The 142,604-nt window shown below is 39.2% G+C and overlaps 10 protein-coding genes across 14 annotated transcripts; 6 read left to right on the top strand and 4 right to left on the bottom strand.

Annotated features, from left to right (window-relative positions):
* Positions 1-13,550: 13,550 nt before the first annotated feature.
* Positions 13,551-16,675, top strand: adora1b (adenosine A1 receptor b). The gene is made up of 2 exons (XM_041057686.1): positions 13,551-14,275; positions 15,874-16,675. Exons 1-2 carry the CDS (start codon positions 13,935-13,937, stop codon positions 16,673-16,675), a joined length of 1,143 nt encoding a protein of 380 aa, XP_040913620.1. The 5' UTR covers positions 13,551-13,934.
* Positions 16,676-28,491: 11,816 nt separating this feature from the next.
* On the top strand, positions 28,492-33,045 carry mmp9 (matrix metallopeptidase 9). The gene is made up of 13 exons (XM_041051247.1): positions 28,492-28,817; positions 29,130-29,368; positions 29,501-29,649; positions 29,775-29,903; positions 30,026-30,199; positions 30,322-30,495; positions 30,586-30,759; positions 30,855-31,010; positions 31,108-31,321; positions 31,426-31,565; positions 31,660-31,810; positions 32,114-32,217; positions 32,344-33,045. The coding sequence occupies exons 1-13, from the start codon at positions 28,680-28,682 to the stop codon at positions 32,451-32,453; spliced, it is 2,052 nt and encodes a 683-aa protein (XP_040907181.1). The 5' UTR covers positions 28,492-28,679; the 3' UTR covers positions 32,454-33,045.
* Positions 33,046-34,383: 1,338 nt separating this feature from the next.
* Positions 34,384-45,603, top strand: LOC121190464 (zinc finger protein 335-like). 2 transcript variants are annotated; one of them, XM_041051223.1, is made up of 28 exons: positions 34,384-34,494; positions 35,803-35,996; positions 36,123-36,399; positions 36,529-36,606; positions 36,886-38,016; positions 38,105-38,287; positions 38,398-38,562; positions 38,679-38,937; positions 39,033-39,210; positions 39,305-39,417; positions 39,526-39,544; positions 39,741-39,857; positions 40,403-40,479; positions 40,632-40,792; positions 40,910-41,130; positions 41,254-41,353; positions 41,439-41,527; positions 41,636-41,892; positions 42,059-42,173; positions 42,253-42,450; positions 42,660-42,802; positions 42,952-43,091; positions 43,354-43,451; positions 43,580-43,666; positions 43,779-43,862; positions 43,940-43,999; positions 44,088-44,193; positions 44,897-45,603. In XM_041051223.1, exons 2-28 carry the CDS (start codon positions 35,805-35,807, stop codon positions 45,013-45,015), a joined length of 4,767 nt encoding a protein of 1,588 aa, XP_040907157.1. In that variant the 5' UTR covers positions 34,384-34,494; positions 35,803-35,804; the 3' UTR covers positions 45,016-45,603. The 2 variants fall into 2 exon arrangements, with proteins under 2 accessions (XP_040907157.1, XP_040907167.1); XM_041051233.1 differs by lacking the exon at positions 34,384-34,494 and adding an exon at positions 35,428-35,454.
* Positions 45,604-46,156: 553 nt separating this feature from the next.
* On the top strand, positions 46,157-48,017 carry LOC121196603. Of its 2 annotated transcripts, none has more exons than XM_041059873.1 (6): positions 46,157-46,227; positions 46,321-46,632; positions 46,885-47,008; positions 47,121-47,239; positions 47,359-47,405; positions 47,523-48,017. In XM_041059873.1, exons 1-6 carry the CDS (start codon positions 46,188-46,190, stop codon positions 47,679-47,681), a joined length of 801 nt encoding a protein of 266 aa, XP_040915807.1. In that variant the 5' UTR covers positions 46,157-46,187; the 3' UTR covers positions 47,682-48,017. The 2 variants fall into 2 exon arrangements, with proteins under 2 accessions (XP_040915807.1, XP_040915806.1); XM_041059872.1 differs by having other exon boundaries at positions 46,882-47,008.
* A 661-nt stretch (positions 48,018-48,678) lies between these two features.
* LOC121191954 (pepsin A-like) lies at positions 48,679-51,431 on the bottom strand. The gene is made up of 9 exons (XM_041053447.1): positions 51,361-51,431; positions 50,975-51,116; positions 50,630-50,747; positions 50,048-50,166; positions 49,741-49,937; positions 49,529-49,645; positions 49,240-49,384; positions 48,921-49,019; positions 48,679-48,816 (listed from the first exon to the last, which is right to left on the bottom strand). Exons 1-9 carry the CDS (start codon positions 51,414-51,416, stop codon positions 48,679-48,681), a joined length of 1,131 nt encoding a protein of 376 aa, XP_040909381.1. The 5' UTR covers positions 51,417-51,431.
* A 1,571-nt stretch (positions 51,432-53,002) lies between these two features.
* prok1 (prokineticin 1) lies at positions 53,003-55,052 on the bottom strand. Its single transcript, XM_041059831.1, has 3 exons — positions 54,925-55,052; positions 53,796-53,921; positions 53,003-53,455 (listed from the first exon to the last, which is right to left on the bottom strand). Exons 1-3 carry the CDS (start codon positions 54,997-54,999, stop codon positions 53,336-53,338), a joined length of 321 nt encoding a protein of 106 aa, XP_040915765.1. The 5' UTR covers positions 55,000-55,052; the 3' UTR covers positions 53,003-53,335.
* Positions 55,053-58,698: 3,646 nt separating this feature from the next.
* On the top strand, positions 58,699-62,350 carry lamtor5 (late endosomal/lysosomal adaptor, MAPK and MTOR activator 5). The gene is made up of 4 exons (XM_041046223.1): positions 58,699-58,845; positions 58,949-59,010; positions 60,979-61,096; positions 61,864-62,350. The coding sequence occupies exons 1-4, from the start codon at positions 58,811-58,813 to the stop codon at positions 61,922-61,924; spliced, it is 276 nt and encodes a 91-aa protein (XP_040902157.1). The 5' UTR covers positions 58,699-58,810; the 3' UTR covers positions 61,925-62,350.
* A 368-nt stretch (positions 62,351-62,718) lies between these two features.
* On the top strand, positions 62,719-88,667 carry slc16a4 (solute carrier family 16 member 4). 3 transcript variants are annotated; one of them, XM_041065862.1, is made up of 12 exons: positions 62,719-63,210; positions 63,624-63,698; positions 66,640-66,776; positions 68,637-68,680; positions 72,389-72,521; positions 72,876-73,008; positions 73,279-73,422; positions 73,608-73,769; positions 73,930-74,580; positions 80,160-80,371; positions 82,494-82,587; positions 84,881-88,667. In XM_041065862.1, the coding sequence occupies exons 5-12, from the start codon at positions 72,405-72,407 to the stop codon at positions 85,087-85,089; spliced, it is 1,722 nt and encodes a 573-aa protein (XP_040921796.1). In that variant the 5' UTR covers positions 62,719-63,210; positions 63,624-63,698; positions 66,640-66,776; positions 68,637-68,680; positions 72,389-72,404; the 3' UTR covers positions 85,090-88,667. The 3 variants fall into 3 exon arrangements, with proteins under 3 accessions (XP_040921796.1, XP_040921778.1, XP_040921787.1); XM_041065844.1 differs by having other exon boundaries at positions 63,621-63,698; XM_041065853.1 differs by lacking the exon at positions 68,637-68,680 and having other exon boundaries at positions 63,621-63,698.
* Positions 88,668-112,378: 23,711 nt separating this feature from the next.
* On the bottom strand, positions 112,379-117,575 carry rbm15 (RNA binding motif protein 15). The gene has a single exon (XM_041058505.1). The coding sequence runs from the start codon at positions 117,447-117,449 to the stop codon at positions 114,897-114,899; it is 2,553 nt and encodes an 850-aa protein (XP_040914439.1). The 5' UTR covers positions 117,450-117,575; the 3' UTR covers positions 112,379-114,896.
* A 3,443-nt stretch (positions 117,576-121,018) lies between these two features.
* On the bottom strand, positions 121,019-126,485 carry alx3 (ALX homeobox 3). The gene is made up of 4 exons (XM_041059880.1): positions 126,134-126,485; positions 121,880-122,154; positions 121,602-121,727; positions 121,019-121,384 (listed from the first exon to the last, which is right to left on the bottom strand). The coding sequence occupies exons 1-4, from the start codon at positions 126,483-126,485 to the stop codon at positions 121,019-121,021; spliced, it is 1,119 nt and encodes a 372-aa protein (XP_040915814.1).
* Between the last annotated feature and the right edge of the window lie 16,119 nt (positions 126,486-142,604).

Here is a 142,604-nt window from a genome sequence, read left to right as displayed (position 1 = left end):
ACCCTACAACCCTGTACTTACCCATCAAAAATAATCTACTATGAATGTACAAACATGGAGTTAAACCTGTGTTCAGTGTCTCATGTCACTGGGTCTGTTTGTGAAAGGTTGTGTACTGTAATGTTGGTTGGCAATCAGTATGCAGAGAGGCATGATCCTCATGTCCTGCCCTTGGGTAAGGACCTGGACACTTCAGTAGATCCTTTAAAGAAAATTGATAGAAGACCTTGACCTTGGCATGTATTATTCATGTGCATTCACAATGAGGACTTCTAAAACTAAAAGCAATCACAACCTGAGGGCACACATTTGAATATAGCTTATAAACACATTTATTCAGCTTTAGAGAGTGAGGAATTAAATTATTTGTTCACTTGTCTTGGACTTCAAAATTTTAAAGAGTGTCAGAAGAGATTTTAATAAATTCTTCTACTACTTCGAAATCTGTTGTGGAGGATGTTGAAACTGAAACCGTGTCCGTGTCGACTTGACCAGATAAAGAGAATCTCAGCAGATACCTTAACAACACTGGGATTATCTGGATCTCAGCATCATGACATCTGTGTGTGTGTGTGTGTGTGTGTGTGTGTGTGTGTGTGTGTGTGTGTGTGTGTGTGTGTGTGTGTGTGTGTGTGTGTGTGTTTTAATCTGTGCCCTCATTTGTCAGTAAACCATACAACATGAATCCAGCCGAGACAATCTCATTCCTCCTCACAAGGCAGTGTGCTCAGAGTGCCATGATACGGAAATTTTTATGATCGATAATAACAAAACCTATGAAGGTAATATATAACACGCTGTGCTCTGGTGCATATATTTTCCAGGAGATGAATGGTCATCTATAAATTGGAGATCATCTTAATTTTTCTGCCATATTTTGGCAGAAATATGGTTCCAAAATGTCGATGAAAAACAAACTAAACAAACAAAACAAACACAGGAATAGAGATGACCATTTGCAGCATGACTTGGGGTATAAATCAGCCAAGTACATTCAACTCATCTGATGCAAGTCAAAAGACTAAGTATAAAGCTCCACTGGTGGCTCCTACAGGCTGCAATATTTATTACAACCCACTATGAAAACAACGTTCATACTGAATGACTGAATTCAAGTAGGACAATGAGTATAAATAAAATGAAAATATTAAACTTTATTTAAATAGCTCATTTTAAATCAACATCAACAAGTGCTTTACAAAGGGAAAGCAAAATTAAAACAATTAACAATTTATTTGCTGCACAAAATCCAGCAAATAAAATGAAATGGAACAAATACCAAAATACAATAGAATAATAAAACAAAGAATAATTCATACTGGAATAACTCAATAAATCTTTGGGATAACAGTAATGAAAAGTTTTTGAGTTTTAAGTTTTAAATCTTTAAGTTTTGAAAGGTAATTTCAAAACTATCCATTAAGGTCATGACAAATGTCAGTGTTTTGGAAATTTTGACTAGAATGTGGCACTAGAGGAAAGTTTAAAAGGTCACAAAAGTATTCATCGTCCGTGACTATCTAGAGTGATCAAAAGAACAGAAACCCCTGTAATGCAATATATTTGAACAGTCATGCAGTAAATATGACCGTTGAAAAAACAGAAAATATTAGAAACCTGATTAAATATAATGGAGCCACATACCGCAAACTATAACGACAACAAATTCTCCAACTACAACAACAGACTTAACACTTGACGCACTATCAACAAAAAATGAGCATTAACATTTTCACAGAGCTATATACTGTCATTATATTGTTGCAGACGTACGGTTGGTCAAGTGCACACTGGACACACTGGACATCAGGCAAGTTAATGCTTTTGAGATTGTATGAAAGTCATCATGCGAACTAACATAAGTTTTTGAATAAGTATTTGAACAGTGACCTTTACATTAACGTGTTGGGATTGTTATTCTTATATCTTAACACTTCAGTCACTGTCTTCTACATGGACGTGCTCCAGCCCCATTCCTACTGAGAAAACTCATGTTTTTAAAATGTGAATTAATCTGCCAGTGTTCCCACAATCCCCTGAAACTCATTTCTCATGGAATAATGCAAGTCAGTCCAAGACAGAATCAAGGGAAAGTAAAGAAATGAAAAAACAGCTTGTGTTATGAATATTTACGTCTCTGGACTTGATAAGCACACGAATGTGGAAATCATTTGCAGGGTACAACCCATGCCTTCCTGAAGTATGAATGTATACCGCCCTATGTGAACAGAGATGTGTACTAAATATTCATTTCTTCAAATTTTTATTATGGGTGCATACTCTTGTCCCATGTATCATGAATTGAGAAGTATTTCATAGTTTACACCTCTGTAGAACATTTATCATATCTTCTAACCATAGCAAACTCTTATTAGTCTTGTTATCCGGTCTTGTGGGTTTAGGGTTTCATTTAGGGATCTGCCGGGCCCAGAAGGAAAACAGTGACCTTCTCATTCTGAAAGCAGCAATAAATCTCAGGAAGTTACAGTGAAAGTTGCCGTTCCTGGAAAAAAAAATATTATACTTTTGTTTCATCTTGCATTGACTCTTCCTTATTCTTATCTCACTGAAGAAGCTTTTCAGTACCTGTGGTCAGCTCAGAATGGAGCCAGGTCATTTTAGATGTGACTTCAGGTTTTTAATAACCTTACAGCAAAGGAAAGAAAGCTTGTACTGATCAACTGATATGACACAATTTCAGGTTCACAGACAAAGCTAGACAAAGCTATTCCTAGATGTAAACGGAAATGTACTAGACCACAATGTACCAAAAGATTTACAATTTGAGGCCCTGAGACTTTGAGGTTAAAACAGGTATTTCCTCTAACGTGGTTTTGTTTGTGTGTGTTTCTGTGCAAGTGGCAAGGCTATAAATTTTGTCTCTGAATTTAATGAGATAGGGAAAATTCTTCCAAGGCAGTCTATGACCCTGATCTCAGGTATAATTAATGTGTCGACCTAGCCAGTCTGTGAATGAGGGGTCAGTTTAAGCCAGCAGAGGTTTTATCTAGATGAAGATATTCTGGCAGGTAATATTTCACTGCCCAATGTGGTTGCATAGGTAAACTAACGTATAGAAGGCATTTTACATTGTCACCAAAGAAACGCATTATCCTGGCTTATACATGACAATATATTCACTGCCGAGATGGTCTAAATGCTTATAGCAAGACAAACATAATTTCAGCACTTCTCTGGCCAGAAAATATAACATTTCTGCCCGTTTAATCATTTCAAATATAATATTAGGTAGCACAAAGCCTTAGGTTGCAGCTGCAGTGCGTGTGTGTTCAGTTGTGTCAGACAGAACCAATTCCTGCACATGAATATGTTAATTGAGGAGTTAGATGCCACTGGCTGTTTCACGGTTTTGTAACACCTCAGCTTTGGGAGCACTGAGTCAGTCAGCAGTTTGTCCGCTGCCAGCATTGACAGTGATTGGTTTCAAGGCAAGGAGTGTCCTTAATGCATTCCAGCGGCTCTTTGGGGTGACTGATAAACTCAGTCTCTCTCTCCATCGCTGCGTAATGAAGCATGAGCACTCCAACAGCCACTGGAAAAGCAACTGTCAATTGAAGGAAATGCTGAAGTTATTCTTCCCAGGGACAGTCATTCTGGCTAAATTCCAAGATGTTAAACACTTACCTTCCTTTCCCCACTGCTTCCCATTTACTGACAATTTCTGCCTTTTTTGATCCCAGAAGGCCACAGTCCTCAAATGACACCACTGGCCCAGTATCTTATTCCTACAGCCACAGTCCATCTGGTTCTTAATGGTCCTGTATGCACCTGCTAATAGGAGGTCTTGACACCTGAGGACCACCTTGCCTTTTCACTTTATTTTCACAAGCCTTATCCACTCTCTCCACTGCTGTGTGAATAGACTTGTCCATGCGTGAAACATTTAAGTTGTTTGCTGTTGTGGTCCAGATGCTTGGGTTAAAAGGATTTGGGGCAAATGAGGGGAAAAATGCTAACTGGGTGGTTTTACAAAAGCAGTCTCATCTGTTTTTCTCGGTGTCTACCTCATCTGCCCCTTTCCATGGAAAACTAAAGCATTCAGCTTGACTTCACTGCAATTAATAAGAACTTAGTGTGTGTGAATGTGTGTGTGACGGTGTGAGTGATTTTATCTCTAAACACTGTGAATGTTTTTTTTTAATACATTACTTCCCGCATTGATATCTGTTGCCATAGAAACAAACATGAATTCCCACATGGAGGGTGGTAGATGATGGAAGATGCATGCATCAGTGCACAAGGAATGCATTTCACTCCGAACAAAGTATTTAATCAAGAGCTTTTGCACGGCTGTCACGTGCAGTGTGAGGGTCGCTGGGTCAAGAAGTAATCAGAGAGAATTTCTTATGAACATGCAAAGCCATGAAGCAATTTGCATATTTGCAAATTTGCATATGGAAATAATGTGGACAAAAAGGACAGCACATACTGTATGTATACTGTAACCTCTGAGTGGGGAGTAGAGTCACATCAATCTATCCTGGTGTCATATGTGTTGGTAAATATTCATGGTTGGTGATAGATTTAGGAGGGAAGTAATATCTCACAGAACCACCAATGAGAACCTCCCAATCAGTGCAGAAATCAGGTAGAATTAGTATCAGTCAAGTGTCAGAGGTAGAAATATGGATGGTTTTATGGAGGGGTGGATGGATGAATTTTAGATGGATGGATAGATGGACATCAGTGAAATGAGAATTAAGTTAAAGGATGACTAAAGTTGTTTACATCCTAATTTCCAGAACTGCCCTCTGGTCTCTTAGATTAAAACTCCGTTTCCTCAGTCAAGCTGTCCTGTGATTTAAAACTCATGAAAACCTGCTTACATTAGATCAGCCAAAGCCAAACCCAGTGAAGTGTATTTCAGTTTAAAGATGCAATGCACAGTGCACTACATTGTTGATTGCCTTGATAATTTAATCATGACAATTCAAATCTAAAACAGTGCCTCCTCTCCTCTGAATGTTAATAATGCATCCTCATATTTCACTGGGATTTTATCCCCTCCCCTGGTGACAGAAGCTCTCACTTTGCAGATGTCTTTATTGCTTGCCCCTTTCCAGCATCCACGCACAAGCAAGAATTAATGCATTTCACATTGCTGTAATTATTTCCTGTTCTTGCTCCAATATTTAGCACACACACCACTCTAGAAAATGGTGCTTTATAGTCTCAGATCCAACAACAATTTCCTTCATTTGCAATATTGCACTTAAATTGAATTGGCAAGTGGCCACAGAGTACAGGGATTTATCTCATTAATAAACTATCACCCTTCCTATCAGGCCTTAGATGGCTTGAAAGGAACTCAGGGTGGCAAGAGGCAAAGAGGACCTTTAAATACAATTTTCAGTTGCTCTTTCAGGGAGTGTAAAGAGGGTGAACAGGCTACAAAAGTTTGACAGGGAAGAAATGTATCTGGGTAAATCTATTTGTACAACCCTCACCTCCCTCCTTCTTTCTGACGTGAGTGGTTGTTTGTTTTCAAGTAGTACAGATAGTAATATTTTCTTTCCTCGAGGCAGTCCACTTTGAATAGAGAGGCCAAGGAGAGTATTGGTTTCTGGAGTGCCTACATGTAAACTATGTCTGCCACATTGAGGTAAACTTCTGGAAATTGTCTAGCTTGACCAACAGACAATCTGACCATGTCGCTATTTTTATTTTTTATCTGAACAGCATAACAAGGTAGGCGGACTGTTTTTTGCACAAAACACAATGTCTTATTTATAGAGATTTGTCACTGCTGGTGGCTATAAAATTAAAAAGATTCTGTCTAGCCCACAGTGTTTACACCATGTGCTGGATATTTCAAAAGCTTCAGAGGACCCACATAACTCCCTTTTACATTTCTACCTTTCCACATTTTATTCTGGGGATTCTTACGACTGAGAGGTGGTGAGGCAGAAAAATGCTGCAGTGAGCCATGCAGGCTGGCATGCAATGTGAATGCAGCACACATCCAATGAAGCAGAAGTATTCTGCCTTATGTATTCTGTGGGAGGAGCAGATGTTGGCCTTAAGGATGGTTTTCTATATACCAACAAATCCCCAAGGGTTGTTGGTGGTGGGTTTTGTTTTATAGAGACTGGGTAACACATCTTCCTAATGCACAGCTGTGTGACAGATACAGTAAACAGAGACTGTCCTCCTGTAAAAAAAACCCCATAGGTCACGGTGTTGTGGGGTCGCAGCCCACAACACAGTCAAAGCATTACACAGTCACCAAAAGGGTCACCAAAAATCAATACGTGTTTATGATAGTGTGAACATGCAAATAAAGATCATGCATGGGAAGTTGTTATTTTGTAGTTGCAGTTTGTCTTCATCACAATCTCCTCGCGAGAGCTCATTAAACAAACACTGCCATGCCTGCTTTCAGCCAATCAATGTAGTTTTAAGACTCAATGCAATACAGCAATGAAGGGCCTTCTCAAAACTGAGTCTGCAGCATCCAATACATTATGCATGACACGAGCCGTAACAACAAACACAGAGGCGCACACATTTGAGAAATCAGACTACATTAGGAGGTGAAATGCCTGTTACCCATCTAATCAGCCACATCCAGAGCATGTTTGTGTATGATGCATTATTCCCCAAAGTCTGTCAGAGTCTGATTAGTGGCATCCAAACTGTTGTACATGATAGACCTGGACCAGTCCACAGTCCCAAACCAATTTCAGTCTGTGGTACAGTAATGGGAATGAACATCCTGAATTCAAACACACAGACTTCTTGGAACTTCTTGATGTAGCCAGCCTACAGAAATAGGTCTGATTATTAATTCTTTCTTTACAACACTGGATCCGTGCAGCCTCCAAAATCACCGAGCTGACATCAAAGAAGCTGGAGCTGGGGCACAACGTCCTCTCCCACAGAGAACCAAAACTACACGTTTGACCCAGTTTTCTTTTACTCATCAGGACCTGCTTTCGCAAGGCATCTTTTCAAAGGAACATCACAGCAAAGTGGGCCGACAACAGCCGTGACTTAGGAGACACATTCTGAAGAGATAAATGCACAAGAGGCCACATCAAGTCCTTTGATTCGGGATTGACCACACCTCTTAAATAGATTAGGTTCAGAGTTTTGCCGTTAACCCACACATTTTTCCACCTCTCCCTCAATTTCCTTTCATCTGCTCTCTCACTGCGCAGAGCCCTAACCGATGCCTCTCTCTTACTCCTCTACCTAATTATATTATTGCTCCCTTTCACTGATTCTCCGCCAGTTTCTTCTGTGTTGCCTTCTTACTCTGAGTTGAGAGCCAATTCAGAGGCTAACAAGAGTCTGATTTCAAAGGGAAGGGCTGACTTCCGTTTTGAAAGCTATAATTATTCAGGTCTGGCTTTATTCCTCTTACGTCCTTTGAATTCAAAATGATCCAGTTGTGTGGTGAGACTTGTTTATGTTGTTTTAAGCAAATATGGAGAAGATGCCATTTCACATTATACTCTCCTAATTGTCATCTTTGTCGACAAATTAGAAAGTTGCAATCAACGGCTGATATAATATAGAACATCAATATTTCATGTGCAAGCTGTGATCATGGGAGGGATGTTACTGTACATGCTGCTGTCAAAGTGCTTCCAATTACTGTACAGTAACAGGAGCACATGTTGGGAAAAGACATTAAATATTCCTTCTCATTACCCATACCCCTTTTGATACGCATGTAGCCACAAGGAGAAATTGAGACTAGTCATAAATCTTTTCTCCATTGTTAGCTTTGGCTATACCCGGCACATGGTGGCCACTGAAAGTGATCTCAGAAATAGAAATGAGCAGTGCAAAACAAATTAAAATAAATCCCCCACCTTCATGAAAACAGGATGTGGGTTCCACTCATTTGTTTTTTTTACACATTTGTCTACAGTTAGCTCATATACTATTTCACGATTGGTGTGCAGGCTGGAGAGTATTTGACTGTAAAACCACCTTCACCCAAATCAACTCCTTATCAGTGAGAAGGGCAAGCGAAACCGACTGAGTACTGAAAATGTCAACATGCAAGGTATAACTTACATGTTTTATATTGAGATTTTAAGAGAAGCAGAAAATGGCTCTCTACTGTCTGGTTTTCTTTGTGTAGACGGATGAAGTGAGGCGCTGTGGGAGATACAGCAGAACATTTGAGAGGCTTGGTATTTTCTGCACAGTAATCTTATTTGGGGCTGGTGTTGGATGACGTGGAGGCTCTCGCCCCACAGAGCTGCATTAGAAAGCTTGTGGTTTGGTTTTAGCTTTTCTGTTAGAGTGGACCTCCTCTTCACATTTTAGCACACACACACGCTCAAAGGGACAAAAACACACTTGGAAATCCCCTATTATGCTCCCACTATTTAGGAAACATAAAGCAGTCTGAAATCACATAAACATGCCTAAATTGCATGCTTGCTTACTTTCCCATACAAATATTTGAGGAGAAAGATATTGTTAAAGGAATATGTTGACAAAGTTAGATGAGAAGACTGATCATCTTAAATCTTTTTTGGTTAATCCCAGGCAGTTAATACTTATCAAAGTTATACATTGGTTATAATGTGGGTGAGAACAAGATATAATCTGCTAATAAGTGAACTTCAGAGGTGCTAGTGACTTGATTTTGTTCCCAGGCTAGCTACCTCTCCCTGCTTCCAGTGCTAAGCTAAACTAAACTGACTGGCTGCTGGTGGTATCTACTGCCACATCTAATTCTCAATGAGAGAGAAAAGCCATAGTTTACCGAAACATCAAACTTTCCATGTAAATGAGACATTCATTTTTTGGAAAAAAAAAACAAGATACAAGATGTAAATTGGTGAGCTTTATGGGTGCTGTTGGGTGGATTTTTGAACTTTGGAGAGCCAGGCTGCTGTTTCCCCACTTTCCAGTCTTTATACTTAACATAGTGACATAATTAGCAAATAAGGGAATATTTAGCTTTGCCTCACATACAAAACAAGTCTCTAGAGCACCCCTCTTCCACCCATGCAATTTTGTGAAAATTTGAAATATCCTGTCTCAAAACGATACTGAAAAACTATTCCATGCATTCGTTACTTCCGCACTGGGCCACTATATTTCCTTATCATCAGGATGTCGCAATAACTCAGTCAAAAGCCATGGCTTAAATGGGTCCATGTCCTTGTGATTGTATTTGTGATTTGTGAATTTTAGGGTTTTAATGACCTGAGGAGGACTTAAAAAAAAATAAAATAAACAAGACCAGGGGATTCAGGCTTCTATTTTGTCATCAGAAGTATATTCTTAGCAGGGTAGAGAAGGCTTTGAAACAGCAATTAGACAATCATGTAGGAAGATAACATTTACAAAAAATGGGTAAATTGATTCTTAAATGAGGGCTCATTATCTCATTATTTTCAAAATCCTGACTCTGGTCGTGTCAGTGAAGTATGTTATTTGGCAAAACCTCATCAGCAGGTCAGATGAAGGGACCCACACATCAAAATATCCGTTTTGATGGTGGGAGGACTTTCTGTGTGATAACAGACAGCGAGCTGCTGAGCTGATATTTTTCATTTTCACCCTGTCAACTCTAGCTTCAAGTGGGTGTGGTGGTTAATTTCCCGGGCACATTGTGGGCCATGTGCAGGCGAGGTGATGTGGGGCGTCCAGCCGACAGCTCTGAGAAGAACTCTCATACCAAAATCAGTCTGCCCACAAGGTTGTTTTATCTGAGTGTTAATGGAAAATCAAAATATATTAAAGTACTTTCCACCATTTGTGGTTGTGTACTAAATTATGCATATATATATATTTATTATTTTTGTGAAATGAAATGCAGAATCTGGATCACAAGGATTATAAAATGTAAAAATGAATTTGTCCTGCAATCAAATGAGAAGTGTAGAAGAAACAAGCTGAGTATATGATGTTTGTGGGGAAAAAAAAAGATTAGTTTGCTTGAGTACACATCAGTTTTTCTTTTTTATTTTCTGTGTTGCACCATTTGCCAGAGGTCCATGTCCATTTCCAGCAGCTGCAATAGTTTAAAGGCTGTCCGGGTGCTTGTTCAATTATCCAGGGGATACATGGGAGAGCTTGAGTGCTCTCATATTGCCTTCTATTTGAGATTTTCATTGAAGGTCTTCTGAGAGACAGAGCCAAGGCTATCCATCTTGTGTTGTTTTTCCTGGAGAGTCCCTTATAATAACACAGCAATTTTATTCCTCACCGTCTCCAGTCTTATTTGAAACGCATAAACTGCTTTCCTTGAAGGAGTCCTGGCTAATAGGACATGGTCCCACGTCCTTGTTGGTTTTACTAATGTTATTGCCGTCTTGTTCAGCGGTCTACAGAGAACACCACTGCAGTTCATCGCTGGGGCTTTTTTTCTTTTTTAATGACTGAGCAATATTGTTTTTGAACCCAGTTCAGCAGACGAGACACTGGGGGAGGAAGATGCCATGTGATCTTTTCTCATTTGAATATGGACATGGCTCAGTGCTTGGTTATTCATCCAGCCAGTTGAAGCCATCATATAAATTGTGCTGTGTCAGAACAAAAAAGGTTGATGTGCTTTACAAGCTGTGAGGGCGTCACACTGTGCTTGTGGGTTTTTCTGTCATCTAAACCGCAGTTAACCTCACAACTGAACAGCTTCCTCACCACCCATTGACCACTCTGAGCTGTTTTTTCTAAAGGTTACATGTAAACTGTGGACTTCTGTAACTGCTGTGGACTTTTGTAACTCTTTGATTCTGTGCTCAGAAGGAAAAATGTCATCTGTCTCATAACATTGACGCACTCTACACTTCACTGGTCACACATCCCCAGATGGAAAAATCTGACAAACATTTAGTGAAGCATTTCCTTATTTCCAGGCTCTATGGACAAGGCAGTCAGTGTAACTGAATTGTCTGTCATAAAAGAACTTCAAGTAAGAAAGCTATTTTAGGAAGTCTGAATCAGATACCAGGAAGGTTTTACACCTTACGCATTGTCAGGTTGCAACGATTTCCTCTGAGAAAACACTGACTGTGAACAAGCACTAACAGCATTGTGAGGCCTGTATTTTCCATGTTGAGCATGACTGTGTTCCCAGCTCTGAGTGTCTAAGCTGCTAAAAGGAGAAACACAATGAGAGAACAACAGCCTCAAATGATGGAGTAATCCCTGTTCTACCCTCAATTGAGGCTTGACATAGCAACATAACAGTGGCTGTCATACAGACTGACATCCAACTGAAAAAGTGCAAGCAAGAAATGAAATGCCAACCTTGATGGTGAGGCTTATTTCAAAGTAAAAACATTCAGAATCTCTTGATTGTCAGCCATGTTGGCCTCAGTGTGTTAACTCACACCATTTGCTCTATAATGATTGATGTCTCATGCGTTACCACGATGCTGTGCTCATTAAAATGCCACAAGTGGGTCGGATGCCAATCACTGCCACGAGACCATATGGCTGCTTCCTTCCTCAGCGCATATTGGCTGACCTCTATACCATGTGCTGACGAATCCGACCGTAGCACTGCTCACAGATGGAAGCTGTCTTCAGCAGAGCTCCTGCTGACTGTTGGCTGTCCCACCATCACATAGTGTCTCCTGGTGTGAATGCTGGCTACAGTATTACCCTGCTTTACCTTTTGTTTTTGTTTCACTCTGAATCACATGCCAGTGCTCAGCTGAAACTCAGGACCTCCACTCTGCCTTCCTCCATATTGCATAACTTACAGTGAGTGAGCACAGTGCACCATCTGGGACCCTTTCACATCTAGTCTAGAGTCATCTAGAGTCATTCCTGCCTGGATGTGAAAACAGTAGCTCTGTTCAAACATAACACTGATGCCTCTTGGGAGATCCGATCACAAATGGACAGCTCTAAGCACATCATTTCGCACAAACTGACACTGAAATGCATCTCTACTTGCATCTCAAGTGACCACTTGTGATCAGATCTCACTTCCCCTCTTTATATGTAAACAAACATGTACACAAGTTCTGTTTGTAAAGACCAAATGAGTTGTTTTTTTTTCCAACTGGCAGGAGGCAGCAATACATTCACGATGCCTAGTCTCCCCGTAATTAAAATAAGAAGAAGAAGAAATCAAAATGATACGGACTGGGTCTATTCTTGGCCTTTTCCAGGCAAACCAAATTGCCCAAGATGTTTGACACAGTGGTAATATATCTCTATGGGCTATGGGCTTTTTGAAAATTTCAGATGTGGTGGACAAATCCATGTTATGTGATTCAATTCACACTTCAACGTGATGCCATTGGCATGCAAAAGAAGTACGTACTCCAGCTTACACAAAGGATGTCAGTTGAGTTGCTGCTCCTTCCACATTTGCCCTGGAGACCTGACAGTGTGGTTTGAGCGATAAGGTCTCAGTGCGTCCTCAATGTGCATTCTAACCTGTGATCACAGCTGTCCACTTGTGTGGACAGTTCACACAAGATGCATGCTAATACCAGGTGTGAACGGGAGTGGAGATCCACTTACACTGCTGTTTGCTGTTGACCTTTGAACCCAAGAGAAGGAGCATGAGATGCCAGTGCTGTAGTTCTATCCTGCATTTTTGCACTGCTCAAGGTTCAGTGTGTGTTTCTCAGATAGCGACAGTACAAGATACTGTATCAGGGGTCTTGCTCCAGAATGATCAGCAGGAAATGTCCTTTTCATAGACCTCTTATAGAGAGTTAAAGATGATTTGTAACAGGCTGATCAATAAATCTAAATCAGTCATAAGGTTTCTGGTCTTGCTGTTATAGATTTCCCATTAGTTTGGAGGATGGGGTTGGCTTCAGGCTCAGTGTGCAGGTCTTTGAAGTCTGAATCACAAAGATATATTTAGAATGACCTGAATATCTGTTTTGCAATACAGATACTTGCTTCTGTGAGGTGTTTTGAATTAAATGAAGTGTATGTTGGCAAAAGAGGAAAGCAAGTGGGCTCCATATTGTGTGCTTCCATAATTGCACCACTGTTGACTCAGTACTCTATCACTTAAGGGACTTGTAAATATGCTACGATAATTGCTGCCATTTTCAATATCTTTATCGGCTGTTTTTTCTTCTGTTAATTGTGGCAATTCACCGCCTCACCTCTTATCTGAACAATGAGCAAGTGAGCAAGGTTCATTCGCATTTGACAAGGCGTGGGAGAAAGGCGTGCATGGCGTTATAGAGAAAATAAGTGGGAGTTCACATCACCTCTGCACTACCTGACTTCCTTGGGACGGTCCCGCAGAGGGCTACAGCGCCGTGTACTTCTTTCTGCATCAAAAATGAAGCGGTCGCAACCACCACTGGAACTCGATAAGCCTGAGGTGAAACCAGGATTGCAATCTTCAAACTAACAAAGACAGCACAACTGAAAGCAGAAAAAGAAGAAGAGAAGGCGAGAAAATTCACAACGCTATTTTAGGCGGCTGCATTGCGCTGACTGAAAGCACAACGAGGGAGAGAGAGAAAGTGGGAGCGTCCGCTTGCGCAGGAGCTGCTTTCTTCACGAGATAGTTTTCTTTTTTAAATTAAAAAAAAAAAAAAATAGACTGCTGAAGATAAAGCGCCCTCTTGGATAAATCGGAGCGCACGGGAAGGATGCTGCTCTCAGTAGGAGCAGGTGTATTCAGCCAAGTGGAGGCGCAGGGCACAAACCAGGAGCGATGCACAACAGCCTTCAGACCACAGCACCTGCTCCAAAGGAAAACCCCTCATGCTGAGATATGCTGCGGCTTCTTCTCTTAAAAATAATTATGACTGGATTTTTTTCCTGCAACTTATAAGCGAAAACCATGAGAATGTGGTTACCGTGGAACTGATGAACGCACAGCTCATTTGGAAAACACTGTACGGACACACACACTCACGCAAAATCAAGGAGAGCTCTGTTGGCTTCTTATAAGGGGCGCTTCACTGCAATCAGTCTTGTTCTTATCAAGGACATAATCATCTGCAAGGATGCCCGTAGCACTTTTATCAGCGCAGTCGCTCTACATAGGAATGGAGGTGGTGATTGCAGTCGCGTCTGTCATCGGGAATGTGATGGTGGTTTGGGCGGTGAAAATTAATAAATCGCTACGAGACACCACGTTTTGTTTCATCGTCTCCCTGGCTCTGGCGGATATTGCAGTCGGAGCCCTCGTCATCCCTTTGGCCATTACTATCAGCATCGGACTTCAAACTCACTTTTACAGCTGCCTGCTCGTGGCGTGCACGGTGCTGGTGCTGACGCAAAGTTCAATCCTGGCCCTCCTGGCTATTGCGATTGACCGCTATCTCAGGGTCAAGATCCCGACCAGGTAATGAGGTTTTCACAACCCATTTTTGGAATTTAGGAGATTCACTTATTCTCAGTATATGTGCCACATGGAAAGGTGATGGTGTTTTTTGATTGTGGCACTGTTTCCCAGACAATGCCTCCTCACACGCAGCAGAAGTCACTGGAGATCCAGCGCTGTGTTGTTTCCCTCATGGGTCATGTTTCACTTCACAGGATGCCAGTCCCTTTATGTGAATATAGACCTGACTCACCAGTACTGACATGACAGCTAACCAGAGCATGGTTGATCAACTAACAGCTTTAATTAGTCCCTCTGTCCTCAGGATGTGGAATATGTGAGGAAAATTGTCTAGTGACAGAATTAGTACAGCTGGGGGTGGGAATGTGTACAGGAGAATTTTTTTTTTGAGGGGGGGGCGTTATTCTGTGCATCTGTATTTGATGCAAAGGACCATCAGTGGTTTATCATGCAAGGCTGAAACAAAAGGCTGAGCAGTGGTGCTGAAAGGCTAAAAAGATAAGCTCAGTGGAAGAGGGGAAGTTATTGTCTGAGAATATTATGTGCAACTTTAATCTCCCGTCTAAGAAACCAGTAAGTCTTCCAGGCTTTTGACATAACTTTATCATTCATTTTAGCTTTTGACTTCTCAGTCTGATTTTGTATAAAAACATCCAGGCTTAGTACTTAGTTGTGTCTGTCACAACTACTGTTATCAGTACATCACTGGGTCCTTGCTCATGTTATTTAAATCAGAAATTTGCATCTTAGTCCACAAAGTGCTGATGTTTCTCATTTTTTTCCCACACTCCCCATTAGATCAGTGTGTGATCTCTCCTGAGCAGACTGGTCCCCAGGCTCAATGTGTGAATAACGATCTTTTTGCTGCGCTTCAGACACAAACCTAACTTAACACACCGGCCTGCATCCCTAATCAATACTAATCCAACACATGGCACCTGTGACAGCCGAGCTAAATTGCAGTGTTTTGTTCTGCTTCAGGCTACACTTCAGCAAAGGTCAGGTTGTTGTAATGCTGACATTATTACAACATCAGACATTGTAAATATCAGCCATTAGTAATTCAAAAGGACTCAGTTGTTACTCCACACACTCTCCGGCTATGCTGGATCAGATAACCATTTTCATCAGTGCCTTAGGCAAGTATCAGGCTGAGACTCTCTGTGTCATTACTTGGTCACAAGACAGCAGTGATAAGATTTTAAAGCCTCTGCATCTTCTACTTTCCTCTACTTCTTACTTCTTATCCAATAAACATATAAAAAGCCAAACCTGTAAACTCTGTTGTAGCACTGCCAAGCACTGCAGCGTGTGTCCACTGTACCACTGTATTACATTAGCAGGTAATATTGAGCCAATTTTCCAAACTATAATTCAGTTTTGCCCTGAACAAAAGAAGCGTGAAAAGCAGTGCTTACCAATGCAGGACAGTGTTTACCAATGAGAGTTTGCAGATATGAAAACATGTTCTGCAAGGAGCTGTGCATGAAGTGTCCAGGTACTTGTGGTTTAAACGATAACACCTTATAAAGCTGCGTGACCTCAGCAGTGCTGTGAGAGAAAGTGCTGGCGTGATGCTGTTTTGTTTGCTCCTGTAGGTATAAACAAGTGGTGACCCCTCGGCGAGCTGGGGTGGCAGTGGTGATATGCTGGACGGTGGCTTTCATCGTGGGGCTCACACCCATGTTAGGCTGGAACAACCTGAAGCGCCTCCAGCAGAACGGCTCCATCAGCTCTGACCTCGTTATCACCTGCCAATTTGAAAACGTTATCAGCATGGACTACATGGTGTATTTTAACTTTTTCGGCTGGGTGCTGCCGCCCCTGCTTCTCATGCTAGTTATTTATGCAGAGATCTTCTACATGATCCACAAGCAACTTAACAATAAGAAGTTCACCACCAGTCACACAGACCCCAATAAGTACTATGACAAGGAGCTGAATCTTGCGAAATCTCTAGCTCTGGTCCTTTTTCTCTTTGCTAGCAGCTGGCTCCCCCTCCACATCATCAACTGCATCACACTCTTCTGCCCTGAGTGCAAGAAGCCAATTGTCCTCCTCTATATCGCCATCCTGCTCACCCACGGCAACTCCGCTGTCAACCCAATTGTCTACGCTTTCCGCATTAAGAAGTTCCGCACAGCCTTCCGGAAAATCTGGCAGCAGTACTTCTGCTGCAAGGACACACCAGCTCTGGAGATTCAGCCCAGCGACAGGAAAGAGATGCCCAACCCAGAGCCACAGCAGGCGACACCACCGCAGCCTTCTCAGAAGGAAATCCTTAAATCCGATCGACCTCAACAGCAGCAGCCTCCACATGAGCGGGAGCAGAACCAGAGGACCGAACTGCTACAGCAACCTAAAGAACACCCGCCCTTACTGGAGCAGAATGCAGTGTAAGCCACGGGATGGAGCTGATTGCTGGCTGGGAAACTAACAATCAGTACACAAGCACTGGCTTTCTCCTCATTTGAATATAGTCTAATGAGGAGTGTGAAGTGCTTCGATGCTGTCGTGACTGAAGCGACTTGGATAATAAATTCTGGAAAATCATTTATCTTAACTCAGGAGGAGTGGATTTACTGAAAGTTTGGTTAGAGAAGAAAAAAAGGCAAAAAGGGGTATCTATAAATTTGCAATAATGGAGGTCATTTTGATAGCGACTGTGTCTATCTTAGTAACAGACTGAAGACAGAAGCTTTAACAGTTTTGTTCATTATGGTGAAACAGTTGGTGTGAACTTTACAAAATGTGCAATATAAGTTATTGTGATTGGTCAGTATCAGATTATCAAATGTTAAAACTTGCTATAAAATGAACATTTATACATTCATTTGAGCAGGTTCATCTTCCTACTGTAATACTGTGTGTATGTTTAAACTGACAGTGGCTGAATTTGAATGTAAGGATAATGTAAATAAGAGACTATAGCAGTACACCAGTGAATGCTCATTTCTTCTTCAGGGTCTTAATAGCACAACAATGGCAGAGCAAGTGGCACTATGGGAGAGATTTTTGCAGCAAGGAGGTGTGTACATGCTGATAGAAGGGTTTCGTAATCCCTTAACTCTTCCCCACTGGAGCTGAGTCCCTCAGTGATCCGACAGCACTGATCCATTACAAAGGAGATGGACGGGGATAAGAAACAAGCAGCTGGAGGGAATGGAAGGTTTTAACCTTTTAGAAGCTGCGTGCTGGAGACTCGTGTCTGCAGGATGAAAGATAGTCATGGGGGAGAAAGACGAGATGCACTTAAAGCTCATGTTTTTTCCAGCGTCCATGCCATGCTTGTGGCAAGAGTGGGGTTTTTGCTTTTTTCCCTACATGGACTGGTAATGACCTTATCACAACTTACTACTAGTGGCTTCAATGACCTTATTCAGTATTTTAATTAGTATGGACTGGACTAGATAAGACAACCTGAAGATTGTGAGTATCTTTACTACACTGTAGGCTCAACATTTTTGCATACTGCCAAACTGGGGCATCTATATATTAGTAAATAAACTGTTCAGTGCCACTGACATAACAACACTGTATGAGAATGTAAAGTAACCTTGTTTTGTCTCTTGTGAAAACTCAGACCTCTGGCCAAGGCAGGTCACTGATGTTCTCCTAAGTGGGTGACAATCTCTCATGTAAGGTTAAGACATTTTCTCTTGCTGTCTTGACAGCAAACATCTTTCTGGCAGGAACATTTTGATGCTTGGATGACTGAAATGACAGTATCAACAGGGACCTTAATGCAATCCACACCACCTGTATCTAGTCTGCAAAGTGTATAGACCAGGTGGACTGTACATAACACACATTTGAGGAAAAAAGTGGATGAATAAATGTGTGATGATTATGTGCTTTCTATATGCTATTTATAGGTTAGGTTCACAACTTTGATTCCAAGAGAACAGTGGAATATACTTATTCGTGATATTATTATTGTTTTATGTTATTTCTTTGCTTCATGAATGACCTCAACACACAAATGTGACTACTGAGCACACAGTCCAACCCTGTCTCCCAGAAATTAGGTTTATATGCAACTAATTTGCAGCAGCAAATATGTTTAGAAGGAAAGGTAATCCTGATTACCGGATCCTGTTTTGTATTAACATAATGAGGTTGCAAAAATGGAGATACAGAACATCAGTAAAAGGCTCACTGGCAAAGTATTTCATATCCGATCTTGCACTACAATAACCACTGGTTATGACTACAGCGCTATTAGAGTTTTAATGGTTATTTTTTATGGTTATAGGCACTCACAACACTTCATTATGGTTAGGAGTAAGATCATGGTCTGCTTTAATGCAGAAAAAGTCTGCAGTGGCTTTTGGCCTGAGGCACGTGTTTATTAACATTTAGCCAAAATCATGAAGCTTCCCTAATCTTAAATGAAGTGCTTTTGTTGCCTAAAAATAACCACAGACTGGGAGTCGTATGCTTTCCACGCCCACCATCCACCCTGAGCACCTCCAAAAACAACGTTTCTGAACATAAACCTGGTAGTGATTCTCACCACAATGTAGCTGGAAAACTAATTTGATAATACATAAAAATAATTTCTGGGAGTCAGGGTTGCACAGTCAAGTGCAAACTCCCAGTGCACTGATTTTACTGTTAACAATGGATCACATGACTACCTTTATGTGAAAAGAGTCACTCGAAGGGATGAATCTACAGTTCCACTCAGCTCATCTTATTTATTTATTTTTATTACTTAATTTTTCTTTAAGATGATTTGTTTGGGTATTTTACCATGCAACAAAGGTCCCACATCTGTGGATGTTGCCGTCATGTGGTGCTTTCCTTAACCAGCAACCCAGTTGCAATCTGGGATGCCTTCGATCTTAATCTTTAAGTGATTTGGTTCAGTCTCACCTCCCTCATCTTTGTTTCCAGCAGAAGTAGGCTGCTGTTTCAGAGTTAGCCATTAGATGGGGATGAAATTTGAGCATTAAGCAGCTCAAGAGCCAGAGACCCAGAGTTAACCAGATCAAAAAACAGCTGAAGAAAGAGTGAATTTTGGTCTTACAATCATCAGGTGGCAATAAAAACAATTCCAGCAGGCCGAAAAATAAGAAAAGAAAAAAGAAAAATACATATCTAAAGATAGGCGCTAATTTTCCTTGTCAATCTTTTCCTTCCTCACATAAAATCAGCTTTTCCAGTCTGCTGAGGGGTACACTCCTTTAACCATTGGCCACCTAGAGCATCTATTCAGTTATTTTTTCAAAAAAAGTTATATATCGATTCTTTTCTACCTAGTCAGTCCTCTTGACATGTCAGCACTTCCTGAGTTATAATTATTCCACAGCAATCAACACTTTAAGCCCTGGATATCTCAACTTTCTATTGGTACCTTGCTGCAGCTCAGCAGCGCTGTCAGAATTCTCATTACCGCAGTGCAATAGTGCAGCGAGTGGCTCTTAGATAACAGTTGAGAGTTGTCACAGTTCTGACAATCCATTTCTGTCCTCTGTGTGTGAATTCCTTTGATATCTGGCGATGTCTGACGTTCCTGGAAAGACCATGTAATCCGAGTGAGGCCTGCTCACTTTTGATGCGTCTGCGAGGTCTCTGTCTCTCAAGCTGTCAACAGATTCACTTCAGTCGCCTCTGTCAGATGCAACATGCCCAGAGCCCATACCGCAAAAAATACATTGAACATGTGCACAGTTTTATGCAATATAATGCCGACCAGAGACCTATACAAATCAATAGTCTGGCTCAATTGTAGGAATGTTTTACATGCAGTATATCACTAATGATTCAGTATGTGAGGCTATTCTTGTAATGTCAGCTTGGTTTCCTGCTGAGTTTCAGGGCAGGATTGAATATCAAGTGGAAGGAGACTTCAGATAAGAACTGCAAATAAGAGGAAAGGAAATACCAGAGCTGTGTATTTCTATTAGAAGAGCAGGGGTGACCTTTCCCTGCAGTGACCTACCATCCTTGGGGCTAATGTGGCTGTTAACCGCAGGTTGTGAGGAAAGGAGAGGGGCCTGTATTTACACCATTTCAACCCAGGTTTAGTGTATAGCAACCTCTGATTTTAGAAAAGCAAAGTTGTAATTCTATATTTGCACATCAGCTTCATTAAATGGTTTGGGGTACATTTACACATTTGCAAGGGAAATTCACATGAATTGTGTGTTGTGGTGATCGTGTGTTTGGCAATGAAGGCAAATTAATATGTAGTATTGTAAAAACAAGAGTGGACGTGACTTCCTCACCTCTGTACTTCTGAGACCCTTGTCTCCTTTGGTGAAATGCACCTATTTGAATCAATGCTTCTTCCAGATGGTTTGTTTCAACCATGTTTCCGCTCAATATTTTGCTCTGTACATTAGCTGAGGCTCTAACTGACACAGACTGTTCAATTCCCCAATGACCATCTGTACTGTCATGAGGGCAGGCTGAGGGGAAAATGCATGGCATGACATTTATGTTCAAGTGAAGGGCTTTTTTCATTAAAAATGGAGGAGCTGCTTGATCTACCTGGGCTTTGATCAGGCATCATGAATAAGCAAGAGTGTTGTGCCCCCGGTGCTGCTGCACAACAGGAAACAAGGCTCCTTGTCAGAACAGTTTATATACTATCGCAACATCTGTCTTTGAGAACAGCTGTAGCTTCAGCTTCAACACAGACCGTTGAAGGCTGAAAGAAAGGTAACACCTGCATAAACAAAAAACTATGAAGTCAGACCAGCATCCACGGTGCAATGGTGTCATACAGTAAAGCCATGAACAATATCCACCATGACACTCATTTGACTGCTGGCATTGTTAGATTTCACAGAAAAGCAATCAGTCATAAAAACAAGGCCAGCAGTTGCGCTGATTAGAGCATCTGTGTCAGACTCATCTGTGTTAGAGTGGGAACATCAATTTCTAGTTGGCACTGCAGCTAATGAGAGGCTGCATCCAAACCGATCAGCATAAAATAAGAATATTCAAAAAGAAAAAAAAAGTGGATGCAAATTTACAGGAGATGTAAATACAGCAGAAAATTTGCATCCAGAACACAGCCTATTAAGAAGTAAGGATTTTTACATAAATAGTTTCAATATAGCAAAGTAACAACACAAAGCCAATTAATTGCCATCATCTTTAATTTAACCTAAAGGTGCCAAAAAAAAAAAAAAAAAAAAAAAAAAAAACATGCAATCAATCAATCGTCTTTTACAGGCCTTTAGAAACAGTTTCTTCCCACTCACTGAACCGCTGAGGAATAGCAATAAAGGCTCACAGCATGTGTGCAAACCCTTCAATAAAACAGCATTAGGGTGCTGCAAATAAAACAAATTCATTTCCCCTACCAATCAATTATTCACCAAACAGGCTTACAAAATTAGAACATCAATATTTTATCTCCTTTTTTTTTCTTTTTTTTTAATCAAATCTCTGCCTAAGGAGGTATTTTGAAAGCACAGCCTTGAAGCAAGGTTGTAAAATGTCTCCTATGTGAACCCTGACTAAAGAAGATGCAATAAACGGTTCACAGAATTTCAATTCAGATTGAGCTGTGATTGTTTTCTGCTTTGTTTGCAGCATGATTCACTTCCTTGGGTAAATAAGAGAGATTTCCCACATACAGTATGTAGCTGTTAAAGATCTATGCTGCATTTTCTTCCTGACATTCCCTGTGCCAGAGCTCTATTTCTAACTCTCTTCTGGCCTTGTTGACTGTCCTTGTGACAGAGTGCCACCTGCTGGTAAAGATTATTTTTGGCATTTCATTTAATTAAATCTGAGCAGGAGTGCCAGTAGGACTAGCTGTTGATCTGGCTCTCTGATGGAGGGTACCAAGGTCACATCTGGTTCCTTCATTAAGCTTCTCCCACAGGTCCTGATGGCCCATTCAGCATCCACACTTTATTTAAAATCTTCTGATGGCAGTTCCAAAGACCTGCTTGGTTCCTTGAAAAAAAAAAAAAAAAACAACCTATTAAAATCCCCCAGATATATCTAGAATTAGATCTTGGAATGGGATTAAAAGGAACTGAAAAAAAAAAACACCACATAATTCAGTAAACGCTTTTGCACATAATGACAAATTCAGCCACGTGGTACATTGTGCTTAGACAGAAACTGAATCCACTTGATTAGGAATTTCTATCATGCTACAATGGTAGCGGCATTGTGCGGATTTGATCCCCACATTACAAGCATTGTTGTTCAGTTCCTAGGACTGCATGCTTAAATTGGACATGTTTTATGCAGTTTGGCAAGGTAAAATCTAAAACAACAATCTGCACTTCAAAAGAATGCACAGTTGAATTTACAAGATGATTTATCGTCTATTTTTATCATAAACAACATTTTTTTTTTTTTGTGAGCATGAAACAGTTGTTTGAGGTTGTTGACAATCTCCGAAAAGATCTTAAAAGTATGATACAGAAAATGTTCCCACATTCACAAAAGATCACCCACATGCTGTCACTGTGCCCAAAATGTTGTTTCTGTTGTCAAGGGACCCACTTAACAAACTCCACTGTAATGTACCTGTGGGATGAAAAGACTGTGAAATTTGGCATTTATTGCTTCCTTCTTCTAGCATTTTAAACAGGCTACTTACTGTAAAAATGCTATGCTTGAGATAACGTTACGCTAGATGTACTGCTGTCCGCTGCAGTGACACAGGCAGAGTCATCAGCAGATGTATAACCGCTTACAGTAATGTCAGGGTTCAAGTTGTTTTGCTGCATTACTGGAAAATGACAGTGTGTGCGCAACAATCTAGGTTTTTGTCCTGGAGGGAAATCTTGCATTTATTTTAGGCCACGCAAAGTTCAAACCTTGGCAACCTCACATGCGGTAACATTGAGATCAAACCCCAGCAAGCACACATCAAAAGGAGGACTACTTGCCTGTCTCAACAAGTCTGAGCCAAAGTGTGCAGAGGCAGCTGAAATGCTGAGTCTGAGTCATTTCCCGCCTGCTATCAGCTGCTTGTCCTTCATCAAGAAGGGTAAATTCCCAACCTCTCCCCATTTTCTAAAACTGTGGTTTTAAAAAAACCTGTTGAATGGACTTTACCATACATGACCTCTTAATTATTCACTTTGTTTGGATGACAGCTCACACAGTGTTATCTGTAACAAAGCACTTTTTTTTGTTGTTTTGGTTTGCAGGCCCTCTGTTTCCCATGACAGATTTTGAAAACAACTCGTTAAAAAAGTTATGAAGGCGTTGCTCCACATGGACTTAAATAAGCAATAATAATATTCAGTGCAATCAGAGCTCACATCGTGGCCCAGGGAGTGACACCCTGTGGCTGTGCTTTGGATGGCAGAGGATGGAACGCCCATAAAGGCCACTGCTTATGACTGGCAGTAATTAGCTTTTAACAGTGGTGGTGAAGATGGCTGTCCATAAAGTCAACCCAGCTCCGCCTGCCTGGACTTGTTCTGTACTGGCAGCCCACGCCTCAGTAGACGTATTCTGCCCTCTTACATGGCTCTTGGCCAAACCCGCCTGATGCTTCTTACTGATATTATATAATTACATGAACTCATACAAATTGTCTACAGTAGCACTTAAAATTATATCTCCCTTGGGCAGCCTGGTGGCCTAGGGGTTAAGGCGCCGACGATGAACCACAGTGTCCCTGGTTTGTTTCCGGCCGCATGTCATTGCCCATCTCTCACTCCCCTCATTTCCTGTTATCTCTCTACTGTCACTGTCTAATAGAGGCTTAAAATGCAAAAGTTAATTAACAAAAAACCCAAATATATATATCTCCCTCAATAACTGTCAATAACGCACAAGTGGATCCATATACACAAGTAAGATGATATGTCTTTTTTGCGAAACAACAATTTACCCAACAAAGCACCAAGAATGTCATAATCATATATGTATCCATACCAAGGCATTGCAAAACATCAGATGTCCATTGCATCCCTCTGGTTTATGGACTATGTCATATCCTGTTTCACTCATCAGTTTGTGGCCCAATCTTGTAGAGTACCTGAGTGGAAGCAGAGGAAGTGTGCATTTTTGGTCTGCGGTTGCCATCAAAGAATCCCTGCCAGCGCAATAGGAAAGAAAACAGTGATAAGCAGAAATGGTTTACAGGACATGCAGTTTTGATCAAGTTGATATGGAACCAAGCTTAATCCCTGGCAATGGAGTGGAACTTCTCCCGTATCAGATTGAGAAAAGTCATCATCTGCTAATGGGAACCAGATGAACTCTTAAAGACTTAAAGATTCTAAGTTTCATGGTTCTCAGATTACAAAACTATTATTTTGTTTTGCCTGTTTTTGCCATTTTGTCACTGTAGCACAGTCATCGTGGAATGACCTACTTTTACCTAACCCAGTATATTATAATGTTTATCCTGGGCTAGATGTGACACAGAATGACACATCACTACAAGGATTGTCGTTATCACTACTATTGCACTGTCAGCATCTGGAGGTACGATAATATGTCCAAAAATGTTGAAAATATTTCTATTTGTACGTTATCTGTAATATTTCTTTCATTTTTGGAATCCACCTTTTCTATCTCATTTCCTTTACATACGTTTAATAGATTGTAGTGCTAAAATATTATATGAACAAGTATTGACATCGTTAGCAAGAAATATTCCCAGAGGTTACTCATAGATTTTGTCAGAGTGTTTAGTGAAGCAGAAGTAACTGTCTGCTGTTCAAGGGAGAAATGAGTCAAACCTGTATCCTCTTGTGCTCCTACAGTCCCATTCAGATGACTGTACACAACTTTGTGGCAACTGTTTAAAGTTTATTTCTGGAATTATTTCTGTCAAACTTATCCTGCTGACTTATGACTCATTACAGACAGACTGATTTATGAGTGACACTTGAGGGCTTGGAGGGCACAACATGGTTTCCGCCCTGGCGTTTGCCTGTTTTGATCAGTTTTTGTTTTGGCCGTGTCATTTAGTTTGTTTGTTGTGCTCTAAGGATCTTTGTGTGCTATTTTCACCCACAAGCATGCATAGTATCTCGACTAATTAGAAAGGGTTACAAATATTCAGAGACAATACATTAGACACACTGTTCATTACAGTTTTGGTTTCATTGTTGTTGTAATAATGAAGTGACCAACATAGAGTGATCAAAAATAAAACCAAGGAAACAGAGAGGCAAACTTCTTGGAAAGCCAAAATAAACTGCTGGTGAGTTTAGTGAGATATAAAAACAAAAATATTCCCATAATAACTGCAGGGCACAGCAGACTCAGCAGGGCTGGGTAAAGCACCTGGTGATGGTGTAACATTTCCTCCACATCAAACATGGTGACGGTCCTGTGTGTTGCACAGTCTCCATGTCCGACCACAAAGTCAACAAACCAGTCTTCATAAAACACAACACAGCTGAGCAAGGAAGCTGGCTGAGGAACCACATCAACTGTAGCAGACAGGAAGTGATTTTTGCATTTATAACTGCCCGCTAGAAACATACCATGAGACGTAAACAGATTGCTTTAACGAGGCAGTTTTAAACTAAACAGGGCATGTCACAATTAAGGATATAGTTGTGAAACTTGCTGTACAGTGCCGAAGTGTAAACACAGAAAAATCAGGCCAGCTTAGAAAATCAGGACATGAAATACATGGAGTTTAGTTGGAAATACACTGCTACACATGTGAAGCTCCACACTACCACCAACTTGAAACTGCCAACATTGTGCTTTGACCATGTGCTTTGTAGTATTCTACCTCCATCTGTGTTTTAGCTGACCTGGGAAAAATTATGACTTTTCTGTATTATACGGTTCTGTTGTTACATGGTTAACCTAATCATAAAAACCCTGCCCATGTAAGCAGCGCAGGTCTTTCTGCTCCACTATGATATTATCCAGTTCTCTGATGACGCAGTTGGCCACCTCATACAGTTGCATGGTGTGTGCCAACAGCCTGTGCTGTGATTGAGGGAAAACTTTGGGAAGAATGCCACACAAAAATGTGTATTTTTCCAGGTTGTGTGCCAGACGTCTTTTTGGGAACAAAGTGGCAAAACCGAATGAAATGTGGCATTTGTTAAAATACATGGAGCCATATTCATTAAGGCTTTGACGCCATGTAAAATCAGTGGCAGATGTTTTCAGAGAAAGCCTGGGCATCTGCTGAGGAAAGACATATAAAAAGAAATAACCTTGCATCAAATGAAACAGGGCTTGTGCTGAGCCTTCTATTTGAAGCTGGATAGATCTGAATGAAACACAACCCATTTAAACAAAAACGTTTAGAATATGAAAGTGTAAAATGTTACTACACTAACTTTTTTTTTCTGTATATATATGTGTGTTTACTAAATGTTTGTCATAAATGTCTATACGCACTGAAATCAACTGGACATTTTCCAGATCTTGCAGAATTGCATTAATTTTTTTCCAGGAATAATGTGTTGGGTTTGTTGTCAAGAATTTCACGTAAATAATGTGAATATAAAATGAGACTCAGCAAAGGACAAAAAAACGAAGGCAATAACATTTCGAATCCCTCTTAAAACCAAATGTGTTTTGACCTGTCAATATCACTGTCAAAATCTGGACAGATATGTGTGTTATCACTGGGACTGGGAACATACTTGATGGCACAGGTGTAGACATACTGATCTTACTGTGCAAAAGATAGGTATGGCTGTGGCTGCAGCTCTCTCGCAATTCACAGAAAAAAACAAAGCAGAAGAGCTTAGTGAGAAGATGACAACATTAAGTTGACAAATGGGTGTGAATGCGTCAAAACGTGTTATGTATCAACCACATCAGGAAACCATAAATTCAAACTTGAGGAAGGATACACCGACTCATCAAACCAAAACTCCACCACCTCTTCATTAGGAAATTGATGGGTGCAAGATTTCTTTTACCATAAAAGGCAACTCACTTAAGAATTTGCAAGAGAGAGGATGTGCAATTAATTTGTTACAGTTCTCTAAATTAAGGAAGTCTGATTTGGAAAACCATTCTTCTGCAGGGGCTTGTGCAGGATATGCCCTGTCTTCTTTACCTGGAGTATTTTGACTTGGAATATCAGTTAAAAAGAATTGTTTATTTTCCTGCCTCTGAAAATGCAGAGGAGCAACTAAGTAAGCCTCACATCTGCAGCTCTGGTCATTTATGTGGGGGTGCAGTGAGTCATGATATGCTGGCTGAGACACATCCTTGCCCACAACATCTTGATACTCACATACTCAAAAATATCAACATACACTCAGAATCACAGATTAGCCAACACACAAGCTGTTCTTTAGAATAAAAAGTAAAGATGTTTGTGTTTTATTTTTGCTGTATTTTTTTTTTACACATAGCACAAATTGTTATGTAGCAGAGGTGTGCATGAAAAACAGAGAAGTAGGATCTTATTTGTGGGAAACTACAGAGTAATTTGGTTAGTCATGACCCAATGAGGTGTAGACATTACTGCTAATTATTGCTCACTTTGAGTATATTGTCTGCGCAGATGTTGCATCACCAAGTATAGTGATGATCAAGCAGGTAGTTCCCAAAAATCATTCCAACAACAACACTGTGATACTGCAAAGAATCAAGTCTAAATGAAAAGACATTTCTTCAAAACCACAGTCACAGAAAACTTAAAACATTTAATTTAAGAACTACAGACAATCAAAGGCTTCAGAATCCAAATTTAGATAAAGAGGAAATTTCTATTTATGAAAAAAGTGGAACCATTTTTTTTATATCACTACTTTAAGCAGAAGTGTCTGGCTTTGTCCCGTGAGTGTGTTGTAATAAGGTAGAAAAACAATAACATGCGCAAGAGAGCTTCTCCCCTGAATTAAAAGATGTTTTGTTTTGTTTTGTTTATTGTCTTTAAGTTTATTATACCAGTATTTATGATGTAAATTTGGAAGATAATAGCAACTTCAAGACCTTTCAGTCATTTTTCATTTGGATAATAATTTGTGTGGATTTTCTGGCAGTATTCATTATTTTATTAACAAAACTGAATGCAACCATAATAATTTGTAATAATTTGTCTACTCCACCACTACCATTGTTAAACACCACACCCCTCCAACCTGAAATACGTCCAAAAAAGAAAAATCACTTAACCGCTCATTAGCTGTTAGGCAAAGCTAAATGTGGATATTTTGGAAATTCCCCACGTTCATTCAACAAGACACTATGTCAACATTTTAGTGACGTTGTAAGTAGGCGGGACAAAGTGACTAAGAGTTGCCCTGTATAAAAGGTCCACATCCCAAACCAAGGGCACAAGGCAGAGAGACTCCAGTCAAAACAAAGAGATAAGCCAACACTGAAGGAGAGACACAATTGATCTTCAGAAAAGAAGCTTTCAAATTTTTTGGCTAACTTAGAACTTGTTAACTGCAAGGCTCTAAGTAGCACCTTTGTAGAACTTTTTTTTTGTTACATTTTTCAGCAATCCACAGTAGGTCTCATCATGAGATGCTGTGCTTTAGTTGTGTGTTTAGTTTTGGAGCTGAGCATGCAGTATGCATGGAGCATTCCGCTCAAGTCCGTCACTGTCACCTTCCCGGGAGACATCATCAAAAACATGAGTGATACGGAGCTGGCTGAAGTGAGTAGCAGATGGTTAATTTTGTCCTGATAGACTGAAATCCCTCAAACAGAATGCAATCAAGCTGTGCAGGGAAATAACTACTTGAACAGAGATCCCTATTATAATGTTAATTAAAAGAAAAATATTTACTTCAAGTTATATGACAGTGTTAAAGTGAAAGCAGGTGTTACAAAATCCTGAGGACAGAATTTAATTTGTTTTCCAAACAAAAGTTTACTCCATAAGGACCCACTCTACTCTGCTCCTCACTTGATGTAATCATCTACCTGGACTGGACTCACTGATGTGTTTTGTCATGTTCTCCTCCAGTCGTATCTGAAGAGGTTTGGCTACTTAGACACAACGCACCGCAGTGGCTTCCAGTCTATGACGTCCACCTCCAAGGCTTTGAAGAGGATGCAGAGGCAGATGGGGCTGGAGGAGACTGGAGAGCTGGATAGGTCCACCCTGGAGGTCATGGAACGGCCTCGCTGCGGGGTTCCTGATGTGGCCAACTACAAAACCTTTGACGGAGACCTCAAATGGGACCATAATGACATCACTTACATGTGAGTGGAGAGAAAGAATCAATCACTCGAGTTGATGACATTCTAATGCTATAACTAGCTTTGTAATGCTGATGGAGATATATCACCAAGTATAAGTCTGAAAGCAGAGTGTCGTTCTTCTCTTCTCCACAGGATCCTTAACTACTCTCCTGACATGGAGAGCTCTCTGATTGATGATGCCTTTGCCAGAGCCTTCAAGGTGTGGAGTGAGGTGACCCCTCTGACTTTTACCCGCCTCTTTGATGGAACGGCAGACATCATGATATCATTTGGAAAAGCCGGTATGTGTTTGTAGGGTAGTCATTTATTCAGTTTTGTACATACTGATTTCACATAGTTAAAATGTAGGCTAAGCACGTTTTGTACTAAAATCAAAGCTTGATGTGTAATTTAATTATCTATTCAGACCATGGAGACCCATACCCATTCGATGGTAAGAATGGGCTTCTGGCCCATGCTTATCCCCCTGGTGAGGGTGTGCAGGGAGACGCCCACTTTGACGATGATGAGTACTGGACCCTGGGTAAAGGACCAGGTAATCAGCCATACATACAAAAACACACTACTCTCCCAGCAAGAATTTATGTTTAGTTGTCTCCCCCTGGTGTGCAAGTTATACACTGCATTCAATGATTGCATTTCTTTCTGTCAACCAAGTTGTGAAGACTCGCTTTGGGAATGCGGATGGTGCCATGTGCCACTTCCCCTTCACTTTCAACGGCAAGACCTACACCACCTGTACCACGGATGGCCGTACAGACAACCTGCCATGGTGTGCCACCACAGCTGACTACAGCAGAGACAAGAAATATGGCTTCTGCCCAAGTGAACGTAAGCTTGGCAGTTTATTCATTTTTGGAAATCATAGGCCAGGGGTCACTTAGATGAGGGCATTTGCAACTTGCTGAGTCACTACATCCACTCATCCTAGCCCCTTACTCTCATCCTGGCAGTTCTCTACACATTTGGAGGAAACGCCAATGGGGATAAGTGCGTCTTCCCCTTCGTCTTTCTGGGCAAGAAATACGACAGCTGTACCACAGAGGGCCGCAGCGATGGTTACCGCTGGTGTGCCACTACAGACAACTTTGACGAAGACAAGAAATATGGATTCTGTCCCAGTCGTGGTGAGTGACAGGAACCACAATGCATAAACAATGTGGAGTGCTGCCACAATGGCCTCTTCTCTTACTGTGGTATTGTCTTTGTTTGGCCAGACACGGCTGTAACCGGTGGCAATTCTGAGGGAGAGCCCTGCCACTTCCCCTTTGTGTTCCTGGGTAACACGTATGACTCCTGCACCAGTGAAGGGCGAACAGATGGCAGGTTGTGGTGCAGTACCACTGCAAGCTATGATGAGGACCAAAAGTGGGGCTTCTGTGCTGACCAGGGTGAGTAACATAAATTTAAGACAGAGTGGGTAAAATTCTATAGATATATATTTACATTAGTCACTCATTAATATGCCTTACTGTATGTGATGCAGGTTACAGTCTTTTCCTGGTGGCAGCCCATGAGTTTGGACATGCCCTTGGGCTGGATCACTCCAGCATTAGAGATGCTCTCATGTACCCCATGTACAGCTATGTGGAAAACTTCTCCCTGCACAAAGACGACATTGAAGGCATTCAGTATCTCTATGGTAAGGTCATGACAGGCTGCTTACAACAACAAAAACAAAACTTCCAAATATTTCAATTTCAATTTTTTTTTCAACCAATATTTTTTTTTTTTCCCAGGAGGCAAAACAGGACCTAACCCCCCCACCCGTCAGCCTGACATCTCCACCACTTCACCCTACCCAGACCCTGATGAGACTGACCCCACAGATGAACCCGAACCCACCTCCACTACCACCACTCGACCTGTGGACCCAACCAAAGATGCCTGCAAGCTGACTAAATTTGACACCATCACTGTGATTGAGGGAGAACTCCATTTCTTCAACAATGGGTGAGCAAATCAGTCTATTATTCTTTGTAACAGAAATTTAAAAAAAGACAACATAAACAAAAAACAGCATTGTTGATGTGTTAATGCTATGTGCTGATCAACAGACATTACTGGAAGATGCCCAGCACAAGTGACACAGGAGTCAAGGGACCACTTTCTATTTCTCAGAGGTGGCCAGCTCTGCCAGCAGTCATTGACTCTGCCTTTGAGGATGTTTTGACCAAGAGAGTGTACTTCTTCTCAGGTAAAGAGGCTTTTTACAGTGTAGAAGTATAAGAGTCACTAACACATACACCAGAAGTACAGACAAGCTTCATAGTATTTATTTATTTTTACAGGGACTCGATTCTGGGTGTACGCTGGGCAGAATGTCCTGGGTCCCCGCAGCATTGAGAAGCTCGGCCTTCCCAGCAGCATTCAGAAGGTAGAGGGAGCACTGCAGAGGGGGAAAGGCAAAGTTCTGCTCTTCAGTGGGGAGAACTTCTGGAGGTGAGTTAAAATTCTGCCTTTGACACATTTGAACCTGGAAATCTGCAGGAGCATGGGAAAACGCTGTTGCTGGAAGATTTTCAACTCAGATTCAACCATGTCTGCTCTTCTTTGAGACTTATTTGGTCTTTTAACAAGGCAGTTAAACCCCACCCCCACTGTGGTTGTTCAGTCAACCTTGTACTGTTAAAATAAACATTTTTACAACATTATTAAAGCCTGTGCTTTAAGAGGAGGATGGCTGATTGTTTCTGCCATTTTTAATGACATTTTCTGATATGGTTTTGTGTCTGATCAACACAGACTTGATGTGAAGGCCCAGAAAATCGACAATGGATACCCCAAATACACTGATGTCGTCTTTGGTGGCGTCCCCAATGACGCTCATGATGTATTCCAGTACAAAGGTAAATAGCTCTGACAATTTCAAATACTTTTTTACTCTGAAAAAACAAAGTCAGCTAATACTTTTGCAGCATATAGCTGAATGTACAAATCTACAATTTGATTTAATGTAAATATTTCTGCTTTAGGTCACACCTACTTCTGCAGAGACCGCTTCTACTGGCGTATGAATTCCCGCAGACAGGTGGACCGTGTTGGCTATGTCAAATATGACCTCCTCAACTGCTCAGATTCTTGAGGCTTTTGCTATTGAGAAGATGAACACACAGGGATGAGCTCAAAATCAGGTGTCAGGGAGAATGTGATGCAGTATTTGTGTGTAGCGTTGTATGATGTGTGTGCTTTCTGGGATGTAAATAATTGGCCATCACTGATGTTGGCAAATTCTAAACCATAGAGCATTGGCTTAAGAATAAGTCAGAGGCCCAGTATAGGAAAGCAAATTGTGAACTGAGGTACTGACTTGCCCTAAGTCTGATCATCTGTGAACTCATGTAATGGTAGCCTAAAATTTCAAACCAATAACCACAATTTAAATATTCTCAAAAGCAGTTTGGGTCATTTTCTGAATAATTTCTTTATGTCTGACAGGTTCAGACTCAACAGTATTGGATTATTTTGGTATTTATAACAATATCTAATATTATTTTTGTGTCCTAAAGCTTATTTGTTTTGTATAATTCTATTTGTGTATTTCTGAAAATGGCTTCAAAGCCAATTACTTGCACTGGAAGACAATGCATGTCTCCTTCACTGAAATTATTTATAAGACTGATATGTTTTGTATTAAAGTTTTAACTTTAAATGCAATAAACATTATGTGAGAATTAGTTACCTCTGTCATCTGTCTTACTCATTCATGAAAATGCTTGATGAAATGGATTCACTTACTATCATGTCTACTTTTCAGCGTATGGATCCACAAGAATGGTATTACCAACCTCATTCTTATTGTGTAATTAAAGTTATACAAAGGGAAGAACAGGCCCATATTACATTACAGCCTAATCAAAACATTCATCATTAAAGATTAACCATGTTTGATCCATTTGCACTATATAGTAAATTATTACATTACTTTATCACAATTCTTCCTCCTTGGATGACAATATTATAAGCCTTTCATAGTTGAGTATTTAAGGTATGTTTGATTTCAAACAACAACACTGTTGTGGGCTGCCAGCTAGAAGCAAAATTTCAAAAGTACAGACCCATTTCTCCAACTGTCTTTATTTCAGATCGTACAATGAGGGAGAAGACAGAAATAAAAACCTTGAGTCGGGGTGTAGCTGTCTGCAGAAGGAACGTGTAAAGTGTGCACCCCTTTTTTTAATTAAGTTTTTGCCTACATATTCCAATAATGTATGTTAATATGTGAAACTTGTTCATATTTTACATTACACAGTAAAAATACGGTATATAGAATTTACCATTCATTCCTCTGGCAGCTTTACTAGGTACACCAGCTGAAACTTATGCAGTCTGATACAACAGTTCTGCAATAAATCCTCCTTCTCTAAGGTTATAATGATTTTATTGAAACTGTTTCAGAAAGGTGTTGATTCAACTGTATTATACCTCTCTAGGACAGTTTCAGTAAAAGGTGAACATTATAAGTTTCATGAAGGAGGATTTATTGCAGGACTGCTTTAATTGCTTTAGTTACACAGTAGTTGTACACACGGTTTTTCCCAAACCGAGTTTTGCTTCCAAGTGTTGACTCACTGACTCCCATAGACACCCAGTATTTATAAAATATACCTTCTTCTTTCCTCTAAAGTGGCAACATATTGTACATTTTGTATGGACAAAAACATACTTCGCGGCCGCATACTTCCACGGCCTGCGCGACAGAAATGTAATTTAATTATTTTATGTTGTACCAGTTATTTAAACTCTGACCAGTCCCTCAGCCTCTTGAGACAAGCGGATGCATATTACTCCGCACCCAGTGGCGTAATACGCCTTCCCCTAAAAACAATAGTCCACTAAGTGTTTATCAACATCTCATTTACTGAATATTTAGAGCAACATGTGACAACAAAACTTTCGGTAAATATAAATTGTTAGATTTGGTAAAAACATAAACATATCAATATTTGATCAAACAGCGGGTCAGTTTTTCAACAAAAATAATAAACAAGATCCGGTTGCACGGACAGGAAACAAGGAGATACTCATGGCGCCCGACTAGAATGAGGCAACAATTATCGGTTGCTAATTTCTGTTCTGTTTAGCGCCTCTGCATTAAAGGATACCTTTCTACTCGAATATATACGGTAAGAAAAAAGCGTGTAGATTGTTGTGCCGGAGAAGGAAAATATTTTCATTTTCTTCAGGGAGAGCATTTGGGCGGTCTGCCGCAGCTGAGGCCCTCGAGGTCCCCAGTAGAGCTCTCAGAATGCCTGAGTGTAAAAGGGGCTGCCTGGTGTAAAATGGCGACGCGGAGCAGGCAGGGTGAAGGGCAGCTAGGCCCGTTTAAAACGGTTAGCATACGTCGCTCTGGAGACTCTTAGAGCCGATATGCCGACTTGGTTAGATCAATGACATGCCCTTTATTCAACACAGTTATTATATTCAGCCACCCATACGATCATATCAGAACAGGAAGGCGTTTTAGATCTGTTTTGCAGCCCCGTACAACACGACGGTGCCCTGAAAACAAAGCTGGTCAGCTGTCTAAAAGCTAACGTTAGCTGTTCGGGTTTATCGGGAGCTAACGTTAGTTCCCGCTGGCATCAAGTGTCTGTGTAACTTTACCGACCCCTAAAGCTGTTGTCGTGTTACAAGTTTAATTAGGGGCAAAGCGTGAGCTTTTCGTCCCCAGAACACCGACATTTATTTCATACCAACATTAATGCCTTTGATGGGAAAACGCTTCAGTTTGTAGACGCGACAGGCATTAATGCTGACGCTACCATGGGCAACGAACTCAACATTCTTTATTCAAATTACTATAGGAAAATCGCCATAGGAAATATTCAGGAGCTTACGACCCGCATTCTGAAACATTAGATGTGGTGGAGAACAAGTATAACGTTGCACAAAATGCATCAAAGCTATTCAAGTGTACCTTAATGTAAAACGTACTTTCTGCCTTCTACCTTTGGACAGTAACTTTGTTTCCATATGTACTCGACTGTTATGAAGAAATTTAGATTTATAAAAACCTGTCATTGGTACAACATAATCATCATAGAAGACACTCACAAAAATCCCATGCAGATCATACACAAAAGGTGACTTTGGCAGACATTACAGGCAACATGCACAGCAACCTTCAAAAATAGAATATGTTCAATAGAAAGTCTCCTCTTGATTACTTAATGCAACCTTGCTTCACCACAGTTGAGAAAGTTAGACAAACTTAAGACTTAGGTCTCCAGGCTTTTATGATTTGTTTTAGAAGTCCCTCTATACTTTGCTGTTTGTCTGGTAACAATTTAGCTGGAACTATAAAATGTCTTAAACTGTGCAAATACTCAAACAAGAAACTAGACATGAGCTGTATTAATTTTAACACAATGAACCTGCTCAGTGCATCAATATAATTTGATATTGAGTTCATGTTACATTTTTGTGGACAGTTATGGATTCGGAGGAGAATGAGGTGGAGAGCAGCAGTGATGCAGGTCCCTCAGGGATGGAGGAGCCGTCTGAAAGCGGCATGGGTATGGAGTCATCAGAGGCCATGTCTGCAGACAGCAGTGATGCTGCTGCCTCTCATGCACAGGCCCCAGAGTCTGACTGCCATGTGGGACAGAGCTCAGAGGGACTTGTGGTAAGCTTTGTACATATGTGGGAGAAAACAGTAATACAGTTAAGCCAACAAAAATAATATGGCAGGTATGTTTTATCCTAAAAGTTTCTTGCTAACACCACCATGTTCACGCCCCTCCCCATCAAGGTGTTCATCCCAGAAACCAGTTCCAGCACAGACGTCAGAGTTTCATCAGTCCACCTCCCAGACTCCTCCTCAGTGGCCCAGTCCACCAGTGTGTCCAGCGTCTCCACAGTGACTCAGTCAGTGCTGGTGTCTGAGTCAGCCCAAGTGCTGGTCCACTCCAGCGCTGTGTCTGAAGGAGCCATGATGGTTTCTGACTCAACTGCTTCTACCTCGTCAGACCTGGGGTCTGCCATTGACAAAATCATAGAGTCCACCATCGGCCCTGACATTATGAATGGTATTTCCGCTGTTACACCATGTTCTGTTATGTCTTAGGCTGAGCAGCTTTCAGGCTGTGTAAGTTAGATTTTTGTTAGTGTTCAGGAAAGTAGCAGATATCTGATCCTGTCCACTTCTTTTCTATTAGGTTGTATATCTGTGACCAGTGCAGAAGATGGGGGAGCAGAAACAACTCAGTACCTGATATTACAAGGACCAGATGACGGTAAGTAAACTCATTAACTTTTCAGTCCCTTTTAAAACATTTTTAGAAAGTTAATGACGCTGAGAAAATTGTCACCACCTTCATACAGGATTTATTTATAGAGCAAATAAATAATTTTATGTTTCAATGTCCACTTGATAGTAATGTAAAGCATTGACTTTGTTTTAGTCCTCTAATAAATGGATTTTGACTTTTGAAAGTAACACAAGTAAGTATGGGAATGAAAATATGAGATTCCTTACCATGTACAATCCATCTATTTCTATTTGTCTGTAACAGGAGCTCCTATGGTAGCTCAGATGTCATCTTCAGCCCTGTCTGATCGTATAGCCATAGAAGCTCTTGCTGAAGGTCCCACATCCACCTGTCTGGACCAGGGGGACCTGCAGGGCAACCTTGAACCTGACCAGCCCGATGATCAGCCTGGACACTCGGGCTACCCAGAGGACAGCAGCAGTCAGCCTGACCAGCCCCAGCACTCACACCCTTCCCAGTACATGGACTGTAGTGCAGATGGTCCAGACCAGACAGGGGAGTCTTCATCTTCCTATGTGGAGTGTTCAGGCGAGGAACCTGACCAGACACGCTCCCAGTCAGGCTTCCCTGACTACAGCGGGGATAACAGTGACCAGGACCTGCCTGGATACGTGGAATGCAGTGGGGCTGACTCAAACCCTACCAGCCGAGGCCACTATATGGTGGAGTGCAGCGCTGGGTATCTTGAGTGTGCAGTGGACGGTGGAGAGCAGGCACATCATTCGCGCAGTTACATTGACAGTAGTGCAGACCACCGGTCCCAGACAAGTCGGCAGTATGGGGCTGAGTATGGTGGAGAATGTGTTGCAGCTGCAGACTCTGAGCAGCCAGGTTGTTCTCGGTACCAAGCTGGGGATGATGATGAAGATGACGAGCAGAACCAGGATCCAGATCAGCCGCAGCACTCCGAACAGCAGCCTCAGCACTCCTGCTACATGGAAAGCAGCAATGGCCCAGAGGCCTCTCTCTATGCTGATGACAGCTCCTCATCTGACCACCCTCTGGCAGACACAGCAGGTTCAGGCGGGCTTCCAGAGGCATTGGAGTGCAGCGAGAGCCAGCCTGGGCCCTACATTAGCAGCAGTGGAACATATACCTCCAATCCAGAGCCTGAGCTGGCCCAACAGTGCTCACCGAGCCAAGAGGAGCCTGAGGGCTCCCAGGGGCCTCGGGATGAAGCTGGGCTGCTCAGGGAGATGGAGACGTCAACAGTGGCAGAGGGCTCTGGAGACAGACCGCCAAACTTAGCTGAGCTGGAGGAGATGATGGAAGTGGTGATTGTACAGCAGTTCAAGTGTAAGATGTGTCCGTACAAGAGTGCTTCCAAAGACACACTCATAAACCATATGAGAGACAAACACTTCAAACCTGCAGGTAAGGTGTTTTATTATGAATCACAGTGATGTCACTTCATCTGTGAGTTGTCTAACTTTTGTTTCTTTGTGAAATATTGGTGGTTCAGGGGATGTGCCAAAAAAGCGTAAACGTGGACGACCTCCTAAAAGTGAAACTTTGGCCCGTCGCCAGGCAGAGAGGGAGGAAGCTGAGGAGAGGAAGGCAGCAAAGCTGAAGGCTGCTGAGCCCAATCAGGCAGAAGAAGAGGAGGATGATATTGTGGATGCTGGTGCTATTGATGATCCTGCAGGTCAGGGAGGAAGATTTTCATTGAAAACCCTCAATCAGACGTAACATAAGCATTTATACTTGTGAATCAGTGACAGGATAAGAATCATATTCTCTTCTGTTTATCCACAGAGGATAGTGACTACAACCCAGCAGATGAGGATTGCAAAGGCAGACCACCTGCCATTGTGAAAAAGCCCACTCCTCCTATTTCCTCTTCTTCTCAAGGGCGTCCTCGACGTAAGGTTGGCCGTCCAAGGAAGTACAGCTCTTTAGAGGAAGGCTACAGCAGCAAAGGTGGGTTTTGAGTTTTGACAGAGCAGAACAAAAACCAGCCTAGGGAGAGGGACAGAGAGCCCACATGACCAAAGTTACACATTAGATTTTTGTGTTTTTTCAAATGATTGTTATAGAAGCAGAAAGTATTGCGAAGAAGCCCAGGGTCGGTGCTGATGCTAGTGTACCCGAAGAGGCAAGCTCTTCCGGGTTAAGCAGCGGTCCTGCTATGGTGGCAGATGGAGACACTGCTGAGGCCACAATCAGCCAGTCAGACTCTGAGAACAAAGACCCTTCATCCAACACGCAGCCAGAGGAGGAGTTCTTCCAGAGGAAACGTGGACGACCCTCCAAGCGCTTCCTTCGTAAGAAGTATAAGAAGTATATAAATCGAAAGTAAGTATCAGATTATTAAACAAAGTTGTGTTGCAAATGGTATTACATAACTTTTACAACAAGCTAATTACTTCTTTCTCTTCATTATCTTCCAGTCGTTACTATAAATCCCTCAAACCTCTCTTGAGGCCGCACAACTGCTGGATCTGCGGCTCACGCTTCCTCACTCAAGAAGATTTGCGCTTCCATGTGGACTCTCATGAGGGCAATGACCCAGAACTCTATAAGTGCCTCCAGTGCAACTATCGCTGTAAGCGCTGGTCCTCACTCAAGGTTAGTTGCAGTAAAACTGCACAACGCTCAGGTTAACCTCTATTTACATTTGTGTTTGCACAGTGGCCCATAAGTCTTTGGGGATGTTTTACAGGAACACATGTTCAATCATGAGGGTACCAAGCCATTCAAGTGTGAGGAGTGTGATTACACAAGTGTCTACAGGAAAGATGTCATCCGCCACTCAGCAGTCCATAACAAAGAGAAGTAAGTAACTCAGATAACGTACATAAACTGTAAGATATTAAGTTAATAATTATTAATTGCAGATTTAGATATATTGTTACTGATTTTTTTTTCTTTTCCTTCCCACAGGAAACGAAAGACTGAGATGGTAAGAAATTTCAGGTTTGCCATATTTCTACAATGGTTAAATGCTAATTATTATAAACTCATGGTTTGATAATAATATTATGCCTAGGTCTTAATTTTGCAGCAGAATCACAGCAGTCTGCTTCTGTTTTGGCTGGCTGCTGCCGTCGTTTGGACTTAACTTGACGCCTTTGGGGCTTTTGTTCTGATTCTTACAGGTACCAAAGGTGTCAGAGTTTCCCTGCCCTGTGTGTCAGAGAGTCTACCCCATGCAAAAGAGATTGACCCAGCACATGAAAACCCACAGCTCTGAGAAACCACACATGTGTGATAAGGTCAGAAAACATAGATTATATAGCACTAATATTTGAGAAGAAATAAAAAATATTATGGTACACTATGTTTGAGAAGTGGCAACGACGGGAGAGATGTTGTCCCATGTTCTTCCCTGACAAACAGTGTAACGAATTTCCATACGTTCTCTGTCCAGTTTACAATGTTTCATGTATTATTGCACTGTATTTTTAGTGCACAGAATAGTTGGACAAGGCAAGTAACTGAGGATAAAGATATTTTTGAAAAGGTCAATAGTTAGAATGACTTTGAGGTTAGATTGTTACTGCTGTAGGAGGCTTGTTTTTTATGTGCCTGCCTTCTTGGAATGCATGATTTACCTGCCCAATGGAACAATTCTGCATATAACCGTGACTGGTTTTACAGGAAAACAAGTGCAAACATCATTTTTTAAACATATTGTTTATGTATATATATATTTCGTTTTTTGGGGGGGGGTTTTTGTTTGTTTGTTTTTTTTATTTATTTTTTACTTACTATGGAGTTCTCCAAATTGTTTGGTGATGATGCCTCTCTGTCTTTGCAGTGCGGCAAATCCTTCAAGAAGCGGTACACATTCAAGATGCACCTGCTGACCCACATCCAGAGTCTTGGAGACAGCAAGTCAGTATTTAAAACTTTTACTTTTGTCACTGTTCAATCTATATTTCAAAAACATGGATGTAGTGATTCGCAATTTGGGGTAGAATAAGCAATTTTGTTTGAAGTTAATGTGATGATATTGTCATAATGAATAACACTTGTACACGCGCCAGGTTCAAGTGCGAGTTTTGCGACTACACTTGTGACAACAAGAAGCTACTGCTTAACCATCAGCTGTCCCACACCAACGACAGGCCCTTCAAGTGTGACTACTGTAAATACTCCACCTCTAAGGAGGAGTTCCTGGTCTCCCATCTAGCCATCAAACACACAGGTCAGTTTGGCAGAGAGGTTTTTATAACATTTATTTAAACAGTATGTTTTTATTTCCCTTCTCGAATGTAGCACTGTATGATACCTATACATTATTTTTTGTTTTAAATCTCTGCAGGAGAGAAGCCTTTCTCCTGTGATATGTGTCACTTCATGACCAAGCACAGGAAGAACCTGCGTCTACATGTCCAGTGCCGCCATCCTGAGGCGTTTGATGAGTGGTCCGTGGCTCACCCTGAAGAGCCAGTGAAGAGGCGACGCAAACCCTTCTTCACCCTGCAGCAGATAGAGGAGCTCAAACAGCAACATGACGACACACAGGGCTTACAGAATGCTATCGTGAGTTTTTTAGAGGTTTTCGTTTGTTTATCTCAGGTACAGTTTGGATTGAATTATAAATTGTGTTATATTAAGTGGCATCAGGAGATAATTCACTAATTGTTTTTCACCCTCAATCATTAGGTCACAGTAGATTCAGCAACACTTCAAGCCATGCAGGGGATGGAAAATGCCTCAGTGTCCCAGGATGCATTGGGAAACACCACCATTATCTATGAACAAGGTCAGTGATGATTCCACGAGAGAATTTTTTCATATTTCAAGTGTGGTATGTCACTTTGCTGACTTTGTCTTCATGTACTCATCAGCTGAGTCCAGTGATATATCAGCCCAGAATGCCCTGGACCTGCTCCTGAATATGAGCAATGCTCGTGAATTGGTTGGAAACTCCTTACAGGTTTGTGCTGTTTCTTGTCAAGAAATTTCAGCCAGGGGTGACGTTTACATGTAAAGTGTACGGGCATTTTGGAAATACTTATACGTATATAATATATGGGCTCCTCAGGTGGCAGTGCTGAAATCAGAAGGCAAAGCCTTGGAGAAGGGCACTTGGAGTACCGTAACCACAGCACCGGGCCAGGCCCAAAAGGTCATGACCTTCCATGTGTCTGAGAATGGTGAGACGGTGCTACAAGAGGCCTATGAGGCAGCCACCTCTGAGACAGGGGAGCTCACACAGATTGCCATCGAAGCCTACGAAGGCGGAGAGGACTTCAGTGTGGTGGAGCAGGCCGCTGAAGAAGTCCATAGCCCTGGATACAGGTAACATAATACACACAGTCTGATTTTCTCTGATTAGGACAAAGACACACTGGCACACTGACAAACATAGTCACACGACCCTTTAATTTGGATGTGATTAAATGTAGATTGACTTTTTGATGATGTCTCAACTATATCTAATGTCATTAAACTGCTGTTTTTGCAGTAACGGTGAGAGTAGTCCTTCTCAGGCTTTAGAGGTCTCTGGATCAGAGAGCATGAAAAGCGACAAGTATTATCTTACTTCACCGCTGCCTGATGGTGTGTTGCAACAAGTGGAGGTAACTATCAACTTTAAATTTTTAGAGATGTACTCTTCAGTATCCCTCCTCTCTGACCGCGTTGTTTGTTTTCTGTCAGCTGAGCAGTGATGCACCAGCCTCTCCCTCTGCAGTGAGCTCTCCCAGTCTCAGCACCAAGAGGTTTTCCTGCCGAATCTGCATGGAGTCTTTCCACGGACGCTCTGACATGGAGAACCACAAGAGGGCGCACTTGGATCCCAACACCTTCAAGTGTCCTGACTGTGACTTCACCTCCACCTCCTGGCCTGAGGTCAAGGTGAGTCTTTCAAAAGTGTGCAGCACTGTCTTCAGTTCTGTTCTCAGTGAATGTTTTCGAGCTCATTGAATAAAGGTTTAATAGGGTAAAACACAACAAAGAGTCATATCCACCTCCATATGTAATTTCACAAACATTTTTACATATTCTAAGAGGTGTCTGTCATTTCAAATGCATTTCTATCCTTTTGATATCTGGTTTTGTTTTAGGCTCACATGGGGCTGCATTCCTACCTACGTCCCCACAAGTGTCCAAATTGCAGCTTTGCCTCCAAGAACAAGAAAGACCTGCGCCGACACATGATGACACACACCAATGAGAAACCCTTCTCATGCAAACTTTGTGGACAAAGGTGGGATCAGAAGTAAAACATTGTAAACAAACCTCCAAACTTGTAACAGAACTTCAGATCTCTTATGTAGAATGTATGCATGCATTAGACCATAAAAGTGGCGATGAACAGATATTAATGTTAATTATTTTTTTTGCCCAATGTCTCAGGTTTAACCGCAATGGCCATCTGAAGTTTCACATGGAGCGTCTCCACAATCAGGATCATCCTACTCGCAAGAGCCGTACCACCACATCTCAGCAAACCATCATAGTCAACAGTGACGAGGAGGCGCTAGCCACACTGCAGTGTAAGAAACACAACACAACACTAGACTGGCAGCTGGGTCTGTGCTGAAAAACTAAAAATGAATTAACAATATCATGTATTAGGGTTTGAAACTGAGTTATAGGTAAACAAGAGAAGACACATTCATGTGAAACATAGTCACAAAAATAAATTTCAAACTTGATATGTGTGTGTGTGTGTGTGTGTGTGTGTGTGTGTGTGTGTGTGTGTGTGTGTGCGCGTGTGCGCGTGTGTGTGTGTGTGTGTTTGTACATGTACAACAGCCCTTCAGGGACATCAGACTGTGATCACCCCAGAGCGGTTGCAGGCCCTGGGACAGGAACACATCATTGTAGCTCAAGAACAGACACTATCAGACCAGGTACCAGAGCTCACACGATACCAGGCATACTTGTAACTTCACATAATTCTCTCAAATTGTTTATTTTTCACGCAGTTCATAGACATTCTGTATTTTACAACTAAATGCATTAATGTGTACATTATCAGGAGGAGGGCACCTACATTCAACAGATAACCACCATAGATGGACAGACAGTTCAGCACCTGATGACAGGAGACAACCAGGTGACTGAGGTAAGATACATTTAGTAGGTTTCACCACATCATATTTTACTGTAAGACAAAATATAACAGAGCCCTTAATACATGTTTTAGCTTTTATCTCATGTTTCATGTCCTGTTTCAGGTCCAGTACATCATCTCACAGGATGGAGTACAGCACTTAATTCCTCAGGAGTATGTAGTAGTAGCTGACGGCAACCACATACAGGTCAGTGTATCACCTCATTACAAGTGTTTGAAGGTGATGATGTGTTGTTCTAACTGATCTCTGTAACTGTTCCTCAGATGCCAGATGGACAGATCATCCAGTATGAGCATGATGGGGCTTTTCTGCAGGAGCAACAGGTAAGGCCGGTCATCTGAAATGCTCTATACTGAGTTTTTGTTTTTGTTTTGACAAAGGCTCAATGCTCCATGCGTTTTGTTTGTTCAGATCGCTGTGAGTCATGACGGTCAGATACAGTATCTGCCCGTCAGCTCGGAGCAACAGATCGTGAATCCTGAAGATCTAGAGGCTGCTGCCCACTCTGCTGTAACAGGTTGGCTCTCTTTTGGAACAGACTGCACTTGTTTTATATTCACTATTAGATTTTTTATATTTACCAAAGTCATTGAAGACTGTGTCTATGATTGTGCACATTTTCCAAAGCAAGTTTCTGTGTTTAAAAACTACCTTTCTTCTCACTTTACTGTTAGAATCTATCAGATAAAAGAGATTTTACACTTCATTTAGGTTGATCACTCAGACTTTTTTTCTTTGATTTGCATTATTACAGCCTCCTAATGCAGTTGAGATTTCAGTGGTTTCAAGATGGTCTCTCACAAAAAATTCTGACTCAGCTGCCAAACAGCATTTCTTTCATAAAACTAACCTAATGTAAATTTCTTAAAATTAAGAGCTCGCTCTTGGCCAGCTGACTCTTAAGATGCTGATTTTTGCAGCGTTTTTGAATACTCCACCCAGGAGGCAAGAACAGTTTAGGTCTCTTCAAGTTGATTTTCAAACTTTAGTAAAATGAATTGTAATAATTTTGCTTCCTTTATGGTGAATATACATCATATATTGATAATGGGCAGACAACGTGCAAAACATCACATTTGGACAACCATCTCATGATATTATCCTTATCGACTGCTAACTGTGAGCTGAACAATAACATAAACTATGGAATCACCATAATGAAAATAACTGCTGCAGTGTGACAACAAATCAAACTGAGTGGATAATCTTTGCTCTTGTAGCAGTAGCAGAGGCAGCAATGGCACAGACCCAGACAGTCTACACTGAAGCTACACCTGAACAGCTGGAGCAGCTGCAGCAGCAGGGCATCCACTATGACGTCATTACCTTCACCGAGTAGACAGCTTTGTAAACCTCACCAGGGTACAAACCTGCGCCGACCTGGACCAATACAAACCACTATGACCTGACAAGTACAGTGCAGTGACCTCAACTTATTTATGCATTCAGCTGGCTGTGAACAAAAACATTATCTCCTCCTCAGCATCATCTGCTCGGGGGCGGTCGCACTGTTGGATGAAATCAGCAGCTTTTTGTAAATTCATATTATTGCACCCATTGCTTCTAACTTAATCATAGGGGCTGTGCATTTAAGAGTTGGTCTGTAATTATTAAAAATGAATTTGTGTTTATGTGCCTCAACTGCTTCTATTTGCAAGACAATGTTATCAAAGAAAATGATATGGCTTATATCGTCTTTTAGAGAATATACCGAGCATCCAAATGAGCATTTTAGTTTTCAAATGGAGTGAATGAAGAGGAAGTGTTTATTTTTGATCTGTAATAAGATATGTTAATTCTTAGAACTCCACAACTTTGTGTTTACTGAATATTAAAATGTACATACATTATTCTTCTCTTCCATAATGGGGGATAAGTTTTGATTTGGTGAATAATGAAGTGTTTAATAAGCTAAAAGCTGACACCAAATAAATCACTTTGTGTAAACTTTGTGTATATTCTCTAATATGATTTTTACATCCATAGGGTACTGTATAAATGATGCTGTATTATGTGTGTGTATTTATATATACATATATTTTTATATATTATATAGTAGCAGACATTTAAACAAAGTCACTCAGCTCACACACTCTCAGAGATGAGCTGATAGAGCTCTATGTAAAGTGTAGTTTTGGGTGTCACATTGCATCACAATGCGTTAATGGAAATTCAGCATTTTTGCAATAAAACAGTACGTGGGTCTGATGCAGTCAGATAGAAACAGGAACACTGGAATGCAGTCCAGTACACTAAACCCTCAAATATATTCTTTCCTGTTCCACCCTCCGTATATCTGCATCATCATACAGTTAACATGTACTTAGAAAGTAAGTTAAAAATGAAATACATCAGAAGTGTGCCACAACACCGCTTAAAGGGCTGACAGTTTGTTTGTGCTCTCCAGCTGATGAAGTGAAACAACTTCCTCATCTTTGGAAGGAGGGGCTTCAGATCCTCTAAAATCAGTGGAAAACTAAAAACAATTGCTGAGACTTGGTGAGCATTACAATGAAGATGAAGTTTTCTTTTGTCTTTCTTCTTTTATTAGGTATGATGAAAAAAAAAACAATACCAAATGTTGCTGATTTCTGTTTTCCGGTGCTTGTAATGATATAGATATTAAGAAATGTTTCTCTTCCAGATATCCCTCGTCTAAAAGGGCAGCAGAAGACAGAGGAGTTTGAACACATTTTCCTGAGATTTGCCTTCCCTTCGTTTTACAACAGTCACAACAAATCCTGCTGTAAACTCTACCCAGGAGGTTGTTACAAGCTGCTGGACAGCACAGGATACACCTGTGAATTACTGAGAGGAAGAGTTACAAAAACTGAGAGAGACGGCTGGATTGAATTCAAAATATCAAATGTGCAGTTTGTGGATGGAGGCTACTACAGATGTATTGTGCTCGGAACCCAAAACCCCATCTACTCTGACTACTATGTCGAGGTCTCAGGTAAGTATTTTTATGATTTTCATTAATGTGATGATTTAAATGAGTATTCTGCAATAGCCTGGAGTGTGCCCAATAATGCTTGGACAAAAACTGCATTATTACAGCTTCGTAAGATAAATGTGAATTTGCAAAACAGTATTTCAGTGTAGTTTTTTTCCGTCTTTGTTTGTAAAGGAGAAATCCCATTTTATTCATAGCCATAAACTCAGGAAGCTTGTTCCTGAATAAGCTTATTCTTGCATTTTGCAGAAGCTTCAAAGCACCACAGTCAGTCTCAGCCTCCAGTGACAACAACCATCAAAACCCTCAGCACCTCCACAACACTCCCACAATCCACTGGACCTGTTCTGACACAGGACCAAAGCAGCAGTCTCAGGTATTTTCTCTGTAGATTATTCATTTTCTCTTCGTTCACTGACCATGTGGTGCTTTCTGACAGAAGAGAAATAATGGTTCATCTAAATTCTGTGACCCATCTTCTTTTCCAGAGTCCCCTGGAGTTTTGGCCTGCCACTAGCTGTCATTGTGTCCATTACAGTGATGGTATTGATCACTTCAGTTATTGGTGTTATTTGCTTCAGAGTGAAGGCAAAACGTAAAAAGTTGGGTAAGCAGTTTCCTTAAATTCATTTTTTCTGGAAATTTTTCTGGAATTAATATGTAGCTTTTTTTTTTTTATTCTGCAATATGTAAATAGAAACAATGAGATGTTGTTTGTTTTTGCAGACCAATGTGGAGAAACTCTGCATGAGTCACTGAAACAAGAGGCCCCAGTAAGTACTAGACAGGGAACATGTATCACCTGTGACTCATTGTCACTGGTTTTTAAAAGCAGATTGGACGTTTATGCTTCAAACTTCCTCTGCAACACTGTCTCTGTCTCCCCATAGGAAGTTAGTGGCATTGTCTATACAACAGTGGACTTTAGACCTCACCAGAAACCCACAGAGGTGTATGAAAACCTGAAGACGCCCAGAACACGAGCAGGAGCCCCTGAAACAGAGCTTGCTGAGATGGTGGAGTACTCCACACTGGCAATCCATCAGTGAATTAATGCGAAAGTTTAAATAGTTTCAGATTTTTAATGTGGGATTTTATTAATTAGATCGCTGTGTTTTTAAAGGAAGCTCTGTCAATTTTTAGAGTTTAGCAGGTAGGGAGGATCTAAAAACAAATCATTTGGTTGCATCATGGGAAATGAAGGGTCCACTATTTTTTTGGAGCTTGAACCACACAAAGGACAGGATATTTTGGCCTCTGCTGCTTCTATTTGAGTTCCCCAAATTCACAGAAGTGCAATGTTGAAACGCTGAATTACGTCTTTAAATGTAAATGACAAAAGCTTTTTGTGAAAAATGTTTGAAGGCATAAAAAAATGGAATGATAATGGCATTAAAGAATAAATCTCTCTTGTGATGATGCGCATGATTTGGTGAAATTAAGGCAATGACGTTGCTGTCCTTGTGGTTTTCTCTGAGTTTGAGACTTTTCAACAGTGCGGTCCTCTTCACAGGGAGTGAGATACAGCACCAGAGTTGTCCTATCATGTCATCGGGTTATCTTTTTTTATATCAGTGTTTGTCCTCGTCAGCCTCTTCTAGATTATGGCCTCACCCGGCCCTCTGAGAGCCACTCGATATTCTATTCTCGGCTTGTTCTTCCTTTTCACTGAAAAGCAAGTGGCAGTCCTTTTTGTATCATCTGTAAAAGATCAGGTTTCTCGAAAGAGTGATTGAACTAACAGACTAGACTGACTCTTATTCATGTGACATTTCAGTAACACAAATCTACCCTGACTAAAGATGGTGTAAAAGCTGTCTTGCTGTACTGATATATACTCTTGGTTGAGGCGACCACAGTCAGACTGACACACATAAAAATATACACAGAGTATTTTATTTGCTGTAATCGCTTTAATGCAAAGGCAGCTATAACATGTTCACATCTATATTTTCCCCAATATCCCATTTTTATCATGTTCAGTGTTAAATCAGACCCTATATGGAAACACACATTTATAGATTATTCATCAGGTGTCTCATTTGATTACGCAGACTTGGCCAGACCAACGTACAGAGCGTGGGCATCAAAGACAGCGTAGTACTCCCTGATGAAGACATCTCCCAAGATCCAGAGCTGGCTAGAACCACCCTGGCCAAAGCCAGTGTTGCAGCCGTAGTTGGTCTGTGGTGAGAAGACAAGAGAAAAAAGATTGAATACCCTTAAATCTTCATTATAGTGTTGAAAACTTTGCTATTGCAGCGAGTGGCAGCTGGGGTCTAACTGACCTCAGAGACGTAGGCAGATGCAGGGACGGTGAAGGCGTTTCCATTGAGAGTGAAGGTGACATCAGGCATGCTCTGGATGTTCTGGCAGTTCACTGTAGCCTGTGAGAGGAACATCACGCACAGAGCTGAAGACCGTGTAGCAGCAGAAGTTCTATTTATTGCTATTTTACAGTTTTCCAGCTGAAGCAAGTAACCGAGTCCTGTTTAATTATTTTTATTTGAGAGTTTTGACGTCAGAGCATCAAATGTCTGTTTACTCTGGGTTCAGAAAAAGGGGAAAAATCAGTGTCAAATGGTATGGTACAATGGCATGACTCACTTCTCCATACTGGTTGGTTGAGGCTCCAACCCAGGCATTAATGTTGCTGATGTCACTGTTTGGGCCAACGATCAGGGAGGTACCAGTGTCAATGATGGCCTGGCAGCCACCGGAGCAGGCCACAATCTCTCCATTGATGGTAACACTGTGAGGAGAAACAGCAGAAGGTGGATTACAGTCAAGCCAGAAGACTTTGTGCCACTTATTTTTTGCTGTAAATTTTCTGCATGCGACAAGGTGATTAACAGTTTTGTTCTGGGTCACTGATTTTGGATGCTTTTCTCTCTACCTGTCCATTTTGATCTGCCAGTAGGAGGCAGAGGTGAGAGGGATCCAGGTGATTTGGCCGGTGTAGTGGCTGCTGTCAACACCACCAAAGACCACCTCGCTGCCCTGCTGACCGTCGCTAAGAGAGAAAACAAAGGAACAAATTTCATACATAAATCAAATTTCATGCAAAATGAACAACACACTCTCAACCAAATGATCGTGTCTCAGTACTCGCTCAGGTAGACGGAGAACATGGCCTGGGACACCAGTCCCTGATTGACCATGTTGTAGAAGACAGGCACGACATCGTCAGAGGCAATGCTCTGGAAGGCCAGTCCCAGGATGCCGTCAGCCTGCATTTGGGCCATGAAGGGAGCCTCTGATTGGCTAAGTCCAAACACCTGGTTGGACACACTGATGCCGCCCACCTGGACACACAAGACAGCTGTCAGTCACAATTGAATAGACCTCGATGATACTGTATGCCTGTTTGAAGTCTAAATATACTTTGCATTTTGTCCCAGGGGTTTTTGTTTACCTCAACAACGTCGCTGGCCAGGAATCCAGTCATGCTGCCAGTGCCGTACTGGATGGACAGAGCCTGGTTGTTCGAGCTGAAGGTGGAGGACTGCTGTGGGTTGAATCTCCTGTGGTTCTCTGCAGAGGAACGATTTCTCTTCCAAATGTGCATTTTATGGCAATGTCAAGCAACTTGGACTCTTTTCACTGAGAGGGTGAGTGTTGTGCCACAGATTAAATTTAATAAACTGTTACAGAACCCAGTGATGGAAGAAGTATTTAGATTTTTTACTTAAATAAAAAGCAGTGATTCCACAAAGTAACAATAATAATTCACAAATGAAATGCAATTAAATTTTATCTAAGCAGACATGCAGAATTATTAGCGACAAAACGTACTTTAGTGTCAAATGTAAAATTTTGCAGAATGGCTTCTGTCAGCATTGTATAATCATATTTATGGGTTATTATTACTGATGCATTACTGTGTAGGACACATTTCAGTGCGTCATAGATATGTTAGAAACATTATCAGCCAATTCTTTTTCACTCCCAAAAAATTCACAGCTGACCAAACAACCGCCTGGGCTGTGGTACTCACCACAAGCCTGGCTGGAGCAGTAGACCGAAGGGACCCACAGGTTGGAAGAGCCGGTGTCAAAGATGACGGTGAAGGACTGAGGAGGGGTGCCAATGGAAACCACACCATAGTAGGACAACTAGAGAGACATGGGAAGACATACAACAGAGATACAGATGAATAGAGACTAACATCAGCTTCATTCAAATATTGCAAAATGAATAATTGAAACTTTGCTTTTTAAAGTTTAATGTTGCAGAAACTGATAGAGGCAGATGTATTGTATTATTGTATTGTATTATACAGCATTTTTCTTCACTTCAACCAAATCTTGAACCACATCTACATCTTCTGCTCTGGACTCACGTCAGCATCGTTGGTCATTGGCTCAACACCATTCTGGATGAACTTGGCCATGGGGTTGTATGGGTGCTTCTTCCTGTACTCATCCCACAGTCCTTTCTCCTGCAGGGCTTGCCTGGCAGTCTTTCCCTTGATCAGGGGGATTCTGTGCACAGCAAAGCAAAGTAAGAATCAGCAAATTCAAAAAAGTGTCCACTATAAGCTGGAGACATCAGAAAATAAGTTCTACTTTCAACTTTTGTCCAAGAAAGGTGTGAGAGATCAAAGCAAGATGCAGCACGATGGCCTTTAGATTTTCCCTCAAGAATACTAGATGAAAAGATCCAGCCTATTCAGGAGTAAAATGTCAAAGAAATGACGGCACAGGTTGGCTTTCAGGTCAGACTTACTTGTGGAGGCATTCGGAGAAAGCCACGAGGGCTGTGAGGACGATGAGCCACTTCATCTTGTTGGTCAGTTTAGTGTCGGACTCAGACAAGTGAATTTCCAGTCAGAGAGTCCAGCCCTTATATACAACATATCAAGGTTGTGACTCCAAAGTGCCCTTCTACATAACTTGATACGGTGGAGATAAGCTGGAGATAAGAAATATTTGATATGGTGATAAATTTCTTCTTATCAAGACGCAAGTATCCCATTAAACAAAAGAACATTTAAAACGTTTGCTAGAATCTGGAAAACATTTTTACAATAAACTGCAAAACCTTGTTGAATTTATAAAGTGGAAGTTACATTTTATGTGTTTGTATCTTGTTAATATAATAACATACAAATAGATGAGTTGAGCAAAATTAAATTATTAAAGGAAATGGGTCAGGGGATAGTATAAATTCAAGATAAGTGTTTAACACACACAGTGCGCACATGTTGATCAGGAGATCTGATGTCCAGAGCTTCTGTTTGACACTGATATGGAAACTTTCCACAGGTTTTCAAAGGTGTGACCTGCGTTTACTTGGGCAGGGTTATCTGATAACAATAATACACAAAACAAAGACGCAGCGGAAGGTGTGGACACAGAATAACAAAAACCTCAATGATTTTTATACTTTCTCAAAGATCAGAGCATGCGTTGTTTTGCTTGTTTGGAAAGTTAATTTCATGTCACATTTACATAGTTAATTTTATATATTTAATGTCTATTTTAAAATATTTTTACACTGCTTCCATAGCCTTGGTATTTGGTAAGTTAGTATTTAGATTCTTTGTTTTGATAATAAAAATAATACCACAATGTAAGAGTAAAGTTTAATGTATTATTTAATAGTTATTAGTAGTTATGCATTAATGTGTAAACAGCATTTTATGTTGCAGCTGGCTGAGGGCCAGCTAATCTCAAATTTATATACTATGAGCAGATTAATCAGTAGCAATGCACTGTATTTTACAAGCTCATCCTAGATTTAGTGTATAATAACTTGATCTGTAAAATAATGAGTAACTCTCTATAGTTAATAGTTTAATAAATGTATATGAGTGCAGTATAGCATTTTCCCCAGAGATATATTGGAGTAGAAGTATAAAGTGAAAAGAAATATTCAGGTAAAGCTGTACTTTAAAATTGCCCTCAAAATTGTGCCTAAGTGTTGTACTTGAGTACATGTACTCATTTACAATCCACATCGCTCTAAGCAAGTATAACCTCATGGATGTCACAGGTCATTATATGTTTATTTTAAATTCATTAGTTTCTCCCCTTTTTGTTGTTTTTTTAAAAATAGTATTAATACTACCTCTAATGTTAATGTTTACACTAATATTAATACTGATGTTATTATTCATTTACATTTGTTTGGCACAAAGTCGCAGATGCCTTTGGTCATTAGTTCAGTTATATGGCAAGGTCACGAAGGTAAAGACATGACCTTCATCACAATCAAACTGTGATTAAAGCCACTTTATACTTCCATCCCATAACACACACAATGTTTAATCAAACAACATAAACTGTACACAGAAAAAAAACCCTCCACAGAGCCCGTGTTATCATACTTTTATTGACAATCATATCTATACATTTCTCTTGATAAATATTAAACATAAAATAAGCATGAAAACAAAACAGCAAATGTTTTAATGGTTCACAAACAGCTTCCAGAGGAACCTTGACTTCGTCAAGTAAAAAGTGTCTGACGTCTACTGTGGCTCTTGTTTGTTGGTTACACTGTCTTGACAGCTCTTTTCCTGTCCTCGTTGTGTGCATTAATAGAACACAAACTATACATCATAGTGCATAGAGTACACAAATGAAGAATACAGTCAGTGAAGATGAAATATGTGTTTTTGATCCATAGCCTGTTCAAGTCTTCACTGTGAAATATTGTTTCTGCTGGGCTCTTCTTCATCTGAATGTTTGGGAGTCCATTAAAAGTCCAGGCTTTTGAAGTCATCAGTACATCTATACTTGCTATCAGCATATCTGGTGCACACCAGGTGGGGGAGACAGGGGCAGGTGTGATGTTGCCTTTTCCCTGGATAGGGCACCTGAAAGTGGGAAAAACGAGGGGAAATAATCTGACAGTTTAAATCCTTCATCAGCTGACAAGTTGGGCTGCAAGTCTTAAAAACTGCTCTTTAAAAGCCTGAATTAAGAGATTGATGTGATGTTAGCAGAATTAACTGTTGCCACCCGCAGATGATCAAAGTGATGAATGGCTCAGATTGCCCGGTTCGCTGTGGAGAAGATCAATAGCCTCTGCAGTTATCAGCAGCTTTTCCAAAGCTTCACCCAACCTGTCAGCACTTGATATAATCTGAATTTCCACTAACGCAGAGAACAAGTGTGCGTGTGTGTGTGTGTGTGTAGCATAACATTTCTCCCCACCTTGTGGCTGAAGGGGTGACATTCATCCCCTTCCACACCTCTTGGGACGCACATCCTCAGACCTCTCAGCCACAAACTGACGGCACAGCAAAGACCAAACCCACACTGCACGTCTCTCTCACAGGCCTGCAGGACAGACAGAGAGAGACGAGGTGGTACAGGTACAGACAGAAAAGAATAAAAGAGGCAGAGAGACGGAGAGGAGGGGAGATCTTTTGATGCCAGTGAAGCAGTTTTATTTTTATTTATGCTAATAGAGATACCCTTTTATGTCTGAATCTATTTCATTTTTATTTATCGTAATAGAGATGTCCTCTCATGTTCGTACAGTGAAAGCCATTTTATCCATTGCCTGTCATCTCCCTAATCCATTTACAAATGAATATCAATCAGAGGACTGAGATAATTTCCTCTCGTTTTTCCAATGCACTTCAAGCGGAGGAGGAAGTGATCTCTCGTCAGTCATGTGTAATCAGATTTTACAATATCATCCACCAAAGTGAGCTGCTCTGTTTGCATTAACATATAGTTTATACATATTTGTGATTTGAATATGAGGAAATTAAATCAAACGTCAAGGGCTAGTTGTGTTACAATAGACTGGATGTAAAAATTTTCATTGCAGACTGAAACAATTAGTCAATTAATCGATCCACCAGCTGCTAACGATTTCCTTTATCAAGCAAAAATCCCAAACTTTTTTCAGCACCTGCTTCTCATACGTGAGGATTTGCTGTTTTCTCTGTTTTACATTGTTGTAAATTTAATAACTTTGGGTTTTGGACTGTTCAACAGACAAAACAAACAGTTTAAAGCTGTCATCTGAGGGTCAGAAAACTGTCACTGTTTTACATGTTACAGAATAGCTTGTTTGATTAATAGAAACATAATGAACTGATTATCCAGTGATAAAGTTAATTGTTAGCTACAGCCATAGTGAATAAGTGGCTTTATTTTCAGTGTGAAATCATAGTTTCTCAATACACCTGAAGGAAGACAATTACAGAAAGAGATGACAATAACTAATCAGACAAGAATACATACATTAATTTAGAGGAATTGGACACCCCTCTAAAAACAGGTTAGATATTAATTTAAAACAAAAACACATCAGTGCGCTCTCACTCACCCCTGTGATGACGGCTCCTCTGGACCAGCTCAGAGACACCAGGAGGAAGGACAGCAGCACCGCCGTGAAGCCCATGACAGCAACAGGAGAACTGGGCTCTCTCAACACCCTTCAACACTGGACAGCAGCTGTTAACGGACTCTCTGGCACCTCACACTGGATCCCTGACTCTCCAGTCAGTCATGAAGGTTCCCAGAACTCCTAAGGGGGAGGGGGAGCCACACTCTCTCCCTCTCTTTATCCACCTCCGACCCCCACCCAACACTCCCTCTCTCCCTCCCCGTGTCTGAGACCTCCCCACACCCTCTCTCCGACTGTCTCCTCAGACGCTTCGTCATCTTACTCATCCAGCTGACGCCTGACGGAGGGTCACTGTAACCCTCTCTAACTCTAGATCTATGCCTGTTACACACTGTAGGATTTGACCATACATATGCTCAAGGCAGAAGCTGACAGCTTCCATGACTCCGGTGGTTCAAAGTAACACAAAAAATGTGGGAAAACTACTCTGAGATTCATGACATTCATGTGAACTAAAATTAACCTGACATCTCTTTGTGAGAAAAAGGGCACAGGTGCCATGAAATCCTGAGCTATTTGTCAGTCTCAGGCAGCCAGGACAAAACAAATCAACATTAAAGTCATTCAACACGTTTGCTGAAATTACCAGAGGCTGACTCATGGACTGGGGCTTTGTGTAAACATTATTAGGCTGGAAAGTGATATTCCTTATTTTATTATAGGATATGTATGCCATGATGCCATGTATTGTGACAGCTGTCATCAACCTTAGCCATGCATCACTAGTTTATCCACACAAATGAAGGCCTATAAGGTTGCTTTGTCATGGAAGCTACCCCATAATTGCTGTGAGGTGTACGATATTACTGAAACGTCAGTTTCAGTAGTATAATCAGTTACTTCTGCTCAGAATCTGTCACATGTTGAGTTTTTGAGTGAAATGATAACTTGGTTTGGTCTGTTTCAAGGTCTAAAACGATGTTTCTTTTATTATTCTTTGATTATTTAACTTTATGAAATTACTTCATATAAATTAATCATATTGCTGCTTATTTGGAGACACCGCCTCTTACTACACCTCACAGAAAATGCTTATTTGTAATGATTCGTCCCTGAGCTCTCTTGTTCCCTCCTCTGGACCTGCCATCTCCTCCTAATATGTTTCCTGTTGCCTGCCTGTTATCCACCCATCCATCCGTCACTGAACCTGCCCACATCTGTTTCTCCATTTAGGTCCTCCCATCCTGTGCTGCTACCAGCACTTGCAACAGCATGATCTGACCAGAATGTACCCAGCAGACCAAGTGTTTTCTGAGGAGGAATTTTATGACATCCGGAAGATGTCAGTCCCCTAAGCTGCTGCCCAGGGCTTCAGTTACCCACCGACCCAGAGCCTCAGCTGCCCATCCTGCATCTCGCCTGTTCCTGTGATGAGAGTCTCTGCTGATGTCTCATCTGTCCCTGAGTCAGCCAACCTGGCTGACTTCCTGTTCATAAGTTGGCCGATATCAAGCCTGTTCCCCAGTCTGTTCCTGAGTGAGCTGTTCCTGCCGACATCCTTTCTGATGTCCAGTTGTCTGTCCCCACCAATGTCCTGTCTGATCTCCAGTCAGCAGCCCCTGCGGACCCATAGCCAGACCTCCAGTTGGCCATCTCTGCTGACGCACAGCCAGAGTAGCTGGGCCATCAGTTGGCTGTCTCCGTTGACTCACATCCAGACCTCCAGCTGCCCGCCTCCTGCCCTGAACCCTGTCCTGACCTGTTGCTGAATCTTCTGGTACCAGTTGCCTTTCCTGATATCCAGTCTCATCGTCAACTTCCAGAGGGGTCCAACTTACTTCACTGCTCACATGCTGTCTTTTTCCCTAGCACAGTCACTTGTCATTTCTTCCTGTCTCCATGTCCTCTTCCTCACCTGTTTTCCATTTTCTCAATCACCTGAGCTTCCCTGTTCACTCACACCTTTTCCTAGTTTCGCATTATCCTAGTACTTATACCAGCCCTTTGTCCCCAGTCACTGTTAGAATGTCTGCTTATGTGTCTGTGTATTTATCTACATGCCTGCTACCTGTGTGTAGTACCTGTTGTCTGTACCTGTGGACCTGCCTGCTTATCCACGTCTGTAAACCTGGTTCAACCTGCCAACATGTGTGTTTGGGTCCTCCCTTCCTGTGCTGCTATCAGCAATTGTGACATTATTAAGTTACAGTGTCACCAAACTGATACCAGAATGTGAATAATGAGTCTTGATATCCCTGAATTATACCAGCCGTTACACAGTGTATGGCAGGGTGATGATACACTGACTCTAAGTCAGATGTCTTTTTGGGGTCCAGCTCATCTTCAGATTTACTGTGGTCGTAAAGTGGCCATGTAAGAAATAATGGGTCCTAGTGTTTTATGCCAACTATCCTTGATACAAGATTAAAGATTGCATATGTGAGTGTGTGTGTGTCTGTGTGTAACAAGGGAAGAAAATATCACACGTATGTGAACCTTGACAATTATTCCGGATGCATAAATTTGCACTTGTACATGTGTTTGCCTACGTGCATCCTCGGACAGTGATGGGCTGCAGGTTGTCAGTGGAAGCGGCCGGGCTCTGCTGATTTAAGGTGGTAGAAGAGAAATATGAGAGAAAAAAGAGGAGAGGAAAAGTTAGAGGAATTAAAGGAGGGGTGGGGGACATACCCCATGGGTTAGTCAGCAGGACATTACCCTTCTGCTGTGCAGTTGATGGATTCCCCCAATGCAGCGGCCACATAATTACATTCACCCCTTTCTGCCTTGTCAGCAGGAGCGCTGAAGCCTCACCATCTTGGGACAGGCAGCAGAAATCATGCAGTGAGGAGAACCAAGGCGGTGGCCTGCAGCTAATTTTTGAAGAAAACACATGAACAAAATCCATCAGCCAAAGGCTGCAAAAAACAAGGTTCCTCTTCATAATATTAAGACCATTTTTCATCTTCAGTGAAGAAAACAAATTGGTAAAGTTTGCATTATAGTTGTAACAGCTTTAAGTAGTTATCGTGCTGAGTAATGTTTGCACCATCCTGTTATGGCTAGGATGGTGGAGATTAATTTGTATCCAGAGATTTCATTTGTCAATGATCTGAGTGCCCCCCCCCCCCCCAAAAAAAAAACACTGGAGCTGTTTCAGGAAACCTCAACTTATTTATGAATCATCTGACCGCCTGTGCAATCCTTGAGACAAAAAGCGGAAGCTGTACTATCAATAAAGATTTTATTTTCAGGAGGAGAAAAAATATCGCAAGTAATCTTCTACATCTATAAATATATTTCGATATTCAGAGTAAATACTAAAATCCATTTCTCACTGTGGCTGGAACGAAGAGAGAGACACATGAATTATGGAATATAGAGAGGCAGGGTCTCATTACATAACTGATCCACTTTAGAAAACGATTTTAGTAACCTCGACACATAGATGAAGCCAGGAACAATGATGTATACTAAGCTTATATATCATATGCTGAGGGCAAAATATTACATCTTGGTAGGTAATAATATGTAAACACGACCCAATTAGTTTATGTCACATATCTGTCTACTTTAAATGTCCACACAGTATATATTTTCTATACATATAAGTGCACATCGTGTAGAAATTAAAATGCTACAGTGTTTACACATGTTGAAGTGACACCGCAGTCTCCACTGACGTGTTTGGGTCCGCTTCGCTCACAGCCACAGCGCGCTTCGTGCAGTTAGGTTCTCACAGGGACCCGTAGAGCATGTGACGGTCAGCTGACTCCAACCGGAAGCTTTGAGGAAGCGGACAACCATAACAACAAATCTTCAAAATCAAAACCCGAATTTCTCAAGTTATTTATTTCTCTTAGTCATGGAGTCGACCCTCGAGCAGCATCTGGATGATACGTAAGTTAAAGCGAGACTGTTTCTGAGTTTGTATGTAAAATGTTAAATGTAAATGTTAATGGACGTTAAAGACGACTTTTCGCTCCTTGTGTGTTTTTGGTAGCATGAAGAACCCAGCAGTTGTCGGTGTGCTCTGCATGGACCAACAAGGACACAACCTGGGCTGTAAGGAAACACCAAGATCGACATTAGCTTAACAGAAAAAGTGCTTCTCAGATATATAAACACCAAACTGATTTCTGACCGAAGGAAGAGTAAAAATCATGCCAGGAAAATTAATCAATTGCTCTTGTGAATTCACCTCAAACCCATGTACAAAATACAAAAGAACCAAAAGTAAAGGTACTCATTGAGAATGTCGCATTTCAGAATATATTTTGTATTCTTAGGTTAAAGCAATTTATGACCACTTTAATGTTACTGCTGGTAAAAGTGGGGCTAATTTTAACTGCTTTAATATTTTGTACTGATAAGTAGCAGGTGATTTTCCCCCAGAGGATCAATCAAATCTCATCTTATCTAAGCTAATACACCATATTTTATTTTGTATTTCTAATCTGCAAAGAAGCCTGTAACTAATGTTAATAAATGTAGTGGAGAAAAAAGTACAATTTTTGCCTTTGAATAGTGGTAGAGGTGAAGTGGAAAGGCAGTGCAGTACCTTAAAATTGCACTTAAGTACAGTACTTGAGTAAATATACTTAGTTACTTTCCACCACTGGTTTTCTACACAGCACAAAAAACTGACTGCATTGTTTTATATAAACGTGTTATTATTAGTGTAATATTTAATAAGTTAATGTGTTTACACTTTTTCCTCAGTTGTTTATGCACATTTTGTGTGAATGCATGTGTGAATGAATACACCAGATTCACAAACAGCCTTCCTTTCTTGCATATCCCCTATTCACAAAAAGCAACTTGAATTCTGTATGAAAGCAAGCAAGAAATGCAGATGCTGCTGTGACAAAATGAGCTTTGTATTTGAGAATTTAACACAATGTTTACATTTGACCTTTGTGCTAAAGCAACTTACAAGAATTGTAAGTAAATTATTGTGAGCTCCCTAATAACCACGCCAAGCCCAAGAACAAATGCGTAAAATGGAAGATGTGCATTTCAAAACAATATAACACAAATAAATCGCTACCCATTGTGTTGGGCCAAACTGGGTCAAAAGCAGTCCAAGGTTAATCATATTTGCAAAGTTAATAATTGCATGTTACTGGGAACTAAAAGTGGGCAAATACGTGCTAAGTAACATGACCAAGCAGAATGCTTGACTTGCTGATAAAAAAATAACAAAGCGTAGTTGTGTGTGAGCATCACTAACAATAAGTAACAAAGTCAGGTAAAACATATGATTATATCACTGCCAACTCCACTTACCCTTGTCTTATGTAAATACACCCAGCATGCTCTGAAGATCTAACCACCTGAACTAATAACCACTTGTTGTCAGAGATGCATTTGGTCACATAAACCACAAATTATAAGAGCAAAACACATGCAGTCCAACTACACCAACTACATATATGGAAATACAACTTTGATTTCACACATCCACAACAACAATATGCTGGAAGCACAGACAGCAAGGTCCTGATCATAACTGGATTTTTGGAGATGTGTCGTTTATAAAGGAATAATTTGACATTTTTGGTCTTTGCCGAGAGTTAGATGAGAAGGCCTGTAGTTTACTCAAGTCTGTAAAGCCAGTTAGCTTAGTGCAGCTCAAAGACTGGAAACGGGGGAGCAGCTAGTCTAGCTATGTCCAAAGCTATGTCCACCAGTACCTCTGAAATTGACACTAATTAACAGGTAAAATCACATTTGTTTAATCTGTACAAAAACTAAGTTGTGGAATTGCCTGGATTTATTTGCAGCACTCATTCTTGGCCAATCGCGTTGTTGCTTTGACCAAAAAGATGTGAAATCATTTGAAGTGTGATAAAATCAAAAACATGTTGATTTGACCTTTCAAATGTTAAATGTAGCTTTTAACTTTGAAGAAAAACAGACAAGTTACAAATAAGATGGTTGCTGTTTAATTAACCCAGGAGAAAGTTTAATCATGTTTAGTGTGTCCGCAGCACTGCTCAGTGACATCCCTTTATATTTCACGATCACCAGGCCGTGGCTCCCTGTCTGATGAACATGGTGGTGTTATGTCCGTTCTGGCCAAACAAGCTGCAGCTCTTACCAGAGACCCAACAGACACTCCAACCGTGTGCTTGGAGTCTGAATCAGGGTGAGCACTGAGACAACCTTTTGTCTTTTTTGGTTGACTGAGTTCCATCTCTCCTCCCCCTTTTCACTCTCAGTAAATGTAAGGTGTTTTTTTTCTGTAGTGTTTTTTTTGATTAATACTTGGGGAGATCAGTAAATCTAGGAGAAGCAGTTGAAAGAGATCCAGAATCAAAGATTGAACGACTTTGGCCAAAGTCTTGGCAGAGCAGTTTATTTTCATTTGTGTGGCTATGCTGCCACCTTCTGGACTCTGTGTGATTCCAACTTCCAACAATGACTTCTTCCCAACACGATGATTGGGAAGAAGTCATTTTAAATGTCAGACCTTGTTGCTTTGTTGTGTCAACAAGCTGTAAATCTGTGACTTAATGACTGGGACAGATGTCAGGTTTGAGCTGGTGAGGCGATTTCTCTGTTCTGATTATTAGTGATCAAAAACAATTAGAAATTACTCAACTAATAAGTTACTTCAATGTGGGTTAGAACTAAATTCTCTTTAAATAGGACATTTATGCAACAACATTTGTGCTTCTACTGCTGATACCCATTATAATGGTGATGGTGCTGATACAAAGAGAAATCATAACATCACCAATGATAATCATGCACAGACAGCCTGTGGACTGATATGATGTGTAAGTCAAAGGCCATTCAGAGATATCACTAAAACTTCAATTAAATTTTTACTCATTTCTCTTGTCTGTACAATTATTGTTTATCAGGTGGATGTGTCTCTTACTATATTGTTTTTTATATTTGTTTTTGTAGAAACATTCTGGTGAGGAGTCACGGGACCATCACAGTAGCAGTTCACAAGATAGCATCTTGAAGACACCAAGGCTCACTGAGGAGTTTTATTGTAAAAAAAAAAAAAAAGTACATGTAAACAAACACAAGTATAATCACACAATCTGAATGAACTTTGAGAGAGAGGAATGTGGGGTTTCCTCACTGGTCTGCTGTATTGTCTGTATTATCAGATCCCATATTTAAACCAGAGAGCGCTTTCTAACTTTCTAATGCTGAAACACTGGAGCGTGAATCCTTTCTTTTATATATATATATATATATTAAAAAATGAGTATACACCAATTCGTTAGTAATGCTGTTTTATTGATTCTGTGTCTCATATGATGTTATATCCAGCCATGTTAATGCTGTGTGTCTTCGTCTTTTTGTTAACACCCAAATCCTTCAATCCAAGTCAGTCATGCACAGAATAACAACCCTTAATAAACTTTAACTTGACTTTGTGCTGCCCTCCTCTGTGTTAAGTATTCATTATTTTCTCCTTTGCTCGGTGTTTCATGGTTAACCAATTCATTTTCTTTGGCAGCGGCGTTACATTCATCCCAGACATGAGAAAGGGTTTCACAGTTTGCAATCATTGATGAAACCGCGGAGGTCAAGCATGGCGGTAAGATCTCACTTATATATTTACAGTAAGAGCTTGTAGGAACAGGTAATACTGGAGCTGCGGCAGCAGCAAATGTTTTCATGCACCGGCGAGATTTCCCTCCTCTCGAATCAGAGGTTGTTTTTGTCAGATAACCCGTGTATCCCAGTTCTCTCCGTAGCACTTGTTTGCCGATCCGCAGAGTAGACTGACAGTGCAGCGCATCTTGGTGGCGCACCGCCTTCGTCCAAGGCCTGAGAAAAGTCTGCGGTGGTGGTGGCTCTGATGTTTTGACCGCAGAGCTTTTCTTTCTTTCTCTCTCTCTCTCTCTCTCTCTCTCTCTCTCTCTCTCTCTCTCTCTCTCTTACTCTCTCTCCCTTTCTGAGCCCTCAGATGAGGTTCATTGCTACGCCTCAGTCACGTGGCTGTCCTCAGCGAAGGCTTTGCTTTCTGCGGCTTCTCAGCGCAGCCAGCGATGTTGAGGCTGAGATGTGAGATGCAACTCAGAGGGGCCCGCTCATAGAGGCAAAGTTATGGCACGGACATCCTCGGAGAAAAAGGTCCCGCAGCATTTCTCCTCTGCCAATAAGTCCCTTGCAGGGGACGCGCACGCCTTTCTGGGACGCACAACACCGGAGCGAGAAAACACCAAATTACGCATCATATTAGACTAATTAAATTCAGGACAGAAGCACGTCGAGGAGAGAAGGGGATTTCAGGTAATGTGCTTGCTTTCTTGCTTGCTTTCTTGCTTTATTTATTTATTTATTTAGGCAATTTATGGCAGCCTTTGTAGCTGTCATCTAATTAACCATTTTAAATATGAGTGAACAAAGACATCACGCCATGTTTAGATTTGAGTATAATCCTTTTCTCTATTGGTGAACTAAGCCTTTCTCCCTAAGAATACAAAACACATAGGTTGCCTCCCAAACTGTCACTCACTGACACTGGCCCTCCAAAGTTATTTCTGGGTTCAAAACTTTTCACCTACATTACGTCAGTGCAGGTTTATGCTTCTTTTTGTCAGATGGCACAGAGATAACATCCTCTAGAAATTCACCGCTAAAGTCTCAGTGTGGCTGAATTTTCGCATCTGCTTGAACGACCCTTTTCTTGCCCTCCCCAGCAGTGTTGAGTTGAGTGAGGGGGCACAATGCAACAGGCCTGTGAAGTGAAGATAACAACTGGCTCACGGCTACACACGGTAAGACCTCCCTGTTTTCTCCTCACAGTAATGCGGTTTTGTGTATGCCTTCGTGGACTAAGCCAAAAGCTTTCAGCTGAACACCCTGCATTTACTACATAATCTCACAATTCCTCAGGACTGATGTCTGGCTTTCCTCAGGACTCAGTGTAGAAGCTAGGCTATGGTCATGGTTGGAGGCTTCAGGTTGTGAATTTGGATTATCTCAGTGGATGAAACAGGCAGACAGAAAATAATAAAGAAAACATTATATAAGGGAAAGTTGCGTCGGAAAAATAAAGTTTGCATAACCAAAGAAATATACATATATTTATTTTAGACTAACACTATTTTCTTCACGTCTTCAGTACTGTAGAGCCCTGTAGAAATGCCAATTCTTGCAAAAGAGTTGTTCAGCTTAAGAAGTAATCTCCTAGAGAAAAAAATAGTTAAGCTATCAATGCATAATATTCACAAAAGCAGGTTATTGGGAGGGTTCGAACATGCTGAATATCCCGATATTTTTACCTTGTAAGTAAATGAGTATCTTTTTTTGGTTAGCCTTTTAACTTTAACTGGAGTACTCCTACTGTGACCCCAGTAACACTTTACAAAACTGCCCTGTCAGGATTTAAATATGCACTTGTTCATCTCTGCTGATCGGCTGGAGATGGTGAACAGGGCTTTTTATCTCTCACCATCACTGAGACTTTTATTGTCTGCAAGCTTCTTAAGAATATAGAAACACCTTTACAGTTTACGCTTTACAGCTGTAATGCAGCAGATGGAGGTGTACAATTATATGGAGTGTGGCTCTGCAGTCACGGTTTGCACTGTGTAATGGATTACAGTGACAACAGATGTGTATCCCCAAACTTCCCTCTACTTGAGACTTTTACATAATGCAAAATTGAATGAATGTCTTTTTTTTTTTTTTCCAGTGTCGAGTGAAATGTGTAACTGTTTTGGAAGCGGAACCTTTGTTTGGCACACTTTTTATAGAATTCACTTGCCTGCTCTTCCACAAAGCTGATTTTCTTGTCTTAGCTCTAAGCCCTTGTGGACGCCCATTTGAAGAATGACGCTGTGGCAGACTTTGAATTATTTGCTGTTTGGGCTGCAGTTATTCACCTGAAGACTTGTCTGTACAGATTTTCTGTCAACAAAGAAGTACTCAGTGAGTCATCTATCGGTGTCTGTAATCTGTGTCAGTGTCAGGGACAGTTCCTATCAAAACACTAACATGACATTGTTGCATTGACCAGACCACGAATTTGACTGTTGCCTCACAATAATTTAATGAGATCCTTTCTTAATTAAGTATTGGGTGCGCCTGTGTGTGTGATGGGTTACCTTGCCTGGAATGAAATATTCGTCTGTTGTTTACAGTTGTAAAAGTTGTAAACAGCTATTACAACTTGGATCCACTTATTTGTGCAAAAACTCATTTTCTGCAGTGACCCAGATTAAAACAAAGCAAAGAGCTGAAAAGGCCTGATTGCTGTGATTGCCTCTCTGCCACCCATACTCAAAAAATCTGTGTGAAACACAAACTAATTCCCTCCCCTCAAAACTATAAACACTTTCACCAGCTTTTACAATACCAATGCAGTTCACACTATATAATTGCAATTCATTATTAGATTACACTTCAAAAGCTGTCCCCTCAGGCACTTAACCTGTCTCCATATTGCCACTACATTGGTATGTGAGAAGCCCTGGTTGAGTCATTCTGTCTCTATAGCACAGAACATGTTCACGTGACTTCTGTAATTACCTGGTAGATGCCCAGCTTTTTATTGCCCTTCTATCATTATCAGGAACCTTTCAGTAATTAAATCTGCTTGTCATTGTTTCTCAACGTAAATGGAAACACAGAGAGGGAGGAAACAGAGTACAACACCCTTCACAGTGCTGCACATCTGTTGAATCAGACTGCTGACTGAAGCATTAAAGTTGTATCCCAGTGCAGGGGCTGGATTCTCTCTGACGCCTGCACTTGCTGACCAATGTTAACAGCTCATTTCATCAGTCACTTGTAAAAATCTCGCATAATAAAAAAGCTATGGGAAGTCACACATAAAGTTTGAAAAAAAAAAAAAAAGCGATAGCGAGCCAGATATTTCCCTCAGGAGTTGGCAGTGAAGGAAAACAGAGCTAAAAGAGAGTGAATATTGGACTCAGATTCATCAGGTGCCCAGAAACATGTCAACATTAATGATGTTGCTCTTTAACTGCTGCAAGGTATAAATAAACAACTCTTTGCTAAAACTTCACCATATCAACATAAAAGGTGATGATAGGTCAGTAATAAACTACAACTTATTTCCACTGCCCCCACATGGCAGTTATGACAAGGTTAAAAGTGCTATATGTACGTTTTTGCTATTTCTACATTGCCAACATCAGCAGTAACGGCATTTTATATACTATTAGTACAGCAGAAACGTTGCAAGTTACATGTCAAACTTCACTCCTTCATTTGCCAGGAGCTGTCTCCAGTGGTGGAAAGCAGTGTTAACTCTTGCTTTGCCTCTGTTTCTGTTGCTTAAATTAGCATTCAAGAGTCTGTAGCACAACTCTTGATTAATTTGCAAGTTGAACAGGACCAACCTGACTGTACCATTTGTTAAGTTCCCATTTGTGGAAGAGATCCAGACTCAGTCTAGCCTTCAGGTCCTCTGCAGGTTGCCTGCATCCTTCAAAGGATCCAGCCTCTGAGGTGATATGCAGTGTTTCTAGTGTAGAAGCAAAAGCTGGAAGTGCAGCTCATGTGACACCATCAGGCCAAGAAACAATTATTTACAGTATTCTTAATGCAGAATATTTCCTGTCCAGTTTCCACACTGTTGTATGATGCTTTCAGGTTTTAGACATGTGAGCGTTCACCTGCATCCATTTATTAACATTTTTTCTTGAATCATTTGTTACCTCAGTTATCATTGTCCTCTTCTTCTTGTAGGTGTAAAGCTAATCTTGATGCAGCCATAGTTCCAAGTGCCCTTCAACCAACCTGAGGATGACACTCAGAGAATAGGTCCTCTGACTTCGTTCTTCACCTCCAGAGCCTTCAGGCATACTACCAAAACAGTGTAACAGGTAACCCAGCAAGCCTGTTTAGGCTTATCTAATTGAGTGCACTCGAGATTCTAGACGTGCCATAATCAGATTTGTGAAATGAACTTTGTCCAACAATTTAAAACTCAAAATGCAATCTTAATAACTGAATATGAAATTGGAAACTGGTCTTTAGAATGTCCATTGTTTCTAGCTTGTATGAAGTGGAAATTGCATTTTGCATTTGCATAAAGGACAAGATTCTCCCAGGTTTGTTTCTGAATGCCATCTATTTTCTAAACTAGTTGACAGACTATAACACCAGTTTGGCTAAATCAAGCCAGTCAGAGGACAACACCCCACTGACTGCCATCTAGCAGGTTGTATTGTATGAACAAATCTGGACATGTCTTAAATGTGGTTACATGTCAATCTCGTTTACGCCCGGCTGAACAATGGTGAACAATGTTTTAGTGTCCTGTTCACTGTATAAAAGCATTATCTTCTGTTTGTAAGTCAGAAATATTATCCCAGAGATATTTATTATGGCCCAGAGATATTTATTTATTATCCCAGATACTTTATGTCATGAAAGAGAAAACTCTTCTCTGCAGAATTAACAGAAAATGAGGGGAGTTTTGAAGGCAGAGTTTTCATACTCAGGACAAACCAAAGCAGTAGGATTGTGGAAAAAACTTGGAATAGGTGAAAAACCTCCTAGATTTCATTATTTCAAAGAGGAATAAGTTTATCACCCATCTCATATCAGAGACTAGAGGCTTAGTTTTCTGTTGTGTAGCTCCTTTTTGACATCTTGGATTTCTTAATATTGAACTTGGGCTATTTAGCTGTAAACCTGTCTGCTCTCATACCTACATGCTTTCCTTTGGCAACATTCTCCCTTAATAATTTTCTGTAATGTGAGCAGTAAATTGAGATTTCAGATGCTTATATAATCATTTACATCCTCCCTGACAACTGTAGTGTCACACAAGTGAAACTTTTGCATCTATAACTTAGTCCCCATGCATTATAGGATTAGTAGTAGAAAGTTGTATACATTCCATGAATGCATTTTTTTTTAACGCTCCACGCTTTTATGCTCAGATTTCAAACATTCAGTAAATGTAATCTGTCAGCGAAGCTTCCTTTCGCAATGTTTCTTTTCCTTTCAATGATAAAAATCTAATTAACATGAATCATCCTTTTCTTTCTAGGTATAACAGTTGACATGAAGAAAACAAGTTTGTTCCAAAATGTAACTGTACCTGAAATTCCACCTTATACTCACTTTTAACTGCTGTACTAGATACTTTATCACGATGGCACTGCAGCAAATGAGGCTGTGGTGTTATTGCACTGTTTCTAATCAGTTTAACTCTCAGGAATTGTATGTGTGCACAAAAGAAGGTGACTTTTAAGTTAATTCTAAAACTTTTGGCTTTTGGCTACAGTCTCACCAAAAAAAGTTGAGCTGGGGCCAAATCTACTGGCCCTGCTGATACTATTATTGCTACAAGCACCAATAGCAGTGACAACACTTAAGACGCATGGCTGCTCTTAAAGGAACATTTTGACATTTTGGGGAAACGTGTATTCATTTTCTGGCCAAGGGATAGAGGAGAGAAGATAACGCTCTCACATCTGTGTAGTCGAACCTGCAGACTAACTAAACTGACCCAACCCTCCGTTCTTTTTTCTTAATTTCTTTTTTTTTTTTTTTAGTATTATCACCTTTATTGGAAAGGACGGTTTAAAGGCAGGCAGGAAACAATGAGAGAGAGAGAGAGTATTACATGCACATGCAACACAGGTCCTTGGGTGCAATGGAACTGTGGACGTTGGGGCCATGTGGTGTGCACCTCAAACACCAATTGTTTTTTTTTTACTATTTTTCTACAGATTGATCGAACAGGACATAGAGTGATGATTAATAAGCTTTAGAGGTAGGTGGATCTTGTTACTTTTGTACAGAGCCAAGCTAACCAGGCTCATCTACCTTGTCTTCAGAAAGCGGATGAACGCATTTCTCAAAATATAGAACTAGTCTTAAGGCTCCCCTCCAAACCTTTGGAGTTTTGAGCTCTAGGAATTCTGCAGAGATGTTGTTCATCTAGTGGATGTGCGAGAGGACGCACATGCACATTTGGTGGCCCAATACACAGTCCTTTCAGTGATTTCACACTATTCCACCGATTAGCAGGTGGAGGCAACACAACAAGATATATAGAAATGAGCCAGCAAAGCTAGTGAATAGTGAAGAGGAAGACAATAAGCTGGTAAGCACAGATGGAAAAGAAAGAAAAGTTTTTTTTTAAAAAAGGGGTTTGTCAGAAGAAAACTCCACAGGGTACCCTTAAGACTTCTGTTTTAGGTTTGCTCAGTTCAGACTTGGACTCATAAATCACGCTTTCAGAAGGTGGAGGTTAAAAGATCTGTGAGTTGTTTCTCATTGGTTGTGATTTTCTTTTCCTGCAGAAAATAACTTTTTAAATTTATATCTCCATAAAAGGAATGTAGGTCAAAGTGAGACAGATTTTAGAGAACATAATTCACCAAGTAACGTTACTAAAATCTAATATTGGACTAGACGCACAATGTAAAAGTTGGAGAGAGAATGTCTTGCTGGAAGTGTGCATGGTGTTAATACCTGACTACAAAGTGCTGATCTCCAAGCTGCCATCGCTCCAACCCTCAGACCCCCAACACATTTACAAACATGCACTCAAGCACACTCCAAGGACAACTTGTGAACAGCACATGGGGGAAATACTTTCCTTGCAGTACACTGGCCCAATTCATTCCCCTTTTAATCCGCTCTCTTCTCTCTGCCTGATTTGGTCTTGGCTTCTTATACGTGTCTAAATCTGACTAAGTTAGTGATGCAGGCTACAAAAGACTGGTGATAAACATAGGTTTACTACGCCTTCTCCTCCTGCATTGTTCAAGGTGACTTTTCCATGTCATAATGGGTATAGGTATTTATAATGTTTACCTTTACCCTCTCGAAATGATCCCACACTTTGGATTTCCTCCCCAACATATGTAATTACTGTCTAATAACCATTAGGGACCAGGGAGGGAGTGACTGTGTGTGTGTGTGTGTGTGTGTGTGTGTGTGTGTGTGTGTGTGTGTGTGTGTGTGTGTGTGTGTGTGTGTGTGTGTGTGTGTGTGTACACCAATTTATTCATGTAAGTGAGGTTTATAAGAATTTAAACTGTCAAATGAAGAAACTCTTCCAAATCCACTGATTTATAGTATGTCTTTCTTTTAAAGATATTTATACAATAATTATACAGGCAGCTTTGATATCATGCTTAAATCATATGTAAACTGTATATGTGAGATAAACTATCAAGCGAAAACAAAAGTATCTATATGTCTAGATACCATTTAATACAAGTGAGAAAAATGTGCAGTATATACTTTTGTGATTTGGATGAACTGACCCTTTAAAGACGAATGCTAGTTCCAACAACCAAACCCTGTAAATAAACAAACTGATGTTATATCTTGTGACGCTGGATCAACAGTGGGCAACCAGATGATGGAGCTTTTGGTGACGGCAGTCTGTGACAGTGGACTGGTGTTTACTGGTGTTAAGACGGTTAATAATTAATGATTAAGACATACAATATACGTACGTACAGTAAAGAGCTGAGTTTGCTAATTGCCATTGGTATTGCTGCTAAAGGCGTCAAACTCTGTTGCTCAATCCTTGCCTCTCTTTGCCCTTCTGGTTCATCTCTGACCCCAGCACCGCCCCTGCATTCAGCTGTGGGACCTGTTTCTCAGTGGGAGAGCTGCAAACTTTTTTTCACTTTAATTCTGACTTAACTTTTAGTAAAATATTATTATTGACTAGTTTTTGTCTGGAAGTCATGTTTCATCACAAATGATTTTCAAGTCTTTATTCTGTCTATGTTTGACGCTGTCAGAGCTCATGCATGAATACACAAAGTTTTGCATGTTTCTCTTTCAACAAGACTCATTAAAAGTCTCCTGATATAAGCCAAATACTTAGGAAGAGGATCCTTTGGAAACATGTTCCAGGAAGGGCTCGAAGTTACTCAAGGTCACACATTGTGTGTTGGGTATGCCAGGTCAAACTGTAGTACAGTTGGCTCATAGCACAGGCATAAACAGGGAGCTCCTGAATCACCTCTCGACAGGAGCGCAGGGTCATGTAACAAAGCTGCAGTCTTAAGGCTTGAGTCCTAACTTCAGAAGTTATACATGTAATGCATGTACACACACACGTGTGAACATACATGCGTACCAAAACATAATGTGCACCAAATATGAAATTAAGTAAAAAAAAAAACATGTAATTATCAATGCACACAGTAATCCATTATCATCCCTCTGACCCCCTCTTCCCTTTGCCAAGACAAACATCAAACTTCATTATCTTATAGCTCATCAGTGCGTGCCCTTAAATAACCTGGTTATTCTGACTTCTACAGTAGGTTCACTTTGTAACTTGACATAAACCTGGTTTACTTCAAGGTACCCTAAGGTTTTTTTTCCACTCTTTCCTACCAAAACTAATTCTGTGTATCTTTGAGGCCTTGTGAATGTGTAGGATGCATTTTCTTCCATATAGTAGCCTATTTTTGGAAGAATGCACAATCTGCCTCATTTACATCCACGTCTGCCCCCTAACACAGAGGTGTAAGTCAGTTTGAGGAAATCAGCTATGTTTTTAGACTGTGTGGCTTCAAATGTTGCTTGTTCAAAAGTTGCTTTCTAGAAGCTGGTTTTCTGAGTGGGGATAACTTGTATGAGGGTTTCTAGGTTTTACTCTGCAAAGTTATCCAGGTAAACTCAGTATAACCACTTCCTGGAACAGCCCCAGGGTTTCTCAGTTCAGTTCAATTATCACAAAGTTAAAACATCATCATTAAAGCAGACTTTAGCCCATCATGCACAGGATGATCATGCCGTTCCAGTCTGACAGAGATCTTAGAGATACACATAATTAAATATTTGCACTTACTGCGACATAGGCACTCTTAATGTAAACACTGTTGAGACATTCAGTCCAGTGCAGTAGCTGTAATAAGAGCAAAAGAGGTGGAAAAGTAACAGGTATAGCTGTACTGTAACCGACCTGTTTCACAGCTCACTGACTTAACAAGTTAATACAGCATTACAGTCTACAGTCAGTTACCCTTAAAGGATCATTCTGTTCCGTGACATGACGATAAATGAATGTCAGATATCGGTCACCACGTTCTTCTTGGTTGTTTTAAGCAAAAGCAGTGTAAGGAAGAAGGAATTCACATCACAGTGTGAGTTTTATTTTGAAAATAATCACACTTTTCTTTTTGGAGAAAGAACCTGCTTGTCTTTCTTCTTCAAAAACTCCAATGCTGTTTTGTTGTTGTTAGGTGGAACGTTAGAGACAAACATTCATTCACAGAAAGCAAATTCACACGATGTATTTTCCTTAAAAATGCAGCAGAGAAATGTTATTACATACGGAATCAACACTTAAACACACATCAGTCACTGTGTGAAAGATCTTGTAGCAGATATTGTGGTTTATTTTTTTAAATGAATCCTTGAATGTCCTTAAAATGAATGTTGCCAATGAATACTTCTAATTATTCAGCTTATGTTAGTGATATTTTTCCTTTTCTTCTCCTAGTGAAACCAAGGCAGCCATGAACCTGTTCAGGAAGGATGCCATGAGCACAAAGAAGGAGAAGGAGAAAGAGATCCAGTATGAGGACCCTCCAGATGGAGGCTGGGGCTGGATGGTGGTGCTACATTGTTTCCTGGTATGTCCATCTTAGTTGTTTGTTTGTATTTTATTAATATGATGGTTTATTCATAAAATGACTTATACAGTATAATAACATAAACGTAAAAAATAAGTGATTATTGAACTTTTGCACAAATGTCAATCAGTATTATGCACACTGGAAGATTTCTAAACAGAAAACATGAAAATATTGAGCCCAATAACGTCAAACAGCACATTGTTTGCACTACTTGTGCCTCTACACTACTACACTGCTAATTTGACAACACTGGATATAATGTAATATTACCTTTTTGTGAGTATCCGTACGTGTGTTTCACAGAGCTCAGTCTGAAACAACATCACTGTCTTGTTTGAACTGTGTGTTCAGGTAAATGTCCTAGTGATGGGAACACTGAAGAGCTTTGGGATCTTCTTTGTGGCCTTCCAAGATGAGTTTGGAGGCTCAGCAGAGAGCATCAGCTGGATCGGTTCCATCATGTCGAGTTTGCGCCTGTCTGGAGGTTTGAACTGAACAAAGGCAACTCTGCCTGCATCTGTTTAGCTCTGAGTCCATACACTGGATATAAAGATACTAACATCTCAGAGGTTTTTCTCATATAATTGTATCCTCTCTAATTCATATCCCCATTTAAAGTTGTAAGACAAGATTACTGTTATCATTTGAACCCTATTTTCCTCTGGATGTTTACACTTAGATATTGAGCAACAGAAGATCAGGAACATTTTTGGAGTTTGTGTCTATGTTCTTCCTCTTCTCTTATCCTCTGTAGCACCCATTGCCTCTGTGGCCTGTGCCAAGCTAGGAACCAGGGTGACCTCCATTGCTGGGGCAGTGCTGGTCAGCGGAGGCTTCCTCATAAGTATTTTTGCAAACAGCGTGGTTTTCCTCTACATCAGCATGGGAGTGATAGTCGGTGAGTAGAAATGTGTGGTAGCTCAATGGGATTTAAACTTTCTGTTTCCCTGATGACTCTGAAAACACAAAGTCATAGTCACACATTCATTGGTTGTGAATGCCTTTCTCTTGTCTGTCCACATTCCTGTGACCGACATGGTGTTCGAGAACGATAGCCTCTTTTTTCTTTTTAAATATTCTTAGGAATGGGTTTCGCACTATTATACCAATCCTTCTCAGTGGTCACAGCCCTGTACTTTCGAAAGAGGTTAGCAACAGCGTATGCAATCGGGCGTTCCGGGATGGGTTTGACCTTTGCCCTCGCCCCATTCACTCAGCTGCTCCTGGACCAGTATGCCTGGCAAGGTAGGCAAGACAAATCTCTTAATGAGCAGGCAGTATCAGAGCCTAAAGCAGTTCTTGTGGTTCTTCAGGTGTATTTCTTTTTTTTTTTTCGTGTGTAAGCAGAAATACCTTGCATATAAGGTCCATATTTTGGGTCCTGAGCTCTCCTTGTCTCTCACAGGGGCAATGCTGATTCTTGGTGGTCTCATGCTGAATCTGGTGGCCTCTGGGATGCTTCTGCGACCCATCAACGTGAAGCCTCCCGTGTCAAACGCTACCTCTTCTCCCATCCAAAAGAGCCCTGCTGTTTCCCTCAAGAGCTCCTCAGAGAAGGAATACGCTAAGAGCTGTTTGAATGGCTCCTCTCACTTATCCAATGGCATCTCCAAATCAGACTCATTCCCATCCCCTCCCCCCCCTCACAGGGACACTGAGAACCTGGGGGGCCAATGTACTCAGGGACCCCAGGACCAGTCAGTGAACCCTGAACTGACCAGACTGGTCCTCAATGGTGTGAATGGCCAGGAGCCTCACCATGACTCGGGTCAGTGTAAACCCACAGCTGCAGACAGCTCAGCGGAGCTGAATGGCAGCATGAATGGGTCCACCATTGTTGGATTTCCCTCACATGCCAGCACACCCAATGAGGTGACCGTCAGAAAAGCCAAAGTACTGGATTTCTCCCTGCTAAAGGACCCATTCTTTTGCATCTACACTTGGTCCTTGGTCTTCAGCCAGCTGGCCTACTTCATCCCCTATTTCCACCTGTCTGCCCGAGCCAGAACCCTGGGCATCGATGCCATGGATGCTTCATTTATCATCTCTGTGGCAGGTGAGGCACACATTGGTCAAAAGTTCTTACTTTGTTGTTATGATCCACCTTGAAGGAATAGTTTGGTGTTTTGGAATTAGAGCTTATTTGCTCTCTTAGCAAAGGTTATATGAGAAGATTGACACAATTCTCATGTCTGTTCGTACATCTGGTTCTCGTAGCTTAGCATAGACTGGAAAAGCAGAGGCAGTTCTGTTTAATTCACTAATTAATATGTTATATCTTGTTGATTGTTTATGAAATTGTTTTTCAAGCTGAAAAAAAATATCCAAGACAGTCAATCATATACATGCACAGGCATCTGAGAAAATTGGGTATTTACATTGTGTGGTTATGTTATATGGACATGTAGTGTCAGACCAAACATGTCCCTAAACTAGTAGACAGGTAAGGGGTGTGTCTAATGATAGGAGTCACCATGTTTGCTCCATAAACAAGAGAAGTAGGTTAAGTTGTACCAGAAATCCCTACCTGAACCTCACTGACAACAAAAGAAAAAAGTGTAAAACTTGTGTTTTCCAGCTTAAAGCCATCAAAAAAAAAACAGTCAATTACATATAGAGTAAGGGTTGGGTTCTGCTCATCCAGAACTAGTTTGTTCGATATTTGTCTGATCAAGTCGGAAATCAAATCAAGGGTATACACTTGTTCTGAACGTCCGCACTCTAAGGTGGATGGAAAAACCAGCTGTCATATCTTTTAAATATGGGAATAATGGCACACATCTTCTCTCCTGGAAGATGTTTGTGGTGTTGCACTCTGTTGTTCACAAGAAAAGTAAAAGAAATAGTTGTATCAACAATGAAAATTGAGAGCTACAGAGAGAAGTTTATTCCTTGGCTTCTTTCTTGTGTCTGCACAGCTAATTGAAACATCTCTTCCGGGGTGAATCACAGAACATGGTAATGGAAACTTTTTCAAGGCATTTTAATGAATAGAGGAACTCATTTGAATTATGTTTTTATTACATTTAACAGAATTGCTTTTATAATGATTATTGAAATATTTTGACTATTTTGCAATATGCCACATCTGATAGAGGCAAAAATACCTCCCCCTCTGGGGAAATTATTTAGAGGCACTGTGCCCCCTCTGACTGTGGACCAAATATGGTGATACCTACATCCAGTACCAGTGCCACCCCTTGCCTGACTGCCAGCACATCAATTTGATTGGTGTAAAACCACATGATCATAAACCAAACTCAGTCTTGGCCACATGATTTACAGTGTGCGCTGATGGCTTCTGTTTTAACTGTACCTGTTCATTTTTGTCATACTTCCCATAATGAAAGTCAAAAAAGAAACTGTTCTCATCTCAGAAGCAGTTGAACAGATTTCAGTCTGTTAGACAACAGTCATGCATTTGCTTTTGTCTGAAATTTGGATAAAGCATAGAGTCAGAGAAAAACACACTCTTTATAAATCTGACAGATTCCAGACTGAATAAACAGTGGTCTGCTACCGTTTGTCTTTGAATGTGGCTTCCAGCAGGGATTTCACAGTGACTGTGAAGAGGGAGGTCCAGGTTTCTTTCAGACCGGGTCTAAGAGGCGATGCAAAAAAGTCCTCAGTCAACTTCTAGGCATTAATTATTTGTGAGCTGCTCAGACTCTGCAGTCTTATGTAATGAATGTGCTTACATAAAAGCTGAACTTTGATCCACTGGCCAGGGCGGGTGGGTTCAGCAGTATGCCACTGATGAGGCCACTCCATACGAACAGAAAACAGCATTAACATTTTGACCACAGACCACATGTGTGTGTAATTCTTTAAGAGTGCTTGGTCAGGCTTTGTGAATAATTGAAATGCTCCAGATGGAGTTGTGCGTTTATGAGTTACATGCTTCTGTTTTGTAATCTCTCCATTAGTAATCAGTACTCACCAGACAGAGATAGTATTACCTTTGATGAAAGGTAATACTCTCTAAAAAGGTGTCTTTTAGATAATGATAATGACTGTTAAGTGATCTAAAACACATTTGTTACCACAGACTTGAGGATGTCATAAAGGTGACAGTGTGAGAGATGCTATTGTGATAGTATCTCAAGAGGTGTTGACATTTCATACATTTGTTGAATTATTTTTCTATTTCTTCAGTAGGAAATTACATCTTAATGTTTGTGTCATACATCTTTTTACCTGATGCATTTTTAGCGATCGCGGCCGCCTGGTTAGCTCAGTTGGTAGAGTATGAGATTCAATCTCTCAGGGTCGTGGGTCTGAGCCCCACTCCGGACGGTACCACTTCCCACGGGCTCACCACCTGTGGGAGGTGCCGTAGGACTTCGGTGCATTGTGGACTGGGCGGCAGTCACCCCCGCAACCTGGGCCTGGACCCAGATAAGCGGCAGATTTTTAGCGATCGCAAAAAAACCCAAAACAAAACAAACATCTGTCACTGTGAAATAGGGTATGTAGACTGCTTGGAAAAATTCCTTCTGTCAGCACTGATGCACCAGCAGTTGGACACCACTGCTAGAGAAAATGGGATAAATGAAAGAAAGAGGTCTCAAGAAAGGACCATTTTCTGCGCAAAGCACACAGCTGGGATGAAAACATTTATCGATTGAGCCAAAACTATGATTGGGTTCAAGTAACATAGATGTATAAAATTACACAGGATACACTAAAATTAACTGAGAAATATGCTCTTTGGGTTCTTAAACCAGTCTTTATGGAATCACGTCCATGGAGCTGTAATAAAAACCAGAGGATATAGATGTCTGATGGACTGTTGGTTTACTAAGATGAGCTTTGTGCCAGGGATTAGTGCCAGTGAGCAGCAAGCAACACGTTTGTTCTGTCACATTCCCTGGTCATGTGCACTGCAACGAGAGAGAAAGAGAGACAGAGCTAGGGAGACGGGGTGCCACCCAGACCACAAAGCCACCATCCTAGTGTCCCGCTGTCCCTCTTTCCCCGACCCAGCGCTTGTCATAGAGGCCCATTGACTGGTCTGAGCGAGGGAGGCCACTATCATCCGGGTCAGTCTGTTCGTCAACTCTCAGCCACCAACACTGGGACTAACTGGAGTCGCTAAGCAACAGCTAACTGAGTAAAGTTGCTGGCGTGGTGACAAGAGGGGCTCCCAATTTTGTACAAGTCCTGTTCTAAAGTGGCTGTTACTTTGCGGAGGAGCACTGAGGCGACAATACGCACAAAAGAGGAGGCAAGACAAGCCAGCAACAACCTCAGAGAAGCTGGGAAAACCAACATGCCTTTTATAACCCAGTGCTTTAATCTAATGACAAAATGTCCTTCTGTGAAGCAAAGGGACTGGAATCTCTTCATGCCTTGCAAGCCTCCTGTGGTCTGTTAATTCCCAGAGGTTTTCACATACACTTTCTATACCTGTTAGCACTACAGAGAGAAATGGACAGAACTAGTAATGTCCCTAGTGCACTTGGCTTAAGGTGCTACTTGGAGAGGCCAAATTTAAACTGCATTGTGCTGCGTTTGAACAGGAACAGCTGCAGGCCTGGACCAACCTGCTGGGGCTAAAACACACAAACAAACTCACAACTCGTCTGCCTGCAAGCAGGGGACACCACAGGACATGGTCTTGGGTCACTAGAGGAGGACACATAAACATGGCACAGCTGCCTCATGTCATCTTTTTAACCTCGAAGGAGAGAGACGCTGTAGAGTCTGTTATGTAAGGAGAGCAGAAGTGTTCACTGACGAGGCATTTCATTGTTTATTCATTTAGATTTTATTCAAAGCCCCAAAGAATGTAGCAGATCATCATTTACTACTATGCATACGTTGATGTAGATGAATGTAACCTTTTTATCAACATATACTGTAAACATGCATACTGTGCTTGGTAAGAGTGCTGCATGCATATTCAGCAGAATTTCCATCTGTTTGGGTTCAAGCTGAGTGGCTGCAGCCCTTGCAGTTGTGGTGCAGAGGCTGAGCAAAGGATGGGTAACTCTGATCTGCACAGAACCAGTTTGTTTCATTGATCAATGGCTAAGCGCAGCCTGCTTGTAGCTATTCCTGTGATAGTCAATACACCACTGCAGTTTCCGCACCGCCTATCGCTTTCCAGTTGACCTCAGCAGAGAGCCACACATATCTGCCCAGTCATCATACCTTAGTGGAGCAAACAATCAATCAGACGGGATGAAGTGAATAAGGAGTAGCCTAGCTGGGTGTTGCTAGTGTTCTACAGATGTTAACCGAATATGTTGCCACAGACTGTTCCTGGCACGACAGAAACAACATCATGTTTGATGCTAATGCGGACCTGTTTCGCTTTGCTGCAGAGCGTCATTCTGCTCTCACATTCTGTCTTTGCCCCACCCTCACACACACACACACACACACACACACACACACACACACACACACACACACACACACACACACACACACACACAACACACACACACACACACACACACACACACACACATACCCAGGTATAGATGCACATTCAGTCTCTCTCTCTCTGGCTTTGTTTTTATTAAGCATGCAATAACTGCATGATTTTAAAGGTAAGAGATGTTGTATGCTCACAGGTCCCTGCAGGTATCTTTCACAGATTATCTCAGCTGTGCTTAAACTGCACCTTTCAGTGCTGTGGCTGACAGTTGACTGACAGTTAAGTCTTTTTGTGTAACTAAGCATCAGTTCCAAATGCAGTCAGGACTGTCAGCCTCTGACCAGTGTGGTCTGCCTTAGTAGCGTTTGTACTAAAGTCCCATCAGGATTTACCTGAACTGCAAAAAACTTTTTTTTTCACAGTTTTATGACATATTTCAGGAAATATGTCTTCACACAATTAACTTGGTGCCTGGAGGGGAGCAGGTGGCATGGCAGGTAAATGGAGAAGAAGTCAAATCAACATGATGACTGAAAGTTTAACTGAACTGTCTTACCTCTAGAGGTATCTATCCAAGTTTTGAGGTTTGAGAGTTTTCTGCTACAACCCCAATACAATGGAGGTGACTGTAATTTGTTCATGGTGCTCACAGCATTGAAAAATTACCCTTAAAAAATCAACAGAAGCTTGTCTATCTGGACTTTTAACAGGACTAAAACAACCAGCATGGATGGTACCGTGTTGGGTTGTGTTTCAGTCTTTTTTTGATTTTGATGAACTGACTCTTTAATGTATCTTCCCTATTAAGGCTGACAGTAGTAAAACATTTTTAAAACATCTTGCTCTTTCTAAAGAGCAGCTTTCTGTTACCACCTGAATATTTTATTGTACTGTATGTGTTCCCCAGTCTGCCTCTCTTTTCTTATTCCTTCCTTTTAAGAGACTGTTGGAAAAATGACTGTGTTTCAGCAAGAAAATCCACTGAATATCAATAATGCTTTTCCAGGGAGTATGTGTAGGATTTGTGTAGCCATATCAAATGTCCGTACTCAACCTTTTCCTATTTTCACTCTCACCTTTCATCTTACTGTGTCTTTCACATTTGACTTAGAATAAAATTATTTGTAGTGTCACTTTTTCTTTCATTGTTTGAACACATTTTCCATATTTTAACAAATTTAACTTCAGTCTCACACTTCCCTCTGTCCCAGTTGTTCATCCACCTCACTTGTTTGCCTCTTTTGCAGGTATCACAGAGACTATCGCACAGCTGGCTTCGGGCTGGGTGACAGACAGGAACCTGTTTCATAAATACCACTACCACAAAGCCTACCTGATCCTCTGTGGCCTGGTCAACCTGCTCTCCCCACTGGCAACCTCCTACATCCTGCTGATGGTTTACGCCATCTTCTTTGCCATCTTCTGTGGCGGTTACATGGCTCTGCTGCTGCCTGTTTTAGTAAGGAGAACTTCTTTTCTGAACAATACTATGCATTTGTTCTCTCTTTAATCTATAGGGTGCTGATTGCAAAATGGCACATGCTGAACTTCAATATTTCGCAACATTTAGCTCCAAACTATGATGGCATATGTATACTATAGGGTCACTGTAGGTAAAAAAAAAAAAAAAAGAGGGGGTAAGATATTAAGTAATAGTAATCTGTAGAAGTATTGCCTAAAGAAGACTATGAGTTTTCAGCCATGCTAGTGCCTCAATGAGGCTGTACAGGTACAGTGGTGCTTTGAACTAAATGCCAATGTCAGCATTCTAGCATGTTGATGTTTAGCTGGCACAATGTTTACAATATTCACTGTCTTAGTTTAGCATGTTAGCATGCTAGCGTTTGCTAATTAGCACCAAACACATGTACAGTTAAAGCAAACAGGAATGTCAATAGTTTTACAGGTATTTGGTCATAAACCAGAGTGTTGGATGAATTGAAATTTTGGCCTGATGATGGCACCAGAGGAAAAGTCAAGGAATCACCAAAGTGATTACAAGTGAGACAGATTAGTGAGGGCAGTTGCAGAATCTGTGGTACCCTTACAGTGTGTCCTCTCAAATATCATTTGACTTTTCACACAATCCCACCAGCGTCACTCTCACTATATTATCAGTCTGTAGTTCATTTACCACGCAAGACCCTACAGTATCAGACTCGATAATCGGGTGAATTCACAATAAGTGTATTTGTGTGAAGGGACTTTTGTACTGTGTAAAGGTGAAATGGCTTCATTACATCATTGTGTCACATACTGAAAGGGAAAGGTATCCTTGAAGCAGATCATTGGAGATATTCCTCAACTGCCGTTATGGGTGGAACAACATATTAAGTCAGCGTGTATCCAGTATCTTGAGCTCATATCACACCTGAAAACAAAAACATGAGGACAAATGTGGTGTGATTTCACTTGGTGATGGTGCAATCTCAAAGGCCAAGACGTGCCCCTGGGTGTAGATGATGACAAGTGTGAATGTGAACAGAAATCAAACCAGTTTTCCTCTTCAGTCAGTTAAATGTTAGCTGACTTACAGATCTGTGATTTAAATCACTGATCTGACTGACAAAGGTTTACTCATAGGGAGTAAAAAAAGGTGGACAGATACTTGATGATATCTGTCATCACGCCTACAGTAGCTTGACAAACTAGGGTGTGATGCTCTTTCATTTTCATTGTATTGACAGATATGTGCATCAAAAGTGCAACTTAATCCGTAATTAAAATTTAAACAAAAGGAACACCCCACTGCCAACATTCAAACTACAGAGCTGCAATCTGCTTTCACACCCCAGCTGATTGATGACTCTTTCAGCACTCGACAACAACAACTAAATCTGAGTTATTGATGTTTTCTGACTCAGGCACAGGTTTCCTACATCAGTGATGTTTGAAAAGCAGTGAAAGTTAGCTATATTTTCAGTTATAATGACTTTATAAAGACAAAACGTTTATGTGTCAATAAGAAAAAAAATCTTTTTCTGCAGTTATCTTTGTGAATTTGGCTCAATTTCTATGGTTAAACAAATTAAGGATTAAGCCAGTGTGTTTTAATAGTCAAACATTTTTTATCCTGTTAATGTCAAAACATGCAGTTTTAAAGAGTGGATTGAGATTAATTGGATGGGGGCTGTAATTTGAGGTTTCAAATGCTGTGTTTTTTCTTTCTCTCTTTCTTTTTTTGCATGTTTTACAAATCAAGTATACATGACTAACATTTTCCAGAGTTTAATGTATTTTTTTTAGCTTTTTAAGGTGTTAGTTCTAAACTTCTAGGTATTGGCTTTTACTGTCATCGTGACAGTGTTGCTTAGCCTGCAGATATTTTGAATTCTTTCGACAGGTAATCATGAACTTGTTGAACCTGTTTTGTTTTTGTTTTTTTGCTTTTTTTACACCATACTTAAATGGCTGAATGTTTTCATCCTCTTGCAAGCTATTTATTTTAAATTGTTATATGTTTCGATAACATTTGTTATGATGTGGTATTAATGTGAAATATATGTGATTTGTATGAAGATAAAACTACAAGTCCCGGTGTGTGAAGAGCTTCAGGCTGAATGTGTTGTTCTGCTCTGCAGGTAGATCTCGTGGGGTCGGAGAAACTCAACAACTCCATGGGCTTCTCCATGTTCTTTGTTGGCCTGGGTTGCCTCACAGGGCCTCCTTTGGCAGGTGAGTGCATCACGTCATGGAAACCCTTCAGGAGTCACACGTGTTAACCCACTTTTCCACATGCACACAATAATAAACGTACAGTAGATATGCACTGCATGTGCATGGGACTGTTGCCATGATGTTACTTTTCAAAAGTGATTTGTTACACAGAGGGCAAGGTGAAGTTTGTACACATGTTTCTGTGTATTTTGTGTGTGTGTGTGTCAGCCCATAAAAGCGTCAAATAGGGAGTAAATGTGCAGGACGGATTAGTGAAGGGGGTCATGAGCCTCTCTTATGAACATATATTTTTTGGAGGGGTATTGCAGCACATATTTTCACGGGGCCCTGAATTCCTTGCAGTGCCTCCAAGTGTGTGTCTGCCTGTCAGTGTGCATACAACCACTAAGGAGTGTGAAAACTGAAACTCGCTGGAGAAAAACAACCTATAGTTAGTGCAGCCCTCAAGTGCAGACTGGGATTTTGGGGTTGCTTTGATGAAAATTCATACAGGGGTTACTGGGTCAAATTTCATCCTGCCAAGCAAGCAAGCCATGTGTTCATGGCAAGGTTTGAGTCACTTTGTTTAAGTGATGGCAGGCTGCCTTTGTTAGTCTTAGAGAGCTGTTTCTAATCTGGGATCAGTTTTTTGTTACAGTATTTTTGTTACATCAGGTTGTTGCATATTCCTTCTAATGAACAGTGCCTTTTCTGGGTCAGCTGAAAAAAGAAAAAAAAAAACAGAAACATCAATCATATGCTGAAAACTAGTGGAACGCTGAAACTTGTACAGAACTTGTGTTACATGTCTCATCTTGATAAATGCATATATTCATCCACACATTTGCTCTGTGAATATGTGAGGTATTTCCAGGAATAATAACACTGCTTGCTCTCATTGCCAACATTTGGCCCCACTTAAAGCCCCCACCATGTCAATAGGTTCAAGGGAACCCCCCTTTCCCTTGAACCTATCAACATGGTCCCTGGCCACTGTGTTGGGCAATTCCCTCAGAGGAGCTTATGGATTTCGGGGTTGAAACGTGACTAATGACCCCCTTAGGGTGGTACGGAAATAGCATGTGGCTCTGTTTACCATCCCTGCAGTTCAAGTAAGAAACTGAAGTTAGGCAAACTATGGTCTCTCCTTCAGGCCACAGGTTGTGATAACATCCCTGTTCAATTCCTTCCCTCAGGATAGCCAACTGTCTGTTGACTGTCTCAGCAGCAGCTGTAGTGTAGTCATACCTGCTTTATATTTCATGTAAAGAAAACAAATGAAAACAGAGGAAGTTACAGTATGAGGTTACAATACACTGCCACCTGCAGTATAGCTTACACTAGGGTCACGCATGCTAAGCATGTGAGCCCTCACCATGCAGTAATGGGATGTATGAAGAATGTCAAATGGGAAATTTGAAGAGTTTGCTTTCAAAAAGTTATATAACCATTATGGGGGAAAAAATACCACTATAATATTTTAAACACATTAGTGTCCTCAAAAAATATTTTACAAACAACTGTCTATGGAAATTCTAGCACAACTTTTTAATGAAGTATAATTTATGAATAGTTTATAAGTTGTAACTAATGGCTTCATTTACTGTTTATAAAGCAGTTCTAAGCTATTAATTAGAACCTTTGGGGTATTCATTTTCTAATAAGCAATCAAATGTTAATAAATAATTCATAGACTTTTTTCAATGATCTCTCAAGTTTGAGTTCTAAACATTAGAATGTTTTTTTGTTTTTTTTTGCTAATGAACATATTTTGGTTTGAATATTCAGCTGCTCCTTTCCATAAGGCTGAAGGTCAAACTGTCCAATTTTTCACAACTTGGCAACCCAAAAGCTGCTCTTATGAATGGCCTAATAAATATATTATCTAATCTATATTCTTTTGCTCAAAATATTACTATGAAACAGTTCAAGGTTGTAAAAAGTATTGTTCCACTTTTTATATACACACATACAGCAGAAAAAATAAAACTAAAATACAGATTATTTACATGTAAAGTTATTTCATCACAACTTTTTTTTGTACTTTTTGCATTGAAATTGTGTGCGTAAAATCACTGAAAATATTAATTCAGCTTTAAAAATACATTTCTTTCAAAACATTTCATGGTCTACAGACATGAACTAGACACAAACAGACTTTGAACTGTCTCTACATGATATACAAATAAAAGTTATGCACCGAGGAACAGACAGACTCTTGAAGTGTTCCTGTGCTGTTGTTTTATTTTATTTTATTTTATTTTATTTTGTTTTGTTTTGTTTTGTTTTGTTTTTTTTGTTTTTTTTGCAGGGTTCCTGTATGACTACACTCAGACTTATGACTGTTCTTTCTACCTGGCTGGGCTCTGCTATCTGCTCTCCTCGCTCTCCCTGTTCATGGAGCCGCTGGCTCAGCGCTGGAAGGCCAAGAGGAAATTGGCTCAGGCCAAGAGAGCGGAAAGCAGCTGTAAGACCAACGGCTGTTTCACCCCCGACCGCCTGCAGAACGGCGCTGTGTAGGAATGAAACCCAGGGAAGGCCTTCGATCTTGAACCAGCATGCTCATGACTTGCCGTGGGCCTGCATACCTTGGACCTTGGACTCCTGCTTAAAATCAGGACCTGTGACCCTTAATTTCTGCAGAAGTGTAACATAGACCCAGGGAGAAGAAGAATATGGCCACAGTAACATGATGTCTAAGAACATACAGTAGTCGGGGAAGTTGGTGAATAGATGATTATGTCAAACGCATAAGAAGCCAAAATTTTAGTGTTCTGCAAAATATTTTATCCCCTATTATTGTTCTTATCGGAGGTACATGCATCAAAACCGAAGACGATACCCTACATACCACATGCAGCACATTTTAATATTAGCAGCTTTGTAGCCATAACTTATTGAAACTTAATCTAATTCTGTTTTCCAATGCAACAACAACAAAACAACAACAACAACAACAAAAAACTCTCATCTTTGCAATAACATTTAATTGCTGGAAACTAAGCTATGCAGTTGAACTCAAAATCCCGTCTTCAACTACTTTTTCTGTGAAAACATTAATGGAAGCACATATCCATGAAGGAATGCTTAACACCTGATTTACTTGGAAGCCTTTGCCTGTATCTGTAAACCTGAACTCACTGATATGCACTTTGGGCCAAGTTGTGATTATGCTGCATGACATTTCCTCTGACCTTTAACTGCCAGATAGTTAAGATACTGAGCAACCACACAATTTGCTGCCTGCCTTTATGACACAATGTGTAATTTTCTCTACAGAGCCAAAAAGCAGTAATTGCTTCAGTAGTTTGACAGAGGAAAATGTGTATCTCGGGCCCCGACCAGATTATTGTAGGCACAGGGGTAGATTGTATGGCATGTCCTAGAATTTAGCGGTATAACCAGTGTGCTCATTTTCAGCGATACACACTCGTATTCTTGTATTTATATCTTTATTGTTTATATTCTGGGCGCTTTTTTTGTCTGCCAACTACTTCAGCATACTTTCACACAGACACACCATTCAAATTCTGGTTGGATCTTTCTTCCTACTTTTTTTCTCATTGAAATTAACAGGAATATTTTGAACATGAATTTCATCTTTAAACATTTGATGTTCCTGCTCGTTCATACTTTCACCTGATTGTTACACTTTGTGCTTTATCACATTAGTTCAGCTCTTTCATACCTCTATTTTTTTTCTGGAATTTGAAATTTTATGCTTTTTTCAGATTTTTTTTAAGAAATTTTAATGGCTGGTGACACTGACCTCTGCCAATGGAGTATTCAAGGGAAGTGGGAACATAAATTGACCCTTCAATTTCTTTCACTGCTTTCACATCAGTTAACTTTTTTACACTTTTTATACCCTTTACATGTAAGTTCAACAACTTTTGGTGTCCGTGCTAACATACAAACTGATAATTCAGCTGCTTTCAGTGCACACACACAAACTGTCTCCCGCACATCCAATTTAGCTGAAATTTGAACCACTTAAATTCACCAGACAGTTTAGCTGTCCTAGCTGACTGGGACAGGCTCGAGGCGGGGTACACTCTGGACTGGTCACCAGTCAATCATAGTAAACTAACATTTAGACCAACCAACTTTTCAACTATTAATTTTAACAATTTTAACTGACACTTAGTTGTTGCCACTGCTCACATAGCAATGGACACCTCAACTTTCTGCAGTGCACTCACTGCAAACATCTCATGAGGATTTCATGATTTACAGCTAAACTGACACTTCAGCTTTCATTTGTCAAATGACAGTTCAACTGTTTGCATCTCTCTCAACTGACATTTCAGTTGCTTTCATGGCCTAGACATCGACTAAAACCACAGCGGCTTTCATTTCTTATTCTTCGGCTGCTTTCAGCATTTACTAAAGAGTAAATGTCATCGTCAGTTTAACTACTTTCAGTGACTACACACAAACCAACAACTCAGCTACCTACCCTGAACAAACTCAGAAATGATGTTTGAAGTGCTTTCACACTTCAACTGACATCTCAGCTCCTTTTAGTGCTTCAACTTCAACCAACTCTTCAACTCCTTTAATCACATTTTAATACATTTTAACAGCTGTTGCTCCTGCAATTTTCTGTACAAGTGAGAGCACTTAATTTTCTTCAGAAATGTTGATACTGGTTTTAAAGGAAAGGCTCAGTTGTGACCTTAAAAATACTGCAAGCTAGAAACTGCCTTTCTCCTTCTGTGGGTCAGTAATGATGTCACACATTTAAAAAGCTTAGTGACATTATCCTTTACTGGCAGCACCTGCTAATAAGAAAACCTTCACACCTGTCTCATCACTTGTGAGCTGTTCTATGTAAGCGCACACAGATTTTCCTTTGACAGCTCGCCTGCACGCACAATCCTTTTAACAGTAGCCAAGATGCCAGCTCCTGAAAGAAGAACTCTGATTGGTCGAGGTTTAAGTGTTTTTGATGTTTCCTGAATATTTTGATCGCAGTTGGCCCGGGTGGGGATGAAGCTGATGAGTTCCACTGAACAGCAGGGTTTTCTGTATGATTGTGTCATTTTATCAACCTTGTATGTCTTTAAATCTCTGACCAACTGTGTTACAAAGATGTTTTGCTGATGTTGCCCATATAATTGCACGGTGCCCCAAACTGACTGTTGCCCAGCCTTTACAGTGCCTGCAGGCAGCCAATTAATGGCAATGCAACTTATAATTTTATTGTGTTTATACATGGGAGTCTATTGGTTGTTGAATCTTTTTTTTTTTATATATATATATTAGAGATTTTTATGTTTTCAGTGGATTCCTTGTTTTTCACCACTGTTTGCCTTACAAGGTACTGTATTGTATCTTTACTAACTTCCTGTGATGTCAGCCAAAGACACATTAGAAACCTACCTACAACTTGAAGATAAAGTTAAACTTAGTTAATATAGTGGACAGAGTATATGATTTAAACCACTATGACCTTCCATTATTCGATCATTTCCAAGTCTTGATTGAACACGGCACAGAAACGGACATGTGTTTTGTTACGCTGCCCTCTCCTGGCAGAAGAAAGCATCTGCTCAAAGAATGCTGTCTCAATTAGTACCACATTATTCCCCCTCAACTCACTTTCACAATACTGAGCAAGGCTCTTTGTATTGTTTCAATAACGACAGTCATGCACAAAGGCTCTTTTGGCTCACGAGTTGCATTCACCAACACCATGCTTTTGCAATTTAGGGCCACTGAATATTTTGTACCATAATAAATCTTTTATGAAAAATATTTGATGCTTTAAAAGTAGATTTAGTTTGGGATTATTTTACTTTTTAGTTATCTGGATCTTTTAAGGAACTGTATGTTTGAGCAATATCTTGAAATACTTTATATGTTTCTTTGGTAATGTTTCAAACACTGATCTTATGTTCTTGTTGCAGAAAATACATTTATGGGGTGAAGCACTGTTTTGTCACTACTCTCGCTCCTGGAGATGTTAACTGATCGAATATAGAAAATATGCTTAACCAATCATAGATATCCTGTTCCAAGCTCATAGAGTTCATTTTAAGCCTTGTAACTTTGCGCACTCAGGTATAATAAACTGACGTGTGACTCAGTCTGTCCTTGTGTGATCGAGACAAATAAAGGCACTGATATCAGACCAATATTATTTTAATGTGAATAAACAAAATTATTTGTTTAATTACTTTAGCTTTAAAAGTCGACCCAGCAAAGGCTTGTTACAGTTATTTCTTTAAAAATATCAACTTTAAATTTTAACATAGTTTGTCATTCAAAATTGTCAGTCAAAGCTAACTTACAGGTCATTTACAGGAGATGAGACTTGATGGTGTGTTTATCTGTGGTGTGGAAGCAAAATGATACACCAGCTGCTCTCGAGTGGATCTCTGCAGAGGAGACATGCAAACATGTTTTAATCTTGACAGCAGTTTACAGTGTTAAATGGTCAGTAATAATAGTTTAAATGTTTTGAGCTGGAAAATGCTTGTTATTGCAAAGTAATATTTGTTTTGAAATTGAAATTGAAATGCTTACTACTACTGTAACAATATCTAACTCACTGCTACTTTTATGCTACAGTATAAAACAGTACTGCAGTCATCACAGACAACATAAATCAAATGTTAATATAAATGACACATTTGTGGCTTTTATTATTCTTTTGCCACTTTGAGGTCACTTATGACCCCCTCAACATGCACGAAAAGTCACCAAATTTTGCTCAAAATTGTCCCCTGACGAAAATTTGACACTGTCCATACGACCGCGCGTGGCCAAACGGCTCTACAGCGCCCCCTAAAGTGTGAATATATTTACCGTAAGACCTATGGACTTGAAAATCAGTACACAAATGCATCGTGTCGAGAAGAGAAAAAAAGCGAAAAATTCCACCATGTACAGGAAGTCGGCTTGGCCGCGGTGGCTGTGGCTCCCGCGGGTCGCAAGGGGTGCGAGGGCCCGCTCATCACTGCTTGCAGCTTTGATGACATTTTGAAATCTTATTGAAATTTGACTTTTTTGGGCCGATTTTGACGCCTTACTATACTATGACGTTTTTTATGACATTTTTAGGTCATACGAAAGTATGACTTTTTTTGCCGATTTTGACGCCTTACTATATTATGACCATTTTTATGAAATTTTGAGACCAAAAAAAAGGATTACTTTTTTTGGCCGATTTTGACGCCTTACTATACTATGACCATTGTTATGACATTTTGAGGCCGTTCTGAAAAATGACTTTTTTTGGCCGATTTTGACGCCTTACTATACTATGACCATTTTTATGACATTTTAAGGCCAAAAAAAAATTTGACTTTTTTTGGCCGATTTTGACGCCTTATGACATTTTGAGGCCATTCTGAAAAATGACTTTTTTTGGCCGATTTTGACGCCTTACTATACTATGACGTTTTTTATGACATTTTGAGGTCAAAAAAAATGTTGACTTTTTTTGGCCGATTTTGACGCCTTACTATACTATGACGTTTTTTATGACATTTTGAGGCCGGAAAAAAAAATCACTTTTTTTGGCCGATTTTGACGCCTTACTATACTATGACGTTTTTCATGACATTTTGAGGTCAAAAAATTTTTTGACTTTTTTTGTCTGATTTTGACGCCTTACTATACTATGACGTTTTTTATGACATTTTGAGGTCAAAAAAATTTTTGACTTTTTTTGCTCGAAAAAAATGCCATACTATACTATGACGTTTTTTATGACATTTTGAGGTCAAAAAATTTTTTGACTTTTTTTGCTCGAAAAAAAACGCCATACTATACTATGACGTTTTTTATGACATTTTGAGGTCAAAAAAAATTTTGACTTTTTTTGTCCGATTTTGACGCCTTACTATACTATGACGTTTTTTATGACATCTTGAGGTCAAAAAAATTGTTGACTTTTTTTGGCCGATTTTGACGCCTTACTATACTATGATGTTTTTTATGACATTTTGAGGTCAAAAAAATTTTTGACTTTTTTTGCCCGAAAAAAACGGCATACTATACTATGACGTTTTTTATGACATTTTGAGGTCAAAAAAAATTTTGACTTTTTTTTTCCGATTTTGACGCCTTACTATACTATGACGTTTTTTATGACATTTTGAGGTCAAAAAAATGTTTGACTTTTTTTGGCCGATTTTGACGCCTTACTATACTATGACGTTTTTTATGACATTTTGAGGTCAAAAAAAATTTTGACTATTTTTGTCCGATTTTGACGCCTTACTATACTATGACGTTTTTTATGACATTTTGAGGTCAAAAAAAATTTTGACTTTTTTGCCCGAAAAAAACGCCTTACCATACTATGACGTTTTTTATGACATTTTGAGGTCAAAAATTTTTTTGACTTTTTTTGCCCGATAAAAACGGCATACTATACTATGACGTTTTTCATGACATTTTGAGGTCAAAAATTTTTTTGACTTTTTTTGTCTGATTTTGACGCCTTACTATACTATGATGTTTTTTATGACATTTTGAGGTCAAAAAAATTTTTGACTTTTTTTGCTCGAAAAAAATGCCATACTATAACTATGACGTTTTTTATGACATTTTGAGGTCAAAAATTTTTTTGACTTTTTTTGCTCGAAAAAAACGCCATACTATACTATGACGTTTTTTATGACATTTTGAGGTCAAAAAAAATTTTGACTTTTTTTGTCCGATTTTGACGCCTTACTATACTATGACGTTTTTTATGACATCTTGAGGTCAAAAAAATTGTTGACTTTTTTTGTCCGATTTTGACGCCTTACTATACTATGATGTTTTTTATGACATTTTGAGGTCAAAAAAAATTTTGACTTTTTTTAGCCGATTTTGACGCCTTACTATACTATGACGTTTTTTATGACATTTTGAGGTCAAAAAAATTTTTGACTTTTTGTCGCCGATTTTGACGCCTTACTATACTATGACGTCTTTTATGACATTTTGAGGTCAAAAAAATTTTTGACTTTTTTTGTCCGATTTTGACGCCTTACTATACTATGACGTTTTTTATGACATTTTGAGGTCAAAAAAATTTTTGACTTTTTTTGGCCGATTTTGACGCCTTACTATACTATGATGTTTTTTATGACATTTTGAGGTCAAAAAAATTTTGACTTTTTTTGCCCGAAAAAAACGCCATACTATACTATGACGTTTTTTATGACATCTTGAGGTCAAAAAAATTTTTGACTTTTTTTGTCCGATTTTGACGCCTTACTATACTATGACGTTTTTTTATGACATTTTGAGGTCAAAAATTTTTTTGACTTTTTTCATCTGAAAAAAACGCCTTACTATACTATGACGTTTTTTATGACATTTTGAGGTCAAAAAATTTTTTGACTATTTTGGCCCGAAAAAAACGCCTTACTATACTATGACGTTTTTGATGACATTTTGAGGTCAAAACATTTTTTGACTTTTTTTGGCCGATTTTGACGCCTTACTATACTATGACGTTTTTGATGACATTTTGAGGTCAAAAAAATTTTTGACTTTTTTTGCCCGAAAAAAACGCCATACTATACTATGATGTTTTTTATGACATTTTGAGATCAAAAGAAATTTTGACTTTTTTTGCCCGAAAAAAACGCCATACTATACTATGACGTTTTTTATGACATTTTGAGGTCCAAAAATTTTTTGACTTTTTTTGCCTGAAAAAAACGCCTTACTATACTATGACGTTTTTTATGACATTTTGAGGTCAAAAAAATTTTTGACTTTTTTTGGCCGATTTTGACGCCTTACTATACTATGACGTTTTTGATGACATTTTGAGGTCAAAAAAAATTTTGACTTTTTTGGCCCGAAAAAAACGCCATACTATACTATGACGTTTTTTAAGACATTTTGAGGTCAAAAAAATTTTTGACTTTTTTTGCCCGATTTTGACGCCTTACTATACTATGACGTTTTTGATGACATTTTGAGGTCAAAAAAATTTTGACTTTTTTTGTCCGAAAAAAACGCCATACTATACTATGATGTTTTTTATGACATTTTGAGATCAAAAGAAATTTTGACTTTTTTTGCCCGAAAAAAACGCCATACTATACTATGACGTTTTTTATGACATCTTGAGGTCAAAAAAATTTTTGACTTTTTTTGTCCGATTTTGACGCCTTACTATACTATGACGTTTTTTTATGACATTTTGAGGTCAAAAAATTTTTTGACTTTTTTCATCTGAAAAAAACGCCTTACTATACTATGACTTTTTTTATGACATTTTGAGGTCAAAAAATTTTTTGACTTTTTTTGGCCGAAAAAAACGCCTTACTATACTATGACGTTTTTGATGACATTTTGAGGTCAAAAATTTTTTTGACTTTTTTTGGCCGAAAAAAACGCCTTACTATACTATGACGTTTTTTATGACATTTTGAGGTCAAAAAAATTTTGACTTTTTTTCGCCGATTTTGACGCCTTACTGTACTATGACGTTTTTTATGACATTTTGAGGTCAAAAAAAATTTTGACTATTTTGGCCCGAAAAAAACGCCATACTATACTATGACGTTTTTTATGACATTTTGAGGTCAAAAAAATTTTTGACTTTTTTTGGCCGAAAAAAACGCCTTACTATACTATGACGTTTTTTATGACATTTTGAGGTCAAAAAAATTTTTGACTTTTATTGGCCGATTTTGACGCCTTACTATACTATGACGTTTTTTATGACATTTTGAGGTCAAAAAAATTTTGACTTTCTTTCGCCGATTTTGACGCCTTACTATACTATGACGTCTTTTATGACATTTTGAGGTCAAAAAAAATTTTGACTATTTTTGTCCGATTTTGACGCCTTACTATACTATGACGTTTTTTATGACATTTTGAGGTCAAAAAAATTTTTGACTTTTTTTGGCCGATTTTGACGCCTTACTATACTATGACGTCTTTTATGACATTTTGAGGTCAAAAAAATTTTTGACTTTTTTTGTCCGATTTTGACGCCTTACTATACTATGACGTTTTTTATGACATTTTGAGGTCAAAAAATTTTTTGACTTTTTTTGCTCGAAAAAAAACGCCATACTATACTATGACGTTTTTTATGACATTTTGAGGTCAAAAAAAATTTTGACTTTTTTTGTCCGATTTTGACGCCTTACTATACTATGACGTTTTTTATGACATCTTGAGGTCAAAAAAATTGTTGACTTTTTTTGGCCGATTTTGACGCCTTACTATACTATGATGTTTTTTATGACATTTTGAGGTCAAAAAAATTTTTGACTTTTTTTGGCCGATTTTGACGCCTTACTATACTATGACGTTTTTTATGACATTTTGAGGTCAAAAAATTTTTTGACTTTTTTTCGCCGATTTTGACGCCTTACTATACTATGACGTCTTTTATGACATTTTGAGGTCAAAAAAATTTTTGACTTTTTTTGTCCGATTTTGACGCCTTACTATACTATGACGTTTTTTATGACATTTTGAGGTCAAAAAAATTTTTGACTTTTTTTGGCCGATTTTGACGCCTTACTATACTATGATGTTTTTTATGACATTTTGAGGTCAAAAAAATTTTGACTTTTTTTGCCCGAAAAAAACGCCTTACTATACTATGACGTTTTTTTATGACATTTTGAGGTCAAAAAAATTTTGACTATTTTTGTCCGATTTTGACGCCTTACTATACTATGATGTTTTTTATGACATCTTGAGGTCAAAAAAAATTTTGACTATTTTTGTCCGATTTTGACGCCTTACTATACTATGACGTTTTTTATGACATTTTGAGGTCAAAAAAATTTTGACTTTTTTTCGCCGATTTTGACGCCTTACTATACTATGACGTCTTTTATGACATTTTGAGGTCAAAAAAAATTTTGACTATTTTTGTCCGATTTTGACGCCTTACTATACTATGACGTTTTTTATGACATTTTGAGGTCAAAAAAAATTTTGACTTTTTTTGCCCGAAAAAAAACGCCTTACTATACTTTGACGTTTTTTATGACATTTTGAGGTCAAAAATTTTTGACTTTTTTTGGCCGATTTTGACACCTTACTATACTATGACGTTTTTTATGACATTTTGAGGTCAAAAAAATTTTTGATTTTTTTTGCCCGAAAAAAACGCCATACTATACTATGACGTTTTTTATGACATTTTGAGGTCAAAAAAATTTTGACTTTTTTTAGCCGATTTTGACGCCTTACTATACTATGACATTTTTTATGACATTTTGAGGTCAAAAAATTTTTTGACTTTTTTTGCCCGAAAAAAACGCCATACTATACTATGACGTTTTTTAAGACATTTTGAGGTCAAAAAAATTTTTGACTTTTTTTGTCCGATTTTGACGCCTTACTATACTATGATGTTTTTTATGACATTTTGAGATCAAAAGAAATTTTGACTTTTTTTGCCCGAAAAAAACGCCATACTATACTATGACGTCTTTTATGACATTTTGAGGTCAAAAAATTTTTTGACTTTTTTTGGCCGATTTTGACGCCTTACTATACTATGACGTTTTTGATGACATTTTGAGGTCAAAAAAATTTTTGACTTTTTTTGCCCGAAAAAAACGCCATACTATACTTTGACGTTTTTTATGACATCTTGAGGTCAAAAAATTTTTTGACTTTTTTTGTCCGATTTTGACGCCTTACTATACTATGACGTTTTTTATGACATTTTGAGGTCAAAAAAAATTTTGACTATTTTGGCCCGAAAAAAACGCCATACTATACTATGACGTTTTTTATGACATTTTGAGGTCAAAAAAATTTTTGACTTTTTTTGGCCGAAAAAAACGCCTTACTATACTATGACGTTTTTTATGACATTTTGAGGTCAAAAAATTTTTTGACTTTTATTGGCCGATTTTGACGCCTTACTATACTATGACGTTTTTTATGACATTTTGAGGTCAAAAAAATTTTGACTTTTTTTCGCCGATTTTGACGCCTTACTATACTATGACGTCTTTTATGACATTTTGAGGTCAAAAAAAATTTTGACTATTTTTGTCCAATTTTGACGCCTTACTATACTATGATGTTTTTTATGACATCTTGAGGTCAAAAAAAATTTTGACTATTTTTGTCCGATTTTGGCGCCTTACTATACTATGACGTTTTTTATGACATTTTGAGGTCAAAAAAATTTTTGACTATTTTTGCCCGAAAAAAACGGCATACTTTACTATGACGTTTTTTATGACATTTTGAGGTCAAAAAAATGTTTGACTTTTTTTGGCCGATTTTGACGCCCCACTATACTATGACGTTTTTTATGACATTTTGAGGTCAAAAAAAATTTTGACTTTTTTTGCCCGAAAAAAAACGCCTTACTATACTTTGACGTTTTTTATGACATTTTGAGGTCAAAAATTTTTGACTTTTTTTGGCCGATTTTGACACCTTACTATACTATGACGTTTTTTATGACATTTTGAGGTCAAAAAAATTTTTGATTTTTCTTGCCCGAAAAAAACGCCATACTATACTATGACGTTTTTTATGACATTTTGAGGTCAAAAAAATTTTGACTTTTTTTAGCCGATTTTGACGCCTTACTATACTATGACATTTTTTATGACATTTTGAGGTCAAAAAATTTTTTGACTTTTTTTGCCCGAAAAAAACGCCATACTATACTATGACGTTTTTTAAGACATTTTGAGGTCAAAAAAATTTTTGACTTTTTTTGTCCGATTTTGACGCCTTACTATACTATGACGTTTTTGATGACATTTTGAGGTCAAAAAAATTTTGACTTTTTTTGTCCGAAAAAAACGCCATACTATACTATGATGTTTTTTATGACATTTTGAGATCAAAAGAAATTTTGACTTTTTTTGCCAGAAAAAAACGCCATACTATACTATGACGTTTTTTATGACATCTTGAGGTCAAAAAAATTTTTGACTTTTTTTGTCCGATTTTGACGCCTTACTATACTATGACGTTTTTTTATGACATTTTGAGGTCAAAAATTTTTTTGACTTTTTTCATCTGAAAAAAACGCCTTACTATACTATGACGTTTTTTATGACATTTTGAGGTCAAAAAATTTTTTGACTTTTTTTGGCCGAAAAAAACGCCTTACTATACTATGACGTTTTTTATGACATTTTGAGGTCAAAAAAATTTTTGACTTTTATTGGCCGATTTTGACGCCTTACTATACTATGACGTCTTTTATGACATTTTGAGGTCAAAAAAATTTTTGACTTTTTTTCGCCGATTTTGACGCCTTACTATACTATGACGTCTTTTATGACATTTTGAGGTCAAAAAATTTTTTGACTTTTTTTGTCCGATTTTGACGCCTTACTATACTATGACGTTTTTTATGACATTTTGAGGTCAAAAAAATTTTTGACTTTTTTTGGCCGATTTTGACGCCTTACTATACTATGATGTTTTTTATGACATTTTGAGGTCAAAAAAATTTTGACTTTTTTTGCCCGAAAAAAACGCCATACTATACTATGACGTTTTTTTATGACATTTTGAGGTCAAAAAAATTTTGACTATTTTTGTCCGATTTTGACGCCTTACTATACTATGATGTTTTTTATGACATCTTGAGGTCAAAAAAAATTTTGACTATTTTTGTCCGATTTTGGCGCCTTACTATACTATGACGTTTTTTATGACATTTTGAGGTCAAAAAAATTTTTGACTATTTTTGCCCGAAAAAAACGGCATACTTTACTATGACGTTTTTTATGACATTTTGAGGTCAAAAAAATGTTTGACTTTTTTTGGCCGATTTTGACGCCCCACTATACTATGACGTTTTTTATGACATTTTGAGGTCAAAAAAAATTTTGACTTTTTTTGCCCGAAAAAAAAACGCCTTACTATACTTTGACGTTTTTTATGACATTTTGAGGTCAAAAATTTTTGACTTTTTTTGGCCGATTTTGACACCTTACTATACTATGACGTTTTTTATGACATTTTGAGGTCAAAAAAATTTTTGATTTTTTTTGCCCGAAAAAAACGCCATACTATACTATGACGTTTTTTATGACATTTTGAGGTCAAAAAAATTTTGACTTTTTTTAGCCGATTTTGACGCCTTACTATACTATGACATTTTTTATGACATTTTGAGGTCAAAAAAATTTTTGACTTTTTTTGCCCGAAAAAAACGCCATACTATACTATGACGTTTTTTAAGACATTTTGAGGTCAAAAAAATTTTTGACTTTTTTTGTCCGATTTTGACGCCTTACTATACTATGACGTTTTTGATGACATTTTGAGGTCAAAAAAATTTTGACTTTTTTTGTCCGAAAAAAACGCCATACTATACTATGATGTTTTTTATGACATTTTGAGATCAAAAGAAATTTTGACTTTTTTTGCCCGAAAAAAACGCCATACTATACTATGACGTTTTTTATGACATCTTGAGGTCAAAAAAATTTTTGACTTTTTTTGTCCGATTTTGACGCCTTACTATACTATGACGTTTTTTTATGACATTTTGAGGTCAAAAAATTTTTTGACTTTTTTCATCTCAAAAAAACGCCTTACTATACTATGACGTTTTTTATGACATTTTGAGGTCAAAAAATTTTTTGACTATTTTGGCCCGAAAAAAACGCCTTACTATACTATGACGTCTTTTATGACATTTTGAGGTCAAAAAATTTTTTGACTTTTTTTGGCCGATTTTGACGCCTTACTATACTATGACGTTTTTGATGACATTTTGAGGTCAAAAAAATTTTTGACTTTTTTTGCCCGAAAAAAACGCCATACTATACTATGATGTTTTTTATGACATTTTGAGATCAAAAGAAATTTTGACTTTTTTTGCCCGAAAAAAACGGCATACTATACTATGACGTTTTTTATGACATTTTGAGGTCCAAAAATTTTTTGACTTTTTTTGCCTGAAAAAAACGCCTTACTATACTATGACGTTTTTTATGACATTTTGAGGTCAAAAAATTTTTTGACTTTTTTTGGCCGATTTTGACGCCTTACTATACTATGACGTTTTTGATGACATTTTGAGGTCAAAAAAAATTTTGACTTTTTTGGCCCGAAAAAAACGCCATACTATACTATGACGTTTTTTAAGACATTTTGAGGTCAAAAAAATTTTTGACTTTTTTTGCCCGATTTTGACGCCTTACTATACTATGACGTTTTTGATGACATTTTGAGGTCAAAAAAATTTTGACTTTTTTCATCTGAAAAAAACGCCTTACTATACTATGACGTTTTTTATGACATTTTGAGGTCAAAAAATTTTTTGACTATTTTGGCCCGAAAAAAACGCCTTACTATACTATGACGTTTTTGATGACATTTTGAGGTCAAAACATTTTTTGACTTTTTTTGGCCGATTTTGACGCCTTACTATACTATGACGTTTTTGATGACATTTTGAGGTCAAAAAAATTTTTGACTTTTTTTGCCCGAAAAAAACGCCATACTATACTATGATGTTTTTTTATGACATTTTGAGATCAAAAGAAATTTTGACTTTTTTTGCCCGAAAAAAACGGCATACTATACTATGACGTTTTTTATGACATTTTGAGGTCCAAAAATTTTTTGACTTTTTTTGCCTGAAAAAAACGCCTTACTATACTATGACGTTTTTTATGACATTTTGAGGTCAAAAAAAATTTTGACTTTTTTGGCCCGAAAAAAACGCCATACTATACTATGACGTTTTTTAAGACATTTTGAGGTCAAAAAAATTTTTGACTTTTATTGCCCGATTTTGACGCCTTACTATACTATGACGTTTTTGATGACATTTTGAGGTCAAAAAAATTTTGACTTTTTTTGTCCGAAAAAAACGCCATACTATACTATGATGTTTTTTATGACATTTTGAGATCAAAAGAAATTTTGACTTTTTTTGCCCGAAAAAAACGCCATACTATACTATGACGTTTTTTATGACATCTTGAGGTCAAAAAATTTTTTGACTTTTTTTGTCCGATTTTGACGCCTTACTATACTATGACGTTTTTTATGACATTTTGAGGTCAAAAAAAATTTTGACTATTTTTGTCCGATTTTGACGCCTTACTATACTATGACGTTTTTTATGACATTTTGAGGTCAAAAAAAATTTTGACTTTTTTTGTCCGATTTTGACGCCTTACTATACTATGACGTTTTTTATGACATCTTGAGGTCAAAAAAATTGTTGACTTTTTTTGGCCGATTTTGACGCCTTACTATACTATGATGTTTTTTATGACATTTTGAGGTCAAAAAAATTTTTGACTTTTTTTGGCCGATTTTGACGCCTTACTATACTATGATGTTTTTTATGACATTTTGAGGTCAAAAAAATTTTGACTTTTTTTGCCCGAAAAAAACGCCATACTATACTATGATGTTTTTTATGACATTTTGAGATCAAAAGAAATTTTGACTTTTTTTGCCCGAAAAAAACGCCATACTATACTATGACGTTTTTTATGACATTTTGAGGTCCAAAAATTTTTTGACTTTTTTTGCCTGAAAAAAACGCCTTACTATACTATGACGTTTTTTATGACATTTTGAGGTCAAAAAAATTTTTGACTTTTTTTGGCCGATTTTGACGCCTTACTATACTATGACGTTTTTGATAACATTTTGAGGTCAAAAAAATTTTGACTTTTTTTGTCCGAAAAAAACGCCATACTATACTATGACGTTTTTTATGACATCTTGAGGTCAAAAAATTTTTTGACTTTTTTTGCCTGAAAAAAACGCCTTACTATACTATGATGTTTTTTATGACATTTTGAGGTCAAAAAATTTTTTGACTTTTTTTGGCCGAAAAAAACGCCTTACTATACTATGACGTTTTTGATGACATTTTGAGGTCAAAAATTTTTTTTAATTTTTTTGGCCGAAAAAAACGCCTTACTATACTATGACGTTTTTTATGACATTTTGAGGTCAAAAAATTTTTTGACTTTTATTGGCCGATTTTGAAGCCTTACTATACTATGACGTTTTTTATGACATTTTGAGGTCAAAAAAATTTTGACTTTTTTTCGCCGATTTTGACGCCTTACTATACTATGACGTCTTTTATGACATTTTGAGGTCAAAAAAAATTTTGACTATTTTTGTCCGATTTTGACGCCTTACTATACTATGACGTTTTTTATGACATTTTGAGGTCAAAAAATTTTTTGACTTTTTTTCGCCGATTTTGACGCCTTACTATACTATGACGTCTTTTATGACATTTTGAGGTCAAAAAATTTTTTGACTTTTTTTGTCCGATTTTGACGCCTTACTATACTATGACGTTTTTTATGACATTTTGAGGTCAAAAAAATTTTTGACTTTTTTTGGCCGATTTTGACGCCTTACTATACTATGATGTTTTTTATGACATTTTGAGGTCAAAAAAATTTTGACTTTTTTTGCCCGAAAAAAACGCCATACTATACTATGACGTTTTTTTATGACATTTTGAGGTCAAAAAAATTTTGACTATTTTTGTCCGATTTTGACGCCTTACTATACTATGATGTTTTTTATGACATCTTGAGGTTAAAAAAAATTTTGACTATTTTTGTCCGATTTTGGCGCCTTACTATACTATGAAGTTTTTTATGACATTTTGAGGTCAAAAAAATTTTTGACTATTTTTGCCCGAAAAAAACGGCATACTTTACTATGACGTTTTTTATGACATTTTGAGGTCAAAAAAATGTTTGACTTTTTTTGGCCGATTTTGACGCCCACTATACTATGACGTTTTTTATGACATTTTGAGGTCAAAAAAATTTTGACTTTTTTTGGCCGAAAAAACGCCATACTATACTATGACGTTTTTTATGACATTTTGAGGTCAAAAAATTTTTTGACTTTTTTTGTCCGATTTTGACGCCTTACTATACTATGACGTTTTTTATGACATTTTGAGGTCAAAAAAATTTTTTGACTTTTTTTGGCCGAAAAAAACGCCATACTATACTATGACGTTTTTTAAGACATTTTGAGGTCAAAAAAACTTTTGACTTTTTTTGTCCGATTTTGACGCCTTACTATACCATGACGTTTTTGATGACATTTTGAGGTCAAAAAATTTTTTGACTTTCTTTGTCCGATTTTGACGCCTTACTATACTATGACGTTTTTTATGACATTTTGAGGTCAAAAAAATGTTTGACTTTTTTTGTCCGATTTTGACGCCCCACTATACTATGACGTTTTTTATGACATTTTGAGGTCAAAAAAATTTTGACTTTTTTTGCCCGAAAAAAACGCCATACTATACTATGACGTTTTTTATGACATTTTGAGGTCAAAAAATTTTTTGACTTTTTTTGTCCGATTTTGACGCCTTACTATACTATGACGTTTTTTATGACATTTTGAGGTCAAAAAATTTTTTTGACTTTTTTTGGCCGAAAAAAACGCCATACTATACTATGACGTTTTTATGACATTTTGAGGTCAAAAAATTTTTTTGACTTTTTTTGGCCGAAAAAAACGCCATACTATACTATTACGTTTTTTATGACATTTTGAGGTCAAAAAAATTTTTGACTTTTTTTGCCCGAAAAAAACGCCATACTATACTATGACGTTTTTTATGACATTTTGAGGTCAAAAAAAATGTTGACTTTTTTTGTCTGATTTTGACGCCTTACTATACTATGACGTTTTTTATGACATTTTGAGGTCCAAAAATTTTTTGACTTTTTTTGGCCTATTTGGACGCCTTACTATACTATGACCATTTTTATGACATTTTGAGGTCTTACTGAAATATGATTTATTTTGTCCTATTTTGATCCCTTACTATACTATGACGTTTTTTATGACATTTTGAGGTCTTACTAAAATATGACTTATTTTGGCCTATTTTGAAGCCTTACTATACTATGACGTTTTTTATTACATTTTGAGGTCTTACTAAAATATGACTTTTTTGGTCTATTTTTACACATTACTATACTATGACGCATTTTATGACATTTTGAGGTCTTTATAAAATATGACTTTTTTTGGCCAATTTTGATTCCTTACTATACTATGACATTTTATATGACATTTTGAGGTATCACTAAAATATGACTTTTTTTTTTTTTTTGGCCTATTTTGACGCCTTACTGTACTATTACGTTTTTTATGACATTTCGATGTCTTAGTAAAATCTTACTTTTTTGCCCGATTTTGACGCCTTACTATACTATGAAGTTTTTTATGACATTTTGAGGTCAAAAAATTTTTTGACTTTTTTTGTCCGATTTTGACGCCTTACTATACTATGACGTTTTTTATGACATTTTGAGGTCAAAAATTTTTTTTGACTTTTTTTGGCCGAAAAAAAACGCCATACTATACTATGACGTTTTTATGACATTTTGAGGTCAAAAAATTTTTTTGACTTTTTTTGGCCGAAAAAAACGCCATACTATACTATTACGTTTTTTATGACATTTTGAGGTCAAAAAAATTTTTGACTTTTTTTGCCCGAAAAAAACGCCATACTATACTATGACGTTTTTTATGACATTTTGAGGTCAAAAAAAATGTTGACTTTTTTTGTCTGATTTTGACGCCTTACTATACTATGACGTTTTTTATGACATTTTGAGGTCCAAAAATTTTTTGACTTTTTTTGGCCTATTTGGACGCCTTACTATACTATGACCATTTTTATGACATTTTGAGGTCTTACTGAAATATGATTTATTTTGTCCTATTTTGATCCCTTACTATACTATGACGTTTTTTATGACATTTTGAGGTCTTACTAAAATATGACTTATTTTGGCCTATTTTGAAGCCTTACTATACTATGACGTTTTTTATTACATTTTGAGGTCTTACTAAAATATGACTTTTTTGGTCTATTTTTACACATTACTATACTATGACGCATTTTATGACATTTTGAGGTCTTTATAAAATATGACTTTTTTTGGCCAATTTTGATTCCTTACTATACTATGACATTTTATATGACATTTTGAGGTATCACTAAAATATGACTTTTTTTTTTTTTTTGGCCTATTTTGACGCCTTACTGTACTATTACGTTTTTTATGACATTTCGATGTCTTAGTAAAATCTTACTTTTTTGTCCGATTTTGACGCCTTACTATACTATGAAGTTTTTTATGACATTTTGAGGTCAAAAAATTTTTTGACTTTTTTTGTCCGATTTTGACGCCTTACTATACTATGACGTTTTTTATGACATTTTGAGGTCAAAAAAATTTTTTGACTTTTTTTGGCCGAAAAAAACGCCATACTATACTATGACGTTTTTATGACATTTTGAGGTCAAAAAATTTTTTTGACTTTTTTTGGCCGAAAAAAACGCCATACTATACTATTACGTTTTTTATGACATTTTGAGGTCAAAAAAATTTTTGACTTTTTTTGCCCGAAAAAAACGCCATACTATACTATGACGTTTTTTATGACATTTTGAGGTCAAAAAAAATGTTGACTTTTTTTGTCTGATTTTGACGCCTTACTATACTATGACGTTTTTTATGACATTTTGAAGTCCAAAAATTTTTTGACTTTTTTTGGCCTATTTGGACGCCTTACTATACTATGACCATTTTTATGACATTTTGAGGTCTTACTGAAATATGATTTATTTTGTCCTATTTTGATCCCTTACTATACTATGACGTTTTTTATGACATTTTGAGGTCTTACTAAAATATGACTTATTTTGGCCTATTTTGAAGCCTTACTATACTATGACGTTTTTTATTACATTTTGAGGTCTTACTAAAATATGACTTTTTTGGTCTATTTTTACACATTACTATACTATGACGCATTTTATGACATTTTGAGGTCTTTATAAAATATGACTTTTTTTGGCCAATTTTGATTCCTTACTATACTATGACATTTTATATGACATTTTGAGGTATCACTAAAATATGACTTTTTTTTTTTTTTTGGCCTATTTTGACGCCTTACTGTACTATTACGTTTTTTATGACATTTCGATGTCTTAGTAAAATCTTACTTTTTTGTCCGATTTTGACGCCTTACTATACTATGACGTTTTTTATGACATTTTGAGGTCAAAAAAATGTTTGACTTTTTTTGTCCGATTTTGACGCCCCACTATACTATGACGTTTTTTATGACATTTTGAGATCAAAAGAAATTTTGACTTTTTTTGTCCGATTTTGACGCCTTACTATACTATGATGTTTTTTATGACATTTTGAGGTCAAAAAAAATTTTGACTATTTTTGTCCGATTTTGACGCCTTACTATACTATGACATTTTTTATGACATTTTGAGGTCAAAATTTTTTTTTACTTTTTTTGCCCGAAAAAAACGCCATACTATACTATGACGTTTTTTATGACATTTTGAGGTCAAAAAAAATGTTGACTTTTTTTGTCTGATTTTGACGCCTTACTATACTATGACGTTTTTTATGACATTTTGAGGTCCAAAAATTTTTTGACTTTTTTTGGCCTATTTGGACGCCTTACTATACTATGACCATTTTTATGACATTTTGAGGTCTTACTGAAATATGATTTATTTTGTCCTATTTTGATCCCTTACTATACTATGACGTTTTTTATGACATTTTGAGGTCTTACTAAAATATGACTTATTTTGGCCTATTTTGAAGCCTTACTATACTATGACGTTTTTTATTACATTTTGAGGTCTTACTAAAATATGACTTTTTTGGTCTATTTTTACACATTACTATACTATGACGCATTTTATGACATTTTGAGGTCTTTATAAAATATGACTTTTTTTGGCCAATTTTGATTCCTTACTATACTATGACATTTTATATGACATTTTGAGGTATCACTAAAATATGACTTTTTTTTTTTTTTTTGGCCTATTTTGACGCCTTACTGTACTATTACGTTTTTTATGACATTTCGATGTCTTAGTAAAATCTTACTTTTTTGTCCGATTTTGACGCCTTACTATACTATGACGTTTTTTATGACATTTTGAGGTCAAAAAAATGTTTGACTTTTTTTGGCCGATTTTGACGCCCCACTATACTATGACGTTTTTTATGACATTTTGAGATCAAAAGAAATTTTGACTTTTTTTGTCCGATTTTGACGCCTTACTATACTATGATGTTTTTTATGACATTTTGAGGTCAAAAAAAATTTTGACTATTTTTGTCCGATTTTGACGCCTTACTATACTATGACATTTTTTATGACATTTTGAGGTCAAAATTTTTTTTTACTTTTTTTGCCCGAAAAAAACGCCATACTATACTATGACGTTTTTTATGACATTTTGAGGTCAAAAAAATTTTTGAATATTTTTGTCCGATTTTGACGCCTTACTATACTATGACGTTTTTGATGACATTTTGAGGTCTAAAAAAACTTTGACTTTTTTGTCCGATTTTGACGCCTTACTATACTATGAAGTTTTTTATGACATTTTGAGGTCAAAAAATTTTTTGACTTTCTTTGTCCGATTTTGACGCCTTACTATACTATGACGTTTTTTATGACATTTTGAGGTCAAAAAAATGTTTGACTTTTTTTGTCCGATTTTGACGCCCCACTATACTATGACGTTTTTTATGACATTTTGAGGTCAAAAAATTTTTTTGACTTTTTTTGGCCGAAAAAAACGCCATACTATACTATTACGTTTTTTATGACATTTTGAGGTCAAAAAAAATGTTGACTTTTTTTGTCTGATTTTGACGCCTTACTATACTATGACGTTTTTTATGACATTTTGAGGTCCAAAAATTTTTTGACTTTTTTTGGCCTATTTGGACGCCTTACTATACTATGACCATTTTTATGACATTTTGAGGTCTTACTGAAATATGATTTATTTTGTCCTATTTTGATCCCTTACTATACTATGACGTTTTTTATGACATTTTGAGGTCTTACTAAAATATGACTTATTTTGGCCTATTTTGAAGCCTTACTATACTATGACGTTTTTTATTACATTTTGAGGTCTTACTAAAATATGACTTTTTTGGTCTATTTTTACACATTACTATACTATGACGCATTTTATGACATTTTGAGGTCTTTATAAAATATGACTTTTTTTGGCCAATTTTGATTCCTTACTATACTATGACATTTTATATGACATTTTGAGGTATCACTAAAATATGACTTTTTTTTTTTTTTTGGCCTATTTTGACGCCTTACTGTACTATTACGTTTTTTATGACATTTCGATGTCTTAGTAAAATCTTACTTTTTTGTCCGATTTTGACGCCTTACTATACTATGAAGTTTTTTATGACATTTTGAGGTCAAAAAATTTTTTGACTTTCTTTGTCCGATTTTGACGCCTTACTATACTATGACGTTTTTTATGACATTTTGAGGTCAAAAAAATGTTTGACTTTTTTTGTCCGATTTTGACGCCCCACTATACTATGACGTTTTTTATGACATTTTGAGGTCAAAAAAATTTTGACTTTTTTTGCCCGAAAAAAACGCCATACTATACTATGACGTTTTTTATGACATTTTGAGGTCAAAAAATTTTTTGACTTTTTTTGTCCGATTTTGACGCCTTACTATACTATGACGTTTTTTATGACATTTTGAGGTCAAAAAAATTTTTTGACTTTTTTTGGCCGAAAAAAACGCCATACTATACTATGACGTTTTTATGACATTTTGAGGTCAAAAAATTTTTTTGACTTTTTTTGGCCGAAAAAAACGCCATACTATACTATTACGTTTTTTATGACATTTTGAGGTCAAAAAAATTTTTGACTTTTTTTGCCCGAAAAAAACGCCATACTATACTATGACGTTTTTTATGACATTTTGAGGTCAAAAAAAATGTTGACTTTTTTTGTCTGATTTTGACGCCTTACTATACTATGACGTTTTTTATGACATTTTGAGGTCCAAAAATTTTTTGACTTTTTTTGGCCTATTTGGACGCCTTACTATACTATGACCATTTTTATGACATTTTGAGGTCTTACTGAAATATGATTTATTTTGTCCTATTTTGATCCCTTACTATACTATGACGTTTTTTATGACATTTTGAGGTCTTACTAAAATATGACTTATTTTGGCCTATTTTGAAGCCTTACTATACTATGACGTTTTTTATTACATTTTGAGGTCTTACTAAAATATGACTTTTTTGGTCTATTTTTACACATTACTATACTATGACGCATTTTATGACATTTTGAGGTCTTTATAAAATATGACTTTTTTTGGCCAATTTTGATTCCTTACTATACTATGACATTTTATATGACATTTTGAGGTATCACTAAAATATGACTTTTTTTTTTTTTTTGGCCTATTTTGACGCCTTACTGTACTATTACGTTTTTTATGACATTTCGATGTCTTAGTAAAATCTTACTTTTTTTGGCCTATTTTCACGCCTTACTATACTGTGACGCTTTTTATGACATTTTGTGCCAATACTGAAGTATGGTTTTTAGGAAAGTTAAACATACAGCACCTACTGGGGGAGAAAACATGTCTTCTGTATATGTGTATATCTGGAGAGTAGATGAGATTAGGGCTGTTGGAATGAAGAGAAGATAGTGGCATAGATAGAGGCATTGGTGCAGTTGAGCTCCTTTTTCTTGGAGCCATAAATGTCTGTTTATGCCAGTGTGCCATGTGAGCTATATATTGGAAATACATACATTCTACATAGATGTGTTAACATGGAGTTGTCATGACAAGCTGTGTAGATTTAGGATTTTGTGTGGATCTTACATCATCAATCTATTAGCAGGGCACTGCAGGGAATTGAACCCCACCCTAGTGTACTAGGTGTACCAATACCAGTGCCTTTTGCTTTTTGATGTGATGTAAAGGTAAAGCAAAACCTATATTTCAACAGCATTTATTAAATATTGTTATCGACATATCTAGTTAGAATGAGAAAGGGCATCCGTGGAAATGCTGTTGTAATGTAGGAAAGAAAACCTTACTTTGAATAATGTATATGACATATATGTAGGTATTACTGCTTTAGAATCAAAGCATGGATTTATGACATATAATCTATAATGTGTTATGTATTTTTGTATTACGTCTGTGGGTAAGTGGTGATGTGCATGATTGTATATGATTTGAAATAGTTCTTAAGTGCTGAGAAAGTAGAGAAAGCAAAGGATTTGGACATGTAAAGAGTACACAAACACAGTAGAAATGTAGAAAATGCACCAGAGCTCATTTGTGCTCCAGCAAAAAAAAAAAAACAGTATATATAAAAATATAAATTCAGAAAAACAGGTAAAAAAGTTGGCAACATATCTCTGTTCTGCATCACCAATAGAAACACAGTCAAAATAAGAATATAGGACATCATTTATCAATCATAAGACACCACTGAACCAAACCAGTAGTTCCACTCAACTAAAGTCCCACCTCCCTACATTTAATCATGAAATGTGTATAGTTAAAATACAAATTATACAATGCTTGGAAAAACAATGTCTAACTTTTAACAACAGGCTCCATTAACCTGCTTCATCAGCATCTGTCAAACTGAACACTGACTGCATGAGTTATCCTCTGATCGGAGGTACGTGGGTTCAATCCCTCGACCAAGCGCAAAAAACGGATACGGTGGTGGTGAAGGAGACACATCTCCCCTGCCTCTGCGACCATGACCAAGGCCCCGATCCACCCCAGCTCCTCGGCCGCCCCACTGGGTAGCCCCCTGCCCCTGCTTGTGTGTGTGTGTTCACTTGATGTGGGCAAAATGCAGAGTAATTTCCCCAGGAGGGATCAATAAAGTAATTAAACATACATATACACACATTTTTATGTTATATATATTTAGTATACTTTAGTGTTTATATATATATATATAAAAATAAAAAACAAACCAAATTAGATGTTTGCTCTGCACAGATAATAAGGATGACCTTCACACTCTCAACTCATTTATATGCTCATAAGATGATACACTCATTGCGCCCCCTGCTGGAAGGGGGCCATGTCTTTTCCGTTGCTGTATACTGCTGTGCTTCTCTGGGGAGAAGAGCAAGAGAGAGGAGAGGACATAGGAGGACTCTTGTGCGTAGCTGCGCTGGCTGCGACTCCCGCAGCTCGCAAGGGGTGCGAGGGCCTGCCCATCACTGCTTGCAGCTTTAATGTTCAGTTTACATCTGCAAAAAGTTAGGTCTTACTCACACACGCACTAACATATAATATGCCATCTTTATAAAGCATAACAGGCATTAGTTGTTATTTGAAAAACTGGTGACATTGACTGAAATCTGAATATTATATGCAAATGGATTTTGGAAAGCTTTCAAATTTTTTGAAATTTTTAAAATTCCTTAAGAGCCTGTGAATTTCTCAATGCTTTTTACTTTTTTCCTTAAATTGGGTAGACCAGATTTTAAAACACTTTACCAAGTATCATATTGTTGCTCCAGGAGTGTTTGATCAGTCAGACCTCACTGAACTACTTATATTGAAATTTAGTTGTATGTCTCTATGTTCATCAATCAAATAACATCAACTGTGGCAGTATCACAAAAAGCCCCTGTAGCTACTCATACAACCTGAATACGCAGGGTGCAGAGTAAAAAGTAGGCTGCTATCAGTGAGGTACCGGCTGCCAGATTAAAAAGTACTCACCACAGATTGATTACGTTTATTTTCACAGGGTGTATTTTGATTGCCAACTGCTGGCATCTGACGTTATTTATGGAGTCTTAGAATAAGCCTCCTTTAAATCCCACATTAATATTTCTCCATTTCATTAAGTGTAGGTTATTGTCTGTAGCCTCCTAATGGAAAAGACCATTTTGTACCAGAAGCCATTTTCTTCTGTTATTATAATTCCTTTAAATCACATTTTATCTGACTGGAATTTTGCTAATAACACTTTAGGCTTTAACTAGAAACAATCTAATAAAGGTTTCTTATAGCATGATCATTAAAATCATCTGTGACCAAGATTGTGATTGTGAACATGTAAATATTGTGTCTTAAAAGAGAACACACTAACCTGGGCCTGTTTCTTGTTCTCTTCCATAACAATTAGGCCTTTATATCTAAATCTACACCACAGTTTCCTCACACACATCATATTAACCTTGCCTGTAGTTTCTGGCTATTTTTGTAAATAAATTTTAATCAAAGTGAATGGTGTGAAATACATTTACATTCTTTACTACATAAATAACCAAATGTGCAATATTTTGTTAGATGCATCTAATGTAGACAAGGGGTTCAACAGCTGTACTAGTGTTGCTGTAAAAACTCACCAAATTTTGCCATTTCTTCCTAAGAACTTCAACCATTTACATAACAGCAATTTTGTATTATCTATCAACAAACATGTCATTTTAACTAAAGCTTCTTATCAAAAAAGTATCAAATGTAGGATTCACTGTTGGAGAACATGTATCATGATTGTTGGTGGTGATCAAAACAGCACTATATGCAATATGTTATTGTGAGCACTTAATGTTGTTATCTCATACTAAGGGCTGGGTCTTATGCCTATTGCCATTAGTGGAAATGACTTCAGCTATTACTTTGGATTGAAACCAGTGTGCCATTTTGCATTTGTTATTGTAAAACATGTGGTGTTGACACTTTGTACTTACCGCTGCTGCTTCAGCCATCGACACAGACTTGGCAAGCAGCACTTGTTCTCTTACTCACCATCGTGCCGTTGTGTACAGCAGACATACAATGATAGCACCTCTGTCCTGGGTGTCTGGTGTGCATGACTGTGATGTATCAGGCAGCTGGCTGCGAGAGAGGAAAGAAGGTGCTCCATGGTCCTCAAGATGGCAATGTTTCTCTAGTGACGTAAGGGGTCCTTCTCAGCACAGGACACAGTATTTTTCACACTAAAGTGTCTAAAATGGATGGCAGGGGGAAATGGAAAACTTTCTTTCCTGTGTAAAGTGGCCTTAAACTTATAAAGGGGTATAGGCAAAATAAAAAGGTATCCTAGTAGACTGTGTGGGAGTGGTGGGGTCCGCAGCGTGAATTCCTTCCAGCGGTGTCAAAAAGTGTAAACAATCTGGCCTGTTCTTGTTTCATTTCCATGCTGCAGCAGACCTCAGATGCCAACGGGCAAACAGCTTCAGCACAGCGAACACACTTCTTCACTCGTCTCCTCGGAGAGGGTTCAATCAGAGGAGAACACAAAGATGGGGGGCAATATTCCTAGCTGAGGTTGGGCCAATCCTCTTCCCTGAGCCACACATTAAGTCAAATCAAATCATAACTGGGCAAAGTGTAATAAAGACAAATCAGCCCAGCGGTTCAGCTTGGCCTCTGCAGTGAGACAGCTTGAACTGTAGATGCTATGGAAATTTCAGTGGTGTCACCCACAATCTCCCGAGTGGAGTGTGTGATGGCCGGTGGTGGAATTTCCTCAGCTCCTATTCAGAACCAGGAACAATGCACATGAACCCTTCTGAGTAATGAGCAGGGAAGACAACAGGATACTGGCACGTGCCGCTGTTTGCTCCAGCCCTCGCCTCCCGAACTGCACCGCTGTCTGCATCTGCCACTGTTTCACACTGCAAACTGGACTCTGGCTGCAAACAAGGGATGCGGAGGCTCCTCGATCCTTTTCAGGTGTTCACATGCCAACACGACCAGTTGCGGGTATAACAGGGGATCATGTGGGAGGGCGTAATTTATGATGGGCAACTTAGGAGCTCGGAACAGGCCTGTAAGCAAACAGCGATCCTCACACGAAACAGGGGTCTCTCTTCGCTGGTGCTAAACAAATCTCCCTTTTCGTGTGCAGAAACAAAATTTCAAGTGACAACTCCTTCCAAACACAATAAGGTACGGCAGCTTGTTTCTTCAATTCACTTCCATCGAAGAAACATGTTTCCCTTCAAATGAACAATTTATTGATAATCGGTCACATTAAGTGCCCAAACGCACTTTCAGGTATGTGAACAGCTTCGCATGGGCTCTATGGATTTTCCTTTCCCATGACATCAAAGTGTACATTGCTCAACTTTCCATTTAAAACAGAAGTCATCACAGGTGCAGATGGGCTACACAACTTAAAAGCTGCCTCATCAGCGAGGACTCACAAACACTAGGTTGCCTTCTCTGCAGAGGTTTTCAGCTCTGCACTCGTCTCCTCGGGAGTCCAGCGTTGCAGTGGGTGCGGTGTTGACACATAACAACTTTGCCACATATGAATGTTTTCAATACATATCAAACCAAACTCAGCAAATTATAATTCAGGGTGGATCACTACCGCAGGACAAACATACAATGGCAAAAGAAAATATGGTAAGTAGGCCTTTGGAACATGTTGGCAGCCATGAGTAAAATATTATCAAATTTAAACCTCTAAAATTGAAATTCAAACATCCATTGTTACGGTACTGTTAAAACTTTAAAATTACAGACCTACTTACTGAACAAATTGCAGGTTTTTGTTATTTTGTACCAACATTTTAATTATACTGAATATTATTCTTGGAGGACCTACTGGTTTCAGAGCAATAAATGAAACAGACTGTCAAATATCAACACAAACTTCTCTAAGTTTTTTATCCATTACTACTGTAGTTTTTTATAGATCACATTACACAACCATGTCTAAGGTAGGGATGCACAAAATAAAATATGAAGTAAAAAATATGAGAGACATGTTAGTATCTGTTTTACTATGCTATGCGTATTGTGTTATGGGCTGTTCCCTGGGCAAAAATCTTACATCTGTTAGTATTTAGCATTCCAGAGTTGACATGACAATTTAGTTTTACCAGTGGACTGCGCACACACCAAGTTCATTGTCTATCTTGCAATTTGTATTAGTGTTCCAGTACTATGGAACACAATCTAAAATACACTCAAATCCAAACCGTGAAACTGAAAATAATTTTTCAAACACAGATGTCAATGTAGGTAACTGAAATGTATGAGCTGTCTGGACTAGAGCTGTGTTGATAAAATCCTATTCTGAATCGATTCTCAATTTATTTTCTAAAGAGCGATTCGTACGTGCTAGTGTACGAGCTCGCGTCATTGAATTCACGCATGCGTGCGTGGTGTGAAGCTACCAAACAATGAACATCGTTGGACAGTAAGCAAAGCTTAGTTGACGTAAAAAATAAAAAAGTACAAACTTGGGCATTACTAAATTACGTAGGACGCCATGTTCACTGTTTGCTAGCTTCACACCATGCGCGCATGCGTGAATTCGATGATGCGAATTTGTACGCGAGAACGTACGAATCGATCTTTAGAAAATAAATTTAGAATCGACTCAGAATAGGAGAATCTTTTTTATCAACACAGCTCTAGTTTGGACACACTTTTCATCTGTTGACCCTCGAAAGATTTTCCAGCCTTTGAAAATGCACACAAGGACCAGTGTGAGCTTCAATGAAAGCCCATCAAAATTAGAACACATAGCACAACTCTTCCTCTGCACACCGCTCCTTATTTATCAAATAATTTTGCTCCCATCAGGGTGGTTACCTGATGATGTCAAGATAACCAAAAACCTTTGGTAAGTGGAGCGTGGTGTGCTGGAGAAGAGTTGCAAAATGTGTTTTGACCACAAAAAAATATATAACAGGGCTCTTTTGCCAAAGTGATTTGCTTTGAAACTGCAGTACCGAATCATTCACTACACCTTTACTGAAATCCATAAATGTAAAACTGTCATGCTCACCTTTGAATCCATCCATCAAAAAGTGATTATAGTAGAAATATTATTGCACTGTAATTCAAAGCTCTGAAAAATTATGTTTTTGATTCCCCTCATGTAAGTACCTGTGTAGGAGGTAGACACAACAACAACACCTGTACAATCTAAGGCAGTACAGTATACTAGCCCAGAAACAAATACAACCTTTGCTAATCTTGTACTTTTAAGCTTTTGTTTAACACTGTGTCAGGAAAAAGTGGATTTAATGCGATAATAATTTGAGAGGCCAGAGTTTGCGGTTTTATTGTAGTGGAGGTGTTATTGTGTCCACTCCTTGCATTTCTAAATTTGCTTTTCCTTTTCTTCTGGTATATCTGGATAGCTAAGATTTGAAACCTGCAGATAAACCAGATGTTTTCTATATGACTTATCTCAAGTGAAACTGAAATTTAATCACCAAATTCTCCTCATGTTGTACAGTATTCGAACTGAATTACTGCAGGTTTGACTTTGAGAGCAATTCATACACCATTTTAAAAATGACTTCAAAACCACACACCCTTTTAGTTTTGTTGAAGGGCACTGTTTGTCCTTTTAGTGGATTACATGGCAACATACAAACACTCAAGAACCATACTAGTGTACCCCATAATGCAGAACACACAGCATGCAATAGTTACTGACATACAGCAGATTTTTTTTTTTTACATGACTTGAACTTAGTGTGTTCTGATTTTTTTTAAGATGCTCCACGAACCACAATCATGACTAGATAGTCCTCTTCACTTTTAGCCAAAGCTTTGGCAGAGGAATCCAGGAACTGCTGGGAGAAATCACATGGAGGGAAAGCATGAAGAACCCCTGTGTTGTCTTTATCTCTGCTCCCTCCCACAGGCAGGCTGATGACTCCTGCTGCTTGTTTTTGGTTGAGGTAGGACACCAGGTTACGAAGTGGCCGCTGAGTTGATGCTGCAGGGTCAGCCGAAGATATATCCTCTGTGGTCCCAGGAACAGCCAGCAGAATGGCGTAGCCGTCAGGACCCGCCACCTTGATGCGCCTGGAAACCTCGTCAAGCTTGGGCTGGTCCAGACGGAGACGCTGGGTGATCTTTAGCTCGCTCACCTGCCTCCCTGTTGAGCCGTCAACAAGCAGGTCACTGGCTACATTGTGGTCACCCTCCAGAAGGTGCATGTTGGCTGGAAAGTTGCTGTTCTTCAGCAATAGCATACCATGCCAGGCCAAACTGAGTCTGGTGCCATCCAGCTTGGACAGCTGGCCTCCCTTGGAACTGCTCTCAGAACGTTCTCTCTTGGCCAGTCCTTTACCACCATCACCTATTTTGCGCTTACGTTCTCCAACTGCTGAAACGCTGCTGCTTGAAGGTCCCTTGTCAGAGAGACTCTGGCTTTTGAGTCTCCGTTCAGCCCCACTTCTTTCCAGGCTGCTGTGACGTTCTCGTGCTGGGGAGGGCCTCTCACCCCGCAAAGGTCGCTCTGAGTCACTGAAGCGACCTCCATCTCTGCTGCTACCTCCAGGACTGCCATCTGGAGAAGCACGTCTGCGCCTTAATGTCCTCTCAGTACTGTCAGGGGAGTGGTCTATATGACGCCCGTCCTCCATTACACGCCGCTTGCGTACAGGTTCTCGTCCCTGCAGCTCTCGTTCCAAAGACCAGGGCTCCCTTGCCCGTCGGTCACGTTCCAAATGCTCCAGAGGCTCGAAAGGTGAGGCACGTACTCGCTCACGAATAGCCGGGTTTGGCCACTCGGTTCCAGGAAAGAGTTCTCTCTCCCTGAAGTGAAGCGGCGGTGGAGTCCGTTCCCTGACCCTCAGTGGTTCAGGTGTGGCGCGGTGGACAAATGACTCAGCCACCATGTCAAAAGGTGGGATTGGGAGAGGCTGCAAGAACTGCTGCTGGTAACGGTGCTCAGTGTCAGCAAAGTCGACTCTAAGTCTTCTCTCTGGACCTCCCAGGGGGAAGCCCCTCATGTGTGTGCATGCTGCCTGTGCAGCATCCAAACTTTCATACTGTATGTAGGCCCAGGTATCTCCCTTTCTGTAGTCAATGGTCCTTATAGTGCCAAAGCGATCAAACTCTCTTGCCAGGGCAGCTAAAGGAACCCAAGGTCCAAGTCCACCCACCCACAGGCGTGTAGTAGGAGTTGCTTTCCCGTAGCCTATCTTTATGGGGTTGCGGCCCACTATTTTGCCAGACATACTAAGCTTAGCACGGTGAGCCATGTCAAGGTTCTCAAATTTCAGAAATCCATATGTGCTGGTTTGTCCCCTTGTGGGTCTTTTAATGTCCACTTCTGTAATGACCCCAAATCTGTCAAAGGCTCTCCTCAGGTCGGCCTCTGTAACAGTTATGTCCAGGTTGCCTAAAAACAACGTCCTATTGGCTCTTTGGTCATCTTCTGGAGATATAAAATCCTCCTCCCGAAAAGCTGCTCGTTCTGCAATGAAAGCTGGACGTGCCCTGGCTTCAAACAGGGCAAATTCCCTGTCCCGCTCCAGTTCTCTGGGCAAAGGGGGCGGCGGAGGAGGGGGGAGCCGTCCCAAGGCCAGCTGTTGCAGGCGGTAGTCTCTATATCCGAGCCCCGTAGGCGAGAGGGGTCTCTGCAAATGTCTATGGCTTTGAGCTGCACCATACAAGTCTCTCTCCACAGGAGAGCGGCTTCTCCTCCTGTTGATGTACACTGCCTCAATTTTCAGCGGCCGGTCGTACAGCACCAGCCGACCCCTGGCGTGCTTAGCAGCTCTGGCGTCCTCCGGCTTCCTGAAATTCACGAACGCTATCCGCTCGTCGTTGCTACGGCTTATCTTAACGCTAACGTCCCCAAATTTCTTAAATTCATGAAAGAGTCCGTCCTCTACGTCCTCGTCGCTCAGCTGGGTGCCGAGGTCGCTTATTTTGAGGGTTTTGTACTCACTCTCGGCGCTGGGCGGCTGAACCCGCTGCTCACCCCGTGAAGTGGTCCTCGGTGAGGCTAAGTCCAGCGTCAGGCTCAGGTTGTGGTTTTTACCGACGGAGCTAGCTGCTGCAGACTGACAACTGTGATTATTTCCAGCCCGGCTATGACTGTCGAAGTCTCTCTCTCTTTTCTCACCGAGTAGACTCCTTCTCGTCGAGCCACCGTCGCTTTTGGTCGAGCTATTTCCATTATTACTCCCACTGGAAACGGAGAGAGCCCCCATTTTCTTGCTGGTCGGGTGGCATCCTCCCCTGTCTCGAATATCGTCCAAGGCCCGGGAGCGTTTTTTAATCGGCGACCGCTCTTTACCTTTCATTTCAGTCCACACGGTGCCGACTATCGGGGTGCCTGTTTTTTCAGTGCTGTTTCTGCAAATTAGTTCCGAAAAATGATGAAATGAAAAGCGGATTTATTCACTGACCCTGCGGCAAAACAACAACAGTCGCCATTTTGTAAAGATTAGTGTGAAGGCCCGCCCCTTGGATCTGATTGGTTGAAAAGTGGGTGGAAAACTTTAAAGCGCATGTCAATCATCATTTAAATAAAAATCATATATTTAAATAAAATTGTTTTTCACATTTTGGGACCAAGGAAACGAGGTGAAAAAAGGCGGCGTTTATTTAGATATTTACAATTTATGTCAGGCCTAGTGAAGGCATAAACTGTAACCTGTTATTTTGTCTGTTCTTTTGTTAAATGACTTTAGTATTATGGACAATACAAACACTGAACATATGAAATTACCAGATTCAGTAAATAAAAAATAATTTATAATTTCACAGGGAAAAAAATGATAGTGGAGTAGGGAGGGACAGACAAACCTTTTCATATCTGTGACACAGTCGACCTGGTACCACAAGGTGGCAGTATTTGAGCAGTAGCTCAGAATGTACAGTAGCCCATAAGCCTCTAACTAATCCTTAAAAATGACCTTGGATAGCTACAAGGCCTCTCTCCCTGGATATGTGGACAAGGCATGCTGCTAATAAACCTGTGGCAATGTACTTCCACTTTCACAAACTCCAGCCATAATTGCAGTAAAGCCAAAAGTGCATAGCCTTTTAAACTACCAAGAAATTAACAGCTTAGTTAAGTGATGGAGGTTAATTGGGCAGATTTTTGGCCACTAAATTTGTTAGAGCCTTTTACTAGGTTTTTGACACAAGGGTTTCCTTTATGGGGGTACAAACTGAAAGCAAGATTAAAAACACAATTTCCTAACAACCCACTGATACAATATTTGGCCTTTGCTGGAGTTCTTTTCCTCATGTTTTCCAAGTCAAGCTCTGGCTTGAATGAAGCTAAAACAGACCATCAATTCGCTGAGGTTGCTGTTTTTGTCAACCACCTTTTGCCCTTCTTGATATTAGTAAAAACATGTTGTGCACACTGTACAGTAAAATGCAAATAGTCACCTCAGTGGGACGGTTTTAGTCTGAAGGGTGTTTTTTTTTCTGTAGGTGATGGACTGCCAAATGAAGTTGTAATGACAAACGTCTGGAAGCAGCCATATACTTCATGACAGACTGTGCTGAACTTACCTCACTCCACTGTGTTTAACTGTGTTGGCCAGACTGAGCTTCTACATTGTTTATCTTAGTGGGACATGTTAATACTGTTCATCTACTTCAAATACAAGGATCTGTTGATTCACAATAGCTGCACTTCAAGGCTGAGATAAATCTTGTTGAGATCAAAGCTCAGAACAGTGGCCAGCAGGCTGCCTTACGGATTTTAATGAGCATTAAATCATATTTTTAGTCCATTAATGAGGCTGAGGATATAGTAATTTTCAGACTCTAGTGACAGTCTTGCCTAATGAACCTGACATAGAGTGATGTTTAGTTAGTAACTGCCCCCAGCATTGTACAGTCTTAACAGTTTTCATTTATTTCTGACAAATCACACAGAGGCTTTGTAGCCTGATATACTGAGTCAATACAGATCAAAGCTAATGCCACGCCACTGTAATTTTAATGACAACTTAATCGAAACTTATGAGCCCCTCTTGTATGATGAGGTTATTAGTTTTGTTTCTTTTTTGAGCTGAATAAACGGAACTGCAATTGTGGGTTACTCTGTCACAACTGTCCTTACAGTGTTCAAAAGTTAAAATATCAAATTCACTAAGCCACAGTTTCCTCTTTTGTTTAGGGACAGATAGATTTGATTAACCTGCTCCCTATCTTAAAATAAATATTAAAACTGAGCACTGATCCACCATCTGCTATTTCTTCAGCTTTCCTAAAGATGGCCATCTCCTCAATCCCTTATCCCTACTGACAAGTCTTCTTATCTTCCCCACTTAATCTGGGATTTAATCAGGGGGACTATGTAACTGCAGTACGGGCTGCCGTCTCCCAGGGCCTGGCTGGAATTTGAAGCTGTGGGTGTGGAAAGTGTTTCTGATGGGTTTGTGCATTCTTCTATTGGAACCACATGTTAGTGGCTCGCACAAAAGCCCGACACAGACTAAGGGAATGGCAGCTAATCCGCCCCAGCATGGCTGTCATGGTGAAGCAAGCAAAGGGAAAGGAGAGCCAATATATTCCCCCTTAAGCCATGTACACTGCTGGGGAGTAAGTGGAGCTTGGGAGGGCTTTGTCCACCAGTGGAACTCTTTTTCTTCTCAATTCAAGTTGCATTCTCAATCTCAAACAGATTGAAATGTTTGCCCATCTGACATGAATATGTTGGTATTTAGTAATTTACACCAGATGGGATGGTACCATTCAATTCAGTGTTTCCTTGACAATGAAGTAAATAGTTTGGGGTAAAGCACAAGAAGGAGATTTCCTGAAAACGATTATTAAGAATGCATTCAGAATACATGTGAGACTGGGTATGGCACAGAAGCTTGTTTATGTCATGTTCTCCTTTAAAGACAACACACAAATACATAGGTATTTATAAATAAAAGCAGATTACCTGGCTTTAGTGAATAATATTATGAAACAAAATGTCTCTGGGTCATGGTAACCCCAATTTCTTCTATTAAACTGTAACTCATTACTCAGTTGGTCGGGTTTACCACTGATGCCAGATGTGAATGAGAAATGCCTGCCTCAACATGAAGCCAGCTGTCTGTGGGAGGCTCTCTACTTTATCATCAATGGCAAAGTATGGTTGCTCAGTTAGCTTTTCATTAATGAACCTGCCACTTGTTCCTGATACATGAGGTGCAACCTGATGGCCTCTTGAAGTGAAGCCAAGCAAGCTGCACATGTATGGTCTCTCTCTGCATGTCCTGAACACAGAGAAGCTCACTTCCTGCACAGCAGAAATCTTTGTGTTTATGGAAACCACAGCCTGTGAGGCATTTTTGCCTCACAACCACATTCCCGGTTAGAAATGTGACACAGACTTTTGGTTAGCTCTCTTGGTTATCGTTTTCTAAAAGAGTCATGTCAAGGCTACAATAATCCTGGCTGAGGTGGTTTTTGTTCCATTTTCTTAATCTCTTTTCCCAAAAATACTTTCCTACTGAATAAGACAGATGATTTAGATGGAGGCCTTTATTACTGGTCACAATATAAAGCACAACAGAGATAAAACAAAGATTAATATGATAATTACATTTTTTACATGCTTAAATAATTTTTCCTCTTTCGTCTCAGCATTAGGATATCAAACTAAAACTGGAAACAAGAGAGCTCCTAGTAATATGTTGGGTTTCGTGCAGGAGGCTCAAGTTGTCCTCAATGTTCATAGAATTCCAGTTCCAAGATCTTCTGAATCTTCTCCAAGTTGGCTTACATAAATGTTAAGAGGAAATATTTGAGTCATATGCTGAGGTGGGTGTGTACATCTGGGACTGTGCATGGGTCAGGAATGTAATATGCTTTGGCTCAGTCAGTGCATAATGTGGAGCTGGCACTGTTGTGGTCATGTAGGCCAGGAGAGGATGCTGCCTGGCTCTTTGGCTTTCATCCGCAGCGCCACCAGGCCCGTCGGCTTGTATTCTGTCTCGGGCCCCTCAATGGAAGGGGAGCTGAGGCCTCCTGGGAAGCTGTGGAGTGAGTAGAGGCCATTGATGCCCGGATGGTGAGATGGGTGGTGGTGGTGGTGGTGGTGGTGGTGGTGTGGGTGGCTGGGAGATGTGGGCATGCCCATGAAGCCCTGCAGGTTGCTGTGGGGGTGAGGGTATGGACTCATGCAGGACGAGGGGATGGAGTCAGCTCCCAGGACACAACCAGCACCTGACCCACCGCCTCCTCCTGAAGCTGCCCCTGGCCACAGGTTGCCCTGCATCTGGAGGGATTCAGGAAGACACATTTGGAATTGGATGAATTGAACATGATAATGCTTCATACTTTGCCATGAACACCAAATCAAAATATAATATCATCAATGATAAGACTGAACTTGTTCAGTTTTGTACCAGTTCCCGTTCTCACAGCAGGATCAATAATGTACTTCCACCACTACAACAAGTACAGTATGTCATGTGAGATATGTGGCGGCCTACCTGGTATGTATCATGGCGAGGGAGAAGAGAGATATCATATGTAGCAGCAAAGTGGTTGCGCACCTCCTGGATCTTCCCATAGCGTTCCCGTTTCCTCCACTTGGCTCTACGATTCTGGAACCAAACCTTTCAAATACAAAAATATAGCATAACAGGAAATTTTCAGATGACTGCAGGTCTTGTTCAGGCCACAGCCTCTCCTCTGCTTGTAGTTATAAAATGAGAAGGTATAAAACACGTAGTAGGTATAATACAACAATAATTGCCCTAAAACACACCTGAACCCGAGCCTCAGTGAGCTCGGTCCTCAGTGCCAGCTGTTCCCGTGCGTACACGTCAGGGTAGTGTGTCTTCTGAAACACTTTCTCCAGCTCCTCCAGCTGAAAGGTGCTGAACGTGGTGCGATTGCGTCGCTTCTTGTTCTTGCCTGATAAGTCGATGGAGTCAGCGATAGAGTCCCCTTGTAAACTGACGACTGGCTCTTTGAGCTTGTCACAACAGTCTGTGCCAATCCCAGGATAGCCCATGGTTTTTGGAGCTCCTTTCTCTCTGACTGAGACATGCAGGGGAGACAGAGATGTAAACAGTTAATTACAGTTACCAAAATTACTATACATTCTTCAGACTCTTGCATTTTTCCCCATTAATTCATCAATTTATTTTTAAGATCTTATTTTTAGTTATTTTTAGGTTGCTGATTTTACTTAAGATTTTGAATTAATCAACTTCTTTATTTATCTTATTTAAATTTTAACATCAGTACAATGTGATCCTTTCTGAAATACGTTGTGTAATCATTTAAATTTGCCTGGAACTTGTTTTTGTCCGTCTTTGCCAGGACATCTTAATGAAAAAAAATGTTGAGGCTTTCACTGGTTAAATTAAATTAAAATTAACGTGTGTGTGTGTGTGTGTTTTTACACTTTATTACAAACAAATCAGCAGCCTTTTACAGGTTAACACAGATAACATTTATACCTTCGGCCAACTTCAATGTCTTTTGAAATTGTGAGGAAACCAGAGCATCCAAAAAATACTCCCACGAACATGAGGTTGAGAAACATGCAACGTTTGTACAGAATAAGCCAGCGCTTGGAATCAAATCTCTCTGCATGTCAGGCACCGATGCAAACAACCAAATGATCAACAACTCCCCTATTCACTGCCAGAGAAATTATTTAAAGTCCTTTTTAAAAAAAAGAAAGAAAAAAAATTTAACAACACACTTTCACCTAGAAGTGGTTCTGGCACACAGTGGTGAAAACCAATAAAATGTAACTTTACACATTGTTACAAAATCAGATTAAACAGGGTATCACATCAGACATTTGGTTCGTGAGATATCGCTGAAAACCATTAATCTCTTGCTTGTTTTTTATGCTTCTCAATTTAATTCCTAAACAAAAGCTGCCAAAAGAGGCTCAGCCGTGAGACGCCTGAGAAAATCAACACACACAACACTAATTCAGCCAAGCAGTGTTTTAATTAGATCAGCCCAGACAAACCATATTTAGGCAGTGAACTCTCATTGAGTTGGTTTGAATTAAACCCACAAGGCAATAAGTAAAAAAACAAAATTTGATTTCATTTGCCAATACAGAAAAGAAAGGTTTAGGGTCACATTCCAACAAGGCATGTCAATTTAAGCTATGGGAAACTTGTTGCAGTGTCCATGTCAAAACATTCACATTGAGAAGAACACAAGTAGGATACATCACTGAAACATACGACAAATTTATATACTATAAAGTTTGAAGATTGTTTGAATTAATATATTCTGACCTTTACATTAAGCGGTAAAGGGAAATCTGAAAGTCTTATTTTCCTTCCTGTTAAGAGACCATGGAAAGAGCTGTTCCCTCCTGCAGTGTTTGGATGTTGTTGTCCATGTTCATTAAGTTTAACCCTGAGCTCCGAAACAAAATCACTCTCCATCTATCTGCAGGCACTCACTCACCGGGGGCAGCTGAGACACTGCTCTGCTATTCTCCTGATTTAATATGGGGCCCAACAGAGAGCACTTTTCATTGCAACATTAATTTCCTCGTGTCCATTAGATCCAACCTCACACCACAGTTCATGCTGAAAATATTCTTCATCGAGATTGAAAATTGAGGCCGCAGGACATAGTATAGCTCTTACTCTGTCCCACATCTGTTCTGTTTCCACTCCAGTGTAATTGGAGATCAATGTGAAAGGCAAGAAAAGGCAAACAGAGGAAAAATTCAAAATGTATATGTAGGAATATCATGTTGTGAGCACGGGGATCAATTCAAATGCACTGAAGTGGCCATGGTACAAATTTAAGCTGCTTCTTGTTCAGGCCTATTGTTCTGTACGTTAACATTTTCAATTTTTACAAAACTTTAAAATACGTTCCATCCTCTTCATTAAAGGATGTAGAACATTCACTGGTTTTAAATTCATCTGCTATAGTTATTATAACAGTTAAGTAATAAAAATAATAAAAAATGAAGCAATCTCAGCCTCTTGCTGGGGATTAGGAAGCTTTGAACCTTTTTTTACCTGCTGAGGTTACAAAACAGTTTAAATGGTGAAGGGTATTTAGTGATAGACATTTTATTTTATATTTATGGAGAAATGAGATGCGTTTGTGTGTATAGTATTTTTTATATCAGAAAATATGAATAAGGAAATAAAATTATTGTACCCGTGGATACATTTTGTCTGGGATATAATCATGGTGGCTATGCCATCCATTTAGAGACCAAAAGCAAATCTCCCATTGGGAACATCATACATATAAACCGGAATTTAGCAGTATAACAAATTTTGGATTAAATGTAATAAATGTAAAAAATACAATAAAGTCATTCAATCATTAAAACTCCACAATGTGTAAAAGCATAAAAGAAGCATTGTTCTTTATATACGGCTCAACCTTTCATATGTGAAAATAGTGAGAAATCTTTAGGTGATTTTTGTTGAAAATTTGCATCATAAGAATCAGGTAATTCCTTGTGAAACAGGTTCATAAAAGTCAACCCACCCATTTTTTAAAATTCATTAGTTCTGTATTACAATTGATTTGTGAGAAACATTATTGCAAACTAAAATAAAACTTCAAGGTGTGAAAACGGTCAAAGGGTTTTTCATGTGTTGGCCTGTCCCACCGCCAGTAAACTTTTGTCCCACGGTAGACAAAACAGGAAGACGCATCTGCTTTTGAAGGTGTATGAGCCCAAACACAAAAATACACAAATGAAAAGTTGAGTGGACTGATACACACACATGCACAAACACACACACACACACTATGTCCATTCTGCACATATATGTGTCCAACACATTTGCAGTAATATTACAAAATAAATTAAACTGACCCCAAAGAATTGTCAATGCACAGCTTGTGTGTGTGTGCATGTGCACGATTGCACAGAGCCTTCTCTTATTCAAACTGGAATTTAAAAAAAAGAAATAAAAGTTCACTCTGAAACAGGAAAGTTGATATCGTTATCATAACTAATTGTGTAAAAAAGTCTACAGGCTGTCTTTGGCAGTAACATGAATCAAGCTGTTGTATATTATTCTGGACACAGATATGGCAAAGACCTTATCAGCGCTCATATCCTCTGCTGCTTTGCAAAATCATCAACACCAATAAATAAAGTGAAAGACCACAACATTTCTTCAGGCTTCGGTTCAACATATACTGTTGTATACTGATGGACATTTGAAGGCTTTTGAGCAAATTCAAAGTAGATTCATGTTGTTTGACATAACAAAATCTTACATATGAAGTGAATAAAATGCAATTGATAGAGAGAGTCTAAAGGCTAAAATCCACAGAAATACTGAGCTGAGTTTGGTCTGAGAAGGATGATAGCTGACTAGTAGCCTAATGACACACCCAACTTGCTGCCAGACTGACCCTTAACCTCTCTCATTTTACATCAAGGACTGTCAAGTGAAAGAAAACTTGTTAACATTTTTATCACAACCATGTGTTCATTTGCATTCCCAGTAAAAATCACTTTTGTAACACTTTTGTTTAATTATTAGTCGAAATGAAACATTTACAGAGACTGCAAACTGGAAAAGGGTTGCTCTCTGATAATGATTTGAAATATGATTCCCCCGGATTTGTGTAATTTCATTTCTAAGAAAATTTAACAAGATTTTACAAAGGATAAAGTTTATTGTAAAATTTTATTCCACCATTCGTTTTATTTTTTTACACCCACTTATCCAGAGCAATATGGCCATTACTTTATTTTTTGAGATGTCAAAATTGGAAAAAAAAAAAATACTAATGCAAAGACTGTCTTCATCATCAAAGAAATTTAGGCATACATTAATTGCAATTTTTAATGCCCCAGAAGTGTTTCTCTTATTAAAATCCAGTGTACTGTGAAGCAGTTGTGCGTTGTCATCAGTTAAAACAACTATAGTTCAGATAAATATGAAAACAAGCAAAGTTCATCAGTATTGTAGAAGTAGTTTTGAAGATCATCTTGTCCCTAATTTCTTTTTTTGCCCAGAAATTTAAATTTGATTGGTCTTTAACTTACCTTCCGAGCTGCTTTCATAAAACGGCTTGCCGCTTATCACTGTCCCCTTCTGATCCTGGTTTATACTGTCCAAGAACTTGCTGTGTTTGGAGGGTGAGGCAGGCGGGTTCGCCGGGACAGCGCCGTGCGTAAAGTCCGCCGCAGCATCGCCAAACCTCCCCATGGCGGCGGCGTACAGATCCCCGCGCAGGCTGATGCGGTGAGGGAGAGGAGGAGGAGGAAGGTGCGAGGGTTTCTGCAGCTCATCGCAGGGGAGAAAGGAGCCGGAGCCGCCGTGCTCCAGTCCCGGGGAGTTTTCTGGCGTCCTCCTGCTGGTCTGCGAAGAGAAAGGCAAACAACTCTCCGTCTCCATCTTACGGGTCCAGCAAGCAGGATAGACAACAGCGACTGGGCGCTGATAGTGTGGGCGCCTGAGTGAGAGGTTTTTTTTTCCCTCTTCTGTGTTCATGTCAAGTGGGTGGGATTTAACAGATCAGAAACAAAGACCCGTGAAACCGGGGTTGGAGTGTGTGTGTTTGTGTGTGTGTGTGTGTGTGTGTGTGTGTGTGTGTGTGTGTGTGTGTGTGTGTGTGTGTGTGTGAGAGAGAGAGAGAGAGAGAGAGAGAGAGAGACTGCGTGTGTGCGTGTGCGTGTGCTGGGGTGTCTGTTACAGCATCTAGCAGTCTGATATAATCCGCCAAAAATTCAATCACGTGTGGTTTCTGTCCCTCCAATTAACCATTTAATCCCTATTTCATATATTATTATGGGACCTAATCACCAAATCAAGCAGGACAGGAGAGGCAGACTGCAGACACACACAACAGCTTACACACGGAAAAACGACCGAATAAAAACACACCTTTTTTTTTCCTGAAGTCCATGATGACACAGTCTATTATGTGTTTATTTTTACTTTTTCATCATGTAGTTATTTCACTTCTTTTTACTTCATTTCATTAACTTTCGGTCCGGCGTAACAAGGAGGCCTAAATGTTTTCTTTTCCTGTATATGTACACTTTTATAAACTTTGTAATACTGAGACTTTTTTTTTCCATTTACTAAACATTTCTGCATGCACAATAAAGTGTTCCAACAATTATAGCTCATTTATTCGCGTCAGATTTCGATGCATTATTCTGCTACGGATGCTTTTTTTTTTTTTTTTTTTAAATAAAAGTGGTCCTTTGCTGCTAAACCAAAAATGGAAGACATTAAAACGACTAATTAACAATTAAATAAATAAAATAAAAAGGGGAGGGGCAATTTCATTACAAAGCGCTTGGAAATTATTTCAGAAGACAGCCGAGGTCAATCACGTTTGGATAATAAATTAGACACAAACAGATTCGCAAACAGCATAATTAAATATGCTAATCAATATTAAATCATTATGAAATATAAAAGTAAAGATAAAGATAATTTATTTATTTAACCGTCAGCTTGCTGTAATATAATATTTCGATTGCTTTTGTTTTTGAATAAAGTCCATAATTTTCGTAGAAATTGCGACGGCATTCATCAAGAGATTTAAAAAAGCATACGTGACAGTTAGGCCTGTATTTAATTTAACATAGAGATGTGGAGCTCTAGTTAGACATTTGGGATTTTGGGGGCTATTATCTATATAACTGGAAATTTATTTTAAACGGAGAACTCATAGTTAACTCTAAAGTTATTAATTTAAACGAAAAATAATTATTCGATCATGTGATCTTGCGAACACTGCAACATGCAAGAAAAGCAACGTTTGGCCGAAATGTGGGTTATTACTAAAGCGCAGATTAAATGGATAATGCTCATTCTGTTACTGTACATTATGGATGTGTCTGCTCGACTGTTTCAGCAGCTGCACTTCACTTCGCCATTGCCTTGTCGTTCAGCTCCAAACTATGTGGCTGATTTCCTGTGGTTGTACAAAATATTACTGAATGTCGTTCAGATATGATGGAAAGAGCAAAACAATAGTTATGAAAGCCATAACATTTCCCTGCTTGCAGTGAAATACAGTTTTAATTAATGCAATTTTGTTTTTAGATTTTTTTTCCACTTGAAATCACATGACATTTGTTTTGATAAAAGTCTTTGGATATAAAAAAAAAAAACAATAATGTCTTAAATAAAAGCACAAGATGTGTATTTCATTTTTACCATGTAACTCAAAACTGGCTGAATATCCTCAGAAAGAGTTAGACTCAGCAGTGAGATAAAAGGCTTTTGATACTGACATGTTATCTCCGATCTAGACAAACCTCGTCTAAACACAGTGCACTTACCAGGTTCAGACACGGTACCGTAGGTTTTGAGGACATCTCACCATCTCTCTGGATACCTGAGGCTGCACGCTGCTCAGCTGATGGACAAGTGTGTAAACATGAAGTCCATTTGGGCTGAGAGGCCTCATAAGACCCATTTGAATCCATTTTGAGCTCTGAAATATCAAAGTGTCCACGCTATATGTTACAGATCCAAGTGTAATAGAAAAAGCTGTGCAACAAGAAACAATGGAGTTAACATGGCATGTGAATAATGGCTGCAACTGAACTCAAAGTTTTGCTTGCGTTGTTGTTTTTACAAACTTTCACAATAACAAAAAAAATACATAAAACATAAAACCAACAGGAAACAATTTTTAATTCTAATGACAACATTCTTCATACTCCATTGTGCAGATAATACTCTCAAACTACATTCCTGTCTTTACCAAGAGACCCATAAAAGTGTAGTCGTGAAAAAAAAAAAAATTGAAAACTCCAGTCTTCATCTAGACACATTGTCATGGCTGCTTTCATGGAAAGGAAGAGCTCCTTTAAGTTTAAAATGATTAGTGACCTCAGATATAAGGCCTAATGACATTTATGTGTAACATGACTTAGATTAACATGTTTGGGTCAGTAGAGCTTAGAGGCTAAAAAAGGCCACACTGTCATGTTAATCACAGCCACAGGGCCACCTTTCACCCTCCCACACTCTGAGTGTATTCATCCCCGTAAACTTGAGCCGAGGTGTAGTTGCCAGCATTTATCAAACTGTCTGGCTGACCATTAAAAAACCTCATAATTCTGTTAGAGGAGAGTATACGTTTTAAGATGTACACACAGGGGGACACGGATATGTTCCTCAAATCTCGTGTCAAGCATGTCCTCTGTAGCCCGAGGCAGCAGAGCACTCTTGAATTCACAAACCCAGCTGAGTAAATGCATTCCAGAAATGTGGGCAAGAGGAAGAACGTCTGCACTATGATCTCGGAGCCGCCGCAGGTAACAGTGTTTATATGAATATTGCATCAAAAGAGTATAAGATGTAGAGGATTATGGGTATGTTTTTTGTGGAGAAATCAGAGTCTCCTATGAGTCTGTGCAGACATATGTATGCTGTGGCTTGCTTAATTATACTTGAGGGGGGGAGACCATTCATTTGTGTGCTGAAAGGTCCAACTTTCAGGATAAAATAGGCATTGAAATATCTGCCACATCAAGCAAAACAAAGAACTTGTCCTTTATAAAATAAGCATATGACTAAATCCTACCTCAGCAAGAGGAGACTGCATTTAATGTTTGCTGGCTTGCAGGGAAAAAGCAGTGGTTTAAAGCAGGGAAATGGCAGAAAATAGCATCAACTTGCTGTCCATATCATGACCAGCTCTGCTCGCTGCTCCCTGCGGTCCTAAACCCTTGTCCTCTAAGTCTGTCCTGGGCATGACCCTGCACAGGAAATCAGTTCAGCCTGTTGGGAGTCCCAGGTCTCCCCTCGCCGCCTCCTGGCTCTGGGCACAGACAGCATGGATAAAGGTGACCCTGCGCTCTCACTGCGCGCCCTGCGGCCCTTGAGCCAAAGAGCCACTTCCACCCCTGCCTCCATTACATCCTTTCTGCCTGACTGTCAGTTTGCAGGACTTTGTCACACCCTGTTACACCTTACATCCTCTCTCTTAAACACACAACTTAATGTCACATCCACGGACTTGCATGTGTGCACGCAGGCACAACTCTAATCAAATGAATGAAGTAGTTGGCACTAATGTTCTTTGTTACATAAAATCAGACTATAATAGTGAATAATGTCTGTCATGTGAGTAGAGAGTAAACAAAGATCTGACCTTTTCCAGTGACAATCTGTGTGATCCCCAAACAGCATGTAGATGGAGAAGTTATTAAGATCGACCTGCCAGATGAACACCAACATAGACAGCCAGCTAGAATGAAGTACAACTCTGTACTTCATACAAGCTGGCTGTCTTTGTCTGACTATGCCTGAGGCCTTTCCTGTCACGTACAGGGTGGTGATTCAACCTGAGGTTTGCATTAGAATAGGAGAAGGATGGCTAATTTAATTACTCACCATGAATGCACAGAGATGATCCCATATGCAGAGCCAGGGCTCCTCTCAGAGGCCTCCCTCACATCCTCCGGTCTGTGTCCAGAAGCTGCAGAGCCAGCTGAGGATGTGATTGGCAGCTGCCGACCCCGGGGTCAGCCGGCTGGAGAGGTGCATTCTGGGAAGCGTAAGCTGGTCTGTTGAAGCGAAGGGGGTTGAGGTTTCGAAGGGAAGTGGGAAGTGGTGTTGCTGTCCTCTGTCTGACCTCGCATGAGGCGTCATGGAGCACACTGGAGCCCAGTGAGTGTTAGCGGCCAGTTAAGATCACAGCCACAATATACATGAGATGTGCTGGTATGTACATATCTGTCAGAAAAGAAGGGACAAAGACTTATACTGACAATTGTTACAAAAAAGAGGCAGCTGATGGTATTGTTTGGGTTAGAATTTTTCTGTAGGAAAATATTATTTTCCACACAGCTCTGCAAGAGCCTAAAACATGGAAAAGAAAAAAAGTTATTTCCATTATTTTAACTGCTGGAAAGATCATGACATATTAAGCTACTCAATCCCCCCCAGTGATCTTCAAACCAAAAGACCTGTCTACATGTTTTGACAGTGCATTCAGACTACAAATGACTAGTCCTGCAGAATTTGTCAATCAAAATTTGGAAATAGTTCTTCTGAGGTTGATTTATCATAAAAGATTTGTTGTTGCAACACATGTGGTGTCTTGCTGTCTGACTGTAGTTTCAGAAATTGGAAGCACTTAGTTCAAATCCAAGACAGAAGTACTGGTACCACTTTCTGGTGAGACAGCATTTATATAAGGGCCATAAGCTGTAATTAATAGCTCTATAACGAGTAAATAAATCATTTACCAATGCTTTTTAGACAAGCCATTAATACGAGCAACATGTGATTCGCGAGGTTGCCAGGAGGGAACAGGACACTTTTGTCTTTTTAGCTATTTAATTTATTACAGAAACGCTTCCAATGGATAAGCCACCTTCAGGACTAGTGCTGAAGGCCATCTGAACCAAAATACACTTATAAACAGCTTACTAGCATTTACTAGCAACTTTAGACTTGATGGATTATTAAAAAAAAAAAAAATTAATAAAGGGTATAAATAATTATAAACATTTATAGGTGACTAACGCCTTCTGATGGTTTATTGCAAATTGTTAAACCCATTACCCTTTATTAATGGCTTACCAACATTTAAAATTGCATACAAAATGACGTAGAAAGTGAGAAACGTTGCACTGTGTTAATGACTTTCTGAAGTCTATAAATGCAGACTTGGGGGCTTGGTGTGGTCTCTGATGAATTTAAGTACTTTCCACAACCTGGCAACCCAAGAGTTGTTGTTTAGAACTGCTATATTAAGCGTTAGTAAACAATTAATTGACCATTAATCACAGCTTATACAGCCATGATAAATGGTGCCTTATTATAAAGTGGTACCAAAAGGCTCACACAGAACACAACAGAAAACATACAGCACACAAAGTGTGAAAACTGTCTGAATCTTTTTCATTTTGCCTATTTAGTTTTATTTAGAGAATAGCCTAAATGTAGTTTAGATACTATGAAACAGTCTTTTACGAACCAAAAAAATTATTAAGTTTTATATTAACTGCTCCACAACATTGCGCTGACCGGAGTAGTCATAGCAACACAGTCAAAGGACCCATACAGGTGCTAGCTTAAATTCTGACATTTTATCAGTTTAACATGAGCATTTAGTCTCTTTTACGCTGGCTACAGAGAGCTGAATGAGGACGTTTGCTCGACACAGTAGCTCAAAGAGGGAAATGCAGTGTGTGTGCGGGAACTCCGGGTTATGAAAGCTCAGTGTGTCGTGATAAATGCTTCTCTGCTCTGACTGGCGCTTAATGAAGGACAGACCTCTGCAGCCTCGCTCCTTACTCGCAATCTCCGGGAATCCGTAAACACGCACCTTAGCGAAACCATCTGGATGTATCAACTAGGCCCCGAAACAGCAGACACACGCCAGAGCTAAAAATAAATACCGTTAATCCCTAAATGTGTTTTTGAGCGGACCGGGAACCGTTTTCGAAACGGCCCTGTCGAGCGGCCACGCATGCGTAACAGGGTAGACTCAAAAAAACACCCGTTAAAACAAATTTAGCATTTCTTAACTGTCAGCATATGTAGCTACATTTCAAATTTAATTTCTACTGTTCAGATTCATCGACATACCTGCCTATCAAAATCCAACTCATTTATCTTATTTGTGCTATTTTAGGTAACCTTAGATATTGAAGTCAAATATAAACGGGCTGGTTATCATCCTCTTTACTGACGCAGGTTAAGCTAACACTAGATTAGAAATGGTCAATAAAGTCTATTTCCTTGAGGTGGAAAAATACATTTCTCTGGGATCATATAGCCTCTACTGTTTGTTTGCCTGGACCATTTCTGGCCCAGGTTATTGAGGTAATGAATTAGCCTATTTCTGAGTGATTTTGGTTAGCTATTGAAACAAAAGTAAGCTAATGTAAGGAGATAAACGCAGGGTGAACTGTGAGATAACTTTAGTGCTGGATAACAGCTATTATCCCATTTTTGCTGTTTTTTGTTTTTGTTATTTTTTTACAACTGCCCCCAACATTGCCCATGACCTCGGATTGAATTATGAACAGCACGGATTGAAGATCATGGGCTTTTCATTATCCAGAGCCAGAGAACAGGAGCGTCCTCAGGTCCTCCTCCCGCCCTGCAGCCACTGAAAGTTTCCGGTGAGTGAATTAAAAGTGTCCATTATAGTGTCCATGTGGCCCCTGTGTCCATCCTGGAAAAGGATGAACACTTCTGGAAAAAATATGATGCCAAGCTGTCAGTCAAGAATACTGACTGACATGGGCCTTAAAAATACATTTAAATAAGAATCAAACAAGAACAGATAAATAAATTAATCGCGTTATAAGAATGGGATTTTAAATTAATGGTTGTGGCATTTATTTATTTATTTATTATTTATGATACATCGGTATCCAAAAAGAACTGATCTATCATTTAACCAACATTTTTTATTGTCTGTTCAGTGTGACATTAAAGTGGAAATGCTGGTTAAGTAGTCAGCATATACCTGTTAATTTGTTTTTTAATTAAGCTGGAACACATTATTAATAAACGGATATTTAACCTGTGTATAAAACTCAAACCTGTTTGTCTTTGAGAAAAGTTTGGCAAATAATATTTTAAGAGGTGTTATTGGTCAGTTATTTATTCTTTTTCTATCACTGCGCATAACAGTAGAATATTGGGTAGAGATTTTTTTTAGTAGGCTACCCTTTTGTTGCGTCTCCATTATTGATGAATTAGCTCTTTTTTCCTGAGATCATTTTAGATCGTTCTTCACTGTGATTGAAAGAAGTGAGTTTCTGCTTTGATTTTTTTTACTTAAGAATTGGAAATCACGGATAGTAAATTAAAGAAAGCCAACGAACGAAGGATAAACTTTAAAATTTTTGAGGCTATTTTTTTCAGGATTCATGATCTGAACTGTAATTTTCACAGGACAAAAAAAGAAAGAATAAAGAAAGAATAATAAATGAGATTATTGGCTAATTATTATAAGTGCTGAGAGGAAATATTAATTCTAAATGTTAAGACGCCTGCAGTGACAGAAATTAAAATCAAATAGACTAAATTAACAATCTATTGCTAAACGAAAAAAAGTAATATATATATTCCTATATTTTTATTTTACGGAAATTTAGTAGTAGTAGTAGTAGTAGTAGTAGTAGTAGTAATAGTATAGAAATGCACAATCACTCCTGTGGCTATCCCATGTAAAACTCCAAGCATGATCTTCGTTTTCTGAAACTTTTCTGAAAGCACAATTGACTTTCATCGAGATAAAGAGAATCAGCTGTCTTGTTCGAGGTCGCAGTCTTTACGTCCGCGTCTGTGACAGGCTGCAAGATTTCTCTGGCACTGTGAAAGACAGTCAGACAGGCAGTCAGACAGGCAGTCAGACAGACAGACACACTGCTCTGTAATCCTGAGGCTCCACACAGGACCTGCGGCTTTGGCAGCGGCCTCCATCTCCAGCGCATCAAATGAGAAAACTCCTGACGCACAGGAGGTCTCCGGTATCCTACCGGCTTTCTCACACTTTTTGGAATAAACCTGTCCGCTACATTCTGGATAAATACTTATGAAAGTCCGCGGAAGAACATGTTTTCTTTCTTTTTTTTTCGGAGTGCCTCATAATAAATCAGTCTGCTTTTGTGAGTTCAGCAGAGAGAAGAGATGACTGTCCTAAAAATTATAACCAAATTAACGTGCTCACATTTCTCTGTTGCTATCGTGGCGTCTGAGGGATTTGTTGGGATTGCGATACTTAATAGGTTTTACAAATGAGCCGAGGTGTGAAATCTCCTCCAGGATGTAGTGGATTTTACAAGCCTACAAGCCCAGTAAAAAAAACGTGAAATAACTCCAAATAACCTCACAGATAAATAGAGGTAGAATAGGTAGAATTTGAGGTGAACTATAAAAAGTTTAGTTTTATAAACTTTTCTGTAGACTAGGAACACAGACAAACAGCTCAATACATGCAAAACTCTGAACAAAACCAATTTTCTTGCAGTGATTTTTGTTGATTCATTCATTTGAACAATACAGGAACTCACTATGAGCATGTTTTCATTTTCCAAAAAACAAACAAAAAAAAAATCTCTGCTGATAGGATTACAAGCAAGAATACTCAAAAATACGTCTACAAATGTAAAATGTCAGGATTAGTTAAAACTGTAACAGCCATCATGACATGACAAATTTTGCACATTTAAACACATTTTCCTTCATGTTTCCCCATCACTCTCAGTGTGGAAAATACAGACCACCATGATCATAAATATACTGGTGAAAATATAATAGTGTTTCCTGTCTGAGAGGATCAGTTCTTATATCTGCTGAATGCCAAACCCCCTGGTGCAGTGCAGCTCTTTGTTCCTGTCCAATCAGATACAGCTGTACAAGCCAAACTCCACAGGGATAGCTGGGGTCATCCTCCCAGCGGATGCTCAGGCCCATCTTGCTACTGGTGCCCTGAGGGCCTGGGCACAGAGCACGACCCCCCAAGCAGCCACCCAGACACTAGCCATAATGCCCTCCTTCACCCACAGCTCACTGAAGCTAGTATGGTGGCTAATGTTTTGATGTCGCTCTGACTCATCCTCCACTTTTTTTTTTTGATGACGCAGAATGTAGCCACAAATATGGTACTGACATGCACATAAATGCTTGTAGTAAAGGCATACTGTACAACCCATACAGCAGATATATATAAGTGCACATTTACTGTTTGTGCAGTCTCCAAACTATATAGCGAAAGACATGGAGAGCATCTTTTTCCATCTCCACATGAACTCGACTATTAACTGTGTGATCTGAGGGAAAGGCTTCACACAGCTGAAACTGGCCCACTTATTTTGTTATCAGAAGATCTCAGGAAAAAGATGAGGTCTGCAAATTAAAGGAACTCTGACACATCTGAATGAGACTGTCACAACTCTGCTGGGGAAGAACAGACCAGCATAACGAATCAGACTTAGTGGAGTTCCACCAAGAAAAGACATGTGAGAATTTTGCCTGTTTAGAAAGAGAAAAAGCAAATGACCTTGGGGGCTGAAGTGGCTGGATTGAAAATAAACTGTTTGGAATTACTCTGCACATTGAGGAATAGAAAGCAGCTGCAAAAATCTGAACTTACTCCACTGATTTCTTTGTGATTTGGAAAAGCTTTCAGCAGGCACATCACACTAACCTCTAGGCTTAGAGCGCAAAAGCACGAGTTGTAATGTTTTCAACATGTCCGCTTTTTAAAAGAGATAAATTGTGCTGCTGGAGTTTCAAGTTAAACCAAAACTTTGTTTTGGTTTTTTTTTTTTTTTTTTTTGGTTTTTTGCATTGACTTGAGGGGAAGGAGCCCTGCAGCAGACAAAAGAGGTGATGCACAACTGAGATAATTTGAAGTACGTGACAATCGATCAGCGAAGTTTAAGGGATTTAGGTAAGGATAATGAAAGCTGCAGTGGGCGAGCAGGGCTTGAGCGCTCCAGTAAACGACACACTGGAGACTACGTCTGCACCAAGTCTCAGAAAATCTAATTTATGGCCACTTCGCAGCAGCTGGATTTGCACTTCCGACCAGGGGATACCATTACCAAACACCATGGAGAAGGCTGATGGATATGGAAGGGTTGGGACGCTCTTGCTCTCTCTCCTCTTCCCGACACACAGATATACTGTATATTTATAGAGACATGCACACAAACATGCACATGCTCACACAGCAGAATAAAATGAAATTAAAAGATGTGACACTACCCCTCATTTTGTGCAACTTCACGCAGGGATACCGATATGAAGAATTGTATTTTCCCACTATTTTGATCTAAGTGTTCTTGTTTTTACCGACCCCACTGTATGTGTAACTAAACTCTTAGGTCAGTGGACTGTACATGGGTGGCATTGAAAGGGAAACAGCCCTCATTTTTAAGTATTTATATATGTCATGGTGGGTATTTTGGAACTAAATAACCAAGAAGCTCACCATGCCAGACAGCTAAAACATTAATCTGTAATACCACTTAGATCCACAGTTTGGAGCTAATCCACTGACCATTCTGTTATAAACCAGAAAATACATCTATTTGATCAGAAATCCACCGATCTTTGTGTCTTTTCCTGTTCACTCCTCTGAGAGCTGAGTGACATCATAGATCATATGCAGGAATACTGCTCTTTTTGTTTTTGTCCATGAGAAACAATGGTAAATGTTCCCCCAATACTGACTGAATTTGTCCTGGGGCATAGGAAAATTATTTTTGACATCTGAAATATCAGTATCCCAGTAAGGAGTTTAAGCCCTGTCATGGAAAGTGTAGTCAGCTGCGACCACGATTTGTTCTCCAAGAGCCACAATTCACTGACTTGGCGAGGGAGTGTAATCTTGCAACAACCTAGATGGAAAAAAAAGTCAAAGCCTAGCACTTACACTAGATCCTTCTCTGCCTGTTAGTGTGCACTATCATTCTCAATCATAAGCTCCAGCACTTTCACTTCATAAACTTCTTATCCAGTGTGCCTAGGATTACAAAAACGTTTGGTAATCAGATAGCCCAGACTAAGACAAGACAGTTGACAATCCCAGCGTCAGATTTCAGATGTTTTTGCAACAACTTTACTTGGATCCCTGCCAACCCCAAACCAACAGAGTAATGGTTGTTGTTGATCTAAATAATCTTTAAAAGATAAATCATCAATTTCATGGATGCTCATTTCCTCAGAGGCGCTCTTTGTCAGATGATTTGTTGGTGTTGTGTGGAAAACAAACCAGCCACCACACATTTGTCAATGCTGGTTTTGAGAAAGGCTGGGATAGTGGAAGTGACCACCGTCCTCTTGGTTTGGAGACCTGACAGTGAACTCTGAAAGGCCAGCCACCCCCCAGACAGCTTCCCCTCCGGCCTCCAGTCTCCATTATCCAGCCATAGCCTGGGGACCAATCACCCCGGCTGCCCTCTCTGTCTCTTTTTCCCTTTCTCCTTCTCTATTTTCACTATCTGTATCCCTCACTCTCTCTCTCCCTTCCTATCTTTCACGTTTTCTCTCTCTCCAGGCTCTCTTTACTCTGTGCTTTCAAGAGCTCCCTGTGTCACCAGACTGATTAAAACAAACACTGACCCTATTTTGGTATCTAATCCAATTGTGCTCTTTTTCTTCTCACCGGCCCTGGAGCACGCAGAGTATTAGGTATCCTGGGAGCCACAGGGCCCCCCTCTGTGACTGATCTTAGATTTCAAACACTCAGGAACATCACATATGGTGGGCAAAGAGTAAATAAAGTCTTATTAAACTCCCTTTTAGCATTCATGGGTACACAGCATTTAGCATACATTTTGATTATGAACTTTATATTCCTGTGACCGGAGCAATGATGCACAAATAAATTATCCATGTGTGCATGCACACCCTGTTGTATGATTGTATGTCAGCTATAAGTTTAAGAGTAAAGGGATGAAAGCACAGGTTTGAGAGAGCTAACCCTGCTGGTGAGGGTGCTGACTGGGGGGTTATTGAGAAAAGACTGCTGTTTATTGTTTTATTAACAGGGGCATGTTGGCCTCACCAGGTCAGGGCTTTACCTTTGACCCCAAGGGAAAAGACTAGAGAGCAGCAGCCTTTGTGAATCAAACAGCAACTGTGCTTATTGAAGTCTCTCTGTGTCCATGTGTTTTTGACAAAGTGTTACTATTAATTTTTATTGTCTTACTTTTAAGACTTGCAGCACAGTTGTTCTTGCTTTGTGAAGTTTTACTATGAAGCCAGAATATATTTCCTGCACACTTCTGTTGCTTTGATTGATTTTTATGTCATCATTGTTTGAAGCCAGAAACCAGTGTTTGTTTTGTCTAGCCCACTAACGTCAGTGCTGGAATACCAGTTGTAGATATCAGTGATATCAGGTGTCTGTGTGTATGCCCGGTCAGAATTGTGTATGTACATTATTTCAGTCTACTTGCTGTGTAATGAAACTCAGAATGTCGCTTTACAATCTGCCAGAGCATTAATTTAAGACTGACAATGAACGTCACAGGAAGCTGACACTGTTTCGAAAGATGTTGACATCCTACTTTGGAGCAAGTCAACCAGTCCCACAGTGCAACATGCAGCTTGTGTTTCTGAACTGTCCTAAGTGAGCAGCAACAGACTGATATTTTAATATGGATGGACTGTTCCAGCTAGTCTTCTTCATTTTGTCAGATACCAGCGTTTCCAATACACAGGCTCTACTTGGCCCCATGGGTAGATAAAATCACTTCAATGAAGGTAAATCTCACATTACAACAACTTATTTCACTCTTTTCAAACTAATTTTTGGCCACACACCTGAGTTGTGTGCGCAGCAGTAACTGGGAATCTATGTGCAGGAGACTAGCTGTCCTCTACCAATAGTGTGTATGAGAGGTGTTAAAGGGCAACTGGTAAAGTGTAGCTACAGACAATAGCCTGGGTTATGCTCTCCCCCTTTGGTCACACACCATGCCACCTACCACCACAAGTAAATACTTGTAAACACTGTGGGGAACACTGCATACTGAGGCACAGGGGCATTAATGATACCATCTAGTGGCGATCAAAAGTTACATCAAGCATAACTTTAATGTCTTGCATTTGTATCCACTGTTCTTGATTTATCAACAGTGAATACAAATGTTTGCCACTGGTCTGTGTCTTTAACTGCATATGCTTAAGGCCCAAATGATCATATATGAAGGGTGAAAAGTTCTGTATATTATTAATAGTTGTACTGATTCAACAGTGGAAAAGTTAAGACTCAGGTTCCAGCATTTTGCTTTGGGCATTTCACCAGTGGTGGAAAGTAACGAAAAACATTTCTAAAACTATTTTCATTTTACTCTACTTTTTGAACTCCACGGCAGTTTCAGAAGGAAATACTGTACAGTAAGATTTTACATACAAACCACAAACATGATGAATTTATAAAATATGATGCTTTCCTTGCATCTTAAACTACCCAACAGAATATAAAAGATTTGACCAAATATAACAGTAAAATGCCACTCAAACATTGATCATCAATAATAGTAACTCAGTGAATATAAGGGGCTATTTTTGCTTCACTTGATAATTTCAGTACATTTGCTAATCATATGTACTTTTACTTAAATGACATTTTCAATGGACAACACACACACTGAACTATTTTTATATTGCAGTAATGCTACTTTTATCAAGTAAAGTACCTTAATGCTTCCTCCAGAATTTCATTTCCCTTCTATATCCTCTAACTGTGCAGAACAAGGTCATGTAATTGATAAATACTCTGAACCCTGAAAATGCATATAGATACTGTGGTGACTGGTTAAGTAATATCAAAATCACACAACCTAAAATCCTTCTCCTCTTAAACTCGGTACATATATGGATAGCTAGGAGTGTAACAGCTTCATGCAGCCAGACAAACGGCCTGTCAAACAGGCACCTTCAATATATGGAAACCAGCTTTGATTACAGCCAGAAACTCTTTTTGTGGGCCTTGTGAATTATGGCCAATTACCTTTACCCTCTTATAATAATCATTTGTTTTCCCTACTGTCACGAGCAAGACCTTGGAGTTGCTATTACCTAAAACTTCAGTAGGCGACTACAGGTTGAAATATATGGCGATAATCATTCCCACTAATGGCCGTGGAGCTCAGAGCAAAGGCAGTTTTTATAGAGCCCAGAACTGTACATCAAACCCTGAGACTAGCCAGATTTTATGACCAGGTCATTTCACCCTTTACTCTGTTGTTTATGGTTCTAATGGCAGACTGTTGCCAGCTTTCATGGCTGCTGTGGCTGATTTTAACTCAGGCAACATGCTGCTGACCCCGAAGTTAAGCATCTTTACAGCAAGAATGACACTCTTGCTTAATCATAAAAAAGGGATAGGTTCTGCAGTTATTATCTTTGTACAAATAAAAAAAAAGAGAGAGCTCCACTCCACTCCAAAAGAGACATCAAGCTCTTGTCACCCTGCTTTCAGATCGATGGTGAAACAGGGTGTGAAGAAAACAAGAAATTAAATGAGCAAGAGGGAGAAGGGGAGGGTGAGGCGAGGAGAGAATGAAACAGCAAGCAGGGATAATCGATGTGGCCACAGAGCGATGGCAGGGATGAGGTCGTTTGTCTCCAGGAGGAGAGAAGAGGAGTTATAGAGACGGAGCTGTCTGCTGATGGAACTGGCAGCCGGCCAGGCGCTGTATGAGGGCGTCTGAACAACTGCAGAATTTATCACCGTGACTGCTGGCCTTGTTACTGATGAAGACATGAATCTGAACATGGGGAGAAAATCAGGCAGGAGAGAAGGGCAGGTATATCAGGCTGGCATTCAGTGACCAACCAAATTTAAAAATCCACATTTATTGAGTCTTACTGTACTCTGTGCACACTGTATGTGTGTGTGGTTATGTGCACACACATACGGACATTTCCTTGCCGTCACCCTGCTATTAGATTCATAACTGATGATCTTAATGGCATACACCTCTGTGTTCTGTTCTGTGAAAGGAATTTCGTTGGCTTTGGTTTACTGAATACTCTGCCTACTTGCGTCACTTCGAACACAGATACCAGATTCTCAGGCTCTTTGTGAAGAACAGCTTTTTCTTTGTTCTTTATTTAAACAAAGGCCCAATTTCACAAACTGTGTGATGTCCTCCCAGAATAACTCACAACAGACCATGATGCATGCCATATTTGTTATTTTGATGACTTTATTATAGTTTTTAGCCCTCTTTCTTTTGTTCTCTTTTGTTATCCTCAACTGTGAGCTCAGTAGATGTGACAAAGGTGGCTCTTATTCCTCTATGTGTCTTGCTGATGGTATATAAAGGCTGAATGTGTTTCTGGTGCTAGTGTCTTGGTTGCCACTCCCTGCTGCAGCCCAGATGGCAGCGAAGCCCTGCCTCCGCAGCAGAGGTCTCAGCAGCCTGCCTCGACAGCCGGAGAAGACATGGAGGGAGGAGGGAGGATTAACATGCTAATCGTTCTGAGACATGAGACTGATTGTGCAAACCTGTGGAAGACAGCTAATCAATAGTTGTCATTTGCTGATCTCATAGAGCAACAGACTAAACAACCCACTGTAAATAGAATAACATCACATACTTAAGAGCTTCATCGTTCATCATCAACATGGGCAGGCTTTCTCTGACCACCTCTCCTATTTTCATTTCACACAGCAGGCATACAGAAGATATTAACTGTATGGAAATGATCTCTCGACATTTGTTTGCACATTGCATGGTGCTGCCACAATTCTTACCAGTAGAGGGCACAATAATATCACAGTGGATCTTGCAGAATCATAACTTTCATCAGTTCACTATTTTTAAAAAATGAAAAAAGATATGCCCATATTAGACAGTAATTACACAGACAGTAAACTAAGTGATAATGTTACTTGGAACCTGCATCAGCTCTGGATTAACTTACTATGTGATTAGTGGGTTTCTGCTAACACCACACTATTTACAAAAGCAAAAACAATCTAAGCTGGACAAGATTTAAACCACCCAAAAGACTGTGAAGACTTGAAGAGGCTGTGATGCTTGCTGAACT

This window comes from Toxotes jaculatrix, chromosome 2 (genome assembly GCF_017976425.1).
Source record: "Toxotes jaculatrix isolate fToxJac2 chromosome 2, fToxJac2.pri, whole genome shotgun sequence".
NCBI lineage: Eukaryota > Metazoa > Chordata > Actinopteri > Toxotidae > Toxotes > Toxotes jaculatrix.
The sequence above is the reverse complement of the archived record's forward strand: the minus strand, read 5'-3'. Positions and strand labels throughout refer to the sequence as shown.

Excerpts from the sequence above, each read along its gene's own strand:
- adora1b (XM_041057686.1), top strand. The coding sequence starts at position 13,935 with ATGCCCGTAGCACTTTTATCAGCGCAGTCGCTCTACATAGGAATGGAG. Across the intron at positions 14,276-15,873 it reads AGGGTCAAGATCCCGACCAG|GTATAAACAAGTGGTGACCC; the intron begins GTAATGAGGTTT and ends TTGCTCCTGTAG.
- mmp9 (XM_041051247.1), top strand. The coding sequence starts at position 28,680 with ATGAGATGCTGTGCTTTAGTTGTGTGTTTAGTTTTGGAGCTGAGCATG. Across the intron at positions 31,811-32,113 it reads AGTGGGGAGAACTTCTGGAG|ACTTGATGTGAAGGCCCAGA; the intron begins GTGAGTTAAAAT and ends TGATCAACACAG. Across the intron at positions 32,218-32,343 it reads TGATGTATTCCAGTACAAAG|GTCACACCTACTTCTGCAGA; the intron begins GTAAATAGCTCT and ends TTTCTGCTTTAG.
- LOC121190464 (XM_041051223.1), top strand. The coding sequence starts at position 35,805 with ATGGATTCGGAGGAGAATGAGGTGGAGAGCAGCAGTGATGCAGGTCCC. Across the intron at positions 39,858-40,402 it reads AACCACACATGTGTGATAAG|TGCGGCAAATCCTTCAAGAA; the intron begins GTCAGAAAACAT and ends CTGTCTTTGCAG. Across the intron at positions 43,092-43,353 it reads GGCGCTAGCCACACTGCAGT|CCCTTCAGGGACATCAGACT; the intron begins GTAAGAAACACA and ends CATGTACAACAG.
- LOC121196603 (XM_041059872.1), top strand. The coding sequence starts at position 46,188 with ATGAAGATGAAGTTTTCTTTTGTCTTTCTTCTTTTATTAG. Across the intron at positions 46,228-46,320 it reads TGTCTTTCTTCTTTTATTAG|ATATCCCTCGTCTAAAAGGG; the intron begins GTATGATGAAAA and ends TTTCTCTTCCAG. Across the intron at positions 47,406-47,522 it reads CACTGAAACAAGAGGCCCCA|GAAGTTAGTGGCATTGTCTA; the intron begins GTAAGTACTAGA and ends GTCTCCCCATAG.
- LOC121191954 (XM_041053447.1), bottom strand. The coding sequence starts at position 51,416 with ATGAAGTGGCTCATCGTCCTCACAGCCCTCGTGGCTTTCTCCGAATGC. Across the intron at positions 49,385-49,528 it reads TGGCAGATCAAAATGGACAG|TGTTACCATCAATGGAGAGA; the intron begins GTAGAGAGAAAA and ends TTCTCCTCACAG. Across the intron at positions 48,817-48,920 it reads CATCTGCCTACGTCTCTGAG|ACCAACTACGGCTGCAACAC; the intron begins GTCAGTTAGACC and ends TTCTCACCACAG.
- prok1 (XM_041059831.1), bottom strand. The coding sequence starts at position 54,999 with ATGGGCTTCACGGCGGTGCTGCTGTCCTTCCTCCTGGTGTCTCTGAGC. Across the intron at positions 53,922-54,924 it reads GAGGAGCCGTCATCACAGGG|GCCTGTGAGAGAGACGTGCA; the intron begins GTGAGTGAGAGC and ends TCTGTCCTGCAG. Across the intron at positions 53,456-53,795 it reads GTCACCCCTTCAGCCACAAG|GTGCCCTATCCAGGGAAAAG; the intron begins GTGGGGAGAAAT and ends TCCCACTTTCAG.
- lamtor5 (XM_041046223.1), top strand. The coding sequence starts at position 58,811 with ATGGAGTCGACCCTCGAGCAGCATCTGGATGATAC. Across the intron at positions 58,846-58,948 it reads GAGCAGCATCTGGATGATAC|CATGAAGAACCCAGCAGTTG; the intron begins GTAAGTTAAAGC and ends TGTTTTTGGTAG. Across the intron at positions 61,097-61,863 it reads TGCTTGGAGTCTGAATCAGG|AAACATTCTGGTGAGGAGTC; the intron begins GTGAGCACTGAG and ends TTGTTTTTGTAG.
- slc16a4 (XM_041065862.1), top strand. The coding sequence starts at position 72,405 with ATGAACCTGTTCAGGAAGGATGCCATGAGCACAAAGAAGGAGAAGGAG. Across the intron at positions 74,581-80,159 it reads ATTTATCATCTCTGTGGCAG|GTATCACAGAGACTATCGCA; the intron begins GTGAGGCACACA and ends CCTCTTTTGCAG. Across the intron at positions 80,372-82,493 it reads CTCTGCTGCTGCCTGTTTTA|GTAGATCTCGTGGGGTCGGA; the intron begins GTAAGGAGAACT and ends TCTGCTCTGCAG.
- rbm15 (XM_041058505.1), bottom strand. The coding sequence starts at position 117,449 with ATGAAAGGTAAAGAGCGGTCGCCGATTAAAAAACGCTCCCGGGCCTTG.
- alx3 (XM_041059880.1), bottom strand. The coding sequence starts at position 126,485 with ATGGAGACGGAGAGTTGTTTGCCTTTCTCTTCGCAGACCAGCAGGAGG. Across the intron at positions 121,728-121,879 it reads TCACTGAGGCTCGGGTTCAG|GTTTGGTTCCAGAATCGTAG; the intron begins GTGTGTTTTAGG and ends TGTATTTGAAAG. Across the intron at positions 121,385-121,601 it reads CTCGCCATGATACATACCAG|ATGCAGGGCAACCTGTGGCC; the intron begins GTAGGCCGCCAC and ends GAATCCCTCCAG.